The following is a 110,000-nucleotide window of genomic DNA, read 5'->3' as shown; positions in this document are numbered from 1 at the left end:
ACTCTCTTACACACACACACACATAACTGACACTGGACAAGAGAGCCCAAAGCATGGTCCATGTAATTACACACAAAATCTATGTGCCTTCAGGAAATCAATACACACACAAAGAGAGAGGGAGAGAGAGAGAGAGAGAGAGAGAGAGAGAGAGAGAGAGAGAGAGAGAGAGAGAGAGAGAGAGAGAGAGAGAGAGAGGCGAATGCTTATCCACACCCTCCGACCAACCCGATCTCTCCAGAAACCGTATAAATCTGTGTGCGTCTGTGAAACGTTTACCTACGAGAGAGAGAGAAAGAGAGAGAGAGAGCTCCTGAGTGATGGTGAGCTTTAGAGCCGTTCGTATCACCCCACGTCTGTCCAGCTGTCTCTGGGCTACAGCTCCCTGTTAATCATACCCACAGAATCCTCCGCCGCACTGTGTTTTGGTATCTGATGACAGAGATTGCAGCTTTAAGATATGGGGGGAAAACCAAACGGCCTTTCTGGGTTCAAGGGTGGTCATTTGGGGTGTTTTGAAGTTATAATTTTCTCAGGCTAACTCGCCTCGGTCCCAATTTAAACTCTGTGAAAAGAGGTATCCTAGGAGGGATTGCGGGAGAAGGTGGCGTGTGTGTGTGTGTCAGTGTGGGACGCCAACCCTATTCCTGCCCTGTGTCCCTGCAGGTACCGCGTGGTGGTCCCCTACCCCCCCCAGAGTGAGGCTGAGATCGAGCTCAGGGAGGGGGACGTGGTGTTTGTCCATAAGAAGAGGGAGGACGGCTGGTACAAAGGCACCCTGCAGAGGACCGGACGCACGGGCCTCTTCCCTGGCAGCTTTGTGGAAGGCTTCTGAACACAATTACACACACACGCGCACACACACATACACACACACATACATATGAACACATTGTAAGCACAACAACAACAAAAAACTCATAAGACAGGCATTCACATGTTAACACACACTGTCACACCTCACACGTCCACACATAGCCAGCCTGGCTCCAACCAGCCTCACAGGAGCCAGGCAGCTTTTATAGTCAGGCACTCCCAGGACAGCTATGGGAGGGGTCCTTAAACAGGCATCCATCATGATGGACTTTTGATGTGGACATCATCCGCTACTGAAGGGCACACCTCTTGGAGCGCAGAAGGACAGAAACACTACCATCACTACTGCCAATCTCTATCGGCGCTCCCGATCTCTACCTTGATGAGTATTTTTGTACTGCTTTGGTGTGTTACTTTGTGAATTTCTACGTCTGACGTGTGGGTCATAGGCTGAGCTTTAATCCTATGTCCCGGGGGAAAAAAAACACCTTGAAACTTAGTGCTTCAGCCACCTTCAGTGTGTGTGTGCGCGTGCCGGCGTGCGTGTCTGTGTGTATGTGTGTGTGTGTGTGGGTGTGTGTGTGTATGTGTGTACGTGTTTGAGCAGCTGGTGCTAAAAGCACATAATGACTTTTCTGGCAAACCTCCCCTATCTCCACACAAGTGGGAAACCAGCATAGTGTTTAAAGAAATGAATGTGTGTGTGTGTGACAATACAAGAATGTGTGTGTGCGCGCGCGCGAGAGAGAGTGAGTAACAGAGAGAAAATGAGAGACAAACAAATCTCCAGCTCAAAAAAAATGCCAGCTCAGTGGCAGCTCAATACTGGGGATGAACCTCATACACTTTGGAACACAGACTCGACAGGCTCTCGTTGGTTTAGCACACACAGAGGTAAGCTTGAAGAAGTGGGGCCCAAGTCCCAGTTCTTTATCACCGGCCCGGAAAGCTCACGAGAAGACACAGGCACACAGCGACGGACCCCAAGTAAGAGCACATGGGAAACAGAAAGCACAGAGAATGCACAGCTGAGCAAAACGGAGCAGAACAGAAGCACAAGCGGCATGCGAACACAGGAGGGTTTTCACTCAGACGTGTTCCCCACAACAGACAGAGAGAGAGAGAGAGAGAGAGAGAGAGAGAGGAGGGGAGATAGAGAGAGAGAGAGAGAGAGAGAGAGAGAGAGAGAGAGAGAGAGAGGGGAGTGAGAGGGAGGGGAGAGAGAGGGGAGTGAGAGGGAGGGGAGAGAGAGGGAGGGAGGGGAGAGAGAGAGAGAGGGGAGAGAGAGAGAGAGAGAGAGAGAGAGAGAGAGAGAGAGAGGGGAGAGTGAGGGAGGGGAGAAAGAGAGAGGGGAGAGAGAGAGAGGGGAGAGAGAGAGAGAGAGAGAGAGAGAGAGAGAGAGGGGAGAGAGGGAGAGAGAGAGAGAGAGAGAGAGAGAGAGAGAGAGAGAGAGAGAGAGAGAGAGAGAGAGCTCACAGCCACACCTAGGGTGGATCTACAGCCCCGGCCATGTTCCTACAGGGTCCTGAGGGGACATGAGGAGAGGCACAGCCTGCAGCTGTCTGATTGGTGCCGCAGCAGGCATGGGAGTGGAGGTAATCCCACCCGTCTGGGCCGATGAGATGAAATGAAAGGCTCTGAGATTTAGACTGAGATTAGGAGCTTCCCATGAGCCTTTGGGCCACAGGCTAGGACTCGAGTCCCTTTTACCCCATGACACACACTCACACTTTTTCCAATTTAAACCCCTCAGTGTTTGACAGGCCTCTCGTTTGTAAGAAATGTCTGGTTCCAGCCCCCGTCCTCTCCTCTTCAGAATCTCGAAACGGGTTGGATTTGTGTTGTGATTCAAACGTTGTGTCTTTGAAATGTCTGTATGAGAACCAGCACTTTTCCTGCACAGTCAAAGCTCTACTAACAGTCAATGAAGCACAGCTCAGCTGTACTAAACATCCAAGTCAAATATGCTATTCCAGTCGGTTCGCAGGCGGTCGGCGTCTCTGTGGAACTAATGCACAAGTCCTCCTCGTTGGGGTAACAGCACTTCCTGTTGGACCCACCACTCAGACAGGAAGTAAGATTACAAAACCGGTGGCCGTCTCGATTCTGGCATTTCTCTATAGGTTTTATCGGGGGGAATGTTTTATGTGTGACACCTGACCTGACAGATGACTTGTGTCTTTACCTCCAAGGAGACTTTAGAAAGGGCCAGGTTCAGCACATGCTCTCATACCTAGCTCTGGGGTGGTTGGGGGGGGGGGGGGGAGGGGGGGTTACATTAGGCTACTGCAACAACAAAAAAAGAAAGTATATGAATATATATATTGTGCAGAATATTTATAGGCCGTTGGTGCCGAGTCATGCCCAGCGCTGCGGAGGCCAGCACTCTACCATGTGATCATGAAGCATCGTCTTGTACTGATGACCCGTGGTTGGTTGGTTTTTCATGTTAAGTGCATTTTTGCAATAAATGCCTTTGTTTTAAAACAAACGTCGCTCGTCTCTGCCTACGACTCTGGCTCCCCTTCGCCGCACGGTCCGAAGGAAACTTGATTGTCGGTTGTTGAAACAGCTTGGCCCAAATTGCCCCACTTCAAGGGTAAGTACATCACATTTACCACACCAACAGGCAGGGAGAGGAGATTCACTTTGAACAGTGAGGGGGAGAATCTAAATGGTGCACCCTCTCTCTCTCTGTCTCTCTCTGTCTCCCTCTCTCTCTCTGTCTCTCTCTGTCTCCCTCTCTCTCTGTCTCGCTCTCTCACTCCCACACACACCATACACAGGCAGACCTTCATCTCCTTGTCTCGTGTGCCATCCCCCCGTCAGGGTGAACAAGGTGTGTAATTGGTAATTTAGGAGTGTCCTCCCCGTGCCTAAATGACAAGCTCATCTCTCTGCCTGCCGTCGCTGTCACCCAGGACGAATCACAGGAGAGCATTCCTGCCTTGTCTGTCTGTCAGGAATAATCACCTCCATTTGCATTTAGAGTATGTGGCGGGAGCTTGTCACAAGTCCGGTTATTTCGTTTCGAGATGCTGTGGGTGTGCGCGCGCGTGTTTACGTGTGACAATCACCAGACTGACAGCAGTCTGGAGGTGTGAAGGTTTTCTTGGGACACAGTGCTGCTATGTCAACGAGTAGTCTCCCTCCCATTGAATCCAACAACGGGGACGTTAACTGCACTTGAAATAGCCAAGACGATCTGTGTGCATGAGAAGCACGACTATCCCAAGCAAAGTTAAAGTCACTCTCTAACCTAGATTCCTGTGCCCTTCCGACACACACACAAACACACTGCAGCCCACATCGACACACAAGGGGATACGTTTGGCCTGGTTTGAAGTCCCTCTCCGCAGGCCTCAGTCCTCCCTATGTGTACTAGGCCTACATGCATCTCCAGTCGCCTAAGACACTGCAGGTATTGACCGGGATTCTGAAACAGCAGCCTGGCAGCATTCCAGATCTTTCTGGCACGGGGCCACAGAGTGACAGAGACAGGGGTGTCAGATGAAGGGCAGAGGGCCTTCAGCAACAACACTGCAGATAGCAACCAAACACGCTAGGACGGAACTAAGTCCTCAGAGCAGTCTCGATAATTAGGAAGATGGATGAATAACAAGTCCCAAGGGGGCTCATTTCTGGAACGCCTCCGTCAGGCTGCAGTTGAAAGCTGTGCATGCTGAGGTGCGTCAGGGAATAGAGGTCCCGTGTCCCGGAGAAGGAACCAGCTCGACATGGATGGCAAGCTGATTTCAGGTGCATTGGATGACATGACCCCGTAGGTCGCTCCCAAAGGGCGTGTGTAGTATTATTAGATGCAAGGCTGCAGCACCTCTCACCCCGGATCAAATCAAAACGCAGTGATGTGGCACCCTCTGGTGGTGAGTAAATCCTCTCCACAGACGAGCGTCAAACTTGATATATTTCACGAAATGCTTCGTAAAAGGAGGATACATGAAGGAGGCCATCGGAAAGAAGAATGTTTTAATTCAAGGTATTAAAAAGTTGTTTTACAAATAACACTGTTTGTGTAAATACATTGTTGTGAGAGTACAAAAAGCCCCATGATCGAGCACGTGTTTCGCAGGGTGTAAACTGGTAGTGTAACGGGGTCCGTGGTGAGCACCAAGTTAACATCACACATAAGGCACATACAGCATACACTTAGAACGCGAGCGTTCCGGACCGCATTTGGATTCCCCACAGAGGACGTCTGTATACTTGGAAGCTAAATCAATGTCTTCTGATCTCAATGGCCACCATGAATACACGGAGACAAGGACAGCGACTATACACATTCCAAACATACACAAACACCCTTCCAGACAAGGGGAACTCAGTAGATCTGAGAAGACAGGAGAGATGTAAACAACATAGCAAATACATTGAAGTATGTCGTCCCCCCGTCGTCCCCCCGGTCTAGGACGTCCAGACAGGGTGCTACTATATAGCTCTCATCCTTCCAGATCATTCTGGTATAACCAAGGGCTGTGGGTTAGAGATCTAGACATGGTTTATGGCTTATTTCTTACTAGTGCTGGTTGTATGAAAAATACTAGTGTGAGATGTAAGAGGGGGAGAGGAGTGTGAGAAGGTCAAACTAAGACATGGTTGCTGGTGTCTTTTAGTGGCAGAGGAATACATGGAGGCATACATATCAAACGACACAGGTAAATATACAAAATAATGGTGAGATAAATATATAAAATAACACTGAGGAGAGGTATAAACTCCACAGGAAGAGGGAATTAGAAGAATTAGACACCATAAAGCAAACAAAACTTTGGTCAAGTGTCTGTTTCTTGGCATTGGGCATCTTCCTGATTAGTGTAGGGAACTGGCCAATTAGGTCAGAGGAGGGGGAAAGGGTCGAATGCCATTGGTTGTTGGATGTAGCTTCGTCTCGCTGGACGGCACACGAGAGGCGCTCACATGAACCCAGAGCTGGGGAAGCAAGAGAAAAAGAGGTTACGATGGCGGTGGTCTCGCGTCCCCAAAGAGGCGTCTGATTGGTTGAGGTCCCGGCGGGGAGCCGAGGACCGGAGCGCGTCGTACTTTTTGCGGTCCTTGTCCTTCTTGCCGTTGGTGTTGAGGCTCTGAGCCTGCAGCAGCTGGGCTGCGGCGCGCCTCTTGCTGAAGGAGCTCAGGTCCTCCTCCAGGGAGCGCCTTTTCTCCTCCAACACGCCCTTCTCCTCCGCGTGCAATCGCTTCAGCTGCTCAAACCTGCCCTGGAGCTAAAATACACACAAACACAAACAGCAGGGGGCAGCAGAGAGACTCAGTGAGCGTTGTGACATGGGCATATTTATTCCGGGGCGCATTCTTGGAGGAGCTCGTTGGTATGCGCACCTCTCGCTCGGCGTCTTTGAGCTCGGCCTCTTTCTCTTTGACTCGCAGCACAAACATCTGCCTCATCTCCTCCTCTCTTCTCTGGAGATCCCCCAGGAACTCCTGGCGCTTGGCCTCATATGTCTGCTGGAGACTGAACACACACACCCGCACACGCACGCACGCACGCACACACACACACACACACACACACACACACACACACACACACACACACACACACACACACAGCAGTGGTTTCATGACTAGGTAAAAGAAATGGCACAAATTGCACAAACGCCCTTCCAGTCACAAACAAACAATATCCCCCTTGGGTCAAAAACAAACAAACAAACAAACCAACCAGACAGGCCTACCTGACGGGTTTGCACTCGGGGCCGGTGTCCTTAAAGCCCATCTCCTCCAGCTTGCAGCGGCGGTAGAGCTCGTAGTGGCGCGTGTGTGTCTGCTCCCTCAGGTCCTCCATGTTCACACAGATCAGCATCTCCCTCAGCTTCACAAAGTCACAGTGGCTCTCGTTCTCCACTACGAAGCGCACACACACACGGGCACACGAGAGCGGTGACGCACACCCACGGGATCACAAGAGCGCCGAAGCGGTGCATTGATGACAACGTATGAATCCCATACCCTTGCGTCTTGAGCTCCCACACACGTACACACACACACACACAGATACTTTACCTTGCACAACGCCCCATGGATACTGCCGAGCCTTGACCATCTTGTTCCCCACGGACACCTCCTCTGTGCTCCCCACCACAGCAAACGGCAAATGACCCTGCACCAAAGCACATGACCCCCACTGACAACCGGCAAAGAAAACCTCCCCGATGTCCCACTCGATCAACACCAGATCGAGCTTGCTCGCGTGTCCTTCTGCACGTTCATACTCGTGCGCGTGTGCGTGCGTCTCACTCACGTTCATGGTGGTGTTGACCTTAGCGACGGTCTCGTCGTCGAGGGGGAACTGGTAGATCTGGACGCCGTTGCTGACCAGCTCGCTCATGATCTTGATCTTGAACTTGTGGAGCTCGCTCTTGCTGATGGTGTCTGCCTTGGCTATCACCGGGATGATGTTCACCTGGAGGGGAACAGTGGAGAGAGCTCAGCTCAAACCCTGGGCTGTGCGTGGGTCTGACTTCACACTGAGGTGGAACTTGTGTGTCACTGTCCGGGTTTAGGCGTGCAATCACAATCACAGCTCGTATCCTTCCGACTCGTTGCAAAAACATGATCAGGGTAGGCCTGCCATTGCCTACTGCTGTAAAATGCTGAGGATGCCATAGGCTTAGTCGACATTCCTTTATGTGCCGGGCTGGCTGTTGTGTTTGTGTTGTGTTGCAGAGAGAAAGGGAGGGGGAGAAAGGGGGGGAGAGGGAGAGAGAGCGATGGAGAGAGAGAAAGGGAGCGTGTGAGAGACCTTCACTAGGCATGAGACCTCTTGTCTACGCAAGCGTACGGGCCGGAGCACAAACACACACACACACGCACGCACACCCATTACAGCTACACACCAATCCGGGGTATCACTCCAGTGCCAGAGAGAGACTACTGTCCTCTTTCTCTCAGCCCTGTTTGTTTTGGAACGTACTCCATCTCTCTGTCTCTATAGCACAAAGGACAGCTAGACCGGGAGAGACTCACAGCATTCCACTGAGCATTCAGCAGCAGTCTCTATTTACATGTAAATTAGAGGGTTCCTGAGAGCTCTGTACCACACACACACACACACACATCCAACTTTGTGGTGGCCTGCAGTTTTCCCATGCTCCCTGTCAGGCTGAGAGCAGGAGGCAGACATCAAAACAAACCGAATATCACATGAATAAAAACAACACTTGATAGTCAGATAGGACAAAAAAAAACAACATTACACACTCATTCGAACACAAACAAGCCCTGCATAATCCTACAAAGCAAATACCAGAGCTATAAATAACTCATCTGGAGTATCATAATGACATCTGGAGTTTAATCTGCCATGTCCTGGAACTGAGTAAAGTTCCGGATAAACACCCAGCTGTGGCCTCTGTGCCACTGTGTCGCACACCCACATGCAATCTGACACCTTGGGCCTACGAACACATACAAAACACGCATCGAAATAAGACCAAAAAGTGACACTGGGGGCACCTTGCTGTCAAGCTTCTTCATGGTCACCAGATCCAGGGACTTGAGGGAGTGGCCTGATGGGGAGATGAAGTAGAGACAGGCGTGGACACGCGAGTCATGGTAGTTATGCAGAGAACGCTTGATCTTCAGCTCCTCCTGCAGGTACGTCTCAAACTGCCGGTCGATGTAGTCCACCACAGGCTGGTAACTTGGAAGGAGAGGGTATGAGAGCGTAAACAAATAGAAATGAGACCATCCACGTACTCGCCGAAAACGGCTATTTAGTAGCCGCCTCGGAGTGAAAAAAGACACGGGCGCACGCGAGCCGTGACCTCCGCACTCATCCAGCCGCACCCACCTCTCCTGTTTGTTCATCTGGTCACCGAAGCCCACGGTGTTGACCACGGTGAGCCGCAGCCGGACGTTGCTCTCCTGCAGGTCGTACGTCTGAGCCCGCAGCTTCACCTGGGGCTCAAAGTGGGACGACTCAAAGTTCTCAAAGTTGGTGTTGAACAGAGTGTCCATCAGCGTCGACTTGCCGATGCCCGTCTCACCTACAGGGGCATAACATTGGGGTCACGCCGATCCCATTCCTACAACTCTGTATGGAGGCTGCACCAAACGCAGTATCATGCAGTTGGAACTCCAGTTAGAGTCAAATATGCTTTGTTTAACCCACATGCCTCTCAGTCTTGATCTCTGAGAATACAACACTCAAATCATGTCACATGTATGAAATTCGATTTCTATCCACAATGTGAATGTAGTGAGTGTAGGAAGGTGCCGGAGGGATGCTGATAGATGGTCAGTTAGTTACCAATGCAGAGGATGTTGAAGCAGAAGCCTTGGCAGGTGGACTTGTTGACCAGTTGGTCTGGCAGGCTGTCAAAGCCGACATGGCCTGACAGATTGAGGGGGCGTGCACCCGTGTCCTGGCAGCAACAATATAGATAGAGGGTTCAATTTACATCCATCCTGAAAATGATAGCTACACACCTACACGTCGAGGAAGTGAAATTGAGGGTCACAAACTGGGCATTCCAACCTCCTTGAACCATCTCAGTCCTCATCTCCCGGCTTCTTGGCTCTCTCGTATATACTCTTTCTCTCCCTTTAGTATAGTTCCTATCGGTTTCTTCTAATTTTCCCCTCTCTGATCTGGTATAATAGGAACACCATATTGCGGGTCAGAGTGGTTTAGCTTGGATAGCAAAGGGGACTCAAATATACTCACACCTTTTCTAGCTGGCTGGCTAGCTAAGGCTAGCTAAGTGGATACACAAGTCATGCCAACAGACTTGACAACATAATGTTGTCATTTTGCTGTTTGAAATTGAGATGGTATCAAACTCAAATGACTTCAGAGAGTCATGTAGTATATGTAGGGCATGTAGTTTAAATAGTTATTATGCATTATGTAGCGCCAATCGACTACTGAAGTCACTAGTAGTATCGTTTTGCCCTAGCAAGTCTTGCTACTGCTACAAGTAGCTAGCAAAACAATATCGGGACTATGGAAAAGCCGCAAATAAATGTGTAATTGTCAAATCGGGTAAATTGAGTCATTTTCATTTATTCTTAGATGGCTAGCTAATTAGTAAATTAGTTACTTTGGCCAGCTAGCATTAACGTTAAACTGGAAGGACACTCCCTGGCTCGGCTTTCTATGTCAGGAAGACTACTTTCTCAAAACACGAGTCAAGAAAAATCACTGCATAATTTACAATAGTCACAGTCCCTCTAGCTAGCTATGTAGAAATTAACAAAAAGTCTACTAACCAGCTGTCGTGCAACATCAGAGGAAGCCATAATTCAATGATAAACGTCAACTCTTAATGAGTTTATCAGAAATTGCGGCAGTACAGTTGAGTTGACTTGATGGCAGTCAGATTCCTGCATTACAGATTAACCGCAGAGCGCAAATATCAAGCAGGGGACTCGTTTATGCCTCTGAATTTCATGACAAAGGGAATGCAATATCAGAAATAAAATAGTATTTTAACGCAATATTGTGTATTTTAAACAACAAAATTAGTTATATATGTGTTTTCGGCGTGTGCATATTTACATTTAGAATGTTTATGGACTGGGTCACCCCTCATTTAAGTCGTTGGTATTGGCCAACTCCCATGTTGGGTCGATCTAGAACCATAATGGTGGTTAAGGCAAAGCAGTTTCAGTCGAGCGTTCGTAAGGGGGCGTGGCTCTTGCTGTTTTGTTGCTACTGCGACCCCTGTCTGTAAACGCTTGTCTCTCCTGTACTAGGATGAGAGTAGAGATTACGAATGCAAAGATGCTGTCATCGGCCTACCTCAAAGAGCTGTCACCTTTCGACGAATGAGAGGATGCTACACGTAAAGAGTGGTTTTAAAAACAGCAATTGCGCATGTTGTGGTGTCGACAAGTGTCCAGGGTCATGATGGCGACCGAATTCACCGAGCAAGCTGTGTTTGAGTTTTTAACGGAGAGAGGAGGGAGGGTCAGACAAATAGACCTGATTGATCACTTTGAAGCCATTTTCAAGGATGCCGATTCAAAGAAAACGTTTGACAAAGACACTCTGCTCCGGTTCGTGGACAATGTTGCTGTTGTGAAATTGGTGGATGGAGTTAAATTTGTCAGCTTGAAAAAAGAGTGCAATGGATCACTGATGCGCGCGGTTACGAATGGCCATGATAAAGAGTGCAATGGCAACGGTGTCGGTACAGAGGAGAGTTCGCTGTCAGAGCAGGGACTGCAAACCGAGACGGAACACGCCGAGGTGGGAACCAACAACATAAACACTATGCACAAACAAACCGTGGCAACTGCGAAATCTGATTCGAATGGCAACTCCGACATCAAATATAAAGCACTAGATAATGCTTCCCCTGTCTACGGCAACAATCACCCGTGCATTGAGGAGGAACCAGCCGTGTCCCCGAAGGAAACGGCGGTGGACTATCCCTCAGGGGAGGTAAAGCTGAGAGACAGGAGGAGGAGAGAGTCAGCCCCAGCTATCGGTTTGGAGCATGATTCCGCCAGCTTAGGTGGACTACATGGCCAGGTGCGAGGGGGTCGGAGGGTGTCCCGTGGCTCGCAGAGAGCCCTGCTGACCAGTGGACTCTCAGAGGACAGTGTCTGGGAGGGGCTGGACTCTGGCTGCGTGTCTGGAGATGGGAGCACTCCCAAAGGCAGCCGCAGGAACTTCATTGAGCTGATGATGAGCAGTTCTCCACAGGTAGGAAACGGACCGTTTCAAACGGTGAAACAGCAGTGGAGCCATGACACTGTCAAGACCATTCACAGACCTGACCTGTTGTAGGTCGAATATACACGATAGATCAAAGCTGGGCTGCTCTTCTCCGAGCACACAGCTTGTTTCACCCTCATGGGTTCTCTGTGTTTCCCCAGGTGCGCCGGTCTCTAATTCACCGCGGCTCGCGGCTCAGGGACTCGGTGAGAAGTGACGGCGACTCCACCTCGCTCCTCTCCTCGGCTGACGACGCAGACTGCGCCTCAGTGGCCCTGGACCCTCTGGAGCATGAGTGGATGCTGTGCTCCTCAGACGGCCTGTGGGACAGCCTGCAGCCTCTGCTGTCCCTGGAGCCCAGCCTCATCTCCAAGAGAGACTTTGTGACAGGCTTTACCTGTCTGCACTGGGCAGCCAAGCAAGGCAAACAAGAGCTGCTGGCTCAGCTGCTGGCGTTTGCCAAGGAAAACTCGGTACCGGCGGGCGTGAACGCTCGCTCAAGCGCGGGCTACACACCCCTTCACCTGGCAGCCATGCATGGGCACACACAGGTAGGCTGATATAACCGCCATGCCCTGACCTCTGTTTTCCGTCGAGACTCATGCCTTGATTGATGTTGTGCCTCTTCTTTGTTCGGCGTCTGCCACCTGATTCCCGGCCTGCTTTCTACCTACTGTCAACCCTGCCCCATCTCGAATGTTCCTCTCCTCCTCTCATCCAGGTTAGGACTACGTGCTTTAGTGTTTCTGTCTGTTGTGATTGACAGGTGGTGCGTATTCTGATGTCAGACTGGGAGGCAGACACCGAAGCCAGGGATTACAGCGGGAGGAAGGCCAGCCAGTACCTGCCCTCTGCTGTGGCTGCGGACCTACCGGAAGGGAGCGCGGTGTCCCCTGGAGGGTACTCGGACCCAGAAAACACAGACAGTGGAACGGGTCGATGGCGATTCCCAAGAGTCCTTCAGTCCAACCTGAACCCTCTGAGGCTTCTGAACATGCCCACCGAAGGGACAGGAGAAGGGAGTGGGACGGGGAAGAGCAAGGGCATGCACAGGAAGTCTTCTCTTAGCAGGATCAATGCTCGGCTGCACCGTGGACGTTCCCGGACCCAGATCATCCACAGTACTTCCTTTAGGGAGGCAGGGGAAGTTAATGGGGGGGACAATTCCCCCACCAGCCCCCTCAAACCCAGACCTCTGTCCAACCTATTTGGATGAACTCTCATGATATATTCAAGTTTTGTTATTGGTTGTTTCTATACTAAAATAACATGGAGAAAGCTAAACTATGCTAAGCAAGACATATTTAAATGGAAGAGGAAGGTGAGAAAATAACATACTTAGGTCCACACTATTCAAAGGAATTATGTTTTCTATTTTGCAGTGTACAATGATTATTTATATAACATTTTCTAGATTTCTATTTGCTTCCGTTTGAAGGTGCTACTGGTTGATGTATTCATTAATTTAAAATGACAATAATATTTAACCACTGAGTTATAGGGTACTTTACGTTTATTTAACTGCATTTGACACTTTGAAAGTAGCAAAACATTGCTGAGATTATGACATGGCAGGTGGCCAACAGCTGACTAGACTTCAAGACCTGAAGCATTGTACCTGTATTTGTTCTTTTGACATCTACCATGGTTTCATGTAGTGGTTGTCCAGGGAGAGGGAAGTAGAAGAGATGTGCAGTAGTTTGGGGTTGAGGTTGGGTTGCGCTGCTGTGTAGAGGCAGTTAGTCTGTGGCTGTGTTATTGTGCCTACATGACAGATGAAGCTAGATCAAGACATTTGATAAATGACAGCCTGTTTGTAGTCTGAACCTTCCAACTAGTGTTTCCTTTGTGTAGCTGGAGGCAAACGTCCTATGATGGTCCTAATGACTAGAGTACCTCGTGTTCTTCTGCTCAAACCTCAAACTCTCCCTAAAGATGCTGCTTTGTAAACAAGAATTTGTTCAAATCCTTTTGTCTCCCGTCTCTAGGGGCTAACTATTTGCTGTAGAGGTTGAATGTTTTTATGCTGCACAACACTGCATGCTATTATGTTGCACCATATACTTTTGGGGGTTTTGATCACTATAAATGACTGTTACCATTATCACTGAGCCAGAGGGGTTTGGCTGTAGTTCCCCACTTTAAACATTTAATTAAACAGTTCATGCTAGAGGCTACTTTCATTTATATTTGTAGATGCACCCATTTGGTTCTTTTGTATGAAATGAGATATTAAATGCCTGTATGCCGTGCACTGCTTGTCTATCTGTGTACCTTTCTGTTTGTAAGTCTGTGTCAAACTGTATTTGTCATGCAATTTTCCTCAAAAGTCAAATACTGTGAAGATTATGTGTAATAATGAGAAAAACCCTTTGATGCTGAGCCACTGCCAGTCAAATGTAGTTCCCTTACTTCTTGTGTCCTTTTGTCTGTGTTTCACCATCACATTTTCATGTTCGGGAATAAAAAATGTATGTAAATTATTTGTGTGTGTGTACAGTCTGTTTAAGCTTAAATCATTATAATGGTATGTTCCTTAAATCTCAGTACAGGTTTGTTGTCTCCCACTTATATACATTTTAACTATTTGGGTCAGTTCAGAACATTCCGGACTCTATGAAAAAAAAGTGAAGCTTGTTGTCTGTTCATCTCTTGCTGTTAAATTATTAATGTCCTGTGACAACTCTGTAACATCATATTACTTAGGATGGGGGTGTCCATTGAATAATTCTGTATCTACAAGCAGTCAGTGAAGAGCTGCTCTCCACCTGTTCAGATCCAAGTGAACTCTCGCTCTGCACCTGTTCTGTGATCACCGGGGCGAGACACAGGACTGCCTGTAGTCAGAGATACAGGCTCTCTACAGCCACTCCTGTCCTCTCAGACATTTTACTTTTCCAAACTGTCTGCTCTAGATTGAGGACCCCATCAAAGAGACCCAGGGGCACAGTGGTTCAGTGTTATGAACCCCCTGATTGCCCCTAGGCTGGAGTAGAGCTTTGTGGCTGACTGTGTGACAGAACTCAGTGGAGGAGAGGCTCCATAGCTGCTCTGACCTACATACACAGTGAGGGGAATAATGCCTATTATGTAAATTCCTCTGCATCTTTTCAGGGAAACTGTGCCAACTTTTCTGCCTGGGGGTAGGCCTACCATTGCAGAGAGAGAGAAAGAGAGTCTCTTTCAGAGTCTCTGGTCTCTTTCACCCACTCTCTCTCTCCTTGTTCACATACACAGGGAAAATGAGCAGAAATGGTGATATGCCATATAGTCCATTACAAAGAGAAATTGTTAAAACGTTTTAAACTGCCCTTTAATTAATTACAAATTTAATCAACCATGTATCATGGAGATCCAACGGTGCCAGTCAGTTAATGAATGTCGCCTGGCCTCAAAAGCCATGATAACTTAAAAATGTGGCTTTGAATTTATTTGGTCAATTAGTATTACAACTCTCAATTCGTGCAATCGCATTATGCAAGCACAGTTGACTGCCGCAAGGTGGCGGCAAGGATAGTGGGATTGCGTTTTCACTGCACTGCCAGTGTGGTGAGATGCTGGCTGCGTCACAAGGTGAAAGTTCACCAAACTAGGAAGTGTCCAACGGTTGGCTGTCGGCTCTGTGAAGTGTGTGCCCTGATTGTCGAAGTTGTGTGCTCATCTTTTGAATTTGATCAATGCAAATAGCTAACAATATTTAGCTATAAACAATAAGCTAGCAGGTGGCGAATAAGGTTGGTTTATTTTTTGTTGCCAGCTGTATAATTCATCATCCACTCAAAACAGCCAAGCTAGTAGCCTGATAGCTAGCTCTAGCTGCTTCCGTGAGTTGTTGGGTGCTATTAGCTAATTAGCCTAACTTGAAATAACAAGTCAAGTGAAAACAAGTCTACAGTAGCGCAATAAGTAATGAGCTAGAACATTTTGGGGGATGTGATTTGTCTTAACATAAATGTTGTTAGCTTGCTGCAGGCTAGCTTAGTTAACATTAGCTAGCTAAACAATTAGTCCTAATTTGACTTTTTCCCCAAGACCACCTCGTTACGTAGCTTATAACTAGGTAGCCAACTAGCCTAACTAGCTAGTTAAGGTGGTCGAACGGACGAAAGGGCTCCCCCTACACTAATTATATAAAGAGGAAAAATAACATTTCACAATGTATCTTTATTGTGTATCTACATTATGAAGTACAATTCTGCAACCTACTCTAACTTCTTTTTGTTGAAGTTCGTTGAGCTAGCCGATCAGTAATCTACTCCCCCCCCCCCACTAACTTTCTTTAAGTCTACTAGGTAGTGCTCTGCATTTTATTCTGCTGTTTAGCATGAACACTAACCAACTGTGTCTCCACCTTTTCTGTTCAGCTCCATCCTTTCAGCCAGCAAGCTGGCATGATGACCACTATCGTCCATGATACCTCAGAGGCTGTGTGTCTATGCGAGGAGTACAGCCTGTACCTTAAGCCCATTGCCAAGATGACTGTCAGCGTGGCCTTACCTCAGCTCAAGTTGCCTGGAAAGAGCATCTCCAACTGGGAGGTCATGGAGAGAGTCAAAGCGATGGTGGCTCCAGAGCAGTTCTCAGCTCTGCGGATTTCCAAAAGCACCATGGACTTCATCCGCTTTGATGGAGAGGTGGAGAACAAGGGCGTGGTCAAGAGCCTGCTGGGACGCCTGGATGGAAAGACTATCAAACTCAGCGGCTTCACAGACATATTGAAGGTGTGGCATGAACAGGGATCGGGGCGGGGGGGGGGGGGGGCAGCTAGAGACTATTATAAGAGCAGAATGGTTTTGGCCCTGTGAATGAATGTGCTCCAACAAACGGGTTGTAACCATTCTCATTCTGTGGTCTCCACAGGTGCGCGCCTTGGAAAACAAGATGGACTTCCCCACCCGTCACGACTGGGACTCGTTCTTCCGTGACGCAAAGGACATGAACGAGAGAATGCCCGGGGAGAGGCCTGACACCATCCACCTGGAGGGCCTCCCCTGCCGCTGGTTCATCCAGAAGGACGGCCTCCCCGACCGGCCCGTCGAGGCCGTGTTGCAGGCCGTCTTTGAGTGCTTCGGACCCATCCGAAACGTAGACATCCCCATGCTGGACCCCTACCGGGAGGAAATGCTGGATAAGAACTTCAACACCTTCTCTTTCGGGGGCCACCTGAACTTCGAAGCCTTCGTCCAGTACCAGGAGTACTGTGGCTTTGCCAAAGCCATGGACACGCTGCGCGGGATGAAGCTCATGTTCAAGGGAGAGGATGGCAAAGCTGTGGCCTGCAACATTAAAGTGAGTGCCTTGACACAGACGCAGACAGTCACAGACACGTAGACTTCTGTTGAAGTGCAGCAGATCAGCTCAAGAACGGGACACGCACAGTTCCAACAGAAGTTCAGTGAGAAGTGCCAAAGAAGCAGGCTTATCTTTCACCGATACACAAAAATATAGTCTCAAACAGTGATATGTTACTAGTTGAACTGGATTTCCATCAGTTTCATTAAAGGTAAAAGCTAGTTAGACTTTATCGGTGAATGGCATGCTGTTCTGCTGACTATTGGGTAGGAGAGACGATATGGGGTAGAGGTGAGGGCTTAAGATGGAGAGACTGTGGTTTTGTCAGTGAGAGAGGGCCGTTCTATCCAGCACTTGTGTAACAAGGGGCTTTTAGCCTGATGAGAATCAGGCCTGTATTATCATTTCTCGGATCCCTGGATCAACCAGTGAGCTGAGTCACTAATCCATGGAACAAAGTCCCTCATCACAAATGAAGGAGAGAGGAAAAGGGGGAGATGGAGATGCAGGATCGTCGTATCATTGCAGAGACCAGGATGGTTTCCCTTCCGAGTTTGTTCACTCGCACCGTGTCACCGTGTCACCGTATGCGAAGCCCTCTGTGACATGCTTGCGTGTAAAAAGGGCTATACAAATACATTTGATTCTATTTGTCACGAGAAGGGGACTTCCGGGTTGGAACCCACATCTTGAATTGTAGCCTAATCCTTCCGTCCCCCTCACTCACTCGTTGCCCTGCTCTGGTTGTTATGTGACACGACTGGGGTGAACGAAGGTGGCATCCTACCCCGCGTCTCAGCAACTTCCAAAACCTCACGCAAAACAAAAAAAAACAAAAAGGTCAAGGAACTTAGATGCAGGTCTCCGCTCGTAGATGGTGCGTCGATACCGATTGACTTTCTCCTTCCTGTTTTCCGGTAGGTGACCTTTGACACCAGCAAGCACCTGAGCGAGACGTCCCTGAAGAGGAGGCAGCAGGAGAGGATGAAGCTGCAGGAGCTGGAGAGACAGAGGGAGGAGCAGAAGCGACGGGAGAAGGAGGAGGAGGAGAAACGCAAGGAGGACGAGAGGTGAGGACATGTAGAGATGAAAACAAAACAAAAGAACCCCATTAGGTCTTATGATAAGCAGTCTGTTGGAATCACACAGTTACACTGCGGAGGTTGTGTGCCCAAAAAACCTTGGCATGCTATAGATACATGACACATTTTTTTTACTCTATGATATGAAACTTTGGAAGTCTCAGTGTTCCGTTGTTTAGATCTTTCAGAGGTGTGTGAATGTAGGATATGTCAGCATCACGTGGACATAAATAGCAAAGAGCAACCTGAAACGTAAGGGAGAGAGAGGGGACAGGACATGCAGGAACTGGCTCGGGTTAGATTCGAAACCAGCTGTCGCGGTTAAGGCCTTAGCCTATGTGGTGCACGCACTTGACCGGGTGAGCCAGCCCTCCCTCCCCAATTCCCCCCCCCCCCCCCCCCCCCCTCCCAGATCCGAGAGAAATGGGTCCAAATGCGGTTCTAGGAGTACGAACTGGCCCGTCGTTCTCGAGCCGAGCTTTAGCGGAAGGCGTCGTCGATGACAGCTCTTCCGTTCGGTTTCCCCCCCCAGGAGGCAGAAGGAGCAGGAGGAGGAGGAGAAGGAGAGGAAGCGGGAGGAGCGCCTGCGCAAGCGCGAGCAGAAGCTGCGGGAGCGGGAGGACAAGCGGAGCCAGAAGAAGGCCAAGAAGCTCCAGGAGGAGGAGCAGAGGCGGCTGCAGATGAAGATCGCCATGGAGGAGCGGAGGCTGCTGCTGGCCCAGCGCAACCTGGAGTCCATCCGCCTCATTGCCGAGCTCCTGGGGCGCGCCAAGGTGCACACACACACACACAGAGAGACCTATTTTCCACTTCCCCCCCATCTTACATTTACATTTAGTCATTTAGCAGACGCTCTTATCCAGAGCGACTTACAGTAAGTACAGGGACATTCCCCCCCGAGGCAAGTAGGGTGAAGTGCCTTGCCCAAGGACACCAGATAATTTGTCGCGGCCAGGGAATCAAATCGGCAACCTTCCGATTAATAGCCCGATTCCCTAACCGCGCAGCCATCTTCAATCCGTTGTCCTGTTTCTCCCCCCCAGGCCCTCAAGCAGCAGGAGCAGGAGAAGGAGAGGGCGGAGCGAGAGCAGAGGGAGCGGGCGGAGCAGAGGCGGCAGAGGGAGGAGCTGGCCCGGCTGCAGCAGCTGGAGGCCTGCCGGCGCAAGCAGGAGGAGGAGCTGCGGCGGGTGGAGGCGGAGAAGGGGCGAGCCCTGGAGCTGCAGCGCAAGGAGAAGGAGCTGAGGGGCCGCCTGCTCGGGAACCTGCTGAAGAAGAACGCCGGGGAGGACGCCCAGACTCCCGGGGACCCCCGGGGCCTGGCGCTGCCCACGGAGCAGGCCTCGCTCCTCGGGCCCCTCGGCCAGGACGGTGGGCCCCAGCCGCCGGTGAATGGAGGCAGGGCCGCGGCGGAGCGCAGGGAAAGACCGAAAGCCCCGAAGCGCTCCAAGGTCTCCGGGCGAGCGGGGAAGGAGGGTAGAGGGGCAGATCGGAGAGCGGGAGGGGACGAGAGGAGCGGACGGGAGAGCCGGCGAGGGGGGGACGAGAACCGGAGAGGCCCCGGCAGACAGAGCAGGGAAAGGGACGGGGCGGAGGCACACGGCCGGCCGGCCAGGGGAAGGGGGGACGGCCGTAGGCGGAGCCCCAGCCGCGAGCGCAGTTCCAGCCGCCATAGGCGGAGCCCCGGCCGGGGGCGGAGTCACGGGCGGCACCGGAGCTGCCGGAGCTCCAGTCGCGACAGGCGGAGCAGCAGCAGCAGCAGGAGGAGGAGCCACAGCCGAGGGGGGAGGAGCCACAGCCGAGGGGGGAGGAGCCACAGTCGAGGGGGGAGGAGCCACAGCTCTCGGAGCAGCAGGTCTCGGAGCAGAGACAGGCGCAGCCGTAGCCGCGGCAACAGGAGAGGGCACAGGCACCGCAGTCGGAGTTACAGCCGAGACAGGAGCCGCTCAAGGCGCCACTAGCTGAACCCGTCTGGATGAGAGGCCTGGCCCGCCTTACCATGGAAACAGCAGCCTGCACACACCGACCACAGGAGAACCATCGCTTCAACATAAACCCTGCGCAGAGTAGCGGTCAGCCAGGCCAGAGATGTGCTGATTTAGGATCTCGTTTGTCGAGAGGAGCTCTCCACTCTCGGAAGGCTCGCTGCTATCAAGCTCCTGACGGTTGTTTCCATCACCGTGTCCTCTGCCTATAGAATGTGAAGGTCATAGACTGCTGTTCCAGAAACCCAGAAGACTGTTCTGGGAAAACGGTTTGTGTGTCCGACTGCACCATGGGAGACAACAGCAGAATAACGCTGTTTGACTGTGTTCGGTATCAATGCTGTCCACAGGGAATGCTGGGAGTTGGAGTTTGGCACCACACAAGCGGCACGCCAACAGCGAAGGTTCAAGTTATTTCCCCATGTCAATTCCCAAAGAACGGATTGAAACATCATGCTTACCCCACGTCTGCCCAGACACAGCAGTCTGGGCTCTGACCCATTTAAAATAAAAGCTTGCTGAGATCAGCGTGTACAGTCCAGTATTAGACACTTTAGGTTAGAAAAATTGAGAGTTTCTGAGTAATAAGCCACAATCAGTCCCTAATTGTCCTTGACCTTGAACATAGTGGTGCCTCCATCCATGGCACCTTATGGCGCACCATACCACATCTCAGCTTCCCCTTTGCTCTCGTCTGACCTACCATGGGACAGGGTGACCATTGAGATGTATTGAGATGTTCAGCCTTTTGCCTGTGTTAAAGATGGGGGGTTTGCTTCAGTTAGGTTGCCTTGCTTCAGTTAGGTTGCCTTGCTTCAGTTAGGTTGCCTTGCTTCAGTTAGGTTGCCTTGCTTCAGTTAGGTTGCCTTGCTTCAGTTAGGTTGCCTTGCTTCAGTTAGGTTGCCTTGCTTCAGTTAGGTTGCCTTGCTTCAGTTAGGTTGCCTTGCTTCAGTTAGGTTGCCTTGCTTCAGTTAGGTTGCCTTGCTTCAGTTAGGTTGCCTTGCTTCAGTTAGGTTGCCTTGCTTCAGTTAGGTTGCCTTGTTTCAGTTAGGTTGCCTTGCTTCAGTTAGGTTGCCTTGCTTCAGTTAGGTTGCCTTGCTTCAGTTAGGTTGCCTTGCTTCAGTTAGGTTGCCTTGCTTCAGTTAGGTTGCCTTGCTTCAGTTAGGTTGCCTTGCTTCAGTTAGGTTGCCTTGCTTCAGTTAGGTTGCCTTGCTTCAGTTAGGTTGCCTTGCTTCAGTTAGGTTGCCTTGCTTCAGTTAGGTTGCCTTGCTTCAGTTAGGTTGCCTTGCTTCAGTTAGGTTGCCTTATCAATGAAGACCTGTACAGAGATGTTGTCTTCTTTTCTTTTCTTTTTTTTCTTCATCCACAGTTTAAGACTTGAGATGTGAGGGTGTCTTCAGTACAGTCTCTTCTGAAAGCTGCTGTTTTGACTTTGACGGTCTGCGAATCAGCCTGTCGATCCGTTTGAGTCGGTGTGTGTTTGTGAACCTGTGACCTGGCCATTTTGACTCCTGCATGTCATGCATACACGCCGGAGACGGGACTTCATATGTTTGAATAAAGGAAGAAAAACGTTGTCCTGTTTTATTCTCTTTTTGTATTTATCTGTGTGGACCTCTCTCTGAATTGTTGGAGTCTGACATTTGTAACGCAAGTGAAATATTTCCCCCAATCAGTTACATCTTCCGATGGCATACTGAAGCTAACCTGTGTGCGTTTGATAAGGCACCAGTGTGTCTGCGAGCTGTCCTTTGTCCCTGGCCTGAGCCTTGAGCTGTAATCTGGGTTATCTGGCTCTAATCGGATTAGACCCCACTCGTCTATGTTCCAGCCGCTGGGTGGGCCGTGCTACTACTACACTCCCCCAGTCTGGGACGCTACTCTGGGGCTGGCACACACACACACGTGGGTACGACTGATCCTGGGCAGCCGACTCATCGAACTCTATTCGAGGGTGGTACTCACTCAGGGAATCCCGACCACATCTCGAGTCCTCGCGGTGTCACACGGAGGAGTTTATCTTCAGGTGGGTGATGGCTGAAGCTGCAGGGATGGCTTCCACCATGGAGTCTGCTGCTGCTGCTCCTGAATACCCCAGGAAGATCTTGGACTACATGGAGGGCTTCTTGGTTTCCAAGGTAACGTGCACAAATGAGAACTTCCAGAACTTTTTTGTATTTTTTCAAGATACGCTTTGGGTCTTTTATTTGTTTATTGGAGGTAGACAGGAAATGAAATGTAAGGGAGATGGGGGGGGGGGGGGGGGGGGGGAGACATGCAGAAATGTCTGAGTCTGCTGTGTCGGGGTCTTAGTTCAAATGAAATGCACTCTGTCCAGTGGGGCGCCCATTCATCGCAAACCTTTAACGACTGATTAGGAATGAAGAGTTCAGAGACGCTGTGCGATCATTTTTGCCAACCTCTGTTTAAATGCACCTGACGCAAGTCATCAAGTGATTGATGCACCCTGTTCCAACCGGACGTCTTGTGTTTGTCAGACTATGTTTGCGGCGTGTGAGCTGGGTGTGTTTGACCTGCTCCAGACCTCAGGGCGCCCCCTGTCTGCAGGAGAGGTAGCGCAGGCTGTGGGGGCCAGTCTGGATGGGACCGAGAGACTGCTGTCTGCCTGCACAGGACTGGAACTGCTCGCTGCCCACACACAAGATGGACAAGGTCACTCGCATTTACTCCTTCCTTTCTTATCTCTCACTCAGTCACACTCATTCACTCACCTTATGCCCTCCTCCCTCTCCTTCAGTGATGTACAGTAACACGGAACAGTCCCGTGTGTATCTGACTCGCTCCAGCCCGGTGTCTCTCTACCATTCCGTCCAGTACAACTCCAGAACCATCTACCTCTGCTGGCACTACCTGACCGACGCTGTAAGGTGAGAGACAGCTCAACCCCTCAAAAACCTGGCAACCCGCCCTCAAATCTACGCGACGGATTAGGTGATAGTAGAGACTTGGGTGGGTCATGATAAACAGGTGTGTTGTGTGTTTGTCTTGTGTCTCCTCGGCATGTCTCAGAGAGGGCACAAACCAGTATGAGAAGGCATTTGGGGTCAACTCCAAAGACCTGTTTGAAGCCCTGTACAGGTAAAACGTCTTTTTTCTTCTGTCTGTCTCCCTCTCGCTTGCTCGTTGTCTACCTCTGTAGCTCTCTATTTCCCTTCCTGTCTTTCTCTTTTTATCTTTGAGTTCCTTACTTTCGATTGTTCAGGGTCAGTCGGCAGAGGGGGAGAGGGAGGTGGAAACGGGGAGAGAGGGGGCAGGAAAGAGAGTTGGAGAAGAGAGAAAGGAAGATAAAGAGGCTGGGGTTGGATTCTCTACTGGCCTTGAGGCCCAGATTGAATTTAAAGACCCCCCCGTTTTTTTTTCATTTCAGTGATCTGCAGGTCAGCAGTTTTCAAGGATCGTCATACTTTTTCACCGAAACTTTCTCTCTGTTGTCCTGTTTGTCACGGAGGCCACAGGGAAGAGGATATGAAATAGGGCTTTACAGAGAGCAGTATTGGCCGGCATGGCTGTCTCTGACTGTATGTGTAAAGATAAGTGTGTGTGTGTGTGTGTGATAGACTCTTTGTGCTCCTCCTTTTGCGTTCCGCCCGGTGGCAGAGCAGAGTGGCGGCCTAGTTGGAGCGGCTCCTCAGGGCCCTGGCAGCTCTGACCCTATGCATCCTGTCAGAACCCTCCACAGTCCAGCGGGCACACAGCATACTCAATGGCAGATGTGTGTGGGAGTGTGGCCGGGGGGAGTGTTGATGTGTCTTGAAACTGTGTATTAAAAAGTTGTGGGCGTGTGTCTGTCTGTGTGTGTGTGTGTGTCTGTGTCTGTGTGTGTGTGTGTTGCAGGTCGGATGAGGAGATGGTGAAGTTCATGCAGCTGATGAACTCCGTCTGGAACATCTGTGGCAGGGACGTGGTCACGGCGTTTGACCTTTCCCCTTTCAGGAACATCTACGACCTCGGAGGTAAAATAACCAGAAGGATGAGTTGCACGCTGCGTCAACGTCACAGGTGTCAGCTCTCGATGAGCATAGGTTGGAGGGTTCAAAGACACGACCATTTAGGGACTCAAGTGCCAACAGTCGCGGAGAACACACACACACACACAGTGACCTTTATTTGCCTCACTTTGTGATAATGACTAGAGTAATCAGCCATAGTACCACAGGCACCTTCTGTCTGTCTGCTCCTGGCTCCCATTCAGACCCCGAGGTCTACAAGGGGAACTGTGTGTAATGGCATCTTTGACCACAGGGGGGTGCTCTGCTGCCACACGCTGAGACATCAAGGAGTTGTGCCTCTGGGATGTACACACACACAGGCGCATGCACACTCACACATACCCACAGAGTGACATGAAATGGTGTGTGTGGTGTTTAATGGGCTCCAAGCCCGTGGCCTCGGCAGAGATAGCGATGAGAGGGCTCGGTTAGAGGACAGCCAGACAGATGTCTAACAGCGGGGGGGAGGGGAGGCGACAAAAGGGAAGCTGGGGGTGGGGGAGAGAGGACAGGCCAGCCCCCCCGCTGAGGAGGAGCTGGGTGTGTGTCTGTGTGCGTGTGCGTGGGAGTGTTTGAGGGGTGTGCGTGAGGCAGTGACCTCAAGCTGGGACGTCCACCATCGTGTCTGGCAGGTTAGTGATGGGGTGAGCTCAAGCTGGGACGTCCACCATCGTGTCTGGCAGGTTAGTGATGGGGTGAGCTCAAGCTGGGACGTCCACCATCTTGTCTGGCAGGTTAGTGATGGGGTGAGCTCAAGCTGGGACGTCCACCATCGTGTCTGGCAGGTTAGTGATGGGGTGAGCTCGCGGGCACAGAGGAGCAGTGTCCCAACAGACTCGGGCTCTGCTGGAGGGGGCCGTTATTAGTTGTACCCGCGGGGAGGAGATTGGTGTTTCCTTTGTGATTTCCTCCTGCTGGGCCTTCGCATGTCTGTTTGTCGGCCTCTCCCACAGACACGGTGATGGAAAAGGAGAGGGCGGGAGGAAAAATGTGGCTCTGTCTCCATTTCATTTGGTCCTCCTTAGTTTTCAGTTGCTCTCTCCTCCTGGCTGTCAGTGTGAGCAGGCCCAGAGCAGACAGACACCCACTGGCCCTGCGTTAGCCTCTCCTAACAAGGTTGTTTGTTGAGGGAATTCCTTTGATCCTGCTCACTGCCCCCACCCATTACACCTCTCTCTCTCTCTCTCTCTCTCTCTCTCTCTCTCTCTCTCTCTCTCTCTCTCTCTCTCTCTCTCTCTCTCTCTCGCTCTCTCGCTCTCTCTCTCTTCTCACTCTCTCCAGGCTGCAGTGGAGCATTGGCCAAGCAGTGCACGTTGGCATACCCAGAATGCACTGTAACAATCTTTGACCTCCCCAAGGTGGTACGCATGTCGAAAGAACATTTTGTTACCGACGGCAACCAGAGGATAGGCTTTCACGAAGGTACGCCGGGCAGACTCGACCAGATCAATAACATCAAACGGCCTCATCAATGACATCAGACGTCAGATTAATCATAGCAAACATCAGGATGCACACAGGCTGAGATGAAAGCGATTGATGAACGTCTGTGTGTGTGTTTGTGTGCGTGTGTAGGGGACTTCTTCAAAGACCGGCTGCCAGAAGTTGACCTCTACGTTCTGGCCAGAATCCTCCATGACTGGACGGACCTGCGCAGTATAGAGCTGCTGACCAAAGTCTACCATGCTTGTAAACCAGGTGCACTTCAAACACACACGCGCACAAATGCACACACATTCACACAAACCCACACACTCCCTGTTGGAGCGGTTCTAACCATGAAATGAGATCTGAGATTAGATATTTGACAATGCAGCTGATCCTACAGACACGCTTCCTCCTGTGTGTGTGTGTGTGTGTCTGTGTGTGTGTGTGTGTGTGTGTGTCCGTGTATCAACAGGAGGTGGGGTATTGCTGGTGGAGGCGTTGCTGCATGAAGACCGATCAGGTCCATTGACAGCTCAGCTGTACTCCCTGAACATGCTGGTGCAGACAGAGGGGCGAGAGCGGACGGCAGGGGAGTACACCAGCCTGCTCTCTGCCGCCGGCTTCAGCAGCGTGGAGGTGCAGAGGACGGGCAAGATATACGACGCCATCCTGGCGCATAAATAGAGAGAACCGCAATACCCATGTACTGCCTGGCCCCTACAGAGATGACCTCCGTACCCCTGGACTCTGTCCCCTAGAGGTGACCTCATCACCCCTGGACTCTTTGTCCCCTATGACTTCATCATCTCTGGCCACCCTGTCCCTTAGAGATGACCTCATCTTCCCTTGACTTCTAACTTACATTTTACATTTAGTCATTTAGCAGACGCTCTTATCCAGAGCAGATCCAAATGACTAAAAATGACTAAATGTAACTTCTTTTCTCTATCCTGACTTCTCTTCCTACCTTATCTTCTAACCGCTGGGCAGTCTAGTTTGACACGACTGGAGTTCCTAGTCTAGATGAGTCTCTCTTCATTTGTCTTTTTACTGTAGGGATAAGAACACTGGGCCTTCTTCTAATGATGATGCTCATTCTCTCTGGTGTCCCTCGGGCGCGGCAGGCTATCTCTGTATCTCTGTCGCCTGAAACTCTTGTCTTTATGCTCACGTTCTAGGTATTATTGAGTGTGTGCTCTACCCTGCTGATAAAACCGATCTGGCTCATGGCGTGTGTCTGTGGCCTTTTTTTCACAGCTCACCATCTGCTACTCACAATCTCGTCTTTGTATCTGTCGGGGTATCACTCGCTGTCTGTATCTGTCTCTCTCCCCCCACTTACTGGTGTCCTCCTTGCTCTTTGTAATTGTGAATTAAACTGTCTTTAAAAGGCATGCAATTAGAATTGATGTCAAATCCCCCATAGAGACAGCCCAGTGTGAGCATAATAATGGCAGAGTTAAGTGCTGGGTTAGAGGCACTGACATCCCAGTAGGCAGAAGTGCCCGGGAACAGAGACGTGACAATTAGGCTTGTTGCGGCTTTCAGGTTAATGTCTTTTACGTGAAGACAGAGCTGGCTGTGCATGACTGAACTGTTGTTCTTGTCCTGATAATCAGGGTTTGGACAAAAGTACAGATTTTGGAACCATTGGGATGAGAGGCAGGGGGAAGGTTAGATGAGGGGAATGTGTGGGTGAGCTTAAGGTCAGGTCAAGCTTTATGGTGAGCGGAGGTGAGCGGAGGTGAGGTGGGGATTTCTTCACTTCATGTCCTCATTATGGTACTAACCTTGCCCTTAGCTACTTCTGGGGCAAACACAAAGTTGTTGGTGTGCTTGTCTGTGTGGCTGTGTGTGTGTGTCTGTGTGCATCTTGTGTGTGAGTGCATGTCTGTGTGTGTGTGTGCTTGTTTCGTGAGTAACCCTTGAGGAGAACTGATGATGTCATTGTTATGTACCCACAAGCCTTTGCATGACTCTTCTGTGAGACGACAACCCCAGGGCATTCTGGGGAACAGACTTCCAGTCATGCCTTAAGACTGCGTGTGTGTGGTTATAAAAGTAAGTGTACGTTTGAGAGTGTGTGTGACAGAGTGTGATGCATTATAGTTGAGCAACATATTTTGTTCCTTCAGTACAATAGCTGTTTGCCTAGAAGCTTGTTTCTTTAAATTCCAAGCAGGAAGCCATCTTTAATCAATAGGGATTGTCCAAATCAAACAGAAGGAGGGGATACTGCACCAGCAGCATTCTAGTTTCCATCCCTCTCATTACAAAGGCAGGGAAGAAGAATAGGGAGGGAGGGAGGAAAAGAATCTCCCCCACCCTACGCACACGCACACAAAGAACATGTTATTGAATTCTGAGGAGTGTGTTTGTGTGTGTAAGATGCTTATTGCCACCTGGAAACCTTCCTTTCGAGACGCATCAGTGACAGCAATATTGAGAAGAGGACAAAGCCTGTCTACCCCATAGGCTTTTAACACGCGCGCGCGAGCTAAGTGTTTGTATGCAACACCTTCCACAGTCTGATGTGATGAGGTATAAGCCCCAGGAGCAGTTTCCTCTGGAGAGAAATGCTGTAAAACTCTGCTCTCCTGGGCTGCGGGAGCGGGTCCCTGGTGTGGTTGATCTCTCACTCAGGGCTTAGAACGTGAACTGAGGAGGTGCTGAACATGCTTTGTGTGTGTGTGTGTGCATGTGTGGGTTTGTGCCTATGAATACGGATAGGCCATGTATATCCTTTGGTTTTGTTGGAAGATTGTCTGTATCTGCCCCTGATAATCTGCAATCCCCTTTTTCCCTGCTCTATCCCTCCCGCTCATTCTCTCTATCCCTCCCTCCCTCCATTCCCTCCAGCTCTCTTGATCGCGGTTCTCTCCGTCTCTGACTCCTCCTGCCCCTTAGCCAGCGTGACTAAACCCAGTTGGTCTCAGTCGGACACAGACGCTACTCGCTGGACAACAGCAGCCTCTCCCTCTGGGCTGACAGCGACTGTGCAGACCGCCCCCAGGCAAGAACATTCTAAACACGCTGAGCGGCAGACTCAACCTCTACCTCTTGCCACTGGCTGAGATGAGGGCAGATGGGCTGTCTGAGCTCTTGGCTGGAGTTGCTGGTTCGAATACAGAGCCAGACAAACAATCCATCATCCAGGACACAGCGCAGGAGGCCCAGGGGCCTGACTGTGGGAGAGTTAAGGTTTGGTTCAGGAGAGCATGAAAAGAAGTCACATGATCATATTATTGCTCTCTTTATAATTAAATGAGCAGATAAAAACAAGCCGCGTGATAATGTCGAATGTGGTATTTAAATGATGTAGGAGAAATCCTACATATACTATGGTCTATTCCTCACACATCATATAAAGTATACATGAGGGTCATCTAGCTTTTTGGGTGTGACAAAGAGCTCTTGTCAGCTAGTTTCCTCAAGCCACCACACAGGTGGATTCACAGGTAGAAGGCCTGGCACAGAGAACTACAATACTGACCAGTGCTGAGAATCACCCCTCATGTTTGGGGATAAAGTCATGGGCAACATTGTTTAAGGTTAAATGGATACAGTTGCAGTGGGTGATTACTCACAGGGGAAGCTGGCCTTTAGAAAGAGCACTGTTTGTTTCAGCCAACCGGAGATGAGCCGATTAGCATATTTGCCATGATTGTTTTTTGGTTACACTGTAAATGCCAGGGTCGCTAGGGTCTATATCTGACACCATCAGCGCAAGCTTGACAATGCCTGAGTGACACACACGCAGACACACACACACACAAACAGACACATATTCATCAACCGCAGATAGTACACACAGATAGACAGGACTCACAGTCAACATGTTCTCTTTCTCTTCGTTCCATATGAAGACTTGCCCTGCTGCACCATGTATCTGACTGGTGGGATCTGCGAATTGATGCTGGTCCATGGTACTCATGGGATCATGTGGCTGATTAGCCAGCTTCACTCATGTTGATTCTACATGTCCACATTGGTCATTACAGCAGCGATAATGGATCGAGTGGTTATTCTGTGGGCCTCCCTGTTACAATTTGACAACCTCCTCCACTGATCCTCCCAGCTTTAATTTGGAGTGAGCCTCACTTCTGTGTGTGAATACCAGGCTCTTGAATCGGAGCACTGAACACTAAGTGGCCGCGATACCCTTGTAGAATTAATAAACGATATGCACACGCACACCCGCGCGACATCAGACGGGACAGAATCCGTCACCTTTTCCCCCTCGTTTTCTCTCTCTTCCCAGCCCTCCCTTCCTCGAACGCTCTCCCTATGTCTCCCTCCATCCCCGTATGGCGGTTCTTAGGAGCAGTGGCGAGAGAGGCTGCAGTAACCCCTCCCCCCCCTCCTCGTAATGACCTTCAGCCGCTCAGCAGGGAGAGGGAGAGGGAGAGAGAACAGAGGGATGGAAGAGGGGAAGAAGGGGGAGTATGGATAGGGAAGACGGAAGTAAGGCTTTGAAAATGATTAATTGAAAGAGGGGAGGAAAGGAGGAATAGGAGGGAGCAAGGTGAAAGAGGAAATAGAGTGGGAGAGGAGAGAGAGGGATGGGGTAGGTGAGAAAGGGGGGCAGGGGGAGAGAGTGAATGGGACAGGAAGGAGGACATCTGGGCATGACTGGCACTGATTGACATGGTCAGGCAAAGTGACAGGAGGACTGGAAGATTTGTGGCACGGAGACCACTGTCCTGCACAGCTGAATCTCCCCGCCGGTTCTCTCCCCATCATTCCAACGTCCTCTCGCCTGCTCTCCCTCTCTTTCTCTCTGCGTGACTCATCTCCCGATGCCATAAAGACATGAAATGTTGCAATCTCCAAAAGTCTCCCATTAGTGCCCAGATTATGTAAATGTCTCCTTCATTCAGCCGCACATACTCCAGCTTTGCTGTCACCAGCGGTGCGACTCAGCGCTCGGCGGTTTGAAGATGGAGACTATCTTTCCGGGCTGCTCTCTCGCTCCCTTCCTCTCTCTTCCGGGCCCGCGAAATAATCTGCAGCTAATTTGCATTTCAAAAATACTATCTACATGAGTCACACAGACGTTATGGTGAGTTTGTGACTGGGTTTGTTATTGCCCCAGCCTCTACAGAGATGGGGGGAGTTTGTTTGGGAGATGCGGTACTCTTCACAGACATGCACACAAGCATAAAAACACACCCGTGTAGTTGCACCTGTCCACAAACACAGGGTGCAGACCACAGTACTGAAAACAAGTGCACTCCCACGTTTTCTAGAAATCGAAATTCACTAGGGATCTGTACTGCGCTCCCGTTTCAAGGTTAAAATAGTCCACTACGGAAAGGTACATGCATTCATATAATGATTAACTTAGTGAAACGGGAATAGCGAGGCGGGGAATCTCAGTCGCATTTTGTTCCGAAAAACAATGTCTATCCTGACATTTCAGCTGTACACGAACAGAGGGTGTGGAAGGTTAAATCCATAGTCTGTGTATCTGTCTGTTTAGCATTCAAGGTACAGACATTGAGGTTGTGACCCTCCTGCCTACATAGTGCAGTGTATTAAGACAGAATGTCCTCAGTCTCCAGGACAGATGTTCAATCACACACACACATACACATGCACACACACATGCACATACAAAATGGAAAATGAGAATCAGTAAGCACATGAAAGAGAAATTCAGTTTTTTCCTTGAAATTCAACGTGTGTGTGTGAAATGTGAAAAACATCTTTCTTACACATGCAGAGGGGTTCCTTATCTGATATCTGTTTCAGTCATTACCATAATAATTGGCACTCCACCTCACAGAGGAAATGCAATGTGCGCTGGAGAGGAATATCAACCAGGACCTAGTCCACCCGCACAGACACAAGGACCGGCTGGCCAGACGTGCGGAGGTGCCTCATGTGTATGAATGCACTTGATTCTATTCGATCAAAACAGAATAGAATCATTCTTCTCAATTCTGTCTGCGCTTTCTATAGTTCATTATCTGCCAGTTAAGAAGCTAAAGCCACAGTCCCTCTCCCTGCGTCTCAGAGTATCTCTCTGCTTCATGACTCTTCCTTTACATCTGTTGGAAGAATTTCTCTCATTACTGCACTGCAGGGTGCTCGACTGACACGCGCGCACACACACACGCACACATTCAAATGCAACTGTCTGTCTTGAATTTGATTCTCCCTTTTTCCCTTTCCCACTCATTCCTTCTCTCAGGTCTGTGGGGTTTACTGGGAGAGGCAGGCACACACACACACACACCACTACTCATGTACACACAGGTCCTTGTATCCATCAGTTTGGCAGCTTGTGGCCAAGCTAAAATGAGCTAGAGCCAATGGCATCAACAATCTATTGTTTATGTGGAAGCCTGTGTGTGTGTGTGTGTGCGTGTGTGTGTGTGTGTGAATGTGAGCTCTGTATCAGCAGTAGGTCCACTCATTCACAGTGACATGTGACAGACAGCAGAGTCTCAGATAACCTTGTATGACGAAGACAAATGTCCCCTGGGCGCAGACACACACACGCCCAAATAAAAACATGACGCCTCATTGCCTTTCATCCGTTTTGGATGACAAAGAGGACGGGCGTGGAACACACACACTAACAGAGACGCCACGTCCTTCATATCATTACCAACTAAGTATGGTTTGTGATTATGGAGGGGGAAACGTTAACACACACACCTCCCCCACTTAGGACACACACACAGATGGGTATGATGTTAAAGAGACCACACTCCATCTCTGTGCACTGTGTCTGTTGTGTCTAAAAAGGATTGTGCATTTCACCACAGGTGTGCAGGTGCTCAGTTTTCCAGTCTTTCTAGTCAATGTTTGGGTGTGTAAATTGAGTCGTTTTGTATGTGTGTGTTTGAGCAGTGGTGGTGCAGGTATATTGACCAGTAGCTCAGGGCAGATGGAGCTTCCCCCAACATGCTGAGTGCTCCGCTAATGGAGTCCACTCCAATCTGACCCTCCACTCCTCTCATCCCCAACTCATCTCCACTCCCCTAAAGAACCATCAGGGAGGATTTCTCTCAGTGCCACTCCATTATAACTGAAATGGAGTCTATGGATGCTGTCAGGGATGAAATGAGGAGACAGCATGAAGTGTGTGGGTGAGTCTGAAGCACACATGGGCAGCGTTCGTTTCTCCGCACACTGAATCTCAGCGGCAGGTGATTTTCGACTTCAGATTTCAGTTCCACCTATCAACATCTTCTGTGGGTAGTTCTTCTTCGTAAGACTCTTAAATATGGAGAGTATCAACGTGTGTTGAAGGGATCTAAGAGTGTATGGGGGTGTGTGGCTTCTTCCCCCCCTCCCAGTCCGCCAACATCAGGGAGATTACAGTGAGCCTGCACATTGCTTGCTGATGACAGGCAGATCCCACCCTGGGTTAATAAATGACTTATGCTTTTGGAGCTTTAGCAGGGTTATTTTATCATGTCTATTTTGGACAGCTCTGAACAAAGTTTAAGTCATAAAAAATAAAAAAATTGATGTGACGTGATTTATGTGGAGGAAGTGTTCAATAACATCTAGATTTGAAAAGGAATTGATGGATACCTTCCGGTTACGATGCCGAGATAGAAAATGTTGGTTTCCACCGGCACGTGGGTGGTAGATGTGGTTTTCAGAGAGGGAAGATGATAGTGCCCACGGGTTGTCATTTATGAGGCGTGACTGTCAGGCAGTGAGAGTCCAAATCTTCCACCACACACTGAGGTGACACAACATTTTTATATTCTTCCCCTCCTCTCCTCAGTCTTTTTTTCCAGCTGTTATTTTGCCACCTCGTCCACAGCAGAGAGCAGTCCTCATCTCCTGAATTATTTGAGGGGGTGGAGTAAGGCTGTGAGGCCTAGAGGCTGTGTGGCCTAGAGGCTGTGTGGCCTAGAGGCTGTCCGGTCTAGAGGCTGTGTGGCCTAGAGGCTGTGTGGCCTAGAGGCTGTGTGGCCTAGAGGCTGTCCGGTCTAGAGGCTGTGTGGCCTAGAGGCTGTGTGGCCTAGAGGCTGTGTGGCCTAGAGGCTGTGAGGCCTAGAGGCTGTGTGGCCTAGAGGCTGTGAGGCCTAAAGGCTGTGTGGCCTAGAGGCTGTGAGGATATGAGGCCAAGAGGCTGTGAGGCTGTGTGGCCTAGAGGCTGTGTGGCCTAGAGGCTGTGAGGCCTAGAGGCTGTGTGGCCTAGAGGCTGTGAGGCCTAAAAGCTGTGTGGCCTAGAGGCTGTGAGGATGTGAGGCCAAGAGGCTGTGAGGCTGTGTGGCTTAGAGGCTGTCTGGCCTAGAGGCTGTGTGGCCTAGAGGCTGTGAGGCCTAGAGGCTGTCTGGCCTAGAGACTGTGAGGCCTAGAGGCTGTGTGGCCTAGAGGCTGTGTGGCCTAGAGGCTGTGAGGCCTAGAGGCTGTGTGGCCTAAAGGCTGTGTGGCCTAAGACTGTGAGGCCTAGAGGCTGTGAGGCCTAGAGGCTGTGTGGCCTAGAGGCTGTGAGGCCTGAGAGTGAGGCCTCAGGATGCACATGAATGTGTGTGTGTGTTTGTGGAGACCAGGTAAAATAAATGAGTCCACCCCTGTCACCTGAGATAAATGTTGTCTGGTATGAGCTCATCTTTGTGACTGCAGAATATATGAATCTTGTTTAGCAGCTGACAGCTCATTTTCTAATCCCACATTTGATTCCTGTTTTTCCTTGAATCCTTGAAGCCATTTTCGCTTCTTCTTCTACCCAGCTGTGACAAACCACCATAATGAAGCATCTTCTGCAAACCTAGAAATAAATGAATAATCCGATTAGCAAACCCATTTCATATCAAGGTATAATAATTGGTTTTAAATGGTACTTTAGGAATGGTTGAAAATAGAAAATCCGACACCGTCGTCGTCGTCGTCATCTACCGCTTGTCCGGGGATCGGGTCGCGGGGGCAGCGACCTAAGCAGGGAGGCCCAGACTTCCCTCCCCCCGGCCACTTCCGCCAGCTCTTCCTGGGGGACCCCAAGGCGTTCCCAGGCCAGCTGAGAGACATAGTCCCTCCAGCGTGTCCTGGGTCTTCCCCGGGGCCTCTTCCCAGTGGGACGTGCCCGGAACACCTCACCAGGGAGGCGTCCAGGAGGCATCCTAATCAGATGCCCGAGCCACCTCAGCTGGCTCCTCTCGACGCGGAGGAGCAGCGGTTCTACTCTGAGCCCCTCCCGGATGACCGAGCTTCTCACCCTATCTCTAAGGGAGAGCCCGGACACCCTACGGAGAAAGCTCATTTCGGCCGCTTGTATTCGCGATCTCGTTCTTTCGGTCACTACCCATAGTTCGTGACCATAGGTGAGGGTAGGAACGTAGATCGACTGGTAAATAGAGAGCTTCGCCTTTCGACTCAGCTCCTTCTTCACCACGACGGACCGATGCAGAGCCCGCATCACTGCGGACGCCGCACCGATCCGCCTGTCGACCTCGCGCTCCATTCTTCCCTCACTCGTGAACAAGACCCCGAGATACTTGAACTCCTCCGCTTGGTTCAGGATCTCCTCCCCGACCCGGAGATGGCACTCCACCCTTTTCCGGTCGATTACCATGGCCTCAGATTTGGAGGTGCTGATTCGCATCCCAGCCGCTTCACATTCGGTTGCGAACCGCTCCAGTGAGAGCTGAAGGTCACGGCCCGATGAAGCCAACAGGACCACATCATCCGCAAAAAGCAGCGACCCGATCCTGAGGTCACCAAACCGGACCCCCTCAACACCCTGGCTGCGCCTAGAAATTCTGTCCATATAGGTAATGAACAGAATCGGTGACATAGGGCAGCCCTGGCGGAGTCCAACCCTCACCGGAAACAAGTTCGACTTACTACCGGCAATGCGGACCAAACTCTGGCACCGGTCGTACAGGGACCGGACAGCCCCGATCAGGAAATCCGGTACCCCGTACTCTCGGAGCACCCCCCACATGAGCCCCCGAGGGACACGGTCGAACGCCCTTTCCAAATCCACAAAACATGTGTAGACTGGTTGGGCGAACTCCCATGTACCCTCCAGGACTCCGCGGAGGGTATAAAGCTGGTCCACTGTTCCACGGCCAGGACGAAAACCACATTGCTCCTCCTGAATCCGAGGTTCGACAATCCGACGGACCCTCCTCTCCAGGACCCCTGAATAGACTTTCCCAGGGAGGCTGAGGAGTGTGATCCCCCTAAAGTTGGAGCACACCCTCCGGTCCCCCTTTTTAAAGAGGGGAACCACCACCCCGGTCTGCCAGTCCAGAGGCACTGTCCCCGATGTCCACGCGATGTTGCAGAGTCGTGTCAACCAAGACAGCCCTACAACATCCAGAGCCTTAAGGAACTCCGGGCGGACCTCATCCACCCCAGGGGCCCTGCCACCGCGGAGCTTTTCAACCACCTCGGCGACCTCAGCCCCAGAGATAGAAGGGCCCCCCCCGATGTCCCCAGACTCTGCCTCCACGTCGGAAAGCGTGTTGGTGGAATTAAGGAGGTCTTCGAAGTATTCCTTCCACCGATCCAGGACGTCCCCCGTCGAGGTCAGCAGCGCACCATCCCCACCGTATACAGTGTTGACAGAGCACTGCTTCCCCCTCCTGAGCCGCCGGATGGTGGTCCAGAACCTTTTTGAAGCCGTTCGGAAGTCATTCTCCATGGCCTCGCCGAACTCCTCCCATGCCCGGGTTTTTGCCTCCGCGACCGCCAAAGCCGCGTTCCGCTTGGCCTGCCGGTACACATCAGCTGCCTCTGGAGTCCTACCAGCCAATAAAGTCCGATAGGCCTCCTTCTTCAGCTTGACGGCATCCCTCACCTCCGGAGTCCACCACCGGGTCCGAGGGTTACCGCCGCGACATGCACCGACCGCCCTGCGGCCGCAGCTCCGGTCAGCCGCTTCAACAATGGAGGCCCGGAACATGGCCCATTCGGACTCAATGTCCCCGGCCCCCCCCGAGACATGATCGAAGCTCTCCCGGAGGTGGGAGTTGAAGCTCCTTCTGACAGAGGGTTCCGCCAGACGTTCCCAGCAGACCCTCACATTACGTTTGGGCCTGCCAGGCCTGACCGGCGTCCTCCCCCACCATCGAAGCCAACTCACCACCAGGTGGTGATCAGTTGACAGCTCCGCCCCTCTCCTCACCCGAGTGTCCAAGACATGCGGCCCCAAGTCCGATGACACGACTACAAAGTCGATCATCGAACTGAGACCTCGGGTGTCCTGGTGCCAGGTGCACATATGGACACCCTTATGCTTGAACATGGTGTTCGTTATGGACAAACCGTGTCTAGCACAGAAGTCCAACAACAAAACACCACTCGGGTTCAGATCGGGGGGGCCGTTCCTCCCAATCACGCCCCTCCAGGTCTCACTGTCATTGCCCACATGAGCATTGAAGTCCCCCAGGAGGACGAGGGAATCCCCAGGAGGAGCGCTTTCCAGCACCCCCCCCAGAGACTCCAAAAAGGGTGGGTACTCTGAGCTGCCGTTTGGTGCATAAGCACAAACGACAGTGAGGACCCGTCCCCCCACCCGAAGGCGGAGGGAGGCTACCCTCTCGTCCACCGGGGTGAACCCCAATGTACAGGCGCCGAACCGAGGGGAAACCAGTATTCCCACCCCAGCTCGACGCCTCTCACCAAGGGCAACTCCAGAGTGGAAGAGAGTCCAGCCCCTCTCAAGGAGACTGGTTCCGGAGCCCACGCTGTGCGTCGAGGCGAGGCCGACTATATCTAGCCGGAAACTCTCTACCTCGCGCACCAGCTCAGGCTCCTTTCCCGCCAGCGAGGTGACGTTCCACGTCCCTAAAGCTAACTTTTGCAGCCGAGGATCGGACCGCCAAGGCCCCCGCCTTCGGCCGCCGCCCGTCTCACACCGCACCCGACCCCCATGACCCCTCCTGCGGATGGTGAGCCCACTGGAAGAGGGTCCCACGTTGTCTCTTCGGGCTGTGCCCGACCGGGCCCCATGGGAAAAGGCCCGGCCACCAGGCGCTCGCCATCGAGCCCCACCCCCGGGCCTGGCTCCAGGGGGGGGCCCCGGTGACCCGCTTCCGGGCAGGGGCAACTGAGAACCATTGTTGTATTTCTTCATGGTTGGTTTTTTGAGCCACTCTTTGTCTGGTCTTTCACCTGGAACCTGTTTGCCTTGGGTGACCCTACCAGGGGCATGAAGCCCCCGACAACATAGCTTCCAGGATCACTAGGACACGCAAACCCCTCCACCGCGGTAAGGTGGTGACTCAAGGAGGGGAAAAAAAATCCGACACCTAAGTAACAAATAAACCATTTACCGCACAAATGAATAGAAATATGAGCTCCCACTGTGATCTGTTTCTTCACAGTTGGTAGCCCATTTTTTTGTATCTTTTATTTTTTATTTCTTAAGGCTGACATACTTTCAGCTGTTTTCTAATGTGTGTGTTTGGCAGGGTATAGCTCAAACGGGACAGTGCCTGACTCATCGATGGTGGATCCGGTGTTTGTGAGTGTGAGTCTGTGGGGAGGCAGAGGGAAGGAGGAAGACCAGCAAAACAGTACATTTCCAGCAACACTACCTCATATCTATATACAGCCATTTTTCTTCATAAGACCTTGACAAGAGAGAGGCACATAAGTACCTTTCCACGAGTCAAGACAAAACATCCTATTTTCTTTGTTGATGCCTTTCTTTCTGAAAATCCTGCGCACAAGCTCAAGCACAGACACCCACCAATCGGGTGTGAGGAAAGCTCATCTATCAAAATGACAGGGCCAATGTATCACTCAACCTAGCCTGTGACTGCTGTCTAATCATTCAGCGCGCAAGATTAACGACAAGCTAATCAAAGACCAGAGCCAAGCACGAAAAAACTGAAGCCAGGTTTAGCCCCTGAGATAAAAGACGTGAACCAGACTTGGATTTCTCCGTATTTGAGCCTGTCTACCACAAGAGAACCAATGAAATAGTTCCAAAACCGAATGACACCTGTCAGAAGTATCTAAAAGGATTTGAGATAGCCTTTAGTTTGGAGCTCTTTGGAGCTGCGGTCTGAGATTTTCAACCGAGGAGAGGACTGCTGTTTAGCTATCTGCATCTCCTTAGCTTCTCAGTCACCTCAGGAAAGGAACACAACGTCCTAGCAAGAAGATCTGCCTGTTACAGGCGCGTCGCTGTGTGTCACTCTTAGAGAGGCAGCTCTAATGGTTTTCTAATTACTAAGTATTGTTTGTGATTATGGAGGGGGAAACGTTAATTAATTTGAAAGGGGAGAGGCTAATTGATTGTGCCAATACTGTGTTGTGAGAACCACTCAGGAGAGGCTCTGTGATGAATGGGTAAACAGACACACGGAAGGCGGGAACGTCAGTGAGACCTCTCAGTGATGCTCACCATGCTCAGGGACACAAGAGCCCTCACCGCGCCAGACCATTATGTGTGTCTAAATGAGAGCTCTTCACGAGGACGTGGCTTGGCTGTGTGCCTGTGAGGATCTGTGCGCGTGTGAAAGAGAGGGATGGAGGCAGAGAGGGAGAGGGGAGGAGGGGGTGGAGAGATGGGGGGGGGGGGGGGGAAGGACAGAAATACAGAGAAAAGGAGATTCGGTGAAGCCCTTTTTAAGTGTAAGCGGTGGTAGACCCTTAATGTAGAGTCTAAGCTTTGAGACCCGAAGTTCAGACACTGCCCCAGGCCGTCTCTGATGTTGAACATCGTCATCGGACAGCCTGAGATACACACACCGTCTGCCCACACAAAACACACACACACGTGTAAAGAATGAAGCAGGAGTGGCACAATGATATGTTTATTGAGAGGCTTTGGGTGTTAGAAAAGGAGGTGTCCTGAACGTCACAATCACACACAGAATACTGCAACGGCCTACAACTCCCATCATTCCAGAGAATTCGATCAAATTGACAACGATGTAACAAAGGACGAGACATATCACAGTTTTTACTCTTCAGACTGTAAAGTTGAAATCGAAATCACAGTTAAATATCTTGGGACAGATTCAGGCACAGCAAAGCAACATTGTTCTCGACAAATCAAATCCAGTTTTACACATTTCAGACATCCTTCCCTCATAAGGTTTCCATCTGATGCACAATTCTTAAGGTATGTTCCTATGCGACTTCCACGCTAAATGAAAGGCGGTTATATTACGTCAGAGTAAAGGAAGACGAATCACATTGTTTTTTGGTGTCAAATCCACCACTGGAACAGCTGAACAAACACCTTTTATCCATGTGGACCTGGGTGTTTCATTTCTCTGACCTCCTTTCTGTTTATAGATACTCTGTACACAATCAGACTCAAATAGACCGGGACTGGAACATTTAATATAAATGCAATCCTAGAGTATTCATAAGACCAGGGTATCACACCCTGTCTACCTGTCTTTCCAGATCTCACTCGATGGACGCTGAAGGCTTGGTGCTTAAAGCAGCCCAGCAACTTACCAACAAACACCGGTAGATTCTATTCTCACAGACAGTATCTTTGGAAGACATAAACCTTGTGCTCGGAAGGAAAACAAAGTGAACAAATTGAATATTAGAGAAAAGCCTCGACATGTCAGTATTTTGCGCTAGTATTTGAGCTTGAGATTGAGCTTGTTTTTATGACATAGTTCGACAGTCGGAGGGGGTGAGCTTTAAACAGGTAGTTTCAGGGAGGCGTGTGCGAGCGTAGGTGTGTGTTTGGCACATATATATATGTATCTGACTCCCACTCTGATATGTGGGAGTCAGATGGCTGAGCGGTGAGGGAGTCGGTCTAGTAATCCGAAGGTTGCTGGATCGATTCCCCGCCGTGCCAAATGACGTTGTGTCCTTGGGCAAGGCACTTCACCCTACTTGCCTCGGGGGGAATGTCCCTGTATTTACTGTAAGTCGCTCTGGATAAGAGCGTCTGCTAAATGACTAAAAATGTAAAATGTAAAAATGTAAAATATAATGAAGTCAGAGCTTGCCTGTCCGTCACAGTGATTTCACGGGTTTAAATCGTCGGTCACAGACAGCAGATGAAGTGTTCCTGTGGTCTGCCGTCCCAGATTCTCTGCCCTCTGGGATGGAAGAAGGTGAGGGAGTTATGTGGCATCTAGAACATTGCTTCATTATCTCGGGGCGGTACTGCATCATCTACCACCTAGCGCAGTAATACCTCCATCTAGGAAACACATGATACAGTAGCACAGGCCATAATGCTCTCAGTAGTACACAGTCAACAGTCTTCACAGTGAAAGGTTAGGGTTAGTGAACTGTGTAAATGGGAGTAAATGTCCGCATGAGTATGTTTCTGTGCTGTGTTCCTATCCCAAACCCGAAAGCTTTGCTTCAGATAAGGCTGTTATTTTCAGAGTGTTTAGGTACATCACAGTGTGGAAGGGATGGTGGTGTGTGTATTTTGTTGTTTTGGTGTGCTTGTTGAGATAAGCCCATGATTGGATTTGTTGTTGGTATTGTTTGTGTGTGTGTGTGTGCTTGTGTGCGTTGTTGGTGTTTGCTTTTGTCTTTATTCTGCAGATGGATTCTGATTCTCACCGCTGGGAAATCACAATCCCACAATGCACTGGGAGCAGGGCCAAAATGAATGAGCGGCAGAGAACCAATCAGAGCTCAGATGCTCAAACGCATACGGAATATTCTCCAACTCTCGCTCACAGCTCACCAGTCAGAGTGTGTTGTTGTGCTATCAATACATTTACAATTTATCTTGTGTATAAAAAGAACCCACAATAAGGACAAACACTGATAAAGAGTAAAACACACACAATGTACACTTAGAGAGGCCAACTGAGAGAGGCCGATTGAGAGAACACAACGAAAGTGGACACGTGCTGTTAGTTCGATCTTTCCTTTCTTCTAACCAGATCGCACGGCGCAGGACAGAGAGATACCAACTTGAAACCTGCTCTGAGAAAGATCACATGGAGACACCAAAGAAAAGCGCAACGCTTCTGGCAACATCGACGAAACCTAGACACGGAGAACACAGCCACACTCACGGACACGTCCGGATGACATCACACCAGGGAGGAGTCGTGTTCTCCAATTGGAGAGACGGCGGTTTTCCGCTTAGGAAAAGACTGGATCAGCGCACACACCCTTGCAAAGAAACCCAGCGCACTCACAGCTTGGTCAGGCATGTGTGTGTGTGTGTGTGTGTGTGTTCACAATGCCAGCGAGAGAGGGGTCCATTCCTTTCTTTTCACAAAGATCTCCGAGAATTACGGGTGGGCCATCCTCAACTGTCAGTCCTGTATCCAGTTTTGGAGGAAGATTGTCAACACAAAGATGAAGTCCAGATATGAGATGGGAAAAGGACCGGAGGAGAGGAGCAAGAGTGGAGGCCAGGATAGAGGGAGGGAGGGATGAGAAGAGGACGAGAGGGGTTTATCCAAGAGAGTCCAAGATAAGTCTTCTGTCCAAAAGTGAGTCCCGGGGTTAACCCAGCGTTGTTAGCCTGCTAGCGTTTAGGCCCACTAGCTTCCAGCTGGCATCCCACAAGCAAAGCTGGAGCTGGGGGTCGTGGGTCGCGGGGTGTGATGTCATCTCCCTGCGTCCATTAGCCCAGTAGCCCCCGCCTTGTCCTTCCAGGGAGGGGGAGAGAGCGGTGTACAGCACCGTGGACGCACCCTCCGCAGGGGTCTGAGGAAACACAACACACACGCCATCCCGTGTAAATATATGGTATATATGTTTGAATTCCAGTGCTTTTCTAGAGCCAGTCCTAGCCTAGTTGTGGTAACAGTCTGACAATCTGTATGTGTGTGTCTGTGCATGAAAGAGACCCGAATGTGGAGATCAGATCTTTGTTGTGTTGTGTATTTTTGCCTTCAACAGCAGCTCCCACTGAGTACAGGTGAAAAAAGAAGACTGCGGCAAAGACCCATATCCCTGTGTGTGTGTGTGTGTGGGTGTGTGTGTGTGTGTGGGTGTGTGTGTGTGTTTAGACAGGGGCAGGATGCATTGAGCAGCAGAACAGCAGGGGCTTCCAGCAGCCAGAGGGATGTTTTGTGTGTGTGTGTGTGTGTGCCTCAGACAAGGACACACACTTTCTGCCTGTCACGACAGCTGCTCCCCTCATTGATAATGATCCCAGTAGATCAACACACATACATTAGGAATAGACTGGGTGGAACTGGTCATGGTAGAGCACTGCCATTTTATTGGATTTTCTTGTTAGACCCCAATGGTTAATACTCATAAATGTGTTATCATTTGGTGAGAAATCCAGCCCCTTTTTGCCTTTGAAGGGTGAAAAACCTGTTGTATGCGTGCCTTTTCAAGATACTTTAACCTATCACATGGAAGGGTTGTGTATGCTTATTGGCTGTGTTTTTGTATCACTGAGAGCATTTGAGAAGGACTCAAAAGGAATATTCAGGACAAATCTCACACCCACAACTTTTCACCAGGAAGCATTTTCTATTTTCTTTTTTTTATGAAGGAGCGGGATAAGGCTGAAATTGGGGTGTGTTGTTAATCTTAAATGAGTCAATGTGCTTATGCACATGGCGTGTGTTAATGTCTGTTTTGTTTTCTATGGCAGAGCATGTGATTCATGTTGTGTTTGTGTGATAGTTGCGGGGCAAATGCCCCAGAAAGACTGGGTTTGGAGGCGACTGCCTCTAATGATTAAACTCACAAACTTCAACATGCTCCCAAACACACACACAAACACACACGAACACACACACACACGTCTCCTTCTATCTCATCTTACAGAAATGAACATTGCCCCCGGGCCAAAGCTTAAAGATATGCAACAAATATTCAGAAATAATCGAGCTCCGCTCCGCTCTGCACTAAACAGTCTCTTGCTCATTCTCAGCATGGAGCTAATGCTCAGAGAAAAGCCTTGTGTATCGAGAGTGTTCACAGAGTATGCACAGTGTGTGTGTGTGTGTGTGTATAAAGGGGGGGGGGGGGTGTTAGGAGTTTATCTGTGCGTGAGCTTGATGATTTATGCATGTCTTAAACTGGCTGTGCTAATATTACTTAGTCGGAACAGCGGGAGATCTTTACCCTGAAGAACAGACGAGCTGTGGCTCGCTGTGCCAGACGGAGAGGCAGGGGGAGGTGGCGGTACAGGGCTGTGTCCACCATGCCAGGGTCCACTGCACAGGAGCTCACTGGGAACCCTCCTCTCTCCAGCACCAGTTGTAGGTGGGACGAGAATAAGAGGAGCGCCAGCTTACTTTGGCAGTAGGCGGCATGGGGAGAATAGCACTTTCTGAGGAGAGGAAAGGGGAGGAGAAAAACAAAGGACTGAGCATTGTTCATCTTACACCTCCTGCCTGGTTTAAATGCACCAGCTACCAATGTGTCATATGTCAGTGGTCATGAGTCCGAGCTTGAACCCAAGTCCAAGTCTGTGTGTGTGTGTGCTGGTTTCTACCTGCTCTGCAGATCGTGGAGTTTGATCTCTCCAGCATGGTGAGCAGACGAGGAGATGTTGACCACACGCGCGCTGGAACCGCACTTCCCAGAGTTCCCCAGGATGTCCAGGAGCAGCAAGGTCAACAGGAAGTGTCCAAGGTAGTTGACCCCAAAGTGCTGCTCAAAACCCTCTTTTGTACAGCCCTCAGGTATGAACATGACTGCAGCTACACACACACACACACAACAAAGGGTTTGATAAACCGAATCAGTGCAAAACAATGCACTGATCTTGCTTGGTTGATTCACTCACCATTGTTGACCAGGATGTGCAGCGGTAGGTCCCGCGCCTTGAAGGTCTCAACAAATCGTCGGACTGACTGCAGCGAGGCGAGGTCAAGCACCTCAAACTCCACTGGGAACACACACACACAGGGTTTGTTAAACTACAGGTGTATCACAATACCCATACTACAGTACCATTAAGCATGCCAGAAAACCATTTTGTTTGCCCCAATACAAAGTACGTGAAATGCGGCGTGCCAAAAACACCAGGATGTCCAACTGCATCCAGTTGCCTTTTGCAGTATGCGAGCCCGAATATTATTCGAGTTATTCTGACCCACAATCCTCTGCACGGCAGGAGATCCTTCTGCGACTGAACTACATCCGGTACGCGAGCTGAGACGGAAGGCCGGAGATACAACCACATCGCCTTGTACCGGACCAGAGCTTCTCAACCCTTCCACGGTCGTGACTTCATGACCAATGACAAAAGTGGGTCATGAGTTTTCGACTTCGGTTGAGAAACACTGGTCTCGACCATCTCATGAGACGTGGAGTAGTGGGCCAAGGCCTGTTAGGAGGAGAGACGCTGTCAGGAGCCATGCCCCCTCTATCAAGGAGGTTTCATTAGGAGCCTGGCCTCTGCCAGCTTCTGCTCTGTGGTGCTGGAGCAGGAAGAGACAGAAACAAAGTCAGAAGACAAACACACTACGACGCGGCACTCCCCAAAAAAAAACGACAAGACACACACACACACATCCACCCACACACTCACTGATCAGCGCTATTGTAACAGGATTATTTCTGCTAGCCATGGCGATGCCGGAAAACATCAAAGCAGCCCGGGTGTGTATTAATCTCCTACATGGAGCTCTGTGTGCTGGTGCTGCCCGGCTCCTCTCTGACACACATGTATAATACCTTCCCCTCTGCTCTCTCTCCTCACTGGCTACAGGGTCATGGAGGATAAGGCGGAACAGGAAGGAGCCGCCGCTTTGGTTTGATCTGCAGGTCCAGACAGGAGGTAATCACCGAGGAGAGAGGGATATGCTGACCTGTTAACCCCGCTGTGTGTGCGTGTGTGTGTGTGTTGAACGGTGTATTACGTTCCAGACAGTGTGTCAGGCCACGGCTGGCGCGGGGTGAGTACTGTATGTCAGGCCCATCCCAGTGTGAGTTTAGCGCCAGGCCCTCGGAATCACTGGCCTGCTCGGATCCGAACAGGACCAGCCACCAGGGGGACCAACGAGGACAGACGGGCCTAAGGTTGAGGAGAAGGGGGAGGGGAGGGGGGGGGGCATAGGAGTGATACAGGGACGAGTGGAAGTCAGAGGAAGGGACAGACCATTGGCAGAAGGGGAGATTGGAGGGAGATGAGGGGAGACAGACACAGTGGGGAGATGAGGGGAGACAGACACGGTGGGGAGATGAGGGGAGACAGACACGGTGGGGAGATGAGGGGAGACAGACACGGTGGGGAGATGAGGGGAGACAGACACGGTGTGGAGATGAGGGGAGACAGACACGGTGGGGAGAAGGTCAAGTGGAGGACAGCCACCCTGCAGACAGGAAGAGGAGAGGAGGCTAGGTCAGGGACAGGACGGGCAGGTAACGGAGAGCCGCCAGGGAGCCTGCGTCCGGCTCAGACCACAGCCGTCTGAGAGATAGCCGGCTGATAAGGAGTCTTATCTCCAGACCTGCCAGTCATCCCTCGGTTGTCCTCCCCCTCAGCCCACCCCCCCAACCCCGCCATCTCTCCTGTCTCTCCAGTCACATCTTGTCCTCTGTTTCTCTCCCCAGGGCCCTCACACACACACACACACACAGACACACACATTGATCTGTGAGTGGAACGATAGTGTCGAGATGGGGGGGGGTAGCCATTACATCACAGCAACCCCATTCTGTGATTCGCTCAAAGAAAAAGAAAATGTGTGTCATGGAAATAAATGGAGGGGTTTCTCACCATAAAAGGGTGCGTGGCAGACAGCATTCGATTGCCACAGTTTTAATGACACATTGACATGTGATAGAGAAGGCCCAGCTTCAACTGACGGAGGAGTTGATTGGGTAATCATAGCGTGTCTCTCGTCTGTTCCAGTAAAGGCTAATAAAACACAGTGGTTTGAATAGAACTGGGCAGCTTTCGAGTGTGAGAAGGGCATCATTTACCTAGAAGATTCTTTTTTGCTAACGAGGCTAATGAGAAGTCTTCTTTCGTTTGACATCTCTCTCTCTCCCACACACACACACAGCATCTCTTCATCAAATATTACAGTTTTACTGTGTATAGTTCTGGTTTATCATCAGCACTGACACACTCCGATGAATTGGATGACTCATACATAGAATATGAACACACACACACACACAAGGCCATGTCTGTGATAAATATGGCCTCACAGAGAACCCTGGCACAAGTCTTAATCAATCTTGCTGGAGTTAATAACAAATCACGATCTAACGAGATCATTAAAACAGGGCAGCAGGCTCAGTGGGAGAGCGCTTTATTGTTACTGCGAAATCCAGTCGGAGAGAAAGAACGGCAGACACACTGACAACAACAAATGCAAGGACATGTGAAGGACACCGGTACCCCACCAACGGCCTTGTTCCTGGTTTCACAGAACAGTTACACACACATACACACACACACACACACACAAAGACCACTACACTTTCACACACCTAATCCATACCATTTCTCACTCATAATTCAGGCTTGTGGTTTCAGGCAAAGTACTTTTGTGGAGGCTACCGCACAACTAAACGCATGAGACAGACATGTCAGTTTAGTGTACAGCTTCGCAGAGGTGATGTTTGTGTGTATCTGTGTGTGTGGCAGAGAGACAGAGAAAGAGAGAGACAACTGTTGCGTCTGTACCAAAATACTCAAAGCCACATTGAATAAACTCGCCTCCAGTCTCATTAGCGTATTTGTTTTTCCCGCTAATGTTAAAGGCCTACAGACACTTCATCCTCTGGAGCAAAATGCCTTTGGGAAAACTAACTAACAAACAAACAAACAACACACTCTCTCACACACTCATGCATGTAACCCTCCAAACAGGCCTGACCCTTTCAAGTTGACTATTGATGCCTAGCATGTTTAACAGGATCATCTGATGTCAGACTGCATTGGTATTCACTGTTCTGCTCCAAACACACACACACGCACACACATTCACCTTGATTCTCCCAGCCTTTGTTTTAAAGCTCTCTGTCTCTTTCTCACCCCCCCTCTCCCTCTCCCTCTCTCTGGTTCTGTTCTGAAGCCAAAGGATGTTTGGAGAGAGATGTTTGAAGATCATGCCTGACATACTAATGAGTCTGTATCCCATTGTCATTCAGATGCGCACACTCATACACACACACACACACACATTCCATTCTCATTCCAAACACATGCCATCTTGCGGACACCCCCTTGTCCCCTGCGCTTCGATGCCTGCCAATTACCAAAGAGTAATCAATTTCACAACAGTTCCAGCCAGGAAATCAACTTCAATGACACCCTCTAAACCGTACGGTAGTCAACCTGACGCTCTCTCCAGGGAGCTGGAGCTCTGATTTGCTTGTCTTTTTCTCTCTCCTCGTCTCCTGCCTTCTCCCCTCTCTCCTTTCCTTTCCTCTCCCTCTCAAATCCTCCCCTTTCTCCAACTCTCCTCTCCCTCTGCCCCGGGCTGGTCTTGAGCCCAGTAGATCGACAGCAACTTTGTGTCAACCTCATTAGCGAAATGATTACCATTCACTCTCTGTAGTGGACATGAAGCCGAAAGCACTTCACAGCCAGCACACAATCAGCAGGAGGGAGCACTTCCGTCCGACTGGGCGTGCGCGAGTGGGTGCGCGTGTGGTAAATAATGTTCTGACCACCCACAGGGACCAACTAAAGCCACTCTGCCCTTCATCTTTCGGCAGCGCAAGCGCATCCGACACTCCTATAACAACCCGAGAAGTCAGTTATCCCCATTGAGTGTGTGTGGTGCATGTTTTACCACAATTACAAACAATTACCTTTGGCCTCTGTGTTCTCCTTAGAAATCCTCCTCAAAGCTGACAAGCCCTCTTGCTCATCCTTCCCACCTGGGAGAGAGGAGAGAGGGATGAGTGTGTGTGTGAGGGGGGGGGGGGGCATTCATTTTATCATTTTAGTCTCTGAGTGCCTATTCAGCAGCCTGTACTTGAAGAGTAACAACAATAGATGGAGAAGGAGAGAGAGAGAGAGAGAGAGAGAGAGAGAGAGAGAGAGAGAGAGAGAGAGAGAGAGAGAGAGAGAGAGAGAGAGAGAGAAGGAGGGGTGTAGGACGCAGGCAGAAAAATTGACTGCTATCTCCTACTGGTAAACAAACAACCAAAAGCAGTTCATATCAGAGATGCAGAGAGAGGAAACGGAGAGAGACAAGCCATGGCCCACACACTAATCTTGGATTATCACGTAGGCCTTTTCAAGGGCACAGCAACATTTAGCCTGTTTCAGTGATGCAGAACTGAAGGAATATCTACACTCCCTGTTCATAACGAATGCAGTGTGACTGAGGGCCAGAAGGCTAATATGCACACGCACACAATCCTCTGCACATACACACTCCAACTCCACACACAGTACACTCCAGGATAAAGGTTTTTGTCAGAAACACCGATGATTAAAACTTTGCCCTAAGGAAATAATTTGCCAATTTTTTTATTTGCATATTTTGGGCTAGGGGTGGGTAGTAAACACACAACCTAATTATTTCACTATAACAATACATTGGTGCCTCGCCAAACAGAACAAGACTGACTATGCAGCATAAGTCTTAAGACATTACTCACACCTGGAATGCAACAAAGAAAACCATAGTGTGATTTTACTTCCTGAATGCTCACTATTCTCACACAGGTCTGTCATAAACTGTGTTGTGAGTGACAGTCCCAGGTGTTGTGGTAAATACTGTACCTATGATAACATGTGCCCCCAGGCTGGCCATGTGTCTAGCAATCTCATAGCCAATCCCTCTGGCTCCTCCAGTCACTATGGCAACCCTGCCATGTTGATTGGGCATCACTGATAGAAGAAGACAGAGGAAGAGGGATGTTAAACTTAAGCACATGATCTACTATTTTTACTATGCTCTGGTGGCCTTACATATTCTACGATAATACGAAGTGTTGATAATAATGAAAACCTTCCACCATTAGATTGGGAAGTATTTAGTAATAGCTACACCCCAAAGGAAAACAGACGCTGAAATTTGATATTCATGAAACTATCAGGTTGGTTGGACTGCGCAGACTGCACGCAGTTTTAGGCTGCCTGAGAACACGCTGTCAATGCTATACAGCGAGGCAGCGGCGGTGGTGTAAACTTTGGCAGTATTAAATCATGTTCTCGGTGCAAAAATGCGTAATATATCTAATTTTAGATAACACCGTGATGTTCCAACATGATATATGCAGAGCTATTGGCTACCTTTCGTCTAATCTAATCGTTCATCATCGCATACGGGATGAGCTCTGAACCAACCTGGCAACGTGAAAGGACTGCTAAACATTTGACATAGTAAAACCTTCAAACCGACCAGATAAATCCTGATTATCGGTAGAATATACGCAAGGAGAGACATTTTAGATATTGTGCGTGTGTTCCTCCGGTCTCTTGATCAATCGAAGGAGAATAAAGCATGAACGAGCGTTCAAGTTTAACGAACAGCAGCCACTTCCCCGTTCGCGGCGCGTCAGTTGCCCTGTTGCAATAGTAGCCTTCGCATCCTTGTCTCCTTTCCTAAGGGAATGCGCACAGTGGTCCCGATGTAAGCTGCATTGATTAATCATATTAGAGAACAGCTATTTTTTTGTCCACAACCTGCCCATCCGCAAAGAGTCCTGATGAATGAACTATAGATAAGACGCATATTTTGTCGTCATTTGCTTAAAACTGTCAAAAATTCAGCTTGCAAGTTAGTGGGATTTCTTGTCTGATTTATGTGGCATGCATGGATGATATTGTTTTATGAGATAGTATATATTCTGTTTTTCAGTTGAAACCTTTGAGGGATGTTGTGAAATGTGCAGTTGGATTTGCACTGGAGGGGCCTTATGTAAAAGCACACTTGCTCCCACACCAACACATGAACAAGTGTGAAAAGGTTCCCATCCCCAAAACACGCACTACTTACACTCTTGGATCGATCACTGACAAAATATCCACTCCACCAAACCTGTTAACCTCTTTTTCTCTACCAATCTCTTGCAGTACCTATTGCACACCTCTCTGGAACCAAGGGCTGGTTTCACCAAGGTCGTCGGATGCAAAAACCAAGTGAAAAACAACCATCAACGTTGCTTGCAAATTCACACGTTCTTTTCTGGGATTGAAATGGAATTCATTAAGCAGACGCTTTCATCCAATGCAACGGACTGTAAGGGGGTCATGTGAACCTGCCACCTCTTGCAACCTCTTGACCTGCATGCAAATGCTGTAACCACTGAGCTATACCCTCCACCTTGGGCTCCCGGGAAATACAAACCTACAGATTGACTCCAGGATCCTATATGGCTTTAAGGTCTCAATGTGTGTGTGTGCGCTGTGGGCTGTGAGGTCGAGGGCTCTGCAGGTCACTGAGGCACGGCTCCTCCGCTATTGTTTCGTGAAAAATCGCATCTCACGCATGACCACAGGATTATTTAGGATGATGGGACAGTGAAGAGACATAGCACACACCCCCCCCCCCCCCCCACACACACACACACACACACACATACGCACACAGTATAAATAATAACTCTAAACATTAGACTGTTGGGAATCCTGATAGTTCTGTTCTGCTCTGTGACAGATCAAATCTCACGTCTCATCTCTGATGGCTGCGTTGGGAGTTGTACACGTTGCATAATCTGATCGTAAGCACAGGGGACATGGAGCCCGGCAGAATGGGAAGGTGTCTACTCTGAGGCGGACAGGATTGAAACTCCCCCGCCCCGTCAAATATGACATACAGCCTTTTTCTGCCAGGCCTCAATGGCAGTTCTCATCGGCAGCTTCCTTGTGACTGGAAGAGGGTTTATTCTGAATTGGATGACTGTAAATAAGCATGAAAGTGGACACGTGAACTTTATGCAATCAGTGTGCGTATGCCTTTCACGTTCTCCTCTAATGAGAAGGTATTTGTGTGCGTGTGCGCGCGCGCGTGTGCTCGTATAATGTCTCACGGTTCTTTTCCTCATTACTGTCCTCAGTGAGCTGATGCTTTCCCATTAGCAAATGGAAAACTGAGCCGGGGGAGGGGCACTCCCGCACACCAATTAAATCTATCATTAACCACTCACCAGGATACAGCACGCAGCAGGGCATGTTTTACACTACACGGCGTGTGTGTATGTCTATATGTGTGTGTCACTCCACCCTTGTAGCTATGAGCTGGAACAACTCAACAGACACACACAGGCTAGACACACATGCACACACACACACCTGCACAAATATAGAGTTTAAGATAAATATGTAATGCCGCTACGTAATTTAATTTCCGATGCGACAGACAATCCCGTATTCTCTTCTAAGTATTGTGTAACACTACTGTATGTACTCTACCTATCAGTGTTGCAGTCATTCGAACCTACTGGGCCTGTTGATTCTATGTGCGTATCCTTAACCCTGACCTACGATGAGGTGCTGAGAAGTCTCGGGCACGTCACCCTGATCCCGCTCTCTGCTCGCAGTCGGGGTCTCACGCACACAGGCCCGTAATCCACTTCATGCTTCATCCTGTCAGTGTGTGGACATGTGCCGGAAGAGAAACGGAGTGTGTGCGCCCGTGTGGGTGTGTGTTTGAAATGTGTCGTTCGAGTGGACGGATCAGTCCGACTCTTGACCCTCCACCCTAAACAGAGCCTATAATCCCCTTCTCGCACTCTTCTCCTCTTTCTAAATGAGAAAGTCAACGTAAGATCGGGTCCAAGCACACGCTGGGCGGTGTTGATGCCACACTGACCGTACCCAGGAGGGGCAGTGCGTCCTTTGACGGGGAGGGGGGGGGATGGGGGAGGATGGGAGATGGGAGACGGGGGAGAGGAGCGGAGCCGAGACTTGGCCACTGCGGACACACGTCACCTCAGCTCCTGACCGTCAAGCTGAAGTGACAGAAAGAGCCTCAGGCCTTCCTATCAGAGACAGACTTTACATAACAGCTGAGTCACACAAGATCTATTTTTACAGCTTTGAGGTGTGTGCGTGTGTGTGCGTGCGCGTGTGCACACGCATGTGTGCGTAAGCGGGTGCGATGTTTCTTGGTGTATGAGTGGGGGCCCGCTATGTCTGGGGGGGGGGGGGGGGGGGCAAGTGATGTGAGCGCATGTGAGTAAAAATGATGGGATGGCTTTGGCAGTGGCAGCTGGTGTTAAGCAGTGGCACACCACACTCATCTGTCTCTCATGAACCCACGGTCCCAGATCCGTTTCTCCTGCTCCACTTTTTTCCGCTTGCCATTCGAGACGACGTCTCAGAGTTTAAAACATCTTCCCATGCGCATACTCTCTTTTGTCGCATCTCTTTTGCACTTACACACACACACGCGCGCGCGCTCGCACACACACAGTGATTCAGGACATTTGAACTGACATGCAGAACTCAAAGTGTATTAGGAGTGATAATGTGGCGTGGTTGTTGTCGACAGTCGTGTACCCTTCTGAACAGGCTCTCCTCGGTCTTTCTGGGAAGCACACGAATAGAGGTCACTGGTGGGGGCTGATAAGTCTCTGTGAGAGAGAGACAGCGCGGGCTGGTACAGGTGTGGGGGCTGGGATTAGTCACAGCTATGAGGACCAGGAATTTGAGGTAAAAACGTTTTTTGAGTCCATTCATTTTTTTGTTTAAGATCAAAATAAATATTGATGTGGGGTTATTATAGGGTATTAATATTACACAGTTATAAGTCACACACTCATGGGGATTGATGATCCCAATTAGCCTGTAATATAGGGCAAATACAGAGCTGGCTGCTACAAAGACACACCACACATACCGGTTATCCAAGACTGAGATGATGTGGGATGCGACATTCATGAATCAAACTCTTTAGACCACCATCTGTATTGCGCCTTTTCTTTTGATGTGGGTTCCCGCATGAATAGACAATAGGCCTACTATACCATACAAGTCTGTCATAATCTGACTTTTTCTGTTTTCAGAAATGCATCAGGGTCAAAACTGAATTTACTTAAAGGTATGGAGCAGAAGGCTATAGCCTACATTGTGCCCTTGATTTGTCCTTCAGGATCACATTTGGGCAGTTTGCTCGGATGTCTTTAGGGGAAAGCCGAGGAAGGACATGGCAAGATCTTTGTACTCATTCTACAGGTGAAACGTGTTAATACCAGTTTGATTTAGGGTTAAAGTCAACGGAGCTGTGGCCTATTTAGATTTATTTTATGTCCTTCATTTACGCACGGGCTAATATTGTAAACACATAAATAGGGGGTCTGAATGAAAGGTCAAATGGACACCGAGGGACACGATGGCAAATAACATTTAACTGTAAACAATTTACACATATTAGCTATGCGTAAAAACTGGAAACCAATAGCAATACCGTGAGGAGGAGGAACGGGCAATGCCGTGATAAGCACACTTTAGCCTATGAAAAGAGAATGGAGTAATATACATTTTGCGGCAATGATCTTGTTACTTTGATCTTTCTTGTTATCTTGCTTGTTTTCGATGTAAATGCTAATGTCAAGGCGGCATCCTTAAGAGACAAGCTGAACTGAAAATGAACTAATGCTGCAGCTCCGAACAGAGCGCGCGTGTTGCTCCAACGGACAATGCGCTCACACACGCACATACACACACGCGAGTTTATTACAAAGACATGATAGACAATATTGGCACCGTCTGCTAATCCGATATTGTCCATCACTACACTGTCCCAGTGCAATGTCATTTAGCTGTCTTCGCGCTCTAATAAACCGGTCCTGCCTCAGTTAGATGGCAGAGATAACGGTTTTCTATTATCGATGACATTGTTTCACCTTTAGGCTCAATACATCCACAGCTACACTGATTGCTGATGTGAGTAAGTCTGGAAGGCATTTTAAACACATTGCCTTAGGTGAAAAGAAGCCCACAGGGATACACGCGGGACATGGTTTTGTCTTCACTGCCAGAGCACCTTTTAATGTTGCGCGCGTCAAGGTGTCTCATTATCAGGCGTGCACACAAATACACACACACACACAAACACACACATAAAACACACACGTGCATGCTGACTTACAGGGTGACCCTCCTTCTGTGCGGTTCCCACTTGGCTTTTGATTGATCCGTAATTCCGTGAAGGTAGATCAGATCCCGTGATCACAGTCAACGTCTCTACATATGTACCAGAGGATCACATAGAGAATGAGGAGGATGGCGAAGATAAAAAGCGCAACTAGAATGGCCTTAGTCACCGGGGAGATGATCGACTGCATGTCAGAGCAAGAGACAGCCAGCAGAGCAGAGTGTGGCTCCGCGCTAACGGCGTCTGGCTCAGGAGCAGCACACTTTTGTTATCCTCTCGGTTCTCAGGCAGCGAAGGCAACTGTTGAGGAGGGACGAGCTGGCTCACTTGCACACAAAATGCACACACAGTACTATCTCTTTCTCTGCCCCCCCCCCCTCTCTCTCTCTCTCTCTCTCTCTCTTTCTCTCTATCTCTCTCTCTCTCTCTCTCTTTCACACACACACACACACACACACACACACACACACACACACACACACACACACACACACACACGCGCGACCACACTCCCACTTGGGGAAGCGTGGGGCTTCCCCTACAAACGGTGCCTCAGATTCCTGGAGAAGCCGGATTCAGTTTATATTCAAGAGACTTGATAAACGAACCAATAGCCTACATCGACCTCTCTTCTGAACTATCTGAGAAGAAAACGTCTACAAATACCCAGAAGGGTATTCTGTAGAGCACAAACGGGGAATATCCAAGTTGCGCGCTGTTGCGCTGCGCGACTCGATAGGGAAACAGGTTGATTTGTATTCCTCTCGATACAACGCGCGGTTCTCTCTGATAAAGGCGCCTGAAGGCTAACGGGTGCACATGCTTGTAGGTTAGACATCAGCCTAACACATTTTTGATGACTCAACGTCACACGATGCATAATTGAAAAAATATGATTGGCCTGATGAAATGTAAGATACACAATATCATATTAGAAAATAAAGAAGTGGGAGGAGTTAACTGAGTCTCTGCATCAGTGATTCTACTAGAATTACTTGTATTTTTCGCCATATAGGCCTATTTGGTTTATGTAGGCTATAGGCTCAGTTACAGTAAGAAACGACTATGGCTGTTCAAATAGAAGGATGTGGGGACCCTTCATAAGAGACTTGGGGCTTCCGTGCTATCTTTGTCCTATTTCATTCCCTGGCTAGCCTACCCAAGACTTCGATACATTTCTAAGAGTAAAAACTCTATTGATATCACTGACTGTTTTATAAAATGTGCGCGCGTCGTGAATGCACACGCAGTACCAGTATTAGACACTAGATAGCGACAGGTACCCGCATAATGCACAGAAACCTGCGAGAGCTTCATTATTGGCATCCAGATGCAATGTTGTGTCTGTCATTCGCCGATCACAAAGTGGAGAGTCTATCGACTATTCAACATGACAGCTAAACGGCTTTAGCTGATAAAACACCCAGATAGGTAAGGGAAATATCAACCGCAAAATTGATAACATGTTCCACCTTAATTCCGCGTGCGATCAGAAACCTGTGTGCATCAGCTTCCTATGGGTTCCGTCTATCTGCTGGGACTGAACACCTTATTCTAAGTTCATGAGAGGGAATCAATTGTGCAACGAAAAGTTATATTTTGGAAAATTGTTTATGGTGTGTAGTAGATATGTATTGATGAATGTAATAAAACCGTGAATATTGTATTGATTTACATATAATTGTGGAACGCTCCAAGCGTCGCCTTCATTCCAGGAAATAATCGGAACCCGGCTCTACAGGCCTACGAACGTATTTCGCTTGGTTGCTAGCTAGCTTTTAAACCAGACTAGCTGGCTCCGTTAGCTAGTCCGCTACTTGTGTAGCTAACTAGCTAGTTATGAGATACACTAGCTATGATGAGGTAGTGACTACTGTTGCACGACTAGTTAATCCATAGTTCTTTAAAATAGCTAGCTTGCTAACGTAACTGACTAGCTAGCCAATTTCGATTAGGTTTGCTAGTTTAACTACAGTAGCTAGACTAGCTTGCTAGCACGAGCTAACTTGCAACATTGCAAACTTACTACCGCTGCAATGAAGTACATTAAAGCTGCTTGCTAGACGTAGATGTACAGATGTAAAATAGTCTAATCAATCTCAGTTATGTGTAAATGTCTGAATGTAATGTGTAATGCTGTCAAACTAGCTAATAAGCTAATAAATAACCCTAAAATCTCCCCACTTAACGCTAAGCAAGTTGCGGAAAGTGGTGCTTTTGCTACACAACACTTATCGAATGGTAGAGGTAGTTAAGTTAAAATGATTATGTAATTATTGTATATATATATATATATTTGCCTATACATTATCTAACCCATATCAGTGACAAGAAAAAAAAGTTGTGTGTAATTGATCTGTATAACTTTGTGTGCCGACCCTAACAACGTTCTTCTTTTGTTTGTTTCACATAGTTACTCAGGTCCTTGTACATTAAGATGAACATTGACGACAAGTTAGAAGGGATGCTGCTTAAGTGCAGTGGAGGGGTGGACGGAAGGGTGGGGTTAGGGAGTGGGAGTTTGGTGGTGATGACCATTGGCGAGCGGGGTCTAGCCAACCACCCATTGCTGGCCGAGGACGATGAAGATGATGACGAAGATCTTACTGGGGGTTCTCTGGTCTCCCACAACCTCATTCCCCCTGATGAACTGATGGTGCAGGAGGAGACCGTGAAGAATAATAGAGAGGAGGGAGGACATTTCCCTCAGAGATTCTTACACAAGATGCCATGCACGGTTCACATGCCGGTGAGTCAGGGAAGCCACATAGTAAAGGTCCAGAGGCAAAATGATGGACATGTATATACAGTATCAACAAAAATGTCACCATATTTATGATCTCTTTAATCAGCTATTGTCCATCAAGAGATTGCTAGGCCAGTATTTGTAACTGAAATAATTGTCAACTGATGAATTCGGTAGGTAGCCTTTTCAAACAATGGGATGCCTAATCATCTACCCATGGAGTTGCCAATGTGATGAATTGTATGAATTCCAATCAGGTCAAGTCTGCAATCAGTTGAAAAGCTCTCCATCTGATTGAATGTTTGGCAGTTGAGCATCAAACAAGAGATGAAGCTGCCTGAGGCGCTCATGCAGTCGAAGAAAGACAGGAAGCAGGTCAGGGAACTCAGCGAGTGCCACAAGAAGAAGAAGAAGAGGAAACAGCGTTCCCCTGCTAAGGTCGCCGTCACAACAAATTACACAGTCGTATCACAGATATCGAAGCGGCGTCGCAACGTCGGTGGTGATTCTTTTTCGATGCCGCGAGCCGACAACTCGCAACACAGTATATTAGGCCAATTGTAGATTTGCATTAACTTCTGGATTGTTATCCATCTTGTAATAGATTATATGTTTGCTGTTTTATAGATTCTCACTATCAATGATGACGGGTCATTAGGTCTCCAGAGTCCGAAGTGTCACGTGTGTGGACACTGCAACGCAGCCTTCCGCACCAATTACCACCTCCAAAGACATGTCTTCATTCACACTGGTAAGATTCCTCCCACTCTCCCTCGCTCTCTCAGACCCCCCCCCTTAAAAACCTTGACGGAAATAAATGGTATGTGCCTCTTTCATCCCTTGTTCCAGGTGAAAAGCCATTCCAGTGTAGTCAATGTGACATGCGCTTCATTCAGAAATATCTTCTTCAAAGACACGAGAAGATCCACACGGGTAAGAAGCCGCCTTTCTGCTCTGCGGGGGCGTGACCACACATGCGATGTGATACTGAGTCACGGGGAAGAAAACATCTCGATGGTCGACCTTGCGTTGCTCAGTGTACGCAGTTCATTGAAGAGCACATCCATGTCTCTGTTTTTGTCTCCATTCCCTCCAGGCGAGAAGCCCTTTCGTTGTGAGGAATGTGGCATGAGGTTCATTCAAAAGTACCATATGGAAAGGCACAAGCGGACCCACAGTGGGGAGAAGCCATATCAGTGTGACTACTGCCACCAGGTGGGTGCACCTACTGAGAAACACACATTTTTAAAGGTTGTTTATTAAAAAAAAAAAAAAAAAAAAAAAAAGATATTTATTTTGTTTCACTGTACATTTGCGCACTCCACAGTACTTTTCCAGGACCGACCGGGTCTTAAAGCATAGGCGCATGTGCCATGAAAGCAAGGAGAGGAAGGCCCACAAGGCAGCGGTGAAGGAAGGACTCTTACGCAACTCTGAATCTCTGGGCTTGTCCTTTCCTGCTAAAGAGTGCATGCTGCCGAAGAAAAAGCGCCAGAAGTCCTCCGACAAGTCGCACAGCTCGGCGCTAGCCGCCCAAATGGAGGTTCACAGAGTCACCGTCGTTGGCACGGAAGAGAAGGTGGAGGAGAGGCCGAACAAAATCGAGTGTCTACCTCTCTACGCTGTTTCCTCGAAGGTCAAAGACGAGTATGTCATCACCGATTATTCAGTGGAGCTCCCAGACTCGCCCGACAACCGACACCGGGGCGGAGAAGCTTCGTCGGGGGAGATCCATCCGCCTAAACTGGTTCTGAAAAAGGTCCCCAAGAGGAGCCTCAAACAGCCCTCCGAGCCGCCCTCGAGCTTGTCTCCCTTGTCCTCCTTCGAAGAGAACAAAGTCACCAGGTACACCTTTGAAATCGTGGACAAACAAGGTATTTTGGAGGTGGAGAGCAACCATGACCTGGAGCCGGTGGACCCGCTCCAGGGAGGGCAGGCCAAACCGGCGACGAGCAGCACAAACTACGACGACGCCATGCAGTTCCTCAAGAAGAAGAGGTACCTTCAGGCGGCCGCGACAAACCACAGCCGGGACTACGCTCTCAATGTCAGCAGCATCTCGGCCCAGCCCTCGGTCACGCAGGCCGCGGTAGCCACAGTCATCGACGAGACGGTCCCCGCCACTATCCTGGAGCCCCAGCCCCTCAGCGTGGAGATCAAGTCAGCCCATGACAAGAACGTTCTCCCGGACGAGGTCCTCCAGTCCCTGTTGGACCATTACTCAAACAAGGCCAACGGGCAGCAGGACATCTCCTTCAGCGTGGCCGACACCGAGGTGACATCCAGCATATCCATCAACTCGTCTGACGTGTCGGAGAGCAGCCCCGTGGAGAGCCTGGGGCCTGGCAGCCAGCAGCCCCCTCCTCCCTCAGAGAAGGCCAGCCTTTTGCACGAGTACTCCAAGTTCCTCCAGCAAGCGCTGGAGAGGACCAGCCAGAACGATAGCTATCTAAGCAGTCAGAGTCTTAACTTTGTCACGGAGAGCCCCAGTCTTTCCGGACAGCCTTTGTTTTCCACCGAGAAGCAGTTCCCCTCCCCTAGCAGGTTCAAGTCAGGGATGAGCTCTCCCCTGAGGTCCACTTTAGAGAAGCCTCATTTTGGGCTCCTTGTCGGGGACTCCCAGCACTCATTCTCCTTCTCGGGGGACGAGACGACGCCCACTGCAGTGTCCCCGACGGAAGACTTCCTGGAACAGGTTTCGTCCTCCAAGAAGGGGGAATCCCAAAGCATGCTTCAGACTTTTCAAAGCACCTTTGATCAGAATTTCCGATCCCACTTCCAGACATCGCGGCCCGGAGCCTCCTCTTCCCAGTTTACTATTGCCAACGGACAAGTCAGTCTGAGAGGCCACGGCACAGACTTCTCAGAGTTCCCCTTAGGTAGTGTTACTGATACCAGGTCTCAACTGAACGCTTCTCCCGATGCTACACCAAGTCAGACATTTGGATGAGGGGAAACCCAACAGACGTTATTTTTGTAATGATTCGTGTGGCACTTTATACATCCATGTCCACTGTTCCGCCAAAACAGGTTACGCCACATAGGTGGATGTTGCTCAAAGCATTGTTGGGAATGGGTGTAGCTCCGTGGCAGAGCATTTGTCTGCAGATCATTAGGTCCCGGGTTCAAATTTCCTTCTCTGCTTTGGATAAAAGCATCTGTTAAATGGAAAACATTGTGACAATATATAGCGGCGAGTGGCTTTGAGATGAAAGCACTTTTCACAGATCGATCAATCTAAATTCAAATGGGAATTATTTTGTAAAAAGCCCAAAGGTTTAACAGAATGTAAATGAAGACACAAGCAACCAAAGTACAATGCTAAAAAGTTGAGTAGTCCTCCTAATCCCCATGGTCATCGTCCTTTCATACTGTGCTTTTATTTAGTTTCTAAAAATGTATATTAATCATGTTACATTCACCTTTCCTGGTGGGAGACTCAAATATAGAAACAATGTCCTTAAGCTAATCAAATAGACAGTAGAACAATTATGATATTGTTTTAAACCTTTTCTTGCTGCTAAAAGATATTTGGCCCAGAGATGCCATGGCCTCTTTTGATATGCAGGCTGGTTTTTTCCTCGAGAAAATGTATATGAAATGAATCTCAATTTGGCAATGATCCCTTTGCCAAACATGCATTTAGTTTTTACCAACATATTGCCCCGCTCTGTGATTGGAGTTAAAATTGTATTGTGTATGCCTTATGTTGTAATCATGACAATTAATTTGTCTTAATTTAGAAGTCACTTTATTATTATTGTTACTTAACAGCCACCTTAAAGCAGGTGTTTCTCAAGTGCATGTAAAAAAAACTCAAGCTGATTTGTTGGTTGATGCTGTGGAATCCTCAACTGATTGCATTGGCTGGAAAATTCAAGCAATTAGCAAATGTGATTGAATTGCATTGAATTCTCACAATTGTTAAGACAAATCCTTGTCTATAAACAATTTCCATTACTTTTATTGTCACGCTTATTCGTTTTAGTTAGGTTTGCACAAATGACTTGAAGCGTGTCAAAGCAGTATCAGATGGTATTGAGTTCATGCACTTATACTTTTTGTCTCAATTTATAATAGGTTTTCATCATGGCCTACTAATATGTTGCATGCACTTAAAGACTGTACACTCTGTTTATGACAGAGGAATATCTGTAGTTGTCACAAAAGCTGAACTGCCCATTTAGTATTTACTCTACATAGTGTAAAAGTTAATAGAACCTAGGTTAGATTGTTTTTGACATCTACAGCAGATTCCTCTGCCTTTCACTTGTTACATTTCAACGGACAATCACGGACATACACAACGCTCATTCTGAACTAAAACTACACTTCCTTTGTGAACATTCCCTTTTACCCTTAGAATGTAGAAAAATACTTTGCTGTAAATAAGGTGTGTATTGCCACTTAGTGCTTTTTCTGTTTTGAGAAACACTGCTACATTTAAGACAAGGGGGCTTGTGCAAGATGCTTTATGGATGCTTTTTGCTATCAGAGTGCACATTCTGAACATAGTTTTTCAATATGATACTGGTTAATGTCATGAGGTTTCTGTCATACATATTATGGATTTCCCAGTAATTTGACCTCAAATTGATAAATTAATTCAGTCTATAACTTTGATGAATCACTGGCACCTTACCCTTCATAAAATATATTAACAATTGATCACGTGAGTTTAGGATGCAATTGCAAGTGGTTATTTCACCATCAATTTGGAAAATTGGACTATTATTGTAATGAACGTCCTCGTTGTAGTGTCTGTAACTAAGGATCAGATAATCAACCCATTCAAGTAAAAGTACTTTCAAAAGCACATTATCGAAGGCATCTGCCTCGATCCTCAGTTAACTTTGTGTTATATTTTAATGTGAATCCTATAAGGTCTTGTTTATGTTTGAAATGGGAAGCACCTGGCCACCAGCCCGGTTAACCAGTCTGGTCATGTGACCTGTCTGTTTGATCAGAGCATCATACCATGTGACCTGAAGATTTCTGTTGTAAATTGGTCTTGGAAAAGCAACCCATTTATCAAAGTAACCTTTTTCCATAAACTGGCCATAAGTGTCCTTGTATAAGCTGGGTGGTGGGAAATAATATTGTTTCATTTTTGTGAGAAAATGTGTAAATGTTAAAACCTTTTGATAAAAACGTTCTATTTTTGAAACATAATGTTACTTTAAGCTTTTAAGTATGTCATATGCAGTCATTCTTGCAGCCCTCATTTGGTATATAATAGTTTGATTCATGATATGATGAGCTGTGGCAATATGGATGTTTTCCTTCGAGTCTTGAGTTTGTACTCAGATATTTTATTGATCAATCTGAGAAGGAAATACCAAATTAACTGTCAAAGTGTGGATTACTCAAGTATGCCATTTCACAGAGGTGATTCATCTCTAGCAAGATGACAAGGTTGATTTGCATGGTATCTGGATTGAGTGAACTTGTTCTATAGAAACAGTAATGTAATGTGCGGCTTTAATTGTAGCAGATTAATTTCAGTAAAGTAATATTAGTTATGCAATATATTATGATTTGTAAAGGATATCTGATTCAAATAGTTGTTTTGATTGTTGTGTGTTATGTCCTTCCAAATAAATAATTATTCTCACTGTTGTCAAATGTTCTTGACAGGTAAGCCTTAAAAACACTCATTCTAGTTGGAGAGAAATGTTTGGATTGCATCCATATTATTTGTGGAAGAAAGTTTTCGGTTTAATGTAGCCTGCCCGTTTTGTGCTGATGTTGACTTGAAGGTTAGCCAAAACTAACACCGTACTGTGTTCAGATGGCTGTAACACACTGCAACACACCTTGCGAAGTATTGGCCAAACAAACATTAACTTGCTGACGTTTGATGACCACGTCGCGTTGTGAACTGAGGAAATTGGCTATGAAAAGTTACTAGCAGGTTAATCATTAGGACAAACAATGGTCGTGTTTTCGACCATATAATGGAACATAGTATGGTACAGTAGAACGAGGAAAAGAAGGGATGTAAGAGAAAGGAGGAAGAACAAACTTATTTTTTTAATCGAAGTGTGTCATGGCTTCTCGTTCTTAACAAGGTAGGCCTAATTTACCTGTCATAATTGTTTTATTATGGTTGTTTGGATGGCAACATCTGGTAAAACTGAATTGTGAGCATATTTCCCACATGAGATCGATTATTATGATCAATCAACAAATCAAACAAGTTTTTTTTTAATTCCGTAGGTTCGAATTTGTTCAGGAGGTAGGCTATTGGCAACAATTGAAATAATTCCTCACACACATTTCAGACAGATAAAATACGTGTATACCTACTCACATTTTGCTAATCGTAATCTGATGATAAATAAATGATCGTTTGGTTCCGATCTTTTTCTCTCGTCTCCGTCTTTATCTATTCGCTCTCTTCTTTACCTTGGTGTAGGCGCGTGCTGCTATGTAATCAATGAGCGCATTGTTGCACCCGGTGCATCCGGATGTCAGTGTTTAGTTGGCACACCTATGTTTGACTCCAGGGAGGGTAGGACTTACCCCTTTGTGATTTGTAAAGACAGAAGATTATGTATCGTTACCAATGGTAAAACGCTGTTTAAGTTGAACTGTGGTTCGCTAAAGTGTAAATTAAACCCGAAAGAGAGTTTATATCATCTGGCTCAAGCAGTTCAGTGACAATGTTTTGTTAAGTTAATGAATAGGTTCCAACCAATTTCACCTAGCTGAAGGTGAGTATCTGTTAAACAGTGTCTAGCACTAGGGTCATGTTTCTTGTTGTATGTTTGATGCATGTGCACCAGTTGTGCTAAATCACAAATGACCCAGTGGAGGAGGTCACATCCTGCTGGTCTGTCCACAGGTCACACATGGATGATGGGATGGAGCTCCTAAAGGCTGCGGAGGCTGAGATCCAAACTCCCCATGTCCAGGATCTCTTCCATGAGGACGCACAGGTTTATTTTCTTTTTCGTCCTTTTGGATGGTACTTCCTAATGATTTGGGATCCAGACTGCACCTACAAAATGATTTACATGTTGCACTTCAGATATTGTTATTTTATTTTTGTACAATGTGTGGGCTTATATCGCTTGGGGTAAAAGTGTCTGATAAACGAATAGAATGTCAAATCGAATGAGGGAAAAAAATCATGATAAACAGGCAAAAATTGCTCTGTTGATGTTAAACAAGGAGTGTCAGATCATCACATTTGAGAAAGTATCTGAGATACTGATGTTCACATTTAATACAACGGGACTATGTTTCAATCTGATCCACAGCGGTCCCAGCGGCACTCTCAACCATGGTGGAGGGTGAAGCTGTTCGTTTGGGAGCCAGTCCTCTTCGGTACCTGGGATGGAGTCTTTACAACCTGTATGATCAACATATTTGGTGTGGTGCTGTTCTTACGAACTGGCTGGCTAGTGGTGAGCTTCACTATTAAACAGTCCGTATGCTGTGTCTAGTCGTCTGAACGATGACGAGTGTCCATGTGCAGGTGACTCCTCTGTACGTTGCCTGGCTTCTCCTGAATGTGTTTGTGCGTTTTCCTTTTCTCCTCACAGGGAAACACGGGTGTGTGGCTTGGAATGCTCCTGGTGTCTGTGGTGGTTCTTGTTGCCCTGGTGACGGTGATGTCTGGTGTAGGTGTTTGCGAGCGCTGCGCAGTAGGCAGTGGGGGGGTGTACTCCATGATCTCTACTACCCTGGGGGGCAGAGTCGGAGGGACAGTGGGCCTGCTCTATGTGTTCGGCCAGGTGAGTTAGATTGTCAATAAATGCAACGTTATTCCTTCCTTCCTTCCTTCCTTCCTTCCTTCCTTCCTTCCTTCCTTCCTTCCTTCCTTCCTTCCTTCCTTCCTTCCTTCCTTCCTTCCTTCCTTCCTTCCTTCCTTCCTTCCTTCCTTCCTTCCTCCTCCTCTCTCTCTCTCTCTCTCTCTCTCTCTCTCTCTCTCTCTCTCTCTCTCTCTCTCTCTCTCTCTCTGTCTCTCTCTCTCTCTCTCTCTTCCCCCCCCCCCTCCCTCTAGTATTGAACATCAATGTGTGTGTGTGTGTAAAGTATGCTTGTGTGTGACTCTCTAATCCATGTTTGAGCCCAGTGTGTGGCTGGGGCCATGTACATCACAGGCTTCTCGGAGTCCATCGCGGAGCTGCTGACCCTGCAGAGTGAGTGGGTGGTGCGGGGCATCTCGGTCTCCGTCCTGCTGGCTCTGCTAGGGATCAACCTGGCAGGGGTCAAGTGGATCGTCCGCCTGCAGCTGCTGCTACTTGCCGTGCTGGCCATCTCCACGCTGGACTTTGTAATCGGGACCTTCACCCACCTTGACCCAGGTGTGTGCTTGAGAGGCTTAAAAGATTTGTGAATTCTATGTTTTGCCTTTTTTATTCAAACCACAGCAGTTACTGTAAATGTCAATAGGCTGCTTTGTCCAGTAGATGTCACTGTGCCATAGGCTAATGTGTCTTTCATTTCATTGTGATGTTTTCCGCATAGATTTCCTTGGTTTGGTAATGCATAGGTGTATAATTGACTCATTTTTGAAGACTAATTTATACTAAGGCTCTGAACAAGTCTTTTAGTGCTCTTTTAAATGTAACTGTGTTTGCCTTCAATCTATGTTCTATGTATGTTGGAACACATTTTGGGTGTACTGAATACATTTAACAGAAGTTAACAGTATTTACAACACTATAACTGTACTGGAATGGAGAGATACTTAACTAAACATATTCTTCATTTCCAGAGGAATGACACTCAAAGTTCCCCTCAACAAAGACAAGTCTTTGTTGCAAATTTTTTTTTTTTTCCCTGATGCAGCCAGAATGTATTATTTCTATGGTCGTCAGGAAGTTGATCCCAGCTCTTCCTGTTCTCACTGATTATCAACTTCCTATCCAGTAGGAAGAGCAGTGCTCCAGAAGGGCCGTGCCTTTCTCCCGACAAACCACAAGGAACGCTTGCGAAATGAACAAAACGGAGGAGGCTGACTTGGGAAGCTGAAATCCAAGTGGCTATGCCTCACTCACTCTCTCTCTCTCTCTCTCTCTCTCTCTCTCTCTCTCTCTCTCTCTCTCTAAATCTCTTTCTCTCTTCTCTTCTCTTCCCTCCTCATCCTCTCTCTCTCTCCCCTCCTCTCTCTCTCCTCCCCTCTCTCTCTTCCCCCCCTCCTCTCTCTCTCCTCCCCTCTCTCTCCTCCCCACTCTCTCCTCCCCTCTCTCTCCTACCCTCTCTCTCCTCCCCCCTCTCTCCTCTCCTTTCCTCCCCTCTCTCTCCTCCCCCTCTCTTCTCTTCTCTTCTCTTCTCTTCTCTCTGTCTCTGTCTCTGTCTCTGTCTCTGTCTCTGTCTCTGTCTCTGTCTCTGTCTCTGTCTCTGTCTCTGTCTCTCTCTCTCTCTCTCTCTCTCTCTCTCTCTCTCTCTCTCTCTCTCTCTCTCTCTCTCTCTCACACACTTCAGGCTGCTCCTCCTCACCACTACCTCTCTTTCCTACAGGCACACACACAAACCTTACAGCTGGCAAAGCCCGGTGTTTTGCGGGTTCAAAATAAGGAGTCCAAGGATTGCACCAGGTTTTTCAAATTAAGAGCTGCTGTGCTGAGGTGACCTCATGGTTGGCCGGAAGCCACCAGGTCCCCGAGCCCAGCCTGCCTGGGCGCCGTGCCGCTCCGCCGTACGCCCTGGTTACCTGCCAGCGGCGGCGGCGGCGGCAACAAGGAGCTGCCGTGCAGATGTGTTTATGATAACCCTTTTAATCAGACTGGGAAGGCCAGCTGGATCACAAACCGCCCTTGAGGGTAGAAGCTTGACTTTGGAGTGGGACTGGTATGACCGGTGTCTGAGCTACGTCCCAAATATCTCTGTCATGCCGTGTTCTTTGTTTTCTTTGAAACGTCCGGTAACACAGTGGAGGTTTGGGAGGACTTAAGGCTGTGATTGCATTTAGTGAGTCCCCGTTTGATTTGTAGAGGGATCTGTCTTCCCTCCCCATTCTCTGGTAACTCTTTGGTGATTAATTCAAACGTATTCAGACAAGTCTTTCCTGTAATAGTGGGGACTTCGGTTTTATCTGAAGGAATTTAAGGTTGTGTGTTGGGGATAATCTTGTCATCTTAAAGGTTCTGTGTGGTGTTCAGCACGCCTCTCATTGACACTGTTTTCTAGATCATGCAGGAAGCCTTCATTAAACTTCATGGCCTGGGGTTTGGGGTGTTAACCAGACTCACCCACATTTTTGGACAATGACAGAGAGAAAAGACCGGAACCAGATTTGAGGCTGTCTCTGGTGGCCCCCACGTTATCCCATCCTGTGGTGCTGGTGGAGGTCAGCTCGCTTCCTTTTTCAGTGTTAAGTGTAAAGCTCTCCCAACTCAACAAGGGTTGAGTCCTCCTGGAAGAAAGAGGCCTGCAGAGGTGACTTTGAGCAGTGTGTGTAGACCTGTTCTGTCTAGTCACTCCTACTTCCTTCCGTCCCTCTCTCTCATCCCTGTCTACTGAGCCAAACAGGGTGGTCACTGAGAGAGAGAAAGTGGCTGGTGATGAACGATAGATATTGACACTGTGATACAGTGTAAGATATCGACACCCTATCTGTTTTCCGGTCTTTTTTGTTGTTGTCCTTTGGTCAGAGTGGGGAAGGGGATGAATGGAGGTGAAGCTGTGCCTCCACCTTAACTGGTGTTGGAGCTGGATGTTATATTAGGGGTGGGAAGCCTTGGACAGGCGCCCACCGGGGCCACGTTATTATTGTTTGGATAAAGGGTGGTCTCACTGGGTCACATGACAGACTTTAGAATATCCAATGGTCCTAACTTAACTCTGTAGACCTTGAACTCAAACCCATTTCGTCCGTACAACGAATGTACCACGTACAGTGCGGTTATCTAGAGCTTTGATTTTGCTCAATATTTGTCTCAGATCTGTCTGTGGAAAATGGGACGACAGCAATGTGTTGTGGAGCACTGTGGCAATTAAAAACAAGATAATGGGAAAACATCTCTCAGTCACTCATTCTCTCTCTTTCTCTCCTCATCAGACACCACAAACACAGGCAGGCCTCTGCAGTCTGTCCCTCCTATTCTTTCTGTTCTTTTTACTCAAACTTGGAAGCGGCCGAGCTTCTGAAAAGGGTGGTGACTTCCTTTTGGATAAACATGTCATTAATCTAGAAGAATGCATTCTTTCCCATCGCAAGATAACCAAGAGGGAAATGGTTCATGTTCTGACATAGGCGGGCCCGTCAGATTTGACCCTCTGGATTAAACCCATATCCCCAGCAGCACTGAACAGTCTCCCTGCACGCCTTCCAAACCCTCTGACCTCGGCTGAGGAATGGACCGCCAGCAGTACAACTAAGTCCCTTTCTTAGAAAAAAAATAAACCCATTAAGTGTATCTTATCATATCTGTTGGTTGTACTGGATATAAGTCCTAGCTGGACTGTCCATCATGCGTTCTCCTTGCTTCTGTGTCGTGTTCAGTAATGCCTGAAAGAGACCGGAAACCCTCACAGCGACGGTTCCAACGCCATGTCACACAGGAATCTTCAGAAACTCTGGGTGTGAACTCATCAGTGTTGTCCAGCACCAGGGTAACATCTCCCAGCGCCTGTTTGGAGAGAAAACATCGGAGGCCTCCAGTGTTTGTCTGTGAGCACACCCGTGGTCCGCTTGAGAGTCCGGCCAGCCCACTCTCCCCCAGCCAGACCCACAGAGCTGTAGCACTATTGAACTTGGCAAGTGTTCCTAAGGAGCAGGCTACGGCCCTCTGATTGCATGCATCGAGGCGGATGCGGCGGCTGAACAGTTACATAAGGGGCTGTGGCTGACAGGGTGGACTGGGGTGTGGGCATCACAGCAGGCTCCATACTGTGACTGTAGCCTGTCTGTCTGAAGGTCTCCGAATGTCTCACTGTTCAGATTTGAGGGGCGTTTTAGGGGGTGTCAACTGACGGTCGGTATGATCCACAACATTGAATTTGACGCCTGAGTGTTTCTGTGTGTGTGTGTGTGTTGCCTCAGAGCATGGTTTCGTCGGGTACTCTCAGGAGCTTCTGAGGAGCAACAGCCTGCCAGACTACACCGCAGGGGAAGGCTTCTTCACCGTGTTTGGCGTCTTCTTCCCCGCCGCCACAGGTCAGCTGACCCAGCCCCTGCAAGCTTAGCTGTACTGTCAAATGTTCTCTCACGCCGCCCCAATGCATGATGTCATCTACCTTAGCATGCATCCCCCCTGCTCACTGTGAGAAGGTTGCACAAAGGACAGCCACGATTAGCCTGAGGGGGAAGTAGTTTCCGTGCACCGTTTTTAATGGACTCCTTGGACTTAATCATTCCATTAGGGTTGTGAGTGGACTCCTCTGTGAATGACGGCTCTTAACAGCTCCCGGCCTGCTGTTCCGGTGTGTTCTGTACCATAGGTGTAATGGCGGGCTTCAACATGAGCGCTGATCTCCAGAGACCTGAGCATAACATCCCAGTGGGAACGCTGGCAGCCGTCTTCACATCGTACATAACCTGCGACTCCCACTCCGACATTTTAAAACATAGACCCCCCCTATACCCCCTAACTGCTGCATGTGCACAATCTGAATACACCATCCATCTGGTGCTGTTGTATCATACTGCTATTAAATGTGAGGTGTTTGTGTGTGTGTAGAGATATCTCCTAATGCTGTGACTGACAGTACATTGTTGGGGTCCACAGGTGGTTCCTGTATCTGGTCTTTGTGTTTCTGCTCGGAGCCATCTGCACCAGAGAAGCGCTTCGCTACGACTTCTTAATAGCGGAAAAGGTCAAGTCTTTCCATCGCCAGTTTCAAAGGGCTGTGTCCTCATTTCACAGGGCTTTCCCCACACACAGGAGTTCCCCTGAATGTGGTTACCTTCCTCTCTGACTGAGAGCTATCAGTGTTCATCATTTAGTTTCATGCAGGTCACGCACAATACCACTTAGACTGTACTGATGTGTTTTCCACACCACAACACTACTTCCAAGGAGAGAGGATCGCTTGTTTTACATTACAAAGCCCATCTGTTGTCATGTGTCCCTTTCCAAAGTAACACAATGTTCATTTGTGCAGCTGCCATGAATGAGAAATAAAACTCCTCTCCAGCTGAGGTCATACCCTCTGCCCCTATACACACACACACACACACACACACAGCTGTCCTTCATACCCTCCTTGGAGGGAGGGCAGGGGCACTGAGGGTTTGAGTTTGCTCTCTGGACAGAGGATGCATTTCAGCTGTCTGAAGCCATACTGGGTGGGCCCACTGTACGGTCAATAGAATGTCTGCCTGACACCATATTACTCCACATTGATGTACTAACTACTACTGTACAGGATAAGTAACAAAGTACTGTGTGAACAACAGTGAACACATCACTTTTGAAATCCTTCAGTAATTCGTTATTTTCGAGTTCCTTTCAAGCTATTGTACTGTACATTTGCTCGACTTTTGTCTCAACCTATTTTCCTAAGAGTGGGCTGAGCGGAACTGAGCAGGGTGGAGCCCTCTAAACTCTCCTTTCCCATGTTTGTTTTGTTCCTAGGTCTCCTTGGTGGGTTTCCTGTTCCTGCTGGGCCTCTACATCTCCTCCCTGGCTTCCTGCATGGGCGGCCTGTACGGAGCACCCAGGATCCTCCAGGTCATTGCCCAGGAGAGGGTCATCCCTGCCCTGGCCTTCTTGGGACAAGGGGTGAGGGAAGGTGGACATGGGTACAATGAGTCTAGAACAGTTAGTCATTCTTGAGTTTGATGTGATGGAAAACGACTAGCTCTCGAACCATCTGTAATTAGCCATAGGCTTTCTTCCAACACTTAATTTGTATAGTTTGACACAACCCTGCAACTCCCAAGATTACTGAACAGTAGTTCTTCGTGTCTTACTCCCCTTTACTTTTCACTAATCAGAGCTAACACACTGTTTCTCCTGCCTCATAAATGGAAACTTTATGTAACCATGTAACAATCTGTCTGGCTTGGCCGGGGGGGTGTGGTGGGGAGACTCCATGGGAAATGGTGAGAAAAGAGCCTAATTATAGAGCCACAGAGTGAGTACTCTGCAGAACAGAGGAGACTAAAGAGGCCACGGAACAACGCTCAGTTCAAATCAACGAGTGAAAACACCGCACACTCGCATCCTGACCCCCCCTTCCTCGCTGGGACCCCCACACCCTACTGCACTGTCTGACCTCCCTCTGCAGGCTGGCCCTAGACATCTCGCCCCCGAATCAAAGTCCTTGGAACAAACGCAGGAAGGGAGGCTCGGGCTGGGCCAGGTTGTTGTGGAGCTCAGCCAGCTTGGAGGGACCGGCAGCAGTTCTGAGCTGGGCTCAGCCCACACCATGACGGCCATTTTGAAAACGCCCCTTTTGGCCTTCGTCGAGTTCGGCCCCTCAAATGAATTTGCGATACATTCCGTTATTTTAGGGATTTGTGTGTGTGCGCTTGTGAAATCTTACTTCAAACGCTCCATCCCTGTCTTTGTCTCTGCCCTTATCCTGACTCTAATACAGAAAGGCCCTAACAAGACCCCGGTGGCAGCCATCTGTCTAACCAGCCTACTGACCATGGCCTTCATCTTCATTGGCCAAGTCAACATCTTGGCGTCCATTGTCACCATCAACTTCATGCTCACCTACAGCTTCATAGACTATTCCTACTTCAGCATGGTCATGACCTACGACCTCCAAGCCAAGGAGAGAAGCCCTGGCTTGGCCAAAACGAACAATGTCACCCCCCTCAAACAGGTCAGCAAACCCCTGCTCGAGGTCAGCCACCCAGGCTACGGGACAGAGGGGGGCAGTGGGAGCCGAGGCAAGGGCACCCTGCTGGAGTTCACGCGAGACATGGACCAGATCTTCCCCCTCCCTACTGAGAGGCCTGTAGAGTCTGAGAATGGGACTGGGCACGGAGAGCCGAGAGGGAAGAGCAAGAGAGCAAAGGCTGCTGCCAAGCAGACGTTGATGGATAGTTTTGGCCTCGATCTGGACAGCAATGCTTCCCCGGATGAGAGAAGGGAGAAGATGGACCCGGCTCTGCTGCCCAGGGAGGATGGAGCTCCCCAGGGAAGCCTGGGAGAGCCGCCGGGGCTGGACATCGAACAGAAGAGACGTGTCAAAAGAAGTCCCAGTCAGAGTTCCGAGGAGCCAGATCATCCGCCTGGTCTGTACAGTCAGATCCAGACAACTCGTAAGTCCTTCCATACGGTTTCACCATTACAGAAATACATTTAGATTGTTTTCTAATTCTATCAAGAGGCGTTTTTTTTTTTCTTTTCTTGATGCATTGTCCCAACTTTGTTACTCTCCCAAATATTCAGCTGCCAGGACTGAGCCAGAATACCAGGGGTCAGAGATCAAACCTATGCCTGATTCGTTCTATGCCAAGTTCTGCAACCACTGGGTTGCTTTGATTGGTGTAAGTTACAAGCAGTAGCACAATCTTGGACGCTTTTATAACTTTGGTTTATAATGATATCCTTTTAATTATGTGTGTATTGTTTCTGATGGCTGACACTGTGTTTCCCTTGTGCAGGCATTGTGCTCTGTGGTGATTATGTTTGTTATCCAGTGGGAGTACGCCTTGGCAAACATAATAGTGGCTCTGATTCTCTTTCTCTACATTGGGAAAACAAGCCCTGGACTCCCCATAGGTGTATATCTGGTCAAATCTCTCACTTTTCATATTTATCAGCGTGTGTATACACAGTGTTTTATATAATAATTTCTTTGAGACAAGTGTATCGTTTCAATGATTCTTTTCCCATTGATATTGATGGGCTCAGCCTATGTTATAAACTCCCAGTCAGAACTCTCAGGGCTCTGGAGCCTTCAGCTCAGTCAGTCTCTGAGCTCCACAGCTGTTCTGTCAGATGTTTAGAATAGCTAAGTAGCGGATTCTGCAACTGTGTGTAATACCGTGCATACTCTGCATGCTTGGCACATCCAGAATCTCGACTCAGCCACTGCGTCTGAGCCACTTGTCACACAGGTGCTGCAGTCAGTGACACAGCACTCGTACTTGTATGTTCACTTTGTGCAGTATGCCATACTTCTTAACCCCTCTTTAAGCAGAAAAATGCATCTACGCACACGCACAACTATAAATGTACGTGAGTTTAGATGTACCCCATGGAACAGTCATCGTAACAGTGGTGGTTTCCTGTGATGCTGCATGACATGCTACATTGTGATCTTATGTTGTGGTTGGCGTGACTCCCTGTGCTTATCGTGGGTGTGTGGGTGTGTGGGTGTGTTTCACAACAGGAGTTGCAGCTCGCTTCAGCCTCTTTACATGGCTCAGGTCCACCCTCAGCCACATCGGCCGGTAAGTAACTACTAACCATCCAATCACACAATGACTCAAAGTTGACCTTCAGTTCAGCCCCAAATATGTAAGCTTCATCGCACATGTTCATGTAATAATTGAAGCACATCCCTGCAGTCTGGATATAGTAGCGAAATCCCTAAGCATGACCTGCCTTACCATGGGCACCATGTGCCTTGAAAAGGTCATGTGACCCCCGTGGCGCTGGTTCCACCAGGTAGACTCATAGAGCTGGTTGGTTGTGGAGACAGTTGCCTTTTCTTATTTGCATAGTTGTGGTGAAGTCTGTGGTGAAGTCATGTGGGTTAGAAAGCAGTCCCCAAAGAGGGAAAATCCTGCATCCTTGTTCTCTGTTTGTACGGTGGCCTACTTTGTGAAATCACTGTCACATTCAAATTTGTGAACCGGTCACAGATTTCTAGCGATGTTTCAAGTTTATTACCATTTGTAACAAGTACAAGTATAGGGACTCTGGAAATATTTGACCCTGCTCCTTTTGACAATTCCCAATTGGCCTATCCAAACCGCTAATAAATATTCTAAACTGGTAACAATAATGCCTAACTCATAAGCTACTTAACAACAATATACTGTATATGGTGTGTGTGTGTATAAGATTGTTTTTATTTTGATAATACAATAATTCATTCAACTGAGAATAACCTGAGCTAAGAATAACAACTAACAAGCTTAACAATATGTACATGAGAGGAGGACGGTGCTGGCAGTTGGGTGAGACAAAGCTTTTTCCTCTCTTGATCCAGGGGCGAGCCACGTCCTCGCGACCAGATTGTGGTGACACCTTCTCTGTCTGGCGTTGGCATGGAAACCAAGCAGTTGACAGAGGAGAATGTGGATTTTGCTTCCAGGGACCGTTACCACCAGTCTTTCTTCATGGATCCTGGTAGGCTGGTGCACCCACAGCTCAAGTGACGGACTCCCTTAGTAGCACAGACGTCACGGTCACAAACCCTGGGATCAAATGCTGATTATCTGGAGCTGAGCTGGTCCCTGTGGGGGAGATGTTTCATGGACCAAATGAAAAAGGCATTTACTTATGTTCTATAGCATTTGCCACAGTGATACTTATTTATTGTATTCGTATATGTATGGTTTATACATGATTAAAAAAAAATGCATGTTCAAACAAGAAATAATGTATTTGATTCAGTTTCACCTTTTCCCGGTAGTGCTATTTAAACCTTTGTGAAGGCCTTGCTCCTCTTCACTCTATGCAGGGGTCTTAATTGTAACCTGTTCCACCTGTGTGGGCAATTGTTACATTTTCACTTTTAACTGAGGCATGTGGGAAACTTAAAAGACCACTTGAATGAACAAAACAATCATATTCCACTGCTAGGTCAAATAATCAGTGCAAGCAGACTGACCAGGCTGTTTCTGCAATGGGCTGTGTGGGTTTCTTTCTGAATAACGGAATTGGGTGGAAACTACTATCGCTTGGGATGTGTGGGAGGAGCCAGGCGCCTTGAATGTGATAACAGGCTTCTGTTTCTAGCTCGCTTTGCCGACTCAAAACGTATTACCCGCCATCGTCCTCAGTGGGTATGGCTCAACCGAATAATTTACAATAAGAAGTTTCAACTGGGACCCCGTTTCCGATGGTGGACTTGGTCGATTTACCGCGTATAGTTTGGGATATACTAGCGACCCTCTTCAGGACTTCATCATGGAAACGTGTTTCTTAAATATCGTACTCCGTCTCCTTATGGTGGTCGTGGCAGGACCTCAAAATATATGGACTTACACTAAAAGCAGCGATATGGACGGGACGGCGGTGACGGAAGGGCACTTTTCAATCAACTCTTCAAACTCGAATGAAGTAACGGCACTGCCAGAGAAAGTTTTTAGTACCGGAACAGACTTTAGGGAATTAATAACTACAAGAGGTCTTCAACGGACTGATGAGCCACAAACAGAGAGGAAGTTAGGTAAGGTAAAGTGCATTTCTGATGGTTAAAGGATGTGTTGGTCACAATCTATTTGGACGCAGTTTGCAAATGGGGCACTTAACACTATATCATTTAATACCCCTGTCATTCGAAGAGATGTTTAACTTGTATCTTGTACGCATATAATTATCTAAAATACTTTGGAGGGGAAGACTTAATAAAGGTAAAATGAGTTGAATAAACTCAACCTTCAAAATGACTTGAAGCACTACTACAACGGAATTGATGCACATTAATAGTATGAAAGTGAAATGTTCCATGGCAAGTATTTCAATTTAGTAAATCACACACTTGACTCTGTCCTTAACCAACCATTCTAATCATTGTCATCTCAGTGACAGCAAGATGCTCATTTTATGCCTCGACTTGAATGAATGAAAGGGATATGCACCGTTGTAGAATGTGCCACTTCAAATGAGATATTTGAGCCATAGAATGGTCAAATTACTGAAGAGCATGAAGTTATTCTAGTGCAGAACATACACACTTCTGAGAGACACAGAAGTATTGTTGGTTTTGCAACACAGAAAATAAACCAAACTTAAAGGCGATGACCAATACTGCATTATAGTCTGCATTTAATCCAAGGCCTTTGGAGACCGAGAGCTTGGCCTATTTTCCCATTCCATTCTCGACGGGCTGTTGTCTTGATGAACTCTTCCCTCCATTTGTTGCTCTGTGTTTCAGCTAGAAAGTTGTCCCACCACGTGGAGCAACACATCCTGCTCCCTGCCAGGGTTGTTAGCCAGCCCCCTACAGCAGCAAGGTGTCAGGAGGGCTGGTGGAACTTTAGTCAGCCTGTAGTTTCTCACAAGTGCTAGGTGGGAACTGTCCTACTGGTGATGCTTACAGGAGCGCCCCACTCAGACAGTTGGACTGTTAACAGCCAGGAGCCTCCTCTGAAATTGAATGTCAAACAAATGCGTTGCCTTTAGTTGTTTTTGATGACAGTATTGTGAAAACGGACTTAAAGTAGGCACCGTTCAGATTTTGTGATGAAATCTTTAGTAATTGTTATTTACAAAGTTTAGAAAACGGGAAAAGGTTGCTGAATTAACATTACTTGGGATCATTAATTTTTTGTTTTTGATTACGATTAAAACTTCATTAGAAGAATATAAAGTGCTGAACAAATGGTGCATTTGGAAAGTGCAAAGTGCAAGACTTTCGCACAGTACATACAGCTGTTGTATACTTGCAAACTCAGTAAATCAAATTCTGTGTCTGGCAAACCGTTCAGGATCACATTCTAATCACATCTAACTCCATGCCTGCAGTGACAGTATTTGAACGCTTCTGCTTGATCAGCTATAGGAAGGAAACGGCTTATTCCCTGAGGAGAGAGTCACCTCCATATTTAGGGCCCAGGCCTTTTGTTAGGGTAGACATGCTTGGCTGCCAATTGTTCTCCACCCAGAATCATTACATCCGCAGTAACTTCTGACAACAGCTTGCTCTCTCTCTCTCTCTCTCTCTCTCTCTCTCTCTCTCTCTCTCTCTCTCTCTCTCTCTCTCTCTCTCTCTCTCTCTCTCTCTCTCTCTCTCTCTCTCTCTCTCTCTCTCTCTCTCTCTCTCTCTCTGCATGTGGTGTGAGACAGGAGCACCAGGAGCGTGTGGGCGCTCTCTGGTGGTAGGATAGGCCCACTGCAGATTGTGCAAAATGTAAAAATACTGCGGTCATGCTGCAACTGAAATACTGTAAATATTCAGCAAAGTAATGAAACAAAGTGGTAGCCGATTATTCAGTCAAAATAATCTCTGAAACCCTTGTTTCCAAAGGCACCGGTCAGAACATGCACATCTTATTCAAGACTGACAGCTGGACACCAGAAGAAAGCATGATCCCCTCCACTGAGCCTCTGAGCTCCACTGTGATGGGGACCACTGAAGCCACCACACAGTGGGAGGGCCAGACCCCAGACCCCCTCACTGACACCTACACTGCCCTCCCAGGGAGATACAGGGCGGTGACAGAGGAGCAGATGCTCCAGGACAGCCCAGACACGGCACTCATGCTGGGGGACTCCACAGAGATGAGGACTCTGGGTCTATCTGTCCACACAGACAATGATGAGGTGAAGACAGAGATGAGGACTGTGGGTCTATCTGTCCACACAGATAACGATGAAGTGAAGACAGAGATCAGGACTGTGGGTCTACCTGTCCAAACAGATAACGATGAAGTGAAGACAGAGATCAGGACTGTGGGTCTACCTGTCCAAACAGACAATGATGAGGTGAAGACAGAGATGAGGACTGTGGGTCTAAATGTCCACACAGATAACGATGAGGTGAGGACAGAGATAAGGACTGTGGGTCTACCTGTCCAAACAGACAATGATGAGGTGAAGACAGAGATGAGGACTGTGGGTCTAAATGTCCACACAGATAACGATGAGGTGAGGACAGAGATAAGGACTGTGGGTCTACCTGTCCACACAGAAAGCACCTACATCTCTTCCACCATCACTCGGGCCGGGGAGAGGACCCTGCTGTCTGTCACCTCCAACAGCACCTCCACCTATACAGAAGATTCAAACCCCTCACAGTCTTCCTCCTGGGGGCTCACGGCCGGGGTCACAGGGTCTCGGGACCATAACGACAGGCTTTCCTCCACCAAGGCTGATGGTCTGGACTCTACTTCCCAGTCCCACCACCCTGCTAACTCCTCGTATGAGACAGAGGGCCCTGGCCTCTCCCCAGTTACAGTCCCCCTGACAGGGCCACCTAGCGCCACTGAGCAAAACACCACTTCCTCTGCGGAGGACTCCTCGCCCAACTCCACCCCCCCCCTCGACGTGCTCGACAACAACACCAGGCGGCAGGCAGACTCAGCAGACCCCGGCCACTCTTCAGGAGGCGGGACCACTCCGGCAGAGGGTGAGGTGTCCTCGTCTTCATCCCCCCCTGCCCCATCGACAGAGGATCGACCCACCAACACCACCCAGCTGGGTGGGAGTTCCTCCAGCAGCATTGGGACCTCCACACAGTCTTCCACAGGGGATCTCGGCACCCAGAGCCAGGGTAGGACAGAGGGGATGACCTCCCAGACGGCCTGGGCTGAGGAGACAACCAGGCTGGGTCTGACCACCACACCACCCAGGGGCAGAGACGGCGTCACCTCGGTGGATGACTCGCTGTCCAGGTTCTTGTCCAGTCAGCCCCCCTTCACCCCAGACACCCCCAGGCTAGGACTGGCCACTGAGGCCCAGGCCACTACTCCCAGCACCTCCACGCACGGGACCCAGGTCACGGAGGTGGATGAGGAAACCCATCGGGCCACGGCTGCTGCCGAAACCACCCCGACCCCACCTCTGGTCACCACCTGGACAGTCGAGCCCCCTAGTAGCAGCACCCATTTGGAGGCCCACACCCAGCGCACCACCCCCTCCACAACCACTGACTCCAGCCTGGGCCAGCAGGCCTCGGCCTCCACCTCCCAGCACCAAGGGGGCAGTGGAACCCAGGCGCCGACTCCGACCCAGAGGCCCTCCACAGGGACGTCTCCAACAGACACCACCACGAGGCACCTGGAGACCTCCACCGCCACTCCAGACAACCACACCACCCACAGCCACCACACCACAGCCTTGAGCATCAGGACCACCCCCACCAGAAGCACGCTAGCACACACCACGAGCACAAGCCGGGACACGGAAAGGGCCACCACGGAGGTGGGGGTCACCACCGCTCAGATGGACGTCAGGTCGACGCCCACAGCAGGTCAGTGGACTGTGGGGTCGGGTTCCAATGCGATGACAAATGTCTGCGACTTCCTGTTGTATACCAGGATAGATTATGTAGTGTGGATGTTTCCACGTTCTGCTCCATGCACAGTCATATACATGAACATGGACCTCTGAACAAACGGATGAAATCATCTGAAAAGTTTCAGCTCAAACGGGGCTACACTAACACAGTTTGGGGGTATAGTATTGTATTTATGTGTATGGTAATCGGGCCTGTTCGGTCAATGGGGCTGACTTGTGGTTCCTCTCTAGGCAGAGCATGTTCTCCTAACCCCTGCGTGAATGGAGGGATGTGTGTGACCCACGGTGAGACCGACTTCACATGCCACTGTCTGCAAGCATGGAGTGGACCGACCTGCAGGAATGGTAAGCTCAGTTTACACCAAGAACATGAACCATGGGGATCCACTTCCGATTTTGACTGCATTTAAATAGTCAATTTACATTTCAGGTAATGTGTGTACACTGTGCCCCTCTGTGTGTGTATGTGTGTGTGTGTGTGTGTGTATGTTTGGTCCAGATGTAGACGAATGCCAGAATGACCCGTGCCCCCTGGTGTCCAGGTGTGTGAACACCCGCGGTTCCTTCAGCTGTGAGTGTCCCCTGGGACTCGACCTGGAGGACGGACGCACCTGCACCAGGGGTGAGTATGCACGGCTGCTACCCCAACCCAGGGTCGGTGGTACGAGGGGCCCCGTCAAGGACACACTGTCCGCCCCTAGCCTGGCCTGCTAAGATGAACCAAGCCGGCAATGGTCCCGGTCTCCTGACTGAAGTCAGTCTGGCCAATCGCAAACAGTCGGATCGAGAATTCCGCAGCTGTCATTTCGCTGAACCTTGGGCCCTTTTGTCATCCACAGCCAAGACATTCCTGGGGACGTTCCGTGTCAACAACCCCCGCTTTGACGCCGTGCTCTCTAGGAGCACCACCCTGCATGAGATCCAGAGAGAGATCCTCCAGCTGGTAGGCTAGAATGTCCACAGATGTTGTGTCTTGTCGGACGTTCTGTAGGAGCGCACGACCGGGAGAGCGGTGTGACAACGCGCAGGACGTGACGACCCCCTTTGTTCCTGCTTTATTCTTCTTCTCCTAGCTCAACGCCTCCCTGTCCATACTGCCCGGTTACAGCCGCTCCACTCTAAGTAAAAGGTACGTTTGCAGTTCCCCTCACAAATTGCATGGGACACCCATGCCATGGCAGTGTGCTCTCTGGCCTCACCCTCCCTGCTGTCTTCCTCCAGGGAGGAGGACGGCCTGCGCTTCTCTGCTGTCAACATGTTCGCCGCTTCCACGGAGGTCACCGGCGCCCAGGTCTACCACAGCATCCAGATGACGCTCAGGAACTGTAGCTCCGCCTCCGCCCACTGCCAAGAGGTCCTCCATCATCAGCTGTCCTATCACGGTACAACTCCCCCTCACCCACGGTTATAGATCATACACATTCTCAGGCTGCAAATGTCACATGTCTTGTGACCGTGAGTTCCCATAAACTCCCCTTCTAAATGAATCCACAATTCTACATGGAGCCAGACGACGTCACCAAGTGAAGGAAAAACATGCAACTGCGCCATTCTGTTACCCTGATGTGAAATGTGGTTCATTCTAAAGCCTGGCTCCCTGACTTCAACTTGTTCTGTTTACAGAGGAGAGTCTGTGTCTGGCCCAAAAGGTTCTGTGTGACACGGAGCGCTCCGACTGCTCTGACTCTAGTGGCACGGCGTACTGCCGATGCCGACCTGGCTACTTTAAACTCAACCCCGAAGACATGTCCTGTATAGGTAAGAGCTTGGAGCTTGGGATCAGAGGCTTGGGGGTCAGAGGCAGAAGTCATGACATGGGAGTTCCTACATGGATTTTTGATGTATGATGATGATCGATCGCTAATTGTTCCAGAATGCGGCGATGGCAGCAAACTGGAAAATGGCACGTGTGTCCGGTAAGCATTGAGAATGGTTCCGTGTCTGTGCCAGTCATGAAAGCAAAATCCACTCAGCACTATATCATGATTGGTACTAAAGCACCACTTTGTGTCTGATTGTTTGGAACTTTCAGGTGCACATTTGGATTTGGAGGATTTAATTGTGGGAACTGTAAGTGGAGCCTCATATATCATCAACCTATCAAATTATAATAGCGATTTCCTGAATTTTCCTGTTTTGACTGTGTTCAATGGCCTGGTTGTTTCTTGTGTTTGTAGTTTACAAGCTGATTGCTGTGGTCGTTTCTCCAGCGGGGGGAGCTCTGCTCCTCATTCTCATCATTGCTCTCATTGTCACCTGCTGCAAGTAAGTGGACAGGGAGAGGCTAAACCAACCATTGTTTGACAACCATGTTGTAACAATAACATCTCAACTTCTCATCTTGTCACAGGAAAGACAAGAACGACATCAACAAGATTATCTTCAGGAGTGGAGATTTCCAGATGTCTCCCTATGCTGAGTTTCCCAAGAGCAACCCCAGAGTTTCCACGGAGTGGGGCCGCGAGGCCATCGAGATGCAGGAGAACGGCAGCACCAAGAACCTGCTGCAGATGACTGATATATACTACTCAGTAAGTACTGGGGGGCGATGCATAGTCCAATCATCACTACTCGTTAGTAAGCCCATTCAGTCACCATCGGTTATTGTAGAAATTTGACTCGAACAAGGACACCTACACGCTGTGTGTCTCTCTCTCTCTCTCTCTCTCTCTCTCTCTCTCTCTCTCTCTCTCTCTCTCTCTCTCTCTCTCTCTCTCTCTCTCTCTCTCTCTCTCAGCCTGCTTTGCGTAACTCGGATCTGGAGAGGAACGGCCTGTACCCTTTCTCTGGTCTGCCTGGCTCACGCCACTCCTGTATCTATCCTGCTCAGTGGAATCCCTCCTTCATTAGTGATGACTCGCGACGGAGGGACTACTTTTAGCAAGCTCCCCTCCCCCCCTCCCCTCCCCCCCCACACCATCTGCCTTCAGCCAGCCACTCCCAGGCCTACCTGCGTGAATGGAGGGAACCATTTGCATCGGTCTTTCATGACCATTTGCATTGTCTGTCCAGGTGGGCAGTCGACTGAGTGTCTGTCTGGTTGTTTGTTTGTAAAAGCTAAGCGTGCACATTTGGATTGTGGGGATGTGTGTGTGCCTGAGAGTAAAGTCCAGTACATTGTTGAAATATTGTTCACCATGTAATTGTTGAAATATGACAAGAGTTGTGTTAATTTATTCTGTGTGTTGGAATCTTTGGTGTGTATGGTGAAGGTTAATGTAGACATAGACATGTCACTCAAAGCCTGGGTGTGTGTGAATTCATTACATTATCAGTGCCATGTAACTGATTTGATTGATTGCTTGTATGTAAAGATGTACTGTTTAGTCCGCGATTTTAGTTAAGAGTATACTTTTAAGTAATTAATTTCTTCCTTCGTATATGAATGGTGTCTTAATTCTGGCGTTTTAGTCGGAAATGTTATATTTAAATAAAGTCTTGCACTGCAGTTTGTTCTGATTCAGTCTGAATGAACTAAAACCAAATCCTCCTATGGTTCAGAATGATCCTTGTTGATTTACTGTCACATTCCGGTTATTTACATTAAATCCCACATTAATCGTCCAATTAAAACGATGTTGTATGTGGTGAGTTATGGTTTGTGAATAGCCTGAAACAGAAAGGAAATTCAAATAACCACCACAACTCTAACTAACGGATTATGCAGATCTACATCATTCTACTATGGAAGAAGGCAACCGTTTTCGAAATTAACGAGCCCTCCTAGAACCTTTGGTTGCTCTGAATTTTTGTTCTTTACTGACGCTTCTGTCATGAAGAATTAGCCTACCTCTTGTGCGTTCAATCGTGAGAAGATAAGTCACGCAAAAACAAACATTCTGGTAACAAAGTGGTAGCATTACTATAAGCTGTCGTGCATTTTACCACTTGGCTACAGAAACTCGAAACCAATTCCCTCTCATTTGTTTAATACAGGCACAGCTTAAGGCCAGTGATGATCCTTCAAGTTCCAGAGTCACATTCATATCATTTACATGCCCTATGTAAATTGTCCACAAAATAAACAAGTTTGTTCCCGTAGTTCCAGAGTACATAAAGCATGTGGCACAACAGCAAGCATCTCAGTCAAACCACTGCAAGAATAACTCGACTTTTTAGAAATGGAAACCTTAACAATGAGTACCTTGTCATTTTCTGTAATCAACTGGCCACTCTGTGTTTGCAACATAATTGCCAATTCTTTCTTCGCCTTCTGCATTATCTGTCGAACCAGCAACAATGATGGACCTAAACAGCCGGTGAAGATATTGCTCAATTCATTGGTCTTTTGCAACACAGTGTACCTGCTATTTCTTATAGGATTTAAGTTTGTTGACCATGATGATGGTGATGTGAAGCTCCTCTACGTTACCTTGGGGATTTTATACTACACTGTGTCAACAAGCATGTCAACTTCTGTGTGGCTGGCTTTCTTTTATTTCACCCAGATAGTTCCTGTCAAGAGGGCATTCTTCATCTGGGTGAAGAAGAACATGAAATCAATCATCTATGCGGTGCTGGTTTTCGATAGGCTGTTCTTTTTGTTTGAATTAACAGTTAAGCTTGTCTTACAATGTTCCAGTCCTTGGACTGGGCCTACCAACTACAACGTCACACTGAGCAATGTGACAGATGATGACAATGGGAGCCCAAATAGCTTCAGCAGAAGCACATTGATCCATGTATACATTGTGTGCCTCGCTCTTGAATTTATCTACGTCTTCTTCTGTCTGTGTGTGATGATGGGGTCCTGCTTCACCACAGCTTGCTACCTGCAAAGACACATCAGAAGCCTGTCAGCAACTGGCTGTGTCTCTTCTCGACTGGACAGTCAGATTCGAGTCACTATCACAGGCATCCTGCAGGGGGTGCTCTTCTTGCTCTGCCAAGTTTATCTTTTCAGTTCGTTCTTCACCACAGTTTTTTCCAATGTAACCATTCATGTCTACTTTTCCTTCACAGTGGTCTCGATCTATGTGACAGGGACTACTATAAACCTTGGGGTAGGCCAGACTCTCTTTCGACAAAGGGCTGTTTATGTTTGTTCAAAGATTAGCAAGTTAATGACGATGTGACAGGTTTTGTACTGTTTTTGTGGACCGACCGACTGACCGACCGAGAGAGCAATAGAACTTGGTCGCAGCTGAAAGTGCAATGTACACGTGCTGCTTGTATGTATAACAGATTTTTTATTGAAGAACTCACTATAAGATGGTGTGAATTAAACGGTCTAAAATAGCCTTCACCCTTAAAAGCCTAGACCTTACTCCATGAGATTGATGAGTATAGCCTATAGACTGAATTATGTTTGAAGTTGAGAGGTATAGACCCTATCAAATATTATCTTTGTATGTTCATAAACACACACACACACACACATTTTCTTTCTGACTTCTTTGGTCGTGTAATGGGTAATAAGAATTAAAGTTGTAATACATTTGAGGATCTGATGTGATCATATTTCAGATACTTGAATACGGTCTTAAGTTAGATGTTTTAGTTGTACTTCAATAAATTCTGTAGTAGTGACTCACTGAATTTGATCTACACCTTCCTGTGCTTGTGTGTGATGATAGGGTCTACCTAGCTTCAACACAGTGTGCTACCTGCAAAGACACATCCGGAGCATGTCAACGGTGGGGAGCCCCTTCTCCTCCTCCAGTGGACAGTCGGGGTCACATATCACCGGCATCCTGCTGCTCTTCATCCTCTGTCCAAATGATATATATCCATCCAAAATGTCCCCACTGTAACTCTGGGTCGACATCTACACAGTCATCTCATTCTACATGACAACTACAATTAACCTTAGGGTTGGTCAGACACTCAACAGAGAGCTGTTTTTATTTTTGCTCAAAGCTGAGAAATATATTGAAGACGTTATGACAGACTACCAGCAATTATAGGTTTCACGACCACACTATTATTTGAAGAATCAAGAATCTGGACGAATCAATTAACCTTTTGTTAAGCTTGTGTACATCTTATGATGCGCTGATATTAGTTCTTGTGGTAGGCCTACCTGCATTGCAGATCTTTTCTGTGTGAAATGATGTCATTGCACTTCCTTGAGAACACATACAGCGGCATATTTTACAATGTTCCATCTTCTATATGATATTGCTGTCATTGATGCATTGTTCTGTCAGTATAATTAGGTAGCCTAATATTGAAATTTAGATTATGTTATTGTATATGTTTGCTAAATACCAATAGTTTCTTAGCACGAACCACTGAAATACTCTTTGAACTGTGCACTTCCAGTGATTATGTGTTATTTGGAGGCATCACTTAGGATAAAAGTGTCTGATTATTGAATGCATGTTAATGCAATGCAATACCTTTGACACAATAAACACATGTCAAATGTTGAACAATTGTGCAATTTTTTTTCCGATTGGGCACCAGCAATGATGGATGAAAATACCTGAATACTTTGAAATACATGACTTCATTAGTGCAATGTCATGTTTCGTTTCTCTCGTGATTTAAACGAAACATGCTACACTTTTTAAATATTGGATGATTGAAATTCTACATATATCTCAATTCATCACGAAAAAACGAATCCTATCCTATTTTGACCAAATCTTAAGGTTCTTTACCAGAGACAGGCGCAGCGCGTGATATTAGAGTTTAGCCAGATTTGTAATGAGCAATGCGCTGCATTGTATTGGTCCAACCTGCAGGAATATTTGCATAGACTCGCCCACACGGGTGTTCCACGCCCCTACTGTAACAGCTACAGAAACAAGAAGCCGTTCTATCACGGCAGTTGGAAATTAGGTAGTGTGTCAGCCAGCGAAATATCTTCGTAATTTTTAAGATAGCTGCTGGATTACTGACCTCACGTTAACTTTCAGCAATCTAACCTTTCCTGAAACTAATGTTACACTGATTTTAAGATTGTGTGTTCTGTTTCAAGAATACAGTACTAAACAGGACAAGTCTTTGGGCTATATGATCGAGTATTTGGATTTCTAATAGTCGACAGTGTCGGTTTTCATCGGGTGAGTGGATATTATTCCCAGACGTTTCTTAACGAATTTTAACTTAGGTGATACTGTACTGTAGTTCTGTTGTTCTGTGGTGTCCCTCACTTGTCGAAGAGGACATCGACACGTACGTAACTATTCATATTTTAGTTAAATGTGAGAGATTAGAGAGAGCAATTAGCAGTTTAAATGTATTTAGTCAGATACAGTACGGTACAGTACTGTATGCTAATGTCAAAGTTACAGCTTGCTAAACGTGTCATTGAGTCATACAGTATTAATGATGATAGTCACAGCGTCATGTAGCCTATTGTTTGCTATCTAATTGTGTAGCCTACTAATTGTGTAGCCTACTAATTTTAAAACCACGTTTTCATTAAACTGATGGATTTGTTTGGCCTATTATTTACAGGGACCATACGTTTGGGTGCAGTAGCACCTTACTGTTTGAAGAGTCTCTGGTCAGAGGGAATGGCCCCTGCCTTGACCAAGCTCACAAAAGACAGACACAGAATCCACCTGCCCTCTCCTCTGAGCTCCAGCAACATGGAGGCAGATGGTGCAATGCTCAGTCCTGAATTGGACCCCCATGTGAAACTGATGGAGGACAACTTTTCTCAGAAGGTGTGGCTCAACCTTTCCTCCTTGCCTTTCTTGGACACCTGCTGCTCCAAAGGTTCCCTGGACTTCCCCAACTCGATCCTAGCTCCCCTCCTACAGGCCTCAAGCAGCCAGTATAAGAGTGTGCTCCTCTCTAGATCCCTTCTCAGCCTGATTTCTCTGAACAAAAACCTGAAGGATTCACAGGCCGCAGCCTTAACAGGTATGCAAGACATGTACATTGTGCCCATCCCTGAACAAAGTGGCCAGGATGTGGTGATGCAGCCTCAACACTGTGGAGCAGATGGCCCTGATGTCCCCCAGTCTCCTCCACATTACCAGGGTAACACCATGTGCCAGTACAGCTCTGCTCTGCCGACACCAACCATGTCTAGGGAGGGAAAGCGGGGTGTAGTTAGCACGGAACCTGCCTCAGCTCAAGCCTGGGCGACGAGGGCTCCTGATCAACCCGTGACTGCAGCAGTGGTGCAGGGGGCAGTGAGAGACCAGACCCAGTGGCATGTCACCAGACAGGCAGCTCTGCTTCTTAGGGCCGAGAGGATCCAGAGGAGGCTCCAGGCCCTGCTAGGGGATCACACCAGCCGCCACTGCAGCATCCAGCTGGACGCTCTGAAGAACAGGCTCAGGGAGGAGAGGACAGGGACCCTGCCCGCTCCTGTTGACACCAAGCCCGACCCACTCCTGGTACATGTGCAGATCCCCGGCCCGGGCAGTAGAGTTCAGTGGCCTCTCGTACCAGAGTCCTGCTCACCTCCATCAACCTCGACGGAGATGCTGGAATTTGCCTGCCGTGCCCAGGCACTGCTGCGGGGTGTCCAGCAGGCCATAGACTCTGATGCCACAGACAGTGGCTCTGATGATGAGGGCCTGGAGCCTGAACGCCCAATCAGAAACCTGGCGGTACCATTGTAAGTAAGGAGATCTTAAAAGTCAACAGGAGATTTTATTTGTCTCCCACGGGTGTCTTGTTAAAAAGGGCTTGTCTTAAGGAGTCCTGGTGTTTTCTTGGCTGCCTCAGTGGGTTGTTACAGCTTCATAAACAGTGGATGAATTGGAGGAAAGGTATGGAGATCACATACCAAAAACAAGTGTATGTGGGTTTGAGTGTAAACACATGAGCCTATTTGCTAATTTGCTACCCTAAACCCTTAAGAGAAAGGATTTAAACTGTTTTGTGTTCTTGCTTTTGTTTTGTTGACCCCAAACAGAGTATTCTGGTATTCTTGGTTTCCTTACTTCTCCACCCCAAATTCCTCAGAGCAAGCCTTTGACGTCAGTCAAAAAAAGGGCGGATTTCAGATCAAAAACGGTACCAGTTCAATGGCTAGGTTATATCTTTACATAGTTATCAGGCAGTCAGACAGGGACAAAGCCTACTGCAGATAACAGAAAGGCCCAGGGGAGAGGGAGACAGAGGGAGAGATAGAGGGAGACAGAGAGAGGGAAAGAGAGGGTTAAATGACATTTAATGACAGCTGTGGAAAAAAACAGCCTTTTCCTTTTAAAGTGAGTTTTGCAGCTCCACCCTCAAAGGGCTCCACATGTTTTTCATTTGGCCTTCTTGGCAAACGTGCTGAAGTCTAGTTTTCCTTCCTTACAGCTGTGGATACCAATGACGTTTCCTCTGTTTATTTTTGCTTGACTTCCATCCAATGGGTTGGTCTTTGGGAGGACAGCGGTCGGCCTCGTAGATTCCTCCACAGCCCTCTCCTGCAGTCATAACAGTCGTGTCTGGTTTCCTGGCTCTGCTTTCCCAGCAGCGGGGGGAGGGGGGGGGGGGGCACGGGCACACACTGGCATACCTCTATGCCCTCCCATGCCTGCCTTCCGCTCTCCTCTTCTCTCATCCTACCTATTTTCCTTTGAATGGAACGGCCCTCTGCTCTGAGTTCTTGTCGTTGTGCTCCGTGTTAACGTCCAGAGCTCCTCCTGAACCAGATGAGGGAACTATGTTCAGCTGTAGTATGCAAACTACATCAAAATCTGTGAAAAGTGCCTATCCTGTTTTTGCCTACTGCCTGGTAGGCTCCAACTCTCTTAAAAATAAGAATTGTGTGAGTCTGGAGACACTTACTTAACCTCTGGAGAAAACCCCCCACTATCTGTTTCTCTAAATCTATCGGCCCCCTTTGCTGTGAGGGTTAATCTTAAGACTGATACCTCTCCTGGTAAATTGGTACCAGTCGTACATCGCCAAGTAACCACACTTCCCCGGGCTGGAATGTTAGGATGGAGAGAAAGACGTGACATTTATGTAGCTTGGGTGTGAGAAGATGGGATGTCAGCCGTGATTCCTGTGCGGGACTAATAAACGGCGTAAGTGAGAAAGGGGCAGCGGTTGACACAGTTCTGGGGAGGGCGGACATTGAGAAGGAGGGAGACCGGGGTGGGGGTTTGTTTGGCAAGGTTCTGGCATCCCCCTGGCTGACGCAGTTTGTCTTTGTGGAGGGCTTATGCCTCATGCTGGGCCGACAATGGTGTCCCAGTGCCTGCCGGGCCAGACGTTTTATGGCATGCAGCTCCTTCAATGGGACTTCCTCCGGGTGGAGGAGGGTGATAGGTCGTTTCCATCTTTGTGAGACGAGGAAATGGTTTGGTTTGTTTGAGGGAAAACAACGGGGTTATAGACTTTAAGTCAGTTAAAAGAGCCTCGGAATGCAATTTCTCTTACATCGCTTGTAGGTTTCACGCTGGAACCTTCTTTATTTGGGTGTAGTCCGAGATTCAATTTTCAATAGCAGAGGCCCATGTCTAGCCTACTCAGTCTCCGGCAACCCTTTATTTGAGCTTCTCTCACTCTCCCACATGGACATGACATGGGAGTGGGGACTTGGCTAATTCCTGGAATGAAGGTGATCAAGAGACAGTTGACACTGTGTTTAACCCGAGGGTTAGAGGGATGAAGTTACTGATTCTGTTCTCTCCTTTGTGTGTGTGTGTTGTCCTGCTGCTCCACTTAACTGTAAATATCTCTGGAATGTTCCTACTAGTTGGACAAGGCCCCAGGGCTAGAACTGGGGCTGGGGCAGGCAGTACCAGGCTGGGGCAGGCGGCTGCTGCTGGGAGGATAGACACCAGGTGCAGGATGGGAGTCAGTGAGTCAGCCTCCATTTAAGGGACAATTTAAAATACTAATTTGTATATCCCTGCTTTTTATAAGGAATGTCACAAGGGCTTCATAATATAGTTGTAGCCACATTGAAATTTGTGGGCAGCATATCGTGTTGGCAAAGTAAAAGATATTTGTGAAAAAGGGAAACCAACCTGCTGTTGTTAGCCTCCACAGATAACCTTTCCTGCTCTGTTTGAAGCTTGGTGTTCCTGGCATTCCCAAGGTCGTAGAGAAGTGGCATGGCAACAGCTCGGTGTGGCTAGCGACCGTCCAGGGTAGAGGAATACCAGACCATACGGCCTCCATGGAAACCGGCACACAGCTTGCAAATGATTTATTTATGGCCTAGTTTGCCATTTTACCTGCCTCAGCAGAATCCCTCCTCCTAGCCCCATCTCTGTTAGAGCCCATTAAAACAGCTGATTAGCATGTTAGCTAGGTCATATTTATCTTCTGCTACTAGTAGAAGTACTACTACTTTTATTAAGTGCTCGGCTACTGAAGGATTGTGTTTTGAAACATGCTTGCTGTTTCGGAAGTCGTTTTCAAGATAACAAAAAAAATATTTTGAAAGTATTGTACAGATTTGATGTGGTTCTTAGAATTTCTTTATCGAATCTTGAATCCTTCAACATTTTGAATGAAATACTAAAAGTGCCCTTTTTTTTGTCTATTTTTATTTCTGTTTCTCTTTTCCTCCCCTCATTCCTCCTGCTCTCTCCTGATCTCTCCACCGTCCTCCATTCCTCCCAGAAGCAGGTCTGGGTGTGAGCAGAGCTGGCAGGAGGGGAGGGCAGAGGTGGGCAGCCGGTGGACCTGGTTGCAGCTGCGTGTAGATGAACTGGAAGGCCGAATCCAGCAGCTGGGTGACCTTCACAGGCAGATCTCCTCCACCAAGGTAACCCTCCAGGACCTGCTCAATGTGGACCACACTCCCAACCCTGGTCTCAACCCTGGTCTCAACCCTGAATCCCTGTCACCTCCTGGTGTGACACTTGGTCACCGGGGTGTCATCTGGCTTTGATGTCTTAACTCACCTTGTCTCGGCTCATCAGCTGCTATGACAGCTTCTTGGCTCCAGACAGCTTTATTCACACTCACAATGCCCACTCCTGCCATCATGGCAACATGGTTACATCAGAGAATTATGGGATGGATGATGAACCCACCTATCGTGCAGGAGCGATTGAATCAGGCAACAGCAGCATATACGTGTGTGGTGTGTGTGTGTGTGGTGTGTGTGTGTGGTCTCAGGGGGGCGTGGTCCTGGCAGACTCCCAGCCACTGACAGACAGGCAGATCCAGCAGACCCTGCTGACAGAGACAGCAGGCCTGTCCTTCACTGCAGGGGGCCATGGAGACCTGGCCTCGGACACGGAACCCAGCAGCCCCACACGCCTGCTCCGGAACATAGAGAGACAGGTACACACACACACACACGTGACGCACATACACACACACTCGTTTTGTTCCCCTAGCCAGTCAAGCAACATACCATTTTTAAGGTCCTAATGTCCCTGATGTTTTAGCGTGTGACATACTGGCTGAGGTACCATGGCGTGTCTGTGACAGGGGATATCTGTACCCACAGAGTGCCCAACTGACCCAGATTGTCACCAGCCTGATGCCCCCCCTCAACCTGTCACCCTCCTCCTCTCCCGTCTCTAAAGACGCCTGCAGATGGAACGGTCTGAACAAGAAGGCCTTCGGCAGGTATTAAAGCACCCTAGACCGCTGCATAAGACCCAGAGCACAGAGACCACTCTGAGAGATCCAGTTCACCGTACGAACCTCCAGTGGTTTCAAGCCTCCGGAATCTCATTAAGAAGAGGTCATGAGGGTCGGGTGAGGAGGGTGCGGGGGAGTTGCCACAATATGACAAGCATTAGACACACACTTCCTGTTACCACGGAAACATACTATCCATCTCCGTGGAGATGGAATTGTGTATTGTGTGTATGTGTGTGTGGGTGCGTGTCGTTGTGTATGTGTGTGTGTGTGACTGGGCTGCAGCCCAGACGCGCACTCTCATCAGTCATCTGGCGGAGTTTAAACATGCTGCTCCCCAGTGTTGAAACAAGCCACCGAACTAAGTAACTGCATCCGGAAAGATCTGGATCAGAATCATGAGTTCAAGTTTTCCTTCCTGTTCCCGACCTCTGCCCGGCTCTCAGGCTGTCGTGGATTCCTTGGACCCATTGGATTTAGACGCCCCGAGGGACTCGGCCAGATTTGTTGTGATTGCAAGCAAACGTAGCGTGTGTGTGCTTTTGATAGTGGAAAGTGCAATGGAGGTTCAGAGTGTATGTGATGGCTGAGTGACCGCTGGCTGAGCGTGTGTAATGCCGGGTGGGTCCGTGCTGAGCGTGTGCTCCTCTGCAGCTGCCTGAAGAAGGGCGAGGACGCGTTCCTCCAGAGGGGGGCGAAGAGGAGGAGGGGGGCGCGCAGGAGACAGCTCCTCCAGGCCGACGCCTCCTGTGTGTCGGCACGGACGCGGCACCTTGTCACCTACCACAAACCCCGGCTCTTTACCTTGAACGGGACCAGCGCCCACACCCAACAGGTAACCCTAACGTTCATAGAACCCAGCCCTGGCCTTTGCCCTAACCTCAACACACACCCTGAAGTGAGGTCTACATTGCCGGAACGTTAGCCCTAACCTTCTCTAACCCTAACCTTCCAAGCTGAGGAGACTACTAGACCCGCTTTTACTGCCAATATAAACATTTTTGGTGAAAAAGGTCCTTAAATTAAATAGGAATTAGAGTTAAGCCAAAAAGCTGGTTGGGCTCAAAGAGCCAACAACTGGCCAGGGAACATCTTTAAATGTGTTTCCACCACAGGATGTTTGGATTAGCTTGTGTGAGACAGTCTGCTACCCCATACACAACCATGAGACCTTTAGACCAACTCTAGGTTGTCCTCTTCGAGAACAGATGGCGCATCGACTCCGAGCGTTGTTATTGAGACCCCGCGGCGTGCGTCACGACTGCTGTGGCCCTGGGGGCGTCGTTCACCTCCCCTCGTTATGCAGACGGGGCCTAATTGTTTTATTATGATTCGCCGACGAGCTCCAAGGAGGCTTTGGAGAGGCTCTGCCGAGAGAGAGGTGGTAGACTATGCTGCCTTTCCATCTCCAGAGACCTTGAATCTCAGCCCGGAGCTGGAGGGCTTTTAGCTGACACACAGCCCTTTCTCTGCTGCCCGGTGCGGCTGGCTCTCTGATCTCTGCCCAGCCAGCTAGAGCAAGCGCCAGGGCAACACGAGCTGGTGAGAATGTAGGGAGGAAGGGAAGAGAGGGGGGGGGGAGGAAGGAGGGAACGAGAAGAAAGCTTTTAGCGGCTTAATTCGTTTGATTATCGTGATTTGCCTCAGCGCCTCCAGGGCGCGGTGACTCATCGAGCGCCGAGACGACACTCCACTCGTTCACCTCTACAACTCCTTTCCCAGAATCCCTCTGGCTACCGGTTCAGAGAACCCCTCTCTTTGACCCATTTCCTTTTAGATAAGTTAGGCTTGAGTTACCCGGGGATTCAAAAAGCCACAGAGGATGAAAGATGAAGACCATCGTGGCCTGTATGGACAAATTGGAATTCAGCAGCTGTACTCTGTATTTACCGCTTTTCTCTCCTCCTGCAGGAACTGGGCTCCGCCTCCTTCTCCTCCTCTCCCTCCTCCTCATGCCCCACCTGTGAGTCATGTGACCCCCTTGGCCTGTGTTCTGACCCCGCCTGTTCCAGCTACGCCCCACCTCCTGGGAGGGGCCACAGCAGAGCACACCCTGTGTTGTCGCTCTCCTCAGGTAGGCCTGTGTGGGGTGAAGAGGGTCAGAGGAACACACTCATCTATCAGAGACAGTCTTGGTGATTAAGATAGGCCCACTGGTCCACTAGGCCCCAGGCCTAGTTGGATCAGTTCCAGGCCCAGTGGATCAGTTCCAGGCCTGGTGGATCAGTTCCAGGCCTGGTGGATCAGTTCCTGAACTAGGGTATCAAATCTAAATGTAGCGTATCAGCCTCAGAACTATTGTATCCATTCCAGACTCAGTGTTTCAGCGGCAGACTTAGTGTATTGGATCCAGACCTAGTGTATGGAATACAGACCTAGGGTATTCGATTCAGACCCAGTGGATCAGTCGAAAGACCTAGCGAAAGACACGTCTGCCGTCTGTGCCCCCAACCATCCAGACACCCCTCTCCAACAGCACCTCCAGAGGGCCCTGCTCCGGGAAGACTGGCTCCAGAGGCCCCTGCTGCTGAAGACGGAGCCGCCCAGCCCCGTCCCCCACCCCTGCCCCAGGGGCCGCAGGCTCAGCTCGACGCCGCTGCCCGGTAAGGAGCAGCAAGCACACGCACGCTCCTCCCCACGGAGGTTTCACTTGGAGAGCTTACACCGCCTCACCCCGACGCCTCGTTGTCCTCTATCCTCTCCTCTCGTTATGTAACGACATACTTGGGGTGTTCAGGAACGCCCCACTGTCGTGTCAGGGGGCTGCGGGTGTTAGTCTCCCCTCTCCCCCCCCCCCCAGAGCAGGTTCTGAGCAGGCGGGTTGGCAGTAACAGTCCCTGGCTGCTCTCCAGGGGACTTCTCACACATGCTCTGACTCTGTCTCTCCAATCATTAATCCCCCAGTGGCCTTTGGCCAGCCAGGACCAGCTAGGATCCCCAAACAAGCCCTGTTCTTATGGGGGGGGGGGGGGAGAACAGGGCTTGGTGAGGCTGAGATGGGGGGGGGGGGATAGGAGTTGGTAGAGGTCAAGGAGGAGGGTATAGATTGAAGGAGAGAGGGTAGCCAGGGGAAGGAGTACAGCTGCGTGTCAGATGAGCAGAGCACTGGGACGCTAACTCAAACGGCGTTTTGTCAATTTCCCGTCCGTGTGAATGACCCCCTTCCCCCCCCCCCATGGCCAATGATTAAGCTCAGAAAAACACACACAATATTTTACAGATTAGGGCAGAGGGAGAAATTGGCCGAGGGATATCTGCAGGTAGTGTCCTCTCTTATCTGGCCCTTGCAGGTTGACAGTGCCACCTGGCCTCCTGTGATTCAGACCTAGGTGACACTGTTCAGCCAGGAGGCTCAGAGGTTTGGAGATGACCCTAACATCTCTGTCACAGCCCTCGCACCCAGCACACAGACTATCTGCTCGCCTTGCAAAAGACCTGCCCGCAGACAAAGAGCTCCATTGTGTGTGAGAAGTCATCTGTCTAATGTAACACGACTGAGAGTTAAGGATTAGCTATAAGAATGTGCTATTAGGGTTGAACCAAGCCTTGTCATGCCCGGGGGGGGGGGATGGTAGTCGGCGTAAGGGGGATTCCTCAGGATTTCACACGTGTTGTGTCACTCAGGTTCTTCTCAACGCCACAAGCACCATGGAAGGCATCGAGGGGGCGGGGTCAGGGGTGTGTCACCAGTTGGGTGGGCGGGGCGGTCCCAGATGCCCCGCAGGAAGGCCTATCAAGGGAGCAGGAAGAGGAGAAACTCTCACAGAGTGCTGGAAGGTGCGTGCGAGTGCGTGTGTGCGTGTGTGCTGCATGTTCAGACAGATTAGCGCTGTAACAGACCTTTGCTTCCTGTTCTAGATGAAGACGACCTTCTGTGTTGGCTGTCCGACCCAGAGGACGGCTCGGGGGAGGGGCTAGAGGAGATGTCCACGCCTCAGACCTCCCACGCACGCAAGCCTCCTGTGCAGGTAGGCTCCGCCTCCTCACTTCACCAACCTAACACTCACCTCACCTGCTACACCCACCTCACCCACCTCATCTACCTCAGCAACCTCACTCACTTCACCTACCTCATCTACCTCACCAACCTCACTCACTTCACCTACCTCATCTACCTCACCAACCTCACTCACTTCACCTACCTCATCTACCTCACCAACCTCACTCACTTCACCTACCTCATCTACCTCACCAACCTCACTCACTTCACCTACCTCATCTACCTCACCAACCTCACTCACTTCACCTGCTACACCCACCTCACCCACCTCATCTACCTCAGCAACCTCACTCACTTCACCTTACCTCATCAACCTCACCCACTTCACCTCCCTAACCCGCCTCTCCCACCTAACCAGACCTTGTGTTCCCCCTGCGTCTTCAGGGCCCTATCCGCAGACGCCAAGGAGAGAGCGTCTACAACATCGACAACATTGTCATCCCCATGTCACTCGCGGCCACGACCAAGGTGGAGAAGCTCCAGTACAAAGACATCATCACACCAAGGTACAGTGGGCCCTTACTGCTCAGCGGAAGCTTTACAACCCCCGTCTGACACGATTGTTTTGGCCAGAAATGAGCGAAGAGACCGATCTAAGAGTCTTGTTTCTATAGCTGGAGAATAGTAGGCACCTTACTACGGGAGGTGAGCGAGGGTGAGAAAGAGGAGGAAGAGGAAGAGGAGGAAGAGGAGGTACGGACATAAACGTTTATGCTTACGATGCCTGTCCCTACCAGCACTCTCTCTCTCTCCTACGAAATGAATCATGAATGACCCTTGTGTGTGTGTGTTGCCTGTTCAGGTAGAGCTCCTGTGTGATGAGATCTTCTCCCAGAGACACCTGGGATGTGAGCAGAGAGAGAAGCTACGCTGGGTGTCCTGGGGCAAGAGCAGGCTGCACCGACGCACCACCAGGTGGGCCCGCCAGAACCTCAGAACCTTCCGGACACCACCACTCTGTAGAACCACGCACCAAAACCAGAGAAACAGAACCTCACTAGAATTCCATAGCATATATAGTTTGGCATATGGAATGCAGGCCAGGCCCTCTCTCTTGCACAAGGGAGCATCACCACATGTCAAAACCTCAGGTCCACTCCCGGAAATCGCGGATCCATTCCTAGGCGCCGTCTCAAGATGGCGGGTGTTTCCGGAAGCTTATGCCCCGTGTGTTTGTGCCCAGGTCTGGTAGCAGGAGCCTGGACGGCAGCATGGGGACGGGAGGCTCGGCGTGGGATTGTGGCCTCCAGTGCGACGGGACTCCGCCTCCTGACTGGGGCTGCACCTACCCGGAGACAGACGCTGAGGAAGGCGCAGGGGAGGAGTGTGTGGTGAGGAACCATCAGCTGGCGGGATCCTCCAGACACTTGGGGGAGGGGGTCGCGGGTCGTGTCGCTCTGTGAGAGGAGTGGGTGACTCGGGGCTGATTGGAGGGCTTCTCGATTGGATGAGTCATCAAGTAATAGGCTCTTAGAGACGGGAGCCGAATCAAGACCGCCCCGCTCTCCAGCGTGGAGGAGCAGCAGAACGAGGGCCAGTGTTTGACCACATTTTCAGCTCGACACGTTCGGGGGCGACCGACTTCTGTGGCGCACGGCCTCAAAGGTTTAAATCGCCAACGTAATACTTGCTGTCCAGATATAAATCGGCATCACACTGTAGGTCTTCAGAGGTACACTGGAGATCAGGGATCAGGTATATTTCCGTAGCCTCAAGCCATGCTTGTGACAGGCTTCCCCCATGATGTTCACGGCCGTGTGTGCGTGAAGGCTACCCCATACACACAGACACACAAAGACACACATAACGGGGAAAAGAGACGGGAAGGAATATCTTGTCCGAGTTTATCCATTGTTCCCCTGTCGACCTTAATGTCAGGAAAGGTGTTCTCACCAGCTTGTTGATCTCTTGGCTCACCTCACTGTAATACCAGTGTGTTGGTGGATGAATGTGTGTGTGTTCTCTCCCCGGTGCAGCCCCAGGCCCCATGGGAGCAGCGTGTGTTTCCCCTGGGCCGAGAGGAGGTGGAGGCCCTGCACTGGGACCAAGAGGACCCGGCAGAGACAGGGCCTCCCTGGGACCAGGCAGGAGAGGATTCGAGCAGTGCAGAGGACAGCAGCTCTCTTCTCTCCAACCCTTTCCCCTCGACCCCACCCCGCACAACTCCACCCTCTGTTGGCCATCTGGGGAATAGCGCCCCAGAGGAAGAGGGCTGAGAGAGAGACTGGTGTCGTCATTGAACTCCATGCTGCCGCCCCCTATAGTGGATTCTGGCACATTCTCTTGGAACCTTATTTCCATACCAGTATTTGTGGCATTCGTCAGACTCAATGTTGGGTTTTATTTTGCCTAAGTGTTTGCAAGGACAGTTTTCTATTTAAAACATTGCTAAATGTTTTTGAATGATTTTAATAATCTTCCACTGTACCTTGTGGTTCTAGTTAGGAGTCTAGTTTGTATACTAGCACTACAGCCAATGATAGCCTCAGGTCAATATCTGTATAAAGGTTTTACAATATTTATTGATGTTCAAAGTGCTGAGAATGTCAAGTCTTAATATGTTGTACTGTCAAAGAATATAAATGTGTGTATACCTAGAACTTTAGATTCACATCAGATCAACTAATGTTTTTGACACAGTGTATTTGCAAATATATGTCAGGTGATACATTTTTTTTAATCATTTTTAGTTGATACACTGTCTGAACTCAGAAGTTTGACAGATGGGTCAGTCCTCAATAAAATATCATTCAAACCACATTACCAATCATTATGCATGAGGACCATAAGATGGCAATATAGTCCTCTGCATGTCATTTGATGAGAATGCTACATTTTGTCGAGCGTTTGGGTAAACATTATTGGAGAACTACTGCATAAGAGCACTATAATACACTGAAAATGTTGTATGTCACTTGGGAACTTCATTTACGTTAGCCCCATACGTTAGCCCCATATTTTGCTGGGCCAATAATACCAGTATAGGGTGGTGAGATCCAGGTGTTAGACAAGGACAAGTCATCCTGTATCATCAGATGGCTAATTGCAGGCAAGTTACAGTCAAGGTTATCTTCATCTAAAGATGTGCGTCTGGGTGGGGACAGAGGATATTGAATCAGATGGGTTATTGATCTATCCTGATGACAGCTCATAAAAATGAGTTATAAAACCTGATCACCTCTGTAGACACAGCTTCCCGTGATTATCACAGAGAGTTCCGTCTGTAACCTTGTTCTCATAAGATGGCAATGACCAGTCTATTGAGTGTGAAATTAAGATTGTTGAGGTCCACACAGTGTTGTGGTTAGATATACTGCTGTGCTGCAACCTTGACTGATTCATGTTTAATCAAGACAAACGGCGCCAGTTTTGAAGAGAACGATAATAAACTTTGTGTTTCATTTTACCAGAGCATGTATGCTTTTGTCCCTGACAGAGCCCTAGGTGGATTACATCTGAAGTCAGTTGTGAATTCGGTAGCGCCTATGTTGAATTATTTACGGTACTGGGAGCGCAGCGGGAGGGGCTGGATGGTCTCAGCATTCCATGGTCAATCATTGCGCTCCAATACGGAGTTCTACTGCGAAGCCACTGCATTGAACAGGTAAGAACAATTATACATATCAATGTGACCCTAGTGTTGTGTTAAAATGGTCGGACATTTGTGTCTACCTTGCTCTTACTGCCGCTACGTATATTCATGGATGGAAAGTGTTGTCCATGAAGTTTAAGCTGTGGAAAATAACTCATTTTATGGACTGCTACGGGCTGACCTGATCGGTTTAGGGAAAGGACGCATTGTTCGTTGGCAATTTATGCGTTGGCTTATGTACGGTTTCATGATTATTGTTAGTAGTCATCGACACATTTTACACATAAGTGTATGGAGAGGGTGTTGTGCGATGAAAGGGAACTCTTAAAGATTGGTAGAACCGCTGACATTAAAATGGTTTATTGATTAGCGGTAGGCTATAGGCCACATAGCTCTATTGTATCAAACACTAACCTTTCAATAGGACATCGGAGAGTCACTTGGTAATCAATAGTATATATGTCTTATGTGTTTGAGTTTTTTCGGGCACTGCGGTTAGTTGTCTGTGGTTTCGCCCGGGTCTGTGTACCGGTGATTTGCGCTTCGTTTAGGTCCAGCACTGATGGTGCTGAAACAACGTCCATCCCAGTCCATTGTTGTAGGTCTATAGTCTAACACAACTTATAGCCTAACGTTTAGACAGACAGTAAATGATTTCACTTGTTGAAGGTGACAGTGCGTTTTTTGTGTTCGGATGCACTTTAAGACAGCTAGAGAACTGGCTTTCCGCTTGTATTCTGTCGCCCCCCCCCCCCCCCCCCCCCCCCAATTCTTTATCTTGAGGCTTGGACTTAAATATACAGGTTTTCATCATTACAATTCTCAATATGCCCAGCCTGAACCATTAATGCATGTCATTACCATTTTACATACAGTTGTTTCTCCAGATACTAAGGGTGGGATGGTCACTGTGGCATATTATATTCGAAGCAGTGTTCTTCAGTGTTTCCCAGTCTGTTCATTCCCTGAGTGAAAGTCCAAGGATGCATTGAAAGCTTGTTTTAATTCTGAAAGGACCATCCATGCTCGAGTCGAACTGCACAAACCCATAATACATCAGGCGCACTCAGGGAAATCTGCTAAACAACCTTGAGGGACTTCAGCCCAATGAAGACATATTGAGTTGTAGTACAGGCTCGCTGCTCTCCAATCCAATCACATTTACATGATATTGAGGGGTATTGATCTCCTGGTGTTGTGTCCACTTGCTACAGTAGGCACTCAGGTAGCTAAGAGCCTCATGCATTTCTATGAGACCGGAGGGAGGGACTCAGTAATGTTGTCAGAGCGACCACATGCAACCACAAACACACCCATCTCAATCTCCTGGATCCCAAGGACTGTTCCTCTTTTCCCCCTCTGTAACTCCAGTACCTGATTTACCTGCCACCAGATCCCCAGACTCCGTCATCTTAGGTTACACACCCGCAACAGACTGGGCACTGGGGACAAATCCGCCCAAATGTGCTCTGTGAAGGACAGTCATAAGGCTTGACAACATTCAGCTGCTTGATGTTAATATGACTACAGAATATCGACATAACATGGGAAATAGACTGGTCAAAATCATTTGTGTTTGTATGCATGTGTCCGTGTTTTGGAGAGAGTCAGGAAAGAGGGCCCCTGTGGAGGGAGGTTTTAGCTGGTGTCACATGGAGCCCCAACACAATGACCTTAGTGTTCTCTGTTGGTCAGGGGAAACAGGTTTCTTCTTACCCCGTTGACCGTGCAGTGTCGATCCAGTAACCAGTTCCAGACTGGAACGCTCAATGTGAACATTTTAGATTTACTTTCTGAAATGATTTTCACATCAGGAAAAACGTATGTAACTGTGAATCTACATCAGCCAAGGTGTAGAACGTTGACTTGCTGTGTTGCATTGTGTCCGACACGCCTGGATGTTAGGTGAAGTTCATGAAAACAAGCACTCACTGACCCTTCAAAGGACAACAGTGGCACGTGGTGCGTGTGCAGCAGATCTATACCTGACTTCATGAATCAGTTAGCGTGTGAGTGATCAATAGAGCCGGCCTGGACTTCAGGCCCTGGTCGGTCAGACAGAATAGGCCCCAGAGAAAACCCAGCAGAACCTCACAAAGAGCTGCCTCTCCATAACACGCTCCAGGCATCTTCATTTATACAGTAGTACTATTGATCTCTACACATTCCCTGATATTATCGGACGTTTTTTCAACGTAAGTTTGTTTCTTTTGAATTTGTTTTTCGTAGACCATTCATGAAGATGATCAGCGTTTTACAGTTTGAAGTGACAGAGACTGTCGCTTTGAACGAGCCAGGATGTGGAAAGGACGGATTAGCCTGGATGAGGTTAGGTCATTTAGGTTGAATTGAATTGAATACAGTGAGGCTTGGCTTTAGCCTACTGGCTAGGCTAGGTTAGGTAATGGCAGCAGATTTTATTGGTGATGCAGCTGGTTTACATAAGCTGCTTCACTGATACAGCAGCAGGGCCGGATTATTCCAGACCTGGACTCACTGCTCAGCTAGCAGCGTCCTCACAGGCTATCACTCCTCACCAAATCCTGACGTAATGCCCAGCGTCTAGGCCTTAGCCTGTACTGGTGTACTTACGTACAGGTATACGTGTGTGTTTGTGCATGTGTGTGTGTGTCTCCCAAGCACTTTTCCAGACCGTATTTTTGGGATACTGTCATCCATATCTTCAAACCCCACCTCCAGAATAGACTGGGAGCTTGTGTCCGCTGCAGTGAGGAGGAAAGGGAGGAAGGTGGGGGGGGGGGGTACTGCACTGGCATTGACATCCAATACATAGAGTTTGGCACTCAAGCCCTGCCTCTGATCCTCTTTATCATTGTCTCTGTAGTAACATTTCCCTGCACCCCTGTTGACATTGGAAGTCTTGTATCTATCCTTTTCAACCCATGGTTGCAAATGAACACATGTACCATAGCTTTGTACAAAGCTTTCTGCAATTAGCGTTTCGCTCATTCTACTTTATTCTATTCTACAAAGCCCTCGGAAAGCGAAGTGGGGCTGTGTGGTGCCATTCAAACCCAACGGTGTCCGGCTCCAAGTGTAGTGAAACAGGCCTCCACAAAAAACTGCCTCAATATCCATGAGTCATCTATCAGTTTAGAGCTAACAGTCTGGACCGATAGCTCTTTTGAGTTCTTTTCAGCTCCATTGAGTCCATCAGCTAGCTTAGATGCAGGGATCGGGTCATTTTTCAGTGAGAGAAGGAAAGAACCAGAGGGAAAGTAATGTCATGAACTCTGACCTATTAGATGACTAAGGTTTAAGAGTTGCAGCTAGCATGTTAGACCTGATAGCCAAGGCAAGAGTGCTTAGGCTTGCTTGAGATGTAAAAGACCTATAATCAGATAGCAATATCATTTAATGCCTTGATCAATATGTGCTACGTTTTACAACCAATGGCCAGTTGGTCACATGATGCTAAGCCATTAAGATTGCACACATGGAATACAAAGTGGGCAGAGGATCCATAGGAACCACACAGCTGACGCCCTCCTTTCCATCAAAGGCCTCAGCTGCCATTTGCAGTCTGTAAAACTGTTCTGCTCCAGAGTTCTACTCAAACGCACAAAAACACACTTTTGTGTGGGAGGCAGAGATCTCTTCAGCCCATACCTGAAGACTGGGCTCACTTCTGTGTGGTTTTCTTCACCTACGAGTCAGAGGATAGACTGTTACATGAGCTGCGAGAGGCTGGCTCTACAAAGTAGATAAAGGAAGGCAGCGGCCAATCAGGACCCGCTCTATTGAGGCCATTCTAACCCTCACTAGACTTCCGTCTGTGTTCCCAGACACATAATTGAATCTCATAACAGATGTACTATCGTTTCACAGACCCATATCATGCCCTGATTTGATCTAAAAAAGGTAATGTCATTCAATGGATGCCTCATCTTCAATTTTAGATGTGGTAGGATAACAAAAGTCTAGGTCATGTTGTGATTGTGAAGGGCAATTGTTTACTCGTCTATGTTCCTATGTTACAGTTCCTCTGTCCCTTCGATGGAGATACAGAGAACATTGAATATCTGTCGAAATTGGCTGGCCTAACGTTTTGGATAACGGCTGCTAACAGCCAGATAAAGGTACCTCTGAGACTTCCTCTTTCGGTTGTGTCAGACAGGCGAGTACGCACGTGTCCATTTGTGGTCTCGCCCCCAAACAGCCAAAGTGGAAGGGGACTGAAAGGTTATCTGTACTATGCTTTGAACAGTGAGTCATCCTCGCTGCATCTCAAGCCACATAACGGTAGCTCCCATTTCTCAGCAAGCGTATTTATGAAGTGTGCAACATATGCTGGAAGGCAGTACATATCATATACAGTGGCTGCGTATCCCAAGTCGGAGCTGCTGATTGGCTGTGGAGGGTATGTGTGGGCTGGGCCTAGGGGAGCTGAAAGGGACCAGGATGATTCATACCAGCACAGACAGCAGAGGCAACTCGTCCCTGCTCTCGGTCTCCCTTCGCTGCCACCCTCCTCTCTCCTCCCTGCACTGATCTGATCTACCGGCACAAGTCTTTCATCAGTCTCAGGAGGAAGATGGATTACATGTGTGTGTGTGTGGCAGAGATGCCGGAGATACTTGGAGGTGACACAGCACCCCCCAGCGTGAGCTAAGGGAGCACCGTCAGAGAGCTCTTGAGATCTGCTGCATGGGAGATTCAGCCCCCCCCCCCCCCCACGCACCCACCAACACACATTCAAACACCACACACACACATACACTCTTTGCCACCGATGGTGAATGAATGGTCATGGGTATCAGTCACACATGATTGAAATGTCTCACTAGGATAAGATAAGATCTATTCATTGCTGCCTCTCTCTCCAGGAATATGTATGGCAGGATGAGCACATGCCTGTAAAAAGGTTGAAGACTTTCTTCAGGGTTGAAGGGGTTTAATGTCAAAGACATGTCCAGTAAAAAGCGATGTTTGATCATGTTGAAGACGTTGCCAGTGGAGATGTCTCTCCCACGGACTCTGCAAGGTCTGATGTCTACATGATATGACATTATTTGGGCCTCTGGACCCTCTCCGATAAACAAAATCATCAAAGTTTAACGTTTGATTCCCGGACAGCCCGCTGCCCCTGAGGCAGGTCTTGCTCAGCTGTAAATGTCACTGCATCATCCTGATTGAAAGTTCTAATGTCTTCTCCCCACTTAAAAATGTAACACACTTTGTTATCCTGTTCTGACAACTTGTTTTGGAGGTGGCAGCCTTTCATTTCCTTTTTTGAACAATTGCCTGCCATTGATCAAGAGTAAGAACTGTGGCCAACAGGGACATGGGATGAGATGGGAGGTGAAGGACTAGTGTGTTGTGATTTCTGTTCTGTGTGTGTGTGTCGACGTGGGCAGATTCACTTGTGTGCATCTATTACTACATCAAACTGTTAGTTTATTCACTTTCTTTTTGTTCGTCTGCTGCTTTTGTTGTGAAAGGTTTAGTTGGAGGTGTTTAAATGGATAAATGTATGTACTGAATCTGTTTAATTAGCTATTCGTTTTTGCATGTCCAGGACCTTTTTGCTGTGAGTTGGCAGTGCAAGGCACTAACAGCGCCCGGTTTTTGAAAGATATGATGTGTTTGTGTTCTTTGTTCCCCCACAGAGCCAATGAGCAGTCAGTCCTCATCTTAGCCTTCATCGTATTCTGGTCTTCGCTCTCCCTTGCTTGTCGATATACTCTGGATATAATCACGACTTGAAAGACAATGCATGAGAACTGATCATAAATAATTTCGAGTCATTCAATTGTCTTGAATCAACTCAAATACCTGAACCTCTTTTGTCTTTCTCTCTCACTCAATCTTCTGGTGACAGTGACATAAATATTTAATTTCATATCGATCAGACAGCAACAAAGACCCTCATTACCTCCCAACCCTGATTGATACTCTAAGGACTCCGGATACTCTAAGGATACCGAAATCATTAGAATGAAATAGAAAGAGATGGCCTCTGTATTACTGTAGTTGGGCCTGTAGCCCTAGTAGAGGTCACCCTTGAGGGGGGTCAAAGGTCATGATAACCCTGGCCCCCAGGTATGAAGGGCCTCCTCTGTAAGTACTTATTCATTCATTTGTTTTTTTTATATGATTATTAGTTATTTAGATTTGTTTGTCCATCCATCCATCCATCCATTCTTTCATTCATCCCTCTTATTCATTTATCACAAATCCCATGTGAAATCAAGCTAATGTGATGTCATCCAAGATTCATTCATTTTGTAACACAGATTTAATTAGGTGTCAGGACTATAGAAGGGGATTTATGAGGGAACCCAGGGTAAAAAGGAAAAGCACACACACACACACACACACACAGGCTTACCCTTGGTATTAGAGGATGCCTGGTTAATGTGCTTCAGAGGATCTAACCCATGGTTGGGCTGGTTTTTGACTACCTACTTCCTGTCAGTAGCTGAGCCACATAGCATCGAATGAATCAGTATTACAAGAATGCAGGCAGGAGGTATCAAGATCTGTAAACGTGGATTAGCGTTAGTTCATGTTGATTTATAGACTCCAACTCTCCGCGTCACTCAGTCCCAGTTTCTATACGTGCATCTCCAAACATGCCCAAATAGGGTCATACCCCAACTCTTGTTAAGGCTTACTGTAGATACATCCCCCTGTGTGGAACCCCTCTCTAACTGGCTCTGTGGGATGTGGGTGTTTAGGGAAGGGGGAAGCATTCACATGGATTTAACCTAGCCAATCTGCTCTGGAGGAGTCTGACAGCAAACATAATCCCAAATAAATCCTGCACCCCACCCAACCTCTCCCAATAATTCGGTACTGCGCCCTACCCTACCTAAAGTCTTCCAACACACTCAAGCGTGGGAAACTGAGACCGCATGATCCCATCCTTCTTCAGGCTGCAGTGGTAAACATAGAGACTCTGTCTTGTCTGGTCTATAGGAGACAAGCCAGAGGGTTCTAGGCTAATGTTATTGTTAACTTTATGCAGACAAACCATTGTACAGTCACGACTGGGACAGCCCCAAACACAACACAGCAGTTATTAGATTACTGGGATAATGGGAACAGTCGGTTCGTGTATGTCACCGATTATGTTGGTGAATCTCTAGAATGGGAGGAAATTCTAGGATTAGAGCAAGGCAACGGAGAGGGTTTTCATGTTATAAAGCATAGAAAGACAGGAACGTGTATTGGACTGGAGAGAAACCCTCTATGTGTGTGTGTGTGTGTGTGTGACACATTCTGTAGGCGTGTGTGTGTGTGTGTTTATTTAGGTGTTCATGTCTGAGAATAACATTAAGAGCCCATTTCCAGTGGTGTGTCCTCCCCATTGAGCTCGTGGCTCTGGGCTGAAGCACACAGTGCACCTCTAACGGCTGTTCTCTAGTTCTCATCCATCTATTCTCTGTCAGTGCAGACGAGGCCTCCTCATTGATTTGCCAGAGAAGTGTTCAGCTGCGGCGGACCACAGCACATGTGATTATGTGCCTTTCTCTTGTGTTCGCCTAAGAACGAGTTTGGGGAGGAAATATCGTTGAGATCGTTTTTGTATCCTGCCAGGTCACTATACATAGTCGGTGCTTACAATGTATGCTGGGGATAGCCTTGAATATGCAAGTCAACCACAAGTCTCTAGGAGCTGCATTCAGAGGGATAAATGTGTGTGTGTGTGTGTCTGTGTTCAACAGCTCTCCGTCAAGTGTTCATACAATCCTTTCTTCCAATGTTGCAAGCCAATCACAGCTGCTCAAAGGGCTTTATTGTACACCACTGAATGGTCTTGTAAACGCGCCCCCCCCCCCCACTCACACACACACAAACACACACATATGCACACATTTATCCATCTGCAACCAAACCCCTCTGTCAAATGGAAGAGTAACCAGTCCTGTCTCTGGTAGGTAGTAACTTCCTTTTGGAGATCATCTGTGAAAAATGACAAAATGTAAATGTGGGAACAAAAGGGAACAAGACTGCAATTCAAGTGTCACCGGCTTCTTTCCAACTGCTCTCTCATCTTGTGGAGGCCTACTGTGAAACCAACGTCAATAACTACAATTCATTTCCTGACCAGGTAGTTGTGTGGGAATTCAGGTCGCTCTCTTTTTTCGCTTTGCTTGCTTCATCATCCTCCAAGTTCTCAAACTAAACCGAAACCAAGCCGTTATTCGCCCATTGCCTCCTCCACCATAGAGTCAGGCACCCTGTTTTTATAATTAAAGCTTACATGTTAAATTGATTGATGTGGAACCCTCCCGCCCCTCCCCCCTGTTTTGGTTTCTGGCAAAGACATTTGCTATTGTTACATATAATAGAGAGCCCGTTGTGTTGTGCGACGCTGCTTTCTCTGACAGGCGGGCTTGTGACAGGCTGAGGTTATAGACGTGGGTTTCACAGTGGGTCTCCACTGGCTGTCAGAGCTCCGAACGGTTGGAGAGAAGCCAGCGGTACTTTGAAATGCAGCCTCATTCCATCTTTTTCTCAGCGTTTCCTCCGTCTTTTCCGGTCACGTCTCTCCGGCCTTCGTCTTGTGTTTTGAGGCACCTCGTGTCGTGCGAGCTCAAGGTGCCACCCTCTCCAGCCTGGCGGTTAACAGGAGCAGACAGGCTTTTGTCAGTTGTCCCTCGTCATAACTCACACCTACTGATTATCGACTTCAAGCTCTCATCCCCCTGCTCCTACCCCTCTGGTCATCCCTCCTGTTGTGCTCAGCTTGGTGGTGGTGATTTGGTATACATGAAAAGCTCTGCCCTGGGCAACCCCCCCCCCCCCACCCCCCTCCCCCCAACCCCCCAACCCCCCAACCCCCCAAGGCACCACAGAAAAGAGCCCTCTGCAAGGCATATGGTAATAGCTCACATAGCTTTGTCCTCCATTTTTTTTTTTTTACGTCTCCATCTTTCTCTCTCCGTGACTCTCTCCGCGTTTAACGCTGCCATCGGTCGCCATGGAGACTGAGTCTTGGTGTTGCCGTGGAAACAAGAGTTTCAGCGCCGATTCTTGATTGGACGCCCACGGCCTTCCATGGTTGAGGCAGCTGGACACACTGGAGGTCCCAGACAGAGTAAAGCTCTAAACCCTTCCTACTGAACAACAGTGAGGTCAATACTTGCCCTGGAGGCTAAAGGACCTACAATATGGTACCAAACCCCTCTTCAGTGCCATCTTCCTCTGCATCACTTCCTATTCCCACCCTGGAAGGGACCACACAATAAGTTATTTTGGGGAAAATGTATCATTTCGACCCATTCAGTAGTCCTATCACCTCAAGCCACCCTGGATCACGACGAGGGTAAGGAACCATGTTGAAACGAGGGGAGAATGGAGGTGATGTATTTGGCATTTTCATGCTGTTTTGGTTAGAGACAGTTCATGGTAGACAGGAAGGCAGGCAGAGAGAAAGAGGGGAAAACATGCAGCAAAGGGCGCAGGTGGGATTCGAATGCAGGCCGCTACGGGAAGGCCTTAGCCCCTGTGATGCGTGCTCTGCCTTATGAGCCACTGGGGTGCACCCTGTCTCGTGTTTCTAACCGTGTGGGTCGCTGTGCTTTCCGACCAGGTGAGACCAGTCCAGACCAGGCCGGACCAGTCCTGGCTTCAACGGGAGAACAACCTGCTGCTGGTCTTCCTCTATCTATCTCCCCTCACCAGATTGTTTGCTCTGCTCCACCCCCCACAGAGCTCCAAGCTGTTGACTTATTCATCTGCAGTGCCGGTGGCTAGTTGTGGCTGTGAGCCTCACCTGCTCCCCTGGTACCTGGCTATGAGATTCCAGAGCTCGCTGGGGCCTGGGGAGTTTAGGTTCTAAGATTACAATCGCTCCTGGATCGGAGTAAGAAGCTGGAAGAGGGGGGGGGGGGGTCCATTAAGGGGTGGCGGGGGAGGTGAGTGGCTCCCAGCATGCAGTGCGGTGTCATTACTGAAGGCAGAGCCTCCCACTCAGCCTCCCACTCGGCTTAGCACGGATGACCTCAGACGGCTTGTCGGTTACGTAGAGCCTTCTGGATGCATCCTGCTTGGTTCGAAAACCAAGTACTGTGAGCAGCCCCTTTGTCCTGCGGCGATTGACAATGTAAACACGTACCACCATGGGAAGAAGTGATCAACCTGAAGCGCTGGCTGGAGGTTTGTGTTACACTAGCAGGTGGATTGTCTGTGGAACAGCCAGGGGAGCTGCCTCTAATTGTTGTCATGGCCGTGTTGACTGACAGTGTGAGTATCCACAGCCATAAACATGTGCTGTCCATATGTGTCTGTCTGGGGGGGGTGGGGGGAGGAAGAGGAGGTCGGCGGGGGGGTGGGAGAGAGAGGGGGGGGGTTGTGTGTGCTGTTCATTAGCTTGCCGGGGCGTAATTGAATGGCGTTGTTTATGCTGGATCCCACGCAGTCTCGTAAATAAATCTGTGAAGTTGCTTGCATGGTCGTAACGAACACGGCCTGTGGTGAAGAGTTCACCACTCAGCTATCAAACCCCTTTTTGATGCCTCTTGGTCTAAACAGCTGCAGTGTTGTTTCGTTAGCTAGCGGGTACACACCAATGGCGCTGGCCTGTGACATGATGCGAGCATTCATCAAAGTTCTCATCCCACACAAGAAATATGGAGCATCGTAGCTCAGCGTGCAAGCGAGCGGTAAAGAGTTTATCCTGGAAAGGGGCAGTGGCTGTGTTTTCTGGGGTCTTAGAAAGACCTTGTCACTGAAGACAGGACAAGGCTGCTCAAGGACATGATGACCGGGGGGAGGGGGTGATGAATAGAAAAGAGAGAGAGAGAGACAGAGAGAGAGACAGAGGAAAGCAGAAAGAACAGGGCAAAGAAATACTGTAGAACAGACACCCACGCATCTGCTGAAGTCTCTGCAGCCGCCTCTGACTCACTCCATCCAGCTACTAATACCCAGGTGGTTACTTGGGAATGTATTTATCTCTCTCCTCCCAGGCTCAGTAAGATTCATCCTCGATGCAATGTAAGCCTC

General features: G+C 48.7%; 10 protein-coding genes and 1 long non-coding RNA gene across 16 annotated transcripts in view; 9 read left to right on the top strand and 2 right to left on the bottom strand.

Moving 5' to 3' along the window:
• Positions 1-1,962, top strand: part of LOC124462221 (E3 ubiquitin-protein ligase SH3RF3-like) — a 2,785-nt gene extending 823 nt beyond the window's left edge. The window contains exon 2 of the mRNA XM_047013839.1: positions 667-1,962. Within this exon, the coding sequence (XP_046869795.1) occupies positions 667-835 (169 nt within the window). The 3' untranslated portion in view covers positions 836-1,962. The remainder of the gene's footprint in view (positions 1-666) is intronic.
• Positions 1,963-4,789: 2,827 nt separating this feature from the next.
• On the bottom strand, positions 4,790-10,188 carry sept10 (septin 10). Its single transcript, XM_047013833.1, has 10 exons — positions 10,063-10,188; positions 9,101-9,215; positions 8,642-8,837; positions 8,305-8,491; positions 7,091-7,252; positions 6,853-6,949; positions 6,525-6,693; positions 6,169-6,301; positions 5,875-6,053; positions 4,790-5,763 (listed from the first exon to the last, which is right to left on the bottom strand). Exons 1-10 carry the CDS (start codon positions 10,090-10,092, stop codon positions 5,748-5,750), a joined length of 1,284 nt encoding a protein of 427 aa, XP_046869789.1. The 5' UTR covers positions 10,093-10,188; the 3' UTR covers positions 4,790-5,747.
• Positions 10,189-10,669: 481 nt separating this feature from the next.
• sowahca (sosondowah ankyrin repeat domain family Ca) lies at positions 10,670-13,698 on the top strand. Its single transcript, XM_047013811.1, has 3 exons — positions 10,670-11,503; positions 11,677-12,066; positions 12,282-13,698. The coding sequence occupies exons 1-3, from the start codon at positions 10,670-10,672 to the stop codon at positions 12,729-12,731; spliced, it is 1,674 nt and encodes a 557-aa protein (XP_046869767.1). The 3' UTR covers positions 12,732-13,698.
• A 1,390-nt stretch (positions 13,699-15,088) lies between these two features.
• On the top strand, positions 15,089-21,447 carry akap17a (A kinase (PRKA) anchor protein 17A). The gene is made up of 6 exons (XM_047013830.1): positions 15,089-15,249; positions 15,880-16,236; positions 16,376-16,804; positions 17,729-17,877; positions 18,422-18,662; positions 18,933-21,447. The coding sequence occupies exons 2-6, from the start codon at positions 15,907-15,909 to the stop codon at positions 19,845-19,847; spliced, it is 2,064 nt and encodes a 687-aa protein (XP_046869786.1). The 5' UTR covers positions 15,089-15,249; positions 15,880-15,906; the 3' UTR covers positions 19,848-21,447.
• A 475-nt stretch (positions 21,448-21,922) lies between these two features.
• asmt (acetylserotonin O-methyltransferase) lies at positions 21,923-26,536 on the top strand. Its single transcript, XM_047013799.1, has 8 exons — positions 21,923-22,009; positions 22,370-22,544; positions 22,630-22,759; positions 22,902-22,970; positions 23,727-23,845; positions 25,163-25,303; positions 25,457-25,579; positions 25,782-26,536. Exons 1-8 carry the CDS (start codon positions 21,923-21,925, stop codon positions 25,991-25,993), a joined length of 1,056 nt encoding a protein of 351 aa, XP_046869755.1. The 3' UTR covers positions 25,994-26,536.
• A 13,570-nt stretch (positions 26,537-40,106) lies between these two features.
• On the bottom strand, positions 40,107-54,567 carry LOC124462218 (dehydrogenase/reductase SDR family member on chromosome X-like). 3 transcript variants are annotated; one of them, XM_047013836.1, is made up of 7 exons: positions 54,172-54,567; positions 48,858-48,965; positions 47,936-48,004; positions 43,947-44,048; positions 43,653-43,860; positions 43,280-43,487; positions 40,107-41,899 (listed from the first exon to the last, which is right to left on the bottom strand). In XM_047013836.1, exons 2-7 carry the CDS (start codon positions 48,961-48,963, stop codon positions 41,696-41,698), a joined length of 897 nt encoding a protein of 298 aa, XP_046869792.1. In that variant the 5' UTR covers positions 48,964-48,965; positions 54,172-54,567; the 3' UTR covers positions 40,107-41,695. The 3 variants fall into 3 exon arrangements, with proteins under 3 accessions (XP_046869792.1, XP_046869791.1, XP_046869793.1); XM_047013835.1 differs by lacking the exon at positions 54,172-54,567 and adding an exon at positions 49,425-49,652; XM_047013837.1 differs by lacking the exon at positions 54,172-54,567 and adding an exon at positions 49,480-49,651.
• On the top strand, positions 49,625-50,609 carry LOC124462219. The gene is made up of 3 exons (XR_006955422.1): positions 49,625-49,710; positions 49,939-50,046; positions 50,154-50,609. It is a non-coding gene; the product is annotated as an uncharacterized LOC124462219 (long non-coding RNA).
• Positions 54,568-55,458: 891 nt separating the features above from the next.
• Positions 55,459-62,542, top strand: znf148 (zinc finger protein 148). Its single transcript, XM_047013823.1, has 7 exons — positions 55,459-55,608; positions 56,591-56,926; positions 57,233-57,361; positions 57,551-57,674; positions 57,773-57,856; positions 58,020-58,138; positions 58,251-62,542. Exons 2-7 carry the CDS (start codon positions 56,615-56,617, stop codon positions 59,871-59,873), a joined length of 2,391 nt encoding a protein of 796 aa, XP_046869779.1. The 5' UTR covers positions 55,459-55,608; positions 56,591-56,614; the 3' UTR covers positions 59,874-62,542.
• Positions 62,543-62,744: 202 nt separating this feature from the next.
• Positions 62,745-85,346, top strand: LOC124462201. Of its 3 annotated transcripts, none has more exons than XM_047013802.1 (26): positions 62,745-62,994; positions 63,771-63,864; positions 64,189-64,335; positions 64,474-64,665; positions 65,007-65,238; positions 68,922-69,035; positions 69,320-69,407; positions 69,607-69,694; positions 70,456-70,602; positions 71,423-72,098; positions 72,229-72,326; positions 72,444-72,561; positions 73,175-73,235; positions 74,000-74,139; positions 76,985-78,928; positions 79,207-79,320; positions 79,475-79,597; positions 79,815-79,918; positions 80,049-80,104; positions 80,197-80,357; positions 80,599-80,733; positions 80,849-80,891; positions 81,008-81,045; positions 81,153-81,240; positions 81,326-81,506; positions 84,552-85,346. In XM_047013802.1, exons 2-26 carry the CDS (start codon positions 63,778-63,780, stop codon positions 84,726-84,728), a joined length of 5,352 nt encoding a protein of 1,783 aa, XP_046869758.1. In that variant the 5' UTR covers positions 62,745-62,994; positions 63,771-63,777; the 3' UTR covers positions 84,729-85,346. The 3 variants fall into 3 exon arrangements, with proteins under 3 accessions (XP_046869758.1, XP_046869760.1, XP_046869759.1); XM_047013804.1 differs by lacking the exon at positions 84,552-85,346 and adding an exon at positions 81,713-82,423 and having other exon boundaries at positions 62,746-62,994; XM_047013803.1 differs by lacking the exon at positions 62,745-62,994 and adding an exon at positions 63,443-63,639.
• LOC124462202 lies at positions 82,521-84,538 on the top strand. The gene has a single exon (XM_047013805.1). The coding sequence runs from the start codon at positions 83,097-83,099 to the stop codon at positions 84,048-84,050; it is 954 nt and encodes a 317-aa protein (XP_046869761.1). The 5' UTR covers positions 82,521-83,096; the 3' UTR covers positions 84,051-84,538.
• Positions 85,347-85,732: 386 nt separating the features above from the next.
• kansl1l (KAT8 regulatory NSL complex subunit 1-like) lies at positions 85,733-98,189 on the top strand. 2 transcript variants are annotated; one of them, XM_047013832.1, is made up of 15 exons: positions 85,733-85,985; positions 86,383-87,499; positions 90,460-90,601; positions 90,958-91,125; positions 91,295-91,416; positions 92,086-92,266; positions 93,343-93,505; positions 93,891-94,034; positions 95,056-95,208; positions 95,290-95,399; positions 95,816-95,937; positions 96,046-96,124; positions 96,234-96,346; positions 96,615-96,762; positions 97,408-98,189. In XM_047013832.1, exons 2-15 carry the CDS (start codon positions 86,442-86,444, stop codon positions 97,645-97,647), a joined length of 2,943 nt encoding a protein of 980 aa, XP_046869788.1. In that variant the 5' UTR covers positions 85,733-85,985; positions 86,383-86,441; the 3' UTR covers positions 97,648-98,189. The 2 variants fall into 2 exon arrangements, with proteins under 2 accessions (XP_046869788.1, XP_046869787.1); XM_047013831.1 differs by having other exon boundaries at positions 90,457-90,601.
• The last annotated feature ends 11,811 nt before the right edge of the window (positions 98,190-110,000 follow it).

The sequence above is a fragment of the Hypomesus transpacificus genome, unplaced genomic scaffold (genome assembly GCF_021917145.1).
Source record: "Hypomesus transpacificus isolate Combined female unplaced genomic scaffold, fHypTra1 scaffold_204, whole genome shotgun sequence".
Classification (NCBI taxonomy): domain Eukaryota; kingdom Metazoa; phylum Chordata; class Actinopteri; order Osmeriformes; family Osmeridae; genus Hypomesus; species Hypomesus transpacificus.
Note: the sequence above shows the minus strand (reverse complement) of the source record. Positions and strands in the feature narration are given on the sequence as shown.

Coding starts and splice junctions, on each gene's coding strand:
- sept10 (XM_047013833.1), bottom strand. CDS start 10,092: ATGGCTTCCTCTGATGTTGCACGACAGCTG. Junction 6,694..6,852: donor TCCATGGGGCGTTGTGCAAG/GTAAAGTATCTG, acceptor TGCGCTTCGTAG/TGGAGAACGAGAGCCACTGT. Junction 6,302..6,524: donor CCCGAGTGCAAACCCGTCAG/GTAGGCCTGTCT, acceptor GTGTGTGTTCAG/TCTCCAGCAGACATATGAGG.
- sowahca (XM_047013811.1), top strand. CDS start 10,670: ATGTTGTGGTGTCGACAAGTGTCCAGGGTCATGATGGCGACCGAATTC. Junction 11,504..11,676: donor TGATGAGCAGTTCTCCACAG/GTAGGAAACGGA, acceptor GTGTTTCCCCAG/GTGCGCCGGTCTCTAATTCA. Junction 12,067..12,281: donor CCATGCATGGGCACACACAG/GTAGGCTGATAT, acceptor TGTGATTGACAG/GTGGTGCGTATTCTGATGTC.
- akap17a (XM_047013830.1), top strand. CDS start 15,907: ATGATGACCACTATCGTCCATGATACCTCAGAGGCTGTGTGTCTATGC. Junction 16,237..16,375: donor GCTTCACAGACATATTGAAG/GTGTGGCATGAA, acceptor TGGTCTCCACAG/GTGCGCGCCTTGGAAAACAA. Junction 17,878..18,421: donor AAACGCAAGGAGGACGAGAG/GTGAGGACATGT, acceptor TTCCCCCCCCAG/GAGGCAGAAGGAGCAGGAGG.
- asmt (XM_047013799.1), top strand. CDS start 21,923: ATGGCTTCCACCATGGAGTCTGCTGCTGCTGCTCCTGAATACCCCAGG. Junction 22,010..22,369: donor AGGGCTTCTTGGTTTCCAAG/GTAACGTGCACA, acceptor TGTGTTTGTCAG/ACTATGTTTGCGGCGTGTGA. Junction 22,971..23,726: donor CTGTTTGAAGCCCTGTACAG/GTAAAACGTCTT, acceptor TGTGTGTTGCAG/GTCGGATGAGGAGATGGTGA.
- LOC124462218 (XM_047013835.1), bottom strand. CDS start 49,524: ATGTCTCTCCTTGCGTATATTCTACCGATAATCAGGATTTATCTGGTC. Junction 48,966..49,424: donor CAGTCCTTTCACGTTGCCAG/GTTGGTTCAGAG, acceptor TTCTTCTATCAG/TGATGCCCAATCAACATGGC. Junction 43,488..43,652: donor CTCCACGATCTGCAGAGCAG/GTAGAAACCAGC, acceptor TCCTCTCCTCAG/AAAGTGCTATTCTCCCCATG.
- znf148 (XM_047013823.1), top strand. CDS start 56,615: ATGAACATTGACGACAAGTTAGAAGGGATGCTGCTTAAGTGCAGTGGA. Junction 56,927..57,232: donor CATGCACGGTTCACATGCCG/GTGAGTCAGGGA, acceptor AATGTTTGGCAG/TTGAGCATCAAACAAGAGAT. Junction 58,139..58,250: donor AGTGTGACTACTGCCACCAG/GTGGGTGCACCT, acceptor CGCACTCCACAG/TACTTTTCCAGGACCGACCG.
- LOC124462201 (XM_047013802.1), top strand. CDS start 63,778: ATGGATGATGGGATGGAGCTCCTAAAGGCTGCGGAGGCTGAGATCCAA. Junction 65,239..68,921: donor CTTCACCCACCTTGACCCAG/GTGTGTGCTTGA, acceptor GTGTTGCCTCAG/AGCATGGTTTCGTCGGGTAC. Junction 81,241..81,325: donor CTCATTGTCACCTGCTGCAA/GTAAGTGGACAG, acceptor ATCTTGTCACAG/GAAAGACAAGAACGACATCA.
- LOC124462202 (XM_047013805.1), top strand. CDS start 83,097: ATGGAAACCTTAACAATGAGTACCTTGTCATTTTCTGTAATCAACTGG.
- kansl1l (XM_047013831.1), top strand. CDS start 86,442: ATGGCCCCTGCCTTGACCAAGCTCACAAAAGACAGACACAGAATCCAC. Junction 95,400..95,815: donor CACGCAAGCCTCCTGTGCAG/GTAGGCTCCGCC, acceptor CTGCGTCTTCAG/GGCCCTATCCGCAGACGCCA. Junction 96,347..96,614: donor CTGCACCGACGCACCACCAG/GTGGGCCCGCCA, acceptor GTTTGTGCCCAG/GTCTGGTAGCAGGAGCCTGG.